We start from the raw sequence: 121896 nt of genomic DNA, 5'->3' as shown, positions 1-121896 counted from the left end.
TCTAATTTACCAAGATTAGTATTATATTTGCAAAAGGCCTTATAATTTTCAAAAGAATGAATGTATTCTTATATATTATTTCATGGAAGAGGTTTTGTCATAGCTTCATGAGAACAAGAAACAATTTTACTAGGCCTGACTCATTTTAAGTTCATGTACTTATATTTTTTCTAATTCTTTTATAAAGCTATGATTTAGAAACTGTGGTAGCTTGAATTATGTACCCCAATATAGGCATGTTCTTTTTTTTTTTCAAATTCAGTTTTATTAAAATTATTTGGCAATTTTGGTAGCAGTACAAAGTCTTTGATTATGACTACTGGACACATTAGACATAAGTTTATGTTTTGGTTTGTTTTAGGTTGGGATACATGTACTTTCTAAATCCCCTACCCCACATTTCATTACTTAATGGCAAAATGCCTTAAGTTTCTCTATCTATAATAACTTATTATTCATAGAAAAGGAATTTGTAAAATAAGATTGAAAAAAATAAAATCCACAGATTTTTTAAAAGTCTCCTTAATTAAGAACATACAACTATATTAGACATGCACATTTACTCCTCCAGGTACCAAGGCATGCATTTGATGTTTGTAGTTTCTTTTTTTTTATTTATTGCTCATTACAGTTCAGAGATCAAAGGGATTCCAAAAGCTATAAAAACTCTTACTGACACTCGCAGTATGGGTCCAATGACATTAAAGGACAGAACCAGGACAGCACTTGATTCAGCCTTTAAAATCACAAAGACTTTTTCCTTTGATGGGACTTTTCTTCTGCTCAGGTTACTATTTGCTCATTTAATGCCTTAAAATTAGCTTCTGCCCTAGAATAGACCTAAGTATTGGCTTATTTAAGAATATTACTGGACAGCAAATGGTGGGAGGCCTTCCTCTCCATAGCAAAATGCTCAAGAGACCTAAAGTAAAACTTTAGAGGGTTCAGTGCTCCTTAGTTGTTCTCCAGTGAACCTGAATTTGTGAATGGAGTCCTGATTCAAAATTTGCTGTGGAATGTCATGGTGACTTGGTTTTTATGTCCTGTTCTTTGATCAAAGGCGTGGCATGTATCCAAAGGTGGACTGTACAAGCGAAGGCTCACAGCAGGTTCCATGTGGCTGATAGTCTCTACCGGATGCAAACCAATGGAATCATTGAGGTAGGGACGCTGGTTTCCCCTCAAGATTCTTTCAGACTTCTTGATCATCTCATTGGGTTTTTTATCTGGCGAGGCAAATAGTGTCTCCTTTAGATTTCTCTGCAGCCTCTTCATAAAGCAGTGGGAGTCAGTGGGATTGTGGATACTGCTGCCATGGCCTTCACCCCAACACAGAATCATCAGATTAAATTTCCCATTTCCTTGATCCACAAGATTTCATGTATACCTGTCCTGGTCGAACTTGGCATACTCTCATAGGCTTCCACGACAGCCTGTACCTCCTCAATGCTGACCTCGTCGCAGGTGAACAGCTGGTACAGGATGCGGATCAGGTCGGCCAGGGTGCGTGGCTTTAGCACTTCGGTCTGCTCCAAGCAGTGCTGGTTGCGCGCATCTCACTGCTGGGTTGCGGTGGAGGAATTAAGTCAGCCACAGGACCCTTGCTGCTGGCTAGACAGCTACACACACACACACACACACACACACACACACAGCCGCCAAATGCTCAAGTGCCAAAATGTAAAGAAACCCCTGCAAAGATACCAAGAGCCCCCCAGTAGCATGATAGGTCTGGGCTCACAGAGGACAAGTGATACACACTAATCAGGACCAAATCTCTAGACGTGTTTTGTTTTGTTTTGTTTTGTTGCCCCGCCTCTAAATATATATATATTTTTGCCCCGCCTCTAAATATCTTTTTTTTTCTGTTTTTTTTCTTCTTTATTTTCTTTTAAATGTTACATTTAAAAAATATAAGGTGCCCATATACCCCCCACCCCACCCACGCCACCCCTCCCACATCAACATACTCTTCCATCATTGTGGCACATCCACTGCACCCAGCAAATACATTCTGGAGAACCGCTGCTGCACATGGACAGTGGTCCATATTGTCACCAACACTCTCCCCCAGTCCACCCAGTGGGCCATGACAGGACACACAACGTCCAGCATCCATCCCTGCAGCACCACCTAGGACAACTCCAAATCCTGAAAATGCCCCCACACCATATCTCTTCTTCCCTCTCCCAACCATCAGCAGACACCGTGGCCACCCTCTCCATATCACTACTACAATTTCTTCCCTTACTAATCACAATAGTTCCCCAGCAGAACACCAGTGAGCCCACTCTAGTCCATACTCTATTCCTCCATCTTGTGGACCTAGGATGGCTATGTCCAGTCCCCCTCTACATCAAGAGGGGGTTTAGATTCCACATGTATGATGGATGCAATTCTCCTGCTTGCAGCTATAGGCACTCTTGGCTCCCTGGTGTGGTGGTTGACCCTCTTCACCTCCTGTCAGCTGGCCAGGGTAAGTCCAAGAAATCGGAGGGTAGGAGCTGCAAGTCTGCTGAGGCCCAGGGCCTGGCTGTCACATGGACAGTTCAGAGATTCAGGTCTTCTGAGTATACACCAACCCAAATGCCAACCACAGGTCCAGTAAAAGTAACAGAAGAGACATGTATAGAAAGGTTATATCTGAGTTCAACTCCATCACACTCAGGGATACAAACTCCAAAGTAGGGCCAACTGACATGGCCCTGAACTTCAGAGCCATCTGCCTTGACCATAGAACCTATGGGTCTCTGCAGCCCTCAGGAGAACCAGCACCTGGGTTTCCATCTACCCTGGCTGTCTCTGGTACCCTGCTGAGACATGCATAAGCATCACCCTCTGATGACTTCCCAACTCTTTTGGAGACTCATAGCCATATAAACTCATTTGTCCTTTCCATTTCCCCCTTTTATCAAAGGTCAAAATGTAGTTTTTAACACCTGATATTACATGTAGGCTGAGATATTCTGCTGGTCTGAGTTGACCTCTTTGTTCATGGTCTTTTTGTAGTTACATCATCAGCTGTTGCTTGGTAGTAATCCCTTGATGCCAGGGAGGCTCATCCCCAGGAGTCATGTCCCATGCTGGGGGGAAGGCAATGCATCTACACGCTGAGTTTGGCTTAGAGAGTGGACACATTTGAGCAACATGGAGGCTCTCAGGAGGTAACTCTTATGCACCCCACAGCTATAGACCTAGTTCAAATTTTAGGTACACGGGCTCATAATTGGAGCCATCAGTATCAAATGCTCATCATTGGACCATCAATCTTTATCAGTCTTTGCCATTGCACTTAGGGAATTGTTGTTGTTCCATTGGGGTATGTGATAGACCTCCCTGGTCAAGAATTCAGCACTCTCTCATATGTCGTTTCCAACTGAGACCAATATGAAAATGTCCAAACCTTTCTATGTACCCTGTATATATGCCCTGGAGAACTCCCTCCCAACCATGTGCCCTCCACCAATGACACCCCACACAAGTGCTCCTTCCCCACCATAGTTGAACCTCTCTGTACTCCAAAATTTCTTCAAAAAGGAAACCCAATATATTGCCAGGTTCCATTAATAGAAAAATGGAATATAGTGATGGGTTTAAAGGTTAGATATAGAATACATAGAAATTTAGAAAAATTAAATAAAGGAAAAATAAACTGGGGTATCAAAGAAATGAAAAAGTGAAAAAGCTTTGTTTTTGACATTTTGCCTTTCATCACTGCTACAGGTGTTGTCCTGTATGTACAATGGTAAGGCAATTTCTTCAATTTCTTCCTCAGCGTCTACCTCCTTTCTTTTTTTTCTCCTGACTATTAAGTTTCTCTTGACAAAAGTTTTAGATCGCAGTAATTCACATATACAATATATGGTACTCCCATATATCCAACATCAAACCCTTTGTTCCTCCCCCAACAGTAATCTTTTTATGTGTTCATACTATATTTGCTGCAGCTAATGTACAGATATTGAAACAAGAGCTTTCAAACATGGTTCTATTTGGGTTTACATCATGGTTTATATTTTAGACTATACAATTTTCTAAATTTTTAGTTATCTTATGTTTTACATTATGGTTTACATTTTAGCCTATAGACTTTTATACATTTTTGGTGTAATTTAACATGATCTATATCCATCATGGCATGATCCTGTGGAACACTTCCATTGCCCCACAGTTACCCTGATTCCATGTATTCAATCCTCTTTCCCCCTCCCCTCAGGGCCCACCATGACAATCAATCTTCATTACTCGAGGGACCATATTCAGAGATACTTGCAAAAATGTTGAGGGCTTGACATACTTGACTGCCCTAACCCATTGGGAGCCACCACTTCTCTCAAGAGATACAATTCCCTCTGTTTGAGAACATCAGTCCTCCCCAGGATGTGGGTATACCTTCACTCTCATTCTATGGGTCTCCACCCAATGATATAACCCACTCTGACAAAATGAGCACTCACACACTTCCCAGAAGCTTGCCCTGTGTCAGATACCCCCCCTTAAGCATCCCAAACATGCAACCTTCCATATTACATTCTCTAAAGGGTTTTCTCTGCACCACAATTTCTTTTTTTTTAAAGATTTATTTTATTTTATTTATTTCTCTCCCCTTCCCCCCACCCCAGTTGTCTGTTCTCTGTGTCTATTTTGCTGCATGTTCTTCTTTTTGTCCCCTTCTGTTATTGTAAGCGGCATGGGAATCTGTGTTTCTTTTTGTTGTGTCATCTTGTTGAGTTAGCTCTCCGTGTGTGCAGCACTATTCCTGGGCAGGCTGCCCTTTCTTTTGCGCTGGGTGGCTCTCCTTATGGGGGGTACTCCTTGCGCGTGGGGCTCCCCTATGCGGGGAACACCCCTGCATGGCAGAGCACTCCTTGAGCACATCAGCACTGCACGTGGGCCAGCTCCACAAGGGTCAAGGAGACCCGGGGTTTGAACCGCGGACCTCCCATGTGGTAGATGGACGTCCTAACCACTGGGCCACATCCGCTTCCCTGCACCACAATTTCAACCACATACCTGACAATCTCCCATGATCAAATGTTCCCCTCACTCTCTCCCTAATTTCTTGGGCAATCTGACCCATCCGCCCATCCCTAGTGCCCCTAAAGCCCACACAGCCCCACCCAAAGTTATCCCTATGCCCCCATTTTATCCCTTCCCTGTACAAATACTTACCTCCAGCTTATCGTAGATTTCACCCAAGTAGCTGTCAGCTCACAACCTTCCTCCACCCTCCATCTACCTTAAAGTTTATCATCCAGTCTCTAACTCTTTGAGACATCTTGGTTTACTTATTTCACATAAGAGAGGTCATGTAGTATTTGTCCTTCAATGCCTGGGTTGCTTCACTCAACATAAGATTCTCAAGATTCATCCATGACGGCGGCGGACTTGGCCCAGTGGTTAGGGCCACTGGCGGGGCGGGGGGAGAGGAGAGAAATAAATAAATAAAATAAAATAAAAAAGATTCATCCATGTTATCACATGTGTTTGTACTGAATTTGTTCTTATAGCTGAGTAGTATTCCATCGTATGTATATACCACATTTTATTTATCCACTCATCTGTTGATGGGCATTTGGGTTGATTCCAACTTTTGGCAATAGTGAATAGTGCTGCTATGAACATTGGTGTGCATATATCAGTTTGTGAACTTGTTTTCAGATCTTCTGGGTATATACCCAGCAGTGGAATTGCTGGGTTGTATGGCAAATCTATAGCTAGTTTTTTGAGAAACTGCCAAACTGTCCTCCAGAATAGCTGGATCCTTCTGCATTCCCACCAGCAGTGGATAAGTGTTACTATTCCTCCACATCCTCTCCAACAATTGTAGTCTTCTGATTTTTTTATAGCTGCCAGTCTTATGGGAGTAAGACGGTATCTCATTGTTGTTTCGATTTGCATTTCCCTAATAGCTAGGGATTTTGAGCATTTTTTCATGTGTTTTTTAGCCATTTGTATGTCATCTTTGGAGAAGTGTCTGTTCAAATCTTTTCCCCATTTTTTAAATGGGCTGTTTGTCTTTTTATTTTCAAGATATAGGAGTTCTTTATATATGCAAGATATATATAAGTCTCCTATCAGATATATGGCTACCAAATATTTTCTCCCATTGTGTAGGCTCTCTTTCCACTTTCCTGACAAACTCCTTTGAGGTGCAGAAGGCTTTAATTTTGGGGAAGTCCCATTTATCTATTTGTTCTTTTGCTGCTCATGCTTTTGGCGTGAAGTTCATGAAGCCGTTTCCTATTACAAGGTCCTATAGATGCTTCCGTACTATGCTTTCCAAGGTCTTTATGGTCTTGGGTCTTATATTTAGGTCTTTGATCCATCTTGAGTTGATTTTTGTATAAGGTCTAAGTAGGTAATCCTCTTTCATTCTTTTACATATGGATATCCAATTCTTCAGGCACCATTTGTTGAAGAGGCCATTCTCTCCCAGTTGAGAGGGTTTGGTGGCCTTGTCAAATACCATATGGCTATATATATGAGGATCTATCTCAGAACTCTCAATTCGGTTCCATTGGTCAATGTGTCTATCTTTGTGCCAATACCATGCTGTTTTCACTACTGTAGCTTTGTAGCATGTTTTGAAGTCAGGTAGTGTGATTCCTCCAATTTCATTTTTCTTTTCCAATATGTCTTTGGCTATTTGGGGCCTCTTTCCTTTCCAAATAAATTTCATAGTTAATTTCTCTAGTACATTAAAGAATGATGTGTTGATTTTTATTGGGATTGCATTGAAACTGTAGATCAGTTTTGGTAGGATAGACATCTTAACAGTATTTAGTCTTCCTATCCATGAACAGGGAATAGTCTTCCATTTATTTATTTATTTATTTATTTATTTATTTATTTATTTTGGGGGTATTTATTTTTTTGTCTTTATTAATTTTTTTAATATTACATTCAAAAAATATGAGGTCCCCATATACCCCCCACCTCCCTTACCCCACTACTCCCCCCATAGCAACATTCTTTTCCATCATCATGAGATAGTCATTGCATTTGGTGAATACATCTCTGAGCATCACTGCACCTCCTGGTCAATGGTCCACATCATAGCCCACACTCTCCCAGGTTCCATCCAGTGGGCCATGGGAGGACCTACAATGTCCAGTAATTGTCCCTGCAGCACCAACCAGGACAACTCCAAGTCCCAAAAAAGCCTCCATATCTCATCTCTTCCTCTCATTCCCCTCACCCAGCAGCCACCGTGGCCACTTTCTCCACATAAATGCCACATTTTCTTCGATTACTAATCACAATAGTTCATGAATAGAATATCAATAAGTCCACTCTAATCCATATTCTATTCCTCCATCCTGTGGACCTTGGATTGGTTGTGTCCACTCCACATCTATGTCAAGAGGGGGCTTAGATTCCACATGGATGCTAGATGTAATCCTCCTGCTTTCAGTTGTAGTCACTTTTGGCTCCATGGTGTGGTGGTTGACCTTCTTCAACTCCATGTTAGCTGAGTGGGTTAAGTCCAATAAACCAGAGTGTAAGAGCTGAAGTCTGTTGAGGCTCAAGGCCTGGCTATCATATGGTCAGTCCAGAGTTTCAGATCCCCTGGGTATATATTAAACCCCAGCACCAACTACAATTCTGGTAAAGTAACAGGAAAGGCTTGTGAAAAGAGATCACATCTGAGTCCAGCTCCATCACACAGAAACACCAACTCCAAAGAAGGGCCAGCTGACATGGCACTGAACTCCATCTGCCATGACCATAAAACCTGTGGATCTTCTTCCATTTATTTAGGTCTTCTTTGATTTCCTTGAACAGTGTTGTGTAGTTTTCTGCATATGTCTTTTACCTCTTTAGTTAAATTTATTCCTACGTATTTGATTTTTTTTATGTACTATTGTGAATGGTATTTGATTCCTGATTTCCTCCTCAGATTGCTCATTATTGGTGTACAGTAATGCTACTGATTTTTGGGCATTTATCTTGTAACCTGCAACTTTACTGAACTCAATTATAAATTCTAAAAGCTTTGTTGTAGACTTCTCGGGGTTTTCTATGTATAGGATCATATCATCTGCAAATAGTGAAATTTTGAGTTCGTCCTTTCCAATTTGGATGCCTTTTATGTCTGGTTCTTGCCTCAGTGCTCGAGCAAGTACTTCTAAGACTATGTTAAATAGGAGGGGTAATAGTGGGCATCCTTGTCTTGTTCCTGATCTTAGAGGGAAAGATTTTAGGATTTCACCATTGTAAATAATGTTAGCTGTGGGTTTTTCATATATACTATTTATCATGTTCAGAAAGTTTCCTTCTATTCCGATCTTTTGCAGTGTTTTTATCAAGAAAGGGTGCTGTATTTTGTCAAATGCTTTTTCTGCATCTATAGATATGATCAAGTAATTTTTTTCCTTCAATCTGTTTATGTGGTGTATTACATTAATTGATTTTCTTATGTTGAATCATCCTTGCATACCAGGAATGAACCCCACTTGGTCATGGTGTATAATTTGTTTAATGTGTTGTTGAATACAATTAGCAAGTATTTTGTTTAAGATTTTTGCATCAAGGTTCATTAGAGAAATTGATCTGTAATTTTCCCTTCTTGTGGTATCTTTGTTTGGCTTTGGTACTAGACTAATGCTGGCATCATAGAATGAGTTAGGCAATGTTCCCTCTGTCTCAATTTTTTGGAAAAGTTTAAGCAAGATTGGTGTTAGTTCTTTCCAGAGTGTTTTGTAGAATTCACCTGTGAAGCCGTCTGGCCCTGGGCTCTTTTTAGTTGGGAGGTTTTTAATGACTGATTCTATCTCTTTACTTGTGATTGGTTTGTTAAGACCATCCACTTGTTCTTTTGTCAATGTAGGCTGCTTATGTGTTTCTAGGAATTTGTCCGCTTCCTCTAAATTGTTGTTTTTGTTAGAATATAGTTTTTCAAAGTATCCTTTTATGATAGTCTTTATTTCTGTGGGATCAGTGGTGATATCTCCTTTCTCGTTTCTTAATTTGTGTATTTGCATCTTCTCTCTTTTTTCCTTTGTTAACCTAGCTAAGGGTTTGTCAATTTTATTGATTTTCTCAAAGAACCAGCTCTTGGTTTTGTTTATTTTTTCAAGTGCTTTCTTATTTTCTATTTCATTTAGTTCTGCTCTGATCTTTGTTATTTCTTTCTTTCTTCTTCCTTTGGGGTTAGTTTGTTGTTTTTTAACTAATTCCTCCAAGTGTGCATTTAGTTCTTCAACTTTAGCTCTTTCTTCTTTTTTTATGTATGAATTTATGGCTATAAATTTCCCTCTCAGTACTGCTTTTGTTGCATCCCATAAGTTTGGATATGTTGTGTTATCATTTTCATTAGTTTCAAGGTAGTTATTAATTTCTTTTGAGATTTTCTCCTTGACCCAATGTTTTTCTAAAAGTGTGTTTAAATTCCAAATCTTGGTGCCAAATCTGGGTCTCTGGCCCTTGCAGATGTCCAGCTTTATTCCACTGTGGTGGTCAGAGAAATTATTTTGTATGGTTTCTCTCTTTCTGAATTCATTGAGACTTTTTCTGTGGCCTAGCATGTGGTCTCTCTTGGAGAATGATCCGTGTGCACTTGAGAAGAATATATATCCTGCTGTATTTGGGTGTAATGTTCTGTATATGTCTATTAGGTCCAGATCCTCTAATATATTGTTCAAAGTCTTTGTTTCTTTATTGATTCTCTTTTGAGATGATCTGTCCAAAGTTGATAGTGGTGTATTAAAGACCCCCACTATAATTGTAGAGGCATCTATTCCTTCACTTAGTTTTTCCAGTGTTTTCCTCACGTTATTTGGAGGCACCCTTGTTAGGAGCATGAATGTTTATGATTGTTCTTGAAAGATTATCCCTTTCACTAATATGTAGTGTCCATCTTTGTCTCTCACAATTGTTTTGCATTAAAAGTCTATTTTGTCTGATATTAATATAGCTACTCCTGCCCTTTTTTGGTTATTGTTTGCTTGTAAGATTGTTTTCCAGCTATTCACTTTCAGCCTCCTTGAATCTCTGGGTCTAAGATGTGTTTCTTGCAGACAGCATATAGAGGGGTCATATTTCCTTATCCAATCTTCCAGTCTGAGTCTCTTGACAGGTGAGTTTAATTCATTGACATTCAGTGTTATTACTTTCAAGGAAATACTTATATTAGCCATATTTTCTTTGGATTTGTGTTTGTCATATTTGTTTGATTTTTTTTTTCTGTTTTTGTCTTTTTAGTTGCTCTTACACTCTCCTTCAACTCTGTCTCTCTTGTTTTGTTTTGTTTTGTTTTTTCTTTCTTCCTGCAGAGCTCCCTTTAGTATTTCTTGAAGGGCAGGATTCTTGTTGGCATACTCTCTTAGTTTCTGTTTATCTGTGAATATTTTGAACTCTCCATCATTTTTGAATGCTAACTTTCCCGGATAGAGTATTCTTAGTTGGAAATTTTTTTCTTTTAGTACCTTGACTGTCATACCACTGTCTCTTGCCTCCATGGTTTCACATGAGAAATCAGCACTTAATCTTATGGAGCCTCTTTTGTATGTGATGGTTCTCTTTTTTCTTACTGTTCCTAATATTTTCTCTTTGCCTTGAGCTCTGGATAACTTGACAAACTTGGGGTAGGCCTGTTGGGATTTATGCTGTTTGGGGTACGTTGTGCTTCCTGGATGTGTACATCTATCTCCCTCAATAGGTTTGGGAAATTTTCAGCCATTATTTCCTCCAGCACCCCTTCTGTCCCCTTTCCCTTCTCTTCTCCTTCTGGAATACCTATAATATGTATGTTTGCACATTTTGCATTGTCATTCAGGTCCTTAAGCCCCTGCTGGATTTTTTCTATCTTTTTATTGACCGGTTCTACTATCTGTTTGATTTCAGATGTACTGTCTTCCACATCACTTAATCTCTCCTCCGCCTCTTCAAGTCTGCTGTTATTTGCAGATAGTATATTTTTGATTTCTTGAATTGTGCTGTTCATCACCATCATATTTGTTATATTTTTGTGTATGATTGCAATTTCTTCTGTATTCTCTCCAATTGTTTTCTTCATATTCTTAATCTATTCCTTTACCTCATAAAACTGGTCCCTAATATATGTTTTGAGATCTTTAATTACTTACTTGTTCAATGTTCCGCTCCTCTTCCTGGTTTTTAGTTTGTTCATTGGATTGGGGCATGTTTTCCTGATTATTGGTTTGTTTTGTAGTTTTTTGTTGCTGTCTGGTCATCATTTTATCTTGACAGGTTTAGTCAGTTGCTTGGCTTCTTTGTCTAGTTTGGGGTTTAATTAGTTGTTGTTTTTGCATGCGTGTTAAGTCTTCTCTTTGTCACTTTGTTCTTCTTATTCTATTTCTTTGTTGTTGGCTAAGTTCACTGGGTACCACACATCCAGAGACCACAGGGCCCAGGAACGCCACCGCACAACCGACAGTTCTCAGAAAACATTGAGGCCACTAGCCCCAGGGGGAAGGATCCCGCCAGCCCACAGCTTCCAACCTCTGTATTTGTAAGCCCCAATTCTATCTTTAGCAAGCACCACCTCTGCTGCTCTCTCTCCAAATCAATGTCCACACATCCTCCACCCTGCAAGCCCCCAAGACAGCCTGCCCCAGCAAGACTCCAACCCCACTCGGCCGCCTCTTTGCAGGAGAGGCCGTAAGGTGCACTCACTCAGACGCCATCTTGCCCCGCCTCCTCTCTCTAAAATCTAGACGTGTTCTTAATCCACATTCCTGTAGGTATGAACCCATTGCAGATAGAATCTCTTGAAGATATTATAAATCAAGGTGAGAACCAACTGAATGAGGATTACTGGAGTTCTTTATAAGCAGAAGAAATCCAGTCGTGGTGAGAGAATGCCACAGGGAAGTGCTGGCAGCCAGAAGCCAAGGGAGCCTGGAAGAGCGAGGAGAGAACCTCGCAGGTGAGAGCAGGCAGGGACACAGCCAAGGACTGCCGGCAGCCAGCACCAGAATGTGACAGGCGGGGGGAAAGCATTGCCTTGCCGACACCTCAGTTTTGGACTTCCCCTAGCCTCAAAACCCTAAGCAATTAACGCCACTGTTTAAGCCATCCCCTTGTGTGGTATTTGTCATAGCAGCCTGGAAAACTAAGACAGAAACCCCATGTAGACCCAGGGTAGAAATGAGCTGTTGATGAAAGAACACAGAGAGCAGACAGCACATGCAAACGATGGGGGGCGGGGGGGAGGATAGAATAAATAAATTAAATAAATCTTTAAAAAATTTTTGAGCTGTTGAAGTCAGGGCCAAGAACTGACCATCTGAGGTTAATAGCCCCCTACTTCTAGTTCACCTCTTTTTTTTACTGCTAGCTTTCAGTAGCCAATAAGAAGTAGCGACATGAGAAGTTTAATATACTATGGGGGTTTTTTTCACCCATACTGTGAACTCCAAAAGAATAGGAAGTTGAGTGTTTGTTTACTTTTGCGTACCTAGCCCTAGCACATCTGGGGATGCTGAAGGCATATAATACAGGTTGACTAAATAGATAAATAGAAAAATAATTCTAAAGTAATGCCTTTGATTCTGTAAATGTCTAGAGCTGTTCAGAGAAAAGGTGTCATGTGAAATCTAAAATATCGTTCTCCTTTCAGTAGGATCATGGGAGCGTCTCACAATTGTTCAATGTTGGCAAAGCATATTCTGCTGGATGAATAATTACATGCAAAGAACCTGTGGCTTTGCAAATGAGACCGTGTTTTGGGTTGAAATTGTTCCAAAGCATGGGTTACTGAAAAGGTTGAAGTTGTGGCTAGAGGTTAGAAAAGCATCCTGGATCCTGGTTTCTTAGAGCTTGGATATACTGGTCTTCTCAGGGGGATTCCAAACAACTTTCTTTTGTTAAAGACTTTGAAATCCTGCTCTTTTTCTCCTCCAAGGTCTTTAATGTGAAATAATCCACTTTGAAAGCAGTGAAGCTGTGTCCACCCAGTTGTGTGGGATTGAGTCCCTAACTCCTTGGCAGCGATACTGCCTAGTGGTTGAGTCCAAGATCTGGAGCCAGACTGCCTGGTTGTGGCCCCCACTTCCTGACTGTGGGACCTTACACAAGTTGCTTAACCTCCCTCAGTCTCAGACTGTCTGTAAAGGGGGATGATAATAAGAGCATCTGCCTCAATCAGCCTGTCATAAGGGTATATGAGTTCATCAAACATGTAGTGGGCTAATACACATAATGGACTTGGTGGCAAGATACAGGCTTTGCGTGGGCTCCAGCTCATGAGCTCCCCTAGCCAAGGCGGAGTACACTGCCGAGTACCTGACTGATCACGAGAGAGACTGACACTGAGCCCTGTATATGGCATGATTCCTCAGTGAGGGGAGAAACAGCCAGCCAGCTAGTGTCCGGTTGATCATATCAGACCCCTTCCTTCCCTTTCCAAGGGAGCAGTGATTTGTTCTTACCAGATTCAACACACACTTCAGCACCCGCCATGTGTTTACAGAATGCCTGAGCTAACAACGAGTCAGCCTGATGGACTGACGGCATGGCCTGTCTCCTATAACCACAATGCACGGATCTGGGTACTAAGGGCTGGAACTAATGGCCCCTCTCACTATTATATTTACTGACTTCTTTGTGAAATTGTGCTTCCCTTCACCATAATCCTGGAATCTGCCCAGTTAAAGGTCCTAGTTAACAGAGGGAGGAGACTTCCAGCGGGTGACATAGTAAGAATTCCACTGACCTGGAAGCTGCCCCTATCACCTGTCCACTTTGAGCTCCTCCTGCAGTGGGACAGGCTAAGGAAGGAAACTGCTGTTCTAACTGGGCTAATCAATTGTGATTACCTGAGGATCCAGGGTGGCTACTGCAAAATGGGGCAGGACAGAGAAAGTCTGGGGCATCTCTTAGTACTTTCTTGCCTAGAGGTCACTATTAATGGGTGGCTACAGCAGCCAATGAGGGCACGGCAACCAGGGGTCTAGACCTCTGGGGAATGAAGGTCTGGCTCACCCCAACAGGAAGACCAGATGAAGTACTAACTGAAGGCGGGGCTTCCCGTGAAAACACTCTTGACCTCTACCTTGAAGTGGGGCTCTGCGAGTGATTGTACCTCGCTTCCTAGCGAAGAACTAAGGGTGTCTTTGTACAGAATGAATGTAAACCCTGTATTGTAGTATGGGGGATGGAGATAATGAGAGGACACAAGGGTGGACTGTTTTAAACACAAAACTTGTACACCTCTTTACATTCTTTTAATTCACTCCTTATTTCCAAGAGGGCTGCCTGACTCCCAAACCACCCCCACCTTTATCTGAGCCCTCTTCTTGTGGCCTGAGCCGACTGAGTCCCAGTCGGAATCTTAGGAACTCATGGCCTTCACACCACACATGCTGAGCCTATCCGCTCTGAGTCATTCACCTCCCAGTCTTTCTTTATCGCTCTCTTTTCTCTTTCTTTCTTTCTTTCTTTCTTTCTTTCTTTCTTTCTTTCTTTCTTTCTTTCTTTCTTTCTTTCTTTCTTTCTTTCTTTCTTTCTTTCTTTCTTTCTTTTTCTTTTCTTTCTTTCCCTCCTTTTCTCCTTGTTTTTTTCTTCTTTCTCTTTTCCTTCCTCTCTCCCTCCCTCTTTCTCTTCCTCTCCCTTTCCTTCTCTCCTTTGTCTCTCTTCCTCTACCCCTCCCTCCCTACCTTCTACCATCCTTCCTTCCCCTCCCTCCCTCTTTCCTTCTCTCTCTCTCTCTCATGAAATACTGCAGTTTATTATCCCCAAAGCACCACTAGATACTTTGAAGGAAATGTCTTTTGTGAAGGAAACTTCATTTGGAAAATGGAATTTGCAAGAAGGTCCATTTAAGGGTATGAATAGCAAGATATGCAGATATATAGACTAAAGAGATACAAGGGGCCAAGTGTTATCTGATATAAATTATAGAAGGTTCTCAAAATAATCATCGAATGACTAAACATACTAAACATGGTATTATCAAAGATGAGCCATCAAGATCAGTTACTTTTCATAGATAACTCTAAAGTTTCCTTAAATGTAGTGTCCCTACCAATAGATAAAGTTTGCAAATTTCAAAAATAAATGCAACATACTTCTCCATGATGGATTATTGGTAAGGAGTACAGTTTAGGGAACAAGTCCTGTGTTCAGATGGAAATAACTAAAAAGGAAGTTGCAACTTACATCTGAGAAATAAAAGCAGAAGGAGAATAATATTTCTCTCTTAAAGAATAAGGAGATGAGGGACCTTTTATTCTCTACAAAAAGCCCGTCAGGGATCAAGAGGGTGGAATGAAAAGCTTCAAGTCTCCATCCACTCCACAGAAGCTTTGAACAACCAGCAAGAACTGGTTATTCAAAGCTCCGGAAAACAGTTAAAGGATTGCAATAACAGGGCGAGGGCTGAATCAAGATGAAGGCGCCCCAAAGAACTAAACTGGGAAGAGGATGTGGCTCAAACAATTGGGCTTCTGCCTACCACATGTGAGGTCCTGGGTTCAGTTCCCAGTGCCTCCTGGAGAAAGTGAGCTGGCACAGGGGACAGGCATGGCGAGCTGATGCAACAAAAGAGATACAGAGAGGAGAGACAATGAGAGACACAATAAACCAGGGAGCTGAAGCGGCTCAAGTGATTGAGCGCCTCTCTTCCATGTGGAAGCTCCAGATTCAGTTCCCCATGCCTCCTAAAGAGAAGATGAGCAGACACAGGGAGCACACAGCAAGTGAAGACAGAGAGCAGACAGCAACCACAAACAGCAAGGAATAAATAGAATAAATCTTTTTTTAAAAAAAAGGTGAAGACATCTTAAAAGTAGTAAGATCTGGGAGTGGGTGTAACTCAGTGGTTGAGGACTTGCTTCCCATGTACAAGGTCCCAGGTTCAATCTCTGGTACCTACTAAAAAAAAAATGGTAGGATCTTATGGCACCCTGGATGACCCCTTCCCCATCCCTTCACCATCTCAACATAAAGACAGCCCATGCTTCCGGTGTGGATCCCTGGTCCCATTTCCAGATGGAGCAGAGTAACAACCCATATGTTATTACTGGGAGCATGGGTATCTGGACTGATCGCTCTCGTGGTGACCTGAGAGACTGAACCTGGACACTCATTGCAGGCTTGTCATCCCAGAACTTGGCCAGTGTGTCCAAGGCATGCAGAACACTGTGGGAGAACAGTCAAGTCATGGTTTCCTGAGGCAAGAAGTTACTGGTTGTAGGAAAGGCAGTGCAGTGCCCTGGCCTCTAAGGAAACGGTTTCTTAAAGAGGGGACATTCCTATCCATGTAAACAGGGGAATGCATAGGGCCCACATGCATGTCCAAGACAAGACACAGTCACAGAAAGGATCAGGGCAGCCCCTACTCTCTGGCCTTGAGTTATTCTTTAAGCTCACTGTATGGATAAGCCCTGATGGAGAGCACTCAGATCAATATGCAAAGAGTGGGAAAGGTGTTTTCTTTTTTTCCTTCTCTTCTTCTTTGTTAGCTCCTGGCATTCAAGGAAAGTGCTGTCATAACAGTAACAAGATACAACTTTAAAGAACAGACACCTCAGAATCTAACTTTGAATGATAACACATTAAAATATCCAGATTTCAACAAAAAATTACAAAACATACAAAGAGACAGGAAGTGATGGTCCAAGCAAAGGAAAAGATTAAAACATTAGAAATGATCAATGGTTACTTTGGGGTTTTTGTCTATTTTTTATTTTTTAAAGATTTATTTATTTTCCCCCTTCCCTTCCCCCTCCCCCTCCCCCTGCCCTGCTGTTTTTGTTGTCTGTGTCCATTTGCTGTGTGATCTTCTGTATCTATTTCTTTTTGTCATCTCTTTTCCACTGTTTCTCCTCTAGGATTCACAGGGATTTGATCCTGGGGACCTCTGATGTGGAGAGAGTTCCCTGTCAGCTACACCACCTCAGTTCCTGGTTTCTGCTGTGCTTTACCTTGACTCTCCCCTTCATCTCTCTTTTGTTGCATCATCATCTTGCTGCATGACTCACTTGCTCAGGCACTGGTTCACCACGTGGGCACTGGCTCGCTACATAGGCACATTTTCTCTTCTTTTTCACCAGGAGGCCCCAGGGATTGAACCTGGGTCCTCCCATATGGTAGGTGGAAGCCCTATTACTTGAGCCACATCCGCTTCCCTTTTTTGTTTATTACTATTATTATTGAAATAATGAAAATACTCTAATTATGACTGAGGTGATAAATGCACACCAATGTGATTATACCAAATACCACTGATTGTACACTTTGGGTGAATTGTATGCTTTATTAATATGTATCAATAAAATTGATTTGCTTAAAAGAAAAAAAAAAGAAAGAAGATATAACCTTGTGAATTGCCATGTGACAGAAAAGCCAGGGACTCCAGGATCATCTGCAGCCAGCCTCAGTCTTCAGGAAGAAAACCTTGCCTTCCTGACACCTCAAATTTGGACTTCTCCCAGCTTCAAAACTATTAGCCAATAAATAACCATTGTTTAAGCAAAAAAAGAAAGGAAAGGAAAGGAGAGGAGAGGAGAGGAGAGGAGAGGAACCATCAATGAAAGTCAGACCTGGGACATACCAGACAAAAATTTTTTTTTAAATCATCCAAAATATGCTCAAAGAGCTATAGGAAAACATAGACAAAGAATGAAAAGAAATCAGAAAAATGCTGGATGAACACAAACAGAGTATCAGTGGAGAAATGGAAAGTACAGAAAGGAACCAAACAGAAACTGAAGACCATAGTAACAAAAATTAAAAATTTCCTACAAGGGTTCAGCAGCAGATGGGAAATGGCAGAAGAAAGAATCAGGAACTTGAAGATAAAACAATTTAAATCATCTGGACTGAGGAGCAGAAAGAATGAAGAAAAGTGAACAGAGTCTGAGGAACCTGTGGAACACCATCAAGCATACACATATACTCATTATAGAAATTCCAGAAGGAGAAAAAAGAGAGAAAAGCAGAGAGAATGTCAAAGAAATAATGACAGAAAACTTCCCAAATTTAACAAAAGATGCGTGAATATATATATATCCAGGATGCTCAAAAAACTCCAAGAGGATAAACCCAAACAGATCAACACTGCACATATAATAATCAGTCAAATGCCAACAATAAAGATGTAATTCTGAAAGTTGCAAGAGAAAAACAATGTGTCTTATAGAATGGAGTCTCAATAAGATTAAGTGCCATGATTTCATTGGAAACCATGGAGGCAAGAAGGCTGTGGGATGACATGTTTAAAGTGCTGAAAGCAAAAAATTACCCAACAAGAATTGTGTATGTGGCAAAACTGTCATTAAAAAATGAGGGAGAGGGAGCAGATGTGGCTCAAGCAGTTGGGCACCCATCTCCCACATGGGAGGTCCCAGGTTCAGTTCCCAGTGCCTCCTAAAGAAGACAAGCAAGTGCAATGAGCAGATGCAGTGAACTGATGCAACGAGCTGATGCAGCAAGCAGGAAGCAGGTGCAATTCAAGCAGCTGAGCACCCACCTCCCACATCGGAGGTCCAGAGTTTGGTTCCCGGTACCTCCTAAAGAAAATGAGGGGACACAATGAGCAGATAAACAAGCAAACAGAATGAGCAGATGAGTGGAAACAACAAGCAGACAGACAGGGGAACCATCTCAGGGGGTGGTAAGTGAGGGAGAGAAAATTAGGGGGAGATCTGTGAAGAAAGCATTGGAATAGGCAGGCAGGGCTCAACTTCTCACAGAAGCAATGGAGAAGGGCTAAAAGCTGTCAGAGAACCTGCTTTGAGGGTCAGCAGACCAGGACCATGCTTCATAAACCAAGGAGGGCAAGGAACAGAGAGACAAAGAACCCGAAACGACAGCTGTAAGTTACTAAACCCCCTCGGCAGCCAGGAAGAAGACCCATTACCCACCCTGAAAGCGTGCAGCCTGGAAAAAGTCCCTGGCCCACTGCAGCAGACTGAGAGGGGACCAGACTCCCAGACCTTGGGAGCAGGGAAAGAGTGGAGGAGGGCAGGGAGTGGTTTCTCATCAGTGAATTTGGCCAGCAGGGCTTGCTTTGAATCTTGGCTCTAGCCAGACTGAAAATACGGGAAAGCAGTTGAAAGAAATACTTCTGTGGAAAGTTTCAATGACAGGCACCATCTGCTGGCCAGCCAGGAAACTGCAAAGAGAAAAACTATTTTTAGGTCTCTCTTGTCCTAACTCCTGGGAAAAAAATTTGTGCCCCATTAGTGAATCCATATCCAAAAGAAAGAAAGCGGACCCCTAGCTCACATCTTATACAAAAATTAACTCAAAATGGATTAATGACCTAAATATAAAAGCTACAACCATAAAACTCCTAGAAGAAAATGCAAGAAAACATCTTCAAGATCTTGTAGTAGGCAATACTTAAACTTTACACCCCAAGTATGAGCAACAAAAGAAAAAATAGATAAATGAGACTTCCTCAAAATTAAACCCTTTTGTCCTTCAAAAGACTTTGTCAAGAAAGTAAAAAGGCAGCCTACTTAATGGGAGAAAATATTTGGAACCACATTTCACAAAAATGCAAGGTGTTGGTGATGGGGAAATGTATGAGAGCCTTACATGATGCTTGTTTTGTAAATTCACAAATTTTACTATACATTGATTATGTGTGTTCATGTATAAATGATATACTTCAATAAAATTTTATTTTAAGAAAAGAGGGAGAGGGAAGCGGGCTTGGCCCAATGGATAGGGCATCTGTCTACCACATGGGAGGTCCGCGGTTCAAACCCCGGGCCTCCTTGACCCGTGTGGAGCTGGCCCGTGCGCAGTGCTGATGCGCGCAAGGAGTGCCCTGCCATGCAGGGGTGTCCCCCGCGTAGGGGAGCCCCACGCGCAAGGAGTGCGCTCCGTAAGGAGAGCCACCCAGCGCGAAAGAAAGGGCAGCCTACCCAGGAATGGCGCCGCACACATGAAGAGCTGACACAACAAGATAATGCGACAAAAAGAAACACAGATTCTCGATGCCGCTGATAAGGATAGAAGTGGTCACAAAAGAACACACAGCAAATTGACACAGAGAGCAGACAACTGGGCGGGGGGAGGAAGAGAGAAATAAATAAAAAATAAATCTTTAAAAAAACAAACAAGAAAAGAGGGAGAGAATAAGATATTCCCAGATTCTTGCCAGTAGACCAGCCCTATAGGAAGTGCTAAAGAGAGTTCTTCAGGTTGAAAGGACAGGGCACTAAACAACAGACTGAAGCAGAATGAAGAAATAAGATCTCCAGTAAGGTCGGGACAGGGATTCATATAAATGGCAAAACTGTTGTATTTTTCATTTGTAATTCCACTTTTTACTCCTGTAAGATCTAAAAGGCAAATGCGTAAAATGTAATGCTAAATCAGTGGTTTGGGACTTACAAAGTATAAATATGCAAGTTGTATAAGAACTACGTAAAGGTGGGGAGACAGCAGGGAATAGCAACTTAGTTTGTGTACACTATTGAAGTTAAGCTGGTATTTAAACAATGAGATCGTTGTAGATTTCGGATGTTAAAGGTCAACTCCATGGTAACTACGAGGAAAATATTGGAGAATATGCAAGCTCATAGAGACAGAAATTAGAGTAGAGGTTGCCAGGGGCAGGGGCGGGGGCAGGGGGATGGGAAGCTAGTACATAATGCACGCAGGGTTTCCATTTGGGGAGAGGGGAAAGTTTGGTAATGGAAAGTGGTCAGAATACTGCACCACTATGAATGTGATTAAGCCCATGAAAGGTATGCTTGGCAGTGGCTGAGACGGGCAAGTTTATGTTGTATATATTTCCCACAATTTAAAAAATAATAAAGACTGGGGAACTGGAGGGGTATGGGAACATAATCTGAAGTTAGGTTGGTATCAAAACAAATGAGCTTGTTAAAGATTTAGAAGGTTAAATTCAAGTCCCATGGTAACTACAAAGAAAGTATCAGAGAATATGCAAGCTCATAGAGACAGAAATTAGAGTATAGGACGTCAGGGGTGGGGGACAGGGGGAATGGGGAGTTAATGCATAATGGGTTTAGGGTTTCCATTTGGGAGATGGGAAAGTTTTAGTAATGGAAGGTGGTGAAGGTACCACAATATTATGAATGTGTTCAATCCCCTTGAATAGTGTGCTTGGGAGTGGTTGAGATGGAAAAGTTTATAATTTAAAAAAAGAGAGTGAGAAGGACAATTAAATGCAATACATGATCCTGGGCTGGTATCTAGCAAAGGAAGAGAAAAGGCTCAAAGGGACATATGAAAAAATTGGAACATAGACTCTAAGCTTTAGATCAATGTTAAATTTCTTGAACTTGATAACTGCACTTAAGGTGGTTACATAAGTGAATACCCTTGTTCTTAGGAAATGTACATGGCGGTGTTAAGTGTTCAAGGGGCATGGTGTATACAACCTATACTGAAGTAGGAAGGGAGGGAGGGAGGAGGGAAGGAAGGAAAGGAGGAAGGGAGGAAGGAAGGAAGCAAGCAAGCAAAGATGGGGTTTGTATTATTTTTGTAACTGTTCTGTAAGTTTGAAAGTATTTCAAAGTAAAAAGTTAAAAAAAAAAAAAAAAAAAGAGTCACGGCTACCCGCGCTGTGGTTTTTGTGGTTGGGTGCGCTGCGTTCCACCTCGAGAGTCCTCCACCGCCACCAAGCGGATTCAAGGAGGACCATTCGCTGGAGCACAGATGCGTGGAATCCGCGAAGATCCGAGCGAAATCACCCAACCCGGCTCCGGTGATCGTGGGAAGAGTCTACAGGCTCTCCGATTGTTGACACTGACAGATTGTGGACGCTGACAGACGGAAGTACCTGGTTCCCTCTGCTATCACTGTGGCTCAATTCACGTGTACCATCAGAAAAAGACCCAGCTTCCTTCTGGAGAGGGATCCTCCCGTGTGTGGGTAAGACAGCCCCACGGTCCAGCCTACCCAGGGGACGGCTCTAAGAGAAGGAAAAAGACAAGACGGAGTCTTGAGCGTGGCCTGCAGCGCAGAGGCCCTGTGGGGCCGGCTGTCTTCAGTTATTACAGACCCTCTTCACGTACCCATTAGTGCATTGGTTACTGGATTTATTTCTTAATATATTGGAAGGTGTTGTTTCTTTAGACTAATAAGTTATCATACAGAGTATTATTTTGACTTCCTTTTGTGCATTGTCCTCATGGCTATACTTTCCAGGAAACTTCTTCCTCTGGGCATCGTATTTAATGAAGGTATTTGTGTACTGTGGTGAGGTGGGTGGGGTACGAAAGTGAAAGGGAGGGAGATGATGCATTTATTCTGGATTATGTTTGAAGTGTTAAATGGCTAAGTAATAAAAGAATCCAAATTAAATCCTTAGCAATCAGAACACTTGGCTTCATTAGATTTTGCCAACTATACCAATCATATTGGACTGAGCTAATCTGTTCCTCTCGCTGACACGATTAAGGTAAATAATTAACAATAAAACTTCCTCTCTTAAAGGCAAAAAAAGAGTCACTAAAGGACCAATGGCAATTAAAATCACAATTAAGGGGGTGGACTTGGCCCAATGGTTAGGGCGTCTGTCTACCACATGGGAGGTTTGCAGTTCAAACCCCGGGCCTCCTTGACCCGTGTGGAGCTGGCCCATGCGCAGTGCTGATGTGCGCAAGGAGTGCCGTGCCACACAGGGGTGTCCCCCGCGTAGGGGAGCCCCACGCGCAAGGAGTGCACCCCATAAGGAGAGCCACCCAGCACAAAAGAAAGTGCAGCCGGCCCAATAATGGCGCCGCACACACAGAGAGCTGACCCAACAAGATGACGCGACAAAAAGAAACACAGATTCCTGTGCTGCTGACAACAACAGAAGTGGACATAGACGACACAGCAAATAGACACAGAGAACAGACAACTGGGGTGGGGGGTGGGGGGGAGAGGAGAGAGAAATAAATAAATAAATCTTTTTTTTTTTTAAGACAATTAAATGCAATATGCAGGGAAGCGGACTTGGCCCAGTGGTTAGGGTGTCCGTCTACCACATGGGAGGTCCGCGGTTCAAACCCCGGGCCTCCTTGACCCGTGTGGAGCTGGCCCATGTGCAGTGCTGATGCGCTCAAGGAGTGCCCTGCCACGCAGGGGTGTCCCCCGCATAGGGGAGCCCCACGCGCAAGGAGCGTGCCCCGGAAGGAGAGCCGCCCAGCGCAAAAGAAAATGCAGCCTGCTCATGAATGGCGCCGCACATACAGAGAAGTGACAGAACAAGATGACGCAACAAAAAGAAACACAGATTCCAGGTGCCGCTGATACAGATAGAAGCGGTCACAGAAGAACACAGCGAATGGACAAAGAGAGCAGACAACTGGGGGGTGGGAGGGGAGAGAAACAAATAAATCTTTTTTAAAAAATAAAAAAATAAATGCAATATGCAGTCCTGGATGGGATCTTACTTGGGAGAAGAAAAGGCGCCAAAGGATGTTATTGACTGTGATTATACTAAAAGCCACTGATTGTACACTTTGGATAGATTGTATGGTATGTGAATATGTCTCAATAAAACTGCCTTTAAAAAGGATATTATTAAGACATGAAAAATTGGAATATAGACTGTAAGCTTTATATCATTGTTAAATTTCTTATGATAACAGCACTTAAGGTGGTTACGTAAGTGAATACCTTTTTTCTTAGGAAATGTGCCTGGCAGTATTAAGTGTTGAAGGAGCATGATACATACAACCTACACTCAAGTGTCCAGAAAATGGGTTGATAGATAGATGAAATAATATAGCAATGTGGCAAAATGTTAAATTTGGTGGATCTATGGGAAGCGGACATGGCTCAACTGATAGAGCGTCGATCTACCATATGGAGGGTCCAGGGTTTGATTCCCAGGGCCTCCTGACCTGTGTGGTGAGCTGGCCCACGTGCAGTGCTGCTGCCGCATGCAAGGAGTGCCGTGCAACACAGGGGCACCCCCGCGTAGGGGTCCCCCATGCACAAGGAGGAGTGTGCCCCACAAAGGAGAGCCACCCGCAGGAGGAAAGCACAGCCCACCCAGGAGTGGCGCCACACACATGGAGAGCTGATGCAGAAAGATGATGCAACAAAAAAGAGATGGAGTTTTCCAGTGCTGCAGGGTAATGCAAGCAGACGCAGAAGAACACACAGTGAATGGACACAGAGAGTAGACAATGGGGGGGAAGGGAAGAGGAATAAATAAAATAAATCTTTTAAAAAAAATTGGTGGATCTGGATATCTGGAGGAATAGAGGTATTTGGAGTTTTCTATATGGGATTTGTATTATTTTATAACTATCCTTTAAGTTTGAAAATGTTTAAAAATAAGTTTTTTAAAAAGTCAGAACAGAAATTGCTATATAAAAATCTGTCCCTGGATGTCTACCATTATATAAACTGGATGTTTATTCTTTAAAATATCTTTCTATTCTTATTCCAGTCCATTTTACTGACACAGATTCTTTTACAAATCTATTTCCCAAAAATGAATTTTGTGGGTGGAAGGGTCATGATGACCATGTGAAATACGAGCATTTGTGTCATGTGCATTTATATTTGTTCACTGTTTTCCCTTTTCTTTGCATCCACCATCTCTCCTTTTTTTAAAAACAAATTTTCCCCCTTCCTCCCTCCTCCCATCCCCTGATAGCCTTTAATGTGCTTTCTATCTCTGCTATTTCTAGGCAGCTCTTATGAGTGCTCTCGTACAATATTTGTGCTTATGTGCCTCCCTTATTCCACGAGCACGCTGTTGCAGGGTTCTTCCTTGTTGCAGCATGTCTCATAACTTCATTCTTTCTTGTGACTGAATAAGATTCCATTGCGTGTATGTACCACATTTTGTTTGTCTATTCATTTGTTGACGGACACTTGGGTTGTTTCCACCTTTTAGCTGTTGTGAATAATGTTGACTATAAAATTTTGGTATACAGGTGACACTTTCTTTGGGTAAATACCTAGAAGTGGAATTGCTGGGTCGTGTGGTAATTCTATATTTAACTTTTCAAAGAACCACCATATTTCTTTCCACCGTGGCTGGACCTTTTTTTTTTCTTTTCTAGTAACAAATATACAACCTAACTTTTAACCATATTCAAATATATAATTCAGTGCTGTTAATTACATTCACAATATTGTGCTAACTTCACCCCACCCATTATGAAAACGTTTCCATCACCCCAAAAAGAAACTGTACAATTTAAGCATTAACTCCCTATTCCCTACCCCTACCCCAGCCCTGGTAACCTGTATTCTAGTGTCTGACTTCATTCTTTTTTTTCCTAATTTATTTTTATTTATTTCTCTCCCCGCCCCCCTTTCCCCCATTCCCCCCACTGTCTGCTCTCTGTGTCCATTTGCTATGTGTTCTTCTGTGTCTGCTTGCATTCTCATTAGGCAGCTCCAGGCACTGATCCTGGGACCTTTTGGAGTGAGAGAGAGGCGATTACTCTCTTGCACCACCTCAACTCTCTGTTCTGTTACATCTTTTTATTTTCTTTCCTCTGTGTCTCTTGTTGCATCATCTTGCTGTGCCAGCTCTCCACATCAGCCGGCACTCCTGCACAGGGTGACTTTCCCACGCTGGGCAGCATTCCCATGCAGGGTGGCATTCCTGCATGGGCCGGCACTCTGCGTGGGCCAACTTGCCTTCACCAGGAGGCTCTGGGTTTTGAACCCTGGACCGCCTATGTGGTAGACAGGAGCCCAATTGGTTGAGCCACATCTGTTTCCCTTTTATTCTTTCATATCAGTAAGATCACACAGTGTTTGAACTTTTCTGTCTGATTTATTTCACCCAATACAAAGTCTTCAAGGTTAATCCATATTGTAGCATGTATCAGAACTTAATTCCTTTTTACAGCCAAATAATATTCCATTGTATGTATATGCCACATTTTGTTTATTTATTCATTGATTGATGGACACTTGGGTAGCTTCCATCTTTTGGCAATTGTGAATAATGCTACTATGAGCATTGGTGTGCAGATACCAGTTTAAGTCCCTGCTTTCAATTCTTTGGGGAATATACCTAGAAGTGGGGTTGATGGTAATTCTATGCTTAACTTTCTGAGGAACTGTCAAACTATCTTCCACCTTGGCTGCACCATTTTACATTCCCAACAGCAATACACTAAGGTTCCAATTTTGCTGCATCCTCTCCAAAACTTGTTAGTTTCCATTTTTAAATAATAACCAGTCTTATGGGTGTGAAGTGGTACCCCACTGTGTTTTTAATTTACATTTTCCTAATGGCTAGCAATGTTGAACATCTTTTCATATGCTTATTGGCCATTTGTATATCTTCTTTGGAAATGTCTATTCAAGTCCTTTGCCCATTTTTAAATTAGGTTGTTTGTCTTTCTGTTGTTGCATTATAAAAGTTCTTTCTATATGCTGGCTATTAAGCCATTATCTGACATATGATTTGCTACAAATTTCTCCCATTTTCTAGGTTGTCTTTTTACTTTCTTGATAATTTCCTCTAATACACAAAAGGTTTAAATTTTGATGAAATCAAATATATCTATTGCTTTTGTTGCTTGTGCTTTTGGTGTCATATCTAAGAATCCATTGTTGAATACAAGTCATAAAGATTTGGCCCTGTGTTATCTTCTAAGAGTTTCATAGTTTTAGTTCATAAATGCAGGTCATTGAGTTAAATTTTGTATGTGGTATGAGATAGGGTTTAACTTCTTTCTTTTGAATGTGGATATCCAGTTTTCTTAGCACCACTAAGAAAGAGACTATTCTTTTCCCACTGTATGTACTTGGCACCCTTGTTGGAAATCATTTGGCCATAGATGTGTGGGTCTATATCTGGTCTTTCAATTCTATTCCATTGGTCTGTTTGTCTATCTTTATGCCAGTACCACACTATTTTGACTATTGTAGCTTTGTAGTATGATTTGAAATTGGGAGGTGTGAGGTCTCCAACTTTATTCTTCTCTTTCAAAATTGCCTTAACTATCTGGGGCTCATAATTTTTTAAAAAATTTTCTTTATTTTTTTTCCCATATAAATTTGAGGATTGGTTTTTCCATTTCTTCAAAATGGGATGCAGGATTATTGTTAGGGATTTCATTGAATTTGTATATTGCTTTGGGAAATTTTGACATCTTAACAATAGTAAGACTTCCATCCATGAGCATGGGATGTCTTGCTGTTTATTTAGGTCTTCTTTAATTTCTTACAGCATTTTTTGGTAGTTTTCATTGTACAAGCCTTTTGTATCCTTGATAAAATTGATTCCTAGATATTTTATTTTTATATGCTATTGTAAATGGAATTGTTCTCTTAATTTCCTCTTTGAATTGTTCACTGCTAGTCTTTAGGAACCCAAGTGATTTTTGTGTGTTGAGCTTTTAACCTGTCATTTTACTGAATTTATTTGTTAATTCTAGTAGTTTTCTTGTGGATTCCTTTGGATTTACTATATATAAGATTATGTTATCTGAAAACAGCTAGTTTTACTTCTTCTTTTCCATCTTGAGTACTTTTTATATCTTTTTCTTGCCTAATTGCTCTGGCTAGGACTTCTAGTACAATATTGAATAGCAATGGTGAAAGTGAGCATCCTTTTCTTGTTCCTGATCTTAGGGAGAAAGTTTTGAATCTTTCACCATTGAGTATGATATTAGCTGTGGATTTTCATAAGTGGCCTATATCATGTTAAGTTCCCCTCTATTCCTACTTTTCTTAGTATCTTATCGAAGAAGGGTGCTGGATTTTGTTGACTTCCTTTTCTTCTTCTACTGAGAAATTATGTCGTTTTTTTCCCTTTTTTCTATTTATGTAGAGTATTACATTGACTGATTTTTGTATGTTGAACCACCCTTGCATTCCTAGGATATGTATATTTAATGTTTAGCTTTTTATTGAAAATGATGAATTCTGAATATCAGAATTGCCATTGTTATTCTTTCTTTTTGACTGAATACCCTCTTAATAGAAAACTTCAAGTAAAAAATATTTTCCAAAATAATAAAGCTAGAATGTCCAAATGAGTTTGTTCCCAGTTTCTCTTTTAGGAGCTTTAGCAGAGGCAGTTAGTGCTTCCAGAACATCCACATACTTCTACACATTCCCCAGGATCCCTTGCCATTGGATTGGGGAAAGGTGACTAATTCTAGCCACTGTAAAGTACAAGAGGTGGCGTGTGTTACTTACAGGCTACAGCAGTTAAGAGCCAGCGTGCCACCTCCAGCTCTCTCTTTCCCCGCCATGGTGATCCCTGCATTTCTGAATCATAGCAAACACCATGCCATAGGCTTCCTGAGTGGAGACAAGGTACAGGTGATGTAAAACCTTTAAGTCAGTTCATATGGCATAAAGCTTAACCAATGAGAAGTGAGATGCAAGAGAGCTGGACAGATAAATTCCTCCTTTCTCCCTTCTGTGGATTAATCCAAGGTATGGTTTCACTGTGCAGCCTGTCTAGAGAAAGTTTGCCAAGTGAAAATGCCTGTCAAGCAACTGGGTCTTTCTCTTTGCAACTAATTTTGAAGTGGTCGCCAATGCGGCAATATTGTTTTGCATTCTTCTTTTTCTTTTTTTGCCACACTTCCCGTTTTCTCACCCTCACCACACTGATCTTGCACCTCAGAAATAAAGTATTAGCACCTTGATTGTTGAGCTCTTCTAAGACATCTGCTAACCTTGTCTTCATGACTGGCTAATTGAGCTGGTAAGCTTCCCCTTCTAGAATAGACATGATTAGACTTACCAGTGTAGCTGGTTCCCTGGACACAGGGAAGAATACACTTTCCTGACTTTTTGAAATTAGGCATGCCATGTGACCTGCTTTGGCCAATGATGGGTTAGCAGAAGTGATATGTTTATTTCCAATAAGGAGGGTGGTATTTTGGACCAGTATATAATTCTCATGTCAATTCCTCAGTCACAGTGATTATAGAAGGGTATATAGACATGGAGGCATCACAAAATCTGGGAAACCTGGAAGGCTGAACCATCATGCAGGACAGAGTTGCCCTGAAGATATGCCCAGACCTAGAGTTTCATTTGCATAGGTGAGAAACAAACTTTGTTGTGTTAAGCCATTGAGAGTTGGTGTTCTTTGTTACTTCAGCATAACCTAGCCTATCCTAACTGATTCCACCTCCCAAACCAGATGAAGAAATGGTGCTCAAAGGAATCACTCACAGTGTGGGGAGCAGGGGTTTAAGAAGGGGATGTGGGGAAGTGGACTTGGCCTTGTGGTTAGGGCGTCCATCTACCACATGGGAGGTCCGCGGTTCAAACCCTGGGCCTCCTTGACCTGTGTGGAGCTGGCCCATGCGCAGTGCTGATGCGCACAAGGAGTGCCCTGCCATGCGGGGTGTCCCCTGCGTAGGGAGCCCCACACGCAAGGAGTGCGCCCCTTAAGGAGAGCTGCCCAGTGCGAAAGAAAGTGCAGCCTGCCTAAGAATGGCGCTGCCCACATGGAGAGCTGATACAACAAGATGATGCAACAAAAAAGAAACAGATTCCTGTGCCACTGACAACAACAGAAGCGGACAAAGAAGACGACACAGCAAATAGACACAGAGAACAGACAACCAGGGTGGGGTGGGGGGGGAGGGGAGAGGGAGGGAAGGAAAGAAAGAAGGAAGGGAGGGAGAGAGGGAGGGAGAGATGTGGCATCTTGTTACCCAGCTGGATACATGCTGAGCTCACCATGTACTGCTTTCAGTGCAGAGACAGTGAGGGAGAGCATTCGTCATGAGCATTCGTCATTCATTCACTCAAATGTTTATTGAATATCTACTACAAAAAAGGCACAATTCCAGGGGCTGGGGAAACAGCAATGAACAAGAGAGCTGTTACTGTAAATGTCCCTAGAGTTTGAGAGTCTTTTGTGAACCCAGACAACTTCTTACCTAAAATTTCTGAAGGTGGAGGCCTTGCTGGAGCAACCTATAAGAGCAAGAGAAGAGGGATATGGTACACTGTAGGCAGAACAAAGGGCAAGGGCAGCCCTGCCTCCCTAAGACTCTGGAAGGGGGAAAAGACCCAGCGGATACCATGGCTTCAAGGGAAATGGAGAGTAGGAGCCCCAGGACTGCTCTGGTGCCTGCTGGCCAGGGAAAGAGCTGCCTCACTCAAAGCGGGGAGGGGTGGGGCTGTTGACTGGGCTGGAGCGAAGGACCCAGACAGAGGAAGCGGTGGCCATCACCCACCGTGGGTCAGACAGCGCAAAGTCAGGCCTCTCCCACACCTCCAAGTAAGGAGCTGAGATGCCCCTAGGAGCTGAGGGCAGCCTCCAGCTAACAGTCAGCAAGAAACCAGGGGCCTCAGCCTGCAGCCACAAGGAAATGAATTCTGCCAACAACCTGAGCGAGCCTGGAGGTGGATTCTTCCCCAGTCAGTATTCCAGAGGAGAAGATGGCCTGACAGACACCTGGCCCGGGCCGGGGGAGAGCAGGTGCAGCCTTAGGAGACCTGGAGCAACCGACCAGCTAAGCTGTGCTGCAGGCTCCTAATTCACAGAAACTGAAATAACAAATGTGGCTGGTTTCCAACTGCTAAATTTGTGGCACTTTGTAATGCAGCAAGAGATAACAAACAGAATGACTCTGTGTCTCCACTCCTTCCAGTCCTGCCCTGAGCCCCAGAGGGTTGTGGGGAGGAGGAGAACAGACCAAAAGGCAGACCACAAACCCTCCCCCTGTCCAAATCCCTCAGCCACCAGCCAGGGCAACAGGGCGGGAGAGGAGAGGAAGGAAAAGAAAACTAAATCAGATCTATGATTGGAGATCAGAGTTTTAAAGTGAACTGATCTGAGCTCTTAATGCCTTAAAGTGAGTGAAAATTATAGCATCTGCTCAAGATGTTGTGATAGGGTAAGCAATAAGGTAGAAATTGGTTGAAAGTAGTGGAGTGGTTGGAAGAGAAAACTAAAACCGGATCAGATTTGAACCTCCCTGCATTGAGACTACCCAATAAATCGGCAATGCCATTGATAATCGGGAGGGCCACCTCCACCTCTAAGTTACCATGAAGGCTGGACTTTTCTCTCTGGCCTCAGTCTCCAATTCAATAAAATCAGAATTTGAGTTTGGGGAAGATGCTTAAGGTACTTCTCAGCCCTGAGTTGTGTTTCCAGCCCCTGGGGACTGACACCAAGCCTAAGGCAACGGTTTTTCAGAAAGGGAAGAGGGATCGGGCAGCTCAGGGGGTGCAGGCGTGGCTGAACAGCAGCAACCAATGGAAAAAGTGCTCCTCTGCACAGAGCTGGGCGGGGAGTGGCCGTCCCCAGGAGAGAGAGCCCCGGCCTAGAGAAATCCAAACTCCTGCAGGCGCCTGAAGCAACGTGCGACCGGGCCCTGCCCCCTCCAGCTGCACACCCTGCCCGCAGCCCAGCTTCTGTGCTGGTGCCACGCTCCCTGGCAGCCACCCCGTGCATTCGCTCATGCCGGCCTCTCTCCTAGGACCTCTTACGGGCAGGAAGGGGGTCCCTAGCCCCTCTCAGTTCTCAGCATCAAGAACCGTGGCCAGTACATCATGGTGAACTATTGGCCTAAATCATGGTAAAATTAATGAAAGGAGATCTAGTTCCTAGTCCCAGCTGAGCCGCCGACTCCCGAGCTACTGGAAGACCCTGCAGAGGCTCTTCTCTCAGCTTCGGTTTACCCTACTGGAAAATGCTTCCTGTCCCCTCCCTGGTTTGTGACGATCAAATGAAAGACGGGATTGGTCCTCCAGAATGGGGAGAGGGAAGGCGCACATAGCACATCAGCATTCGAGCTGTGAATACCGACTTAGCTGGAGGAACTTCTCCCTCCCTTCTTCCAAGACTGCCTGGTTTGCCCTAACCCAACTCCATTTTCTACTCGGGAATGGACGCCAGGATCTCTCTTCCCAATTCCCTTGCCTCACAGCTTTCCTAAGACCCCAAAAGTCCTTCCAGAAGTCTGACCCGCATCCTTCCTGTTGCAGCCCTGCCCCCTTCCCTCCTCCTGTGTCCTCGGGTCCTCCGGGGAGGAGCCCGAGCACCTGGTGGGGCTGATGCTTCTGAGGCTGACATCCCATTCCCTCTGCTCAGAACAGACCAAGGGCAGGCAGCGGCCAGAAGGCAGAAGCCTAGAGAGAGCGCGAGAGAGCAAGGAAGGAAAGCCCCAGCCCGGGGCGAGGAAGGGGAGAAAGAATCAGGAGGGATGGAGTTCAGATAGCAGTAAGGACTTCCCAACACACGAACACCCACCCTCAACTGCCCAGCTTCCGGGGGGAGGGACGACTGTCTCACAGCTTTCCATGACGCGGGTCCTCTGCCGGGCTCAGGCTGTGGGTGAGGCGACACTTCCTGCCCCCCGGGGGCCGGGGTGAGGGGAGAAATGAGTTGCTGAGTGTGCACACCTTTCCAGAGCGCACATCCACGCCCTGCTCCGGGGGGGCTCCCTCCTCAGGCTGCCCCCATGGAGTTCCCCCTGGCCCAGATATGCCCCCAAGGTAAGTGTGCAGTTGGAGGAGGCGGGTGGGAGGGGACAGCCAGACCTCTCCCATCCCTCCTGGTCCCGCTCTCCTGGGCCTGAGCACCTGCTGCAGGGAACCCCGCTCCAAGCCAGAGCTGAACAAGGCAGACTGGCAGGAAGCCCGCCACCCGGCCCCTTCTTCTGCCGCCCGATGCCTTCTTCTCTGGGTTCCGTGTCTACTCACCCCTAAATAAAGGCGGCAGGGTTTGCTGAGTGCTCCTTAGAGAGGAGGGAGCTGGGGAGATGAAAAGGGTGGGAGGCTGAGGACCCTGGGCCGGAAGCCGTGATCTGCTGCCCTGATCGTGGGGCTTCGGGGCCGTAAGAAGGCCAGCTTGATGCCCGGGCCCTTCTCCTGCGAGCCCGCGTCCCTGGCACACATGCCCCTCCAACCGCGCCAGCCCCTCCGCGGCTCCTTGGCGCCTAACTCCTCATCCCTGAGAAAGTCTCCCTGCTGGCCCTGCTGCATTTCTCCTGCCACCATGAACGTCTCTGTCCTCCAGGTCCCTCGTCAGAGGCGGGCAGGTCCCCTCTGAGCCCAGGGGAGGGGCGGGAGGGAGAGGGAGAGGTGAGTCCTCCCCGAGAACCCCCAGCAGTCCTCTTTGTGCCGACAGGGAGTCGCCAAGACCTCGCCCCAACCTTCACCACCTTCCGGCCCGTGGACCTGACCAAGCGCCGGAGCGGCCAGGACCTACGCCCTCCCGCAGGGCCCAGGCCCCGCGCCCTCGAGGCTGAGGAGCCCCGGCCCAGCCCCAGGGCCCCGGATGGCCACACCGCGGTGAGTGGGAGCCTGGGGCACGGCCCTCTCACGCGCTTCCCCCTCCCACGGGTGAGGCTCGTGGGTGGACACCGGGAGGGGAGAAAGCAGGAGGCAGCCATCAGGCGCTGCTGACAGGGCCGTGGGAGAGCAGACGGAGCGCGCCCCTCCACCTGCCGGGCTGCCTGTGGCCTCCCGTCCCTGCTCCGCGGCCCCTGGGGAGCGCGGGCTGAGGCCACCCATTAGAAGCTGCAGTGCCTTCAGTCCAATAAGTAGTCATCCGCATCTCTGTGTCGGTGGCCTTCGTCTGCCCCAGGCATTCGGGAACCCCTTCTCCATTACTAGAAAGTCCTCCCTGCAATCTAGCTTCAATCCCTCCTGCTGTAGGGTGAGCCCTCCCTCATCCTGGCCTCTGGAGTGGCTCCCTTCCTCATCCCTCCTCATTCCCCAGGCCAGGGACTGACCTTCTGTCCCTCTGGAAGGCCACGATGCTGCTCTCGCCCCCTCCGAAGCAGTTTAATGGCTCGTGCCACTGAAAGGCCCTACGACCTAGAGGGACGTGGAGGAGATGCCCTGGAAACCAAAATGGCTGAAGCTGTGGAAGGGGTTTAAGTCAGGCCCTGCGAAGGGCTTTCTGGGCAATTACACCCAGAAATAGATGGGCAGGCCTTCCCCGCCATGCGGGGGGGGCAGCTGCGAGGAGGAGGAGGCGGCAGCCGACCGCTGATCCCGGCTGCTTCCCCTCCGTGGCCTCGCCCAGGCATCTCTCCAGGAGGCCCCCAGTCCAGGAGACGCCGGGAAGGCTGAGGAGCTGCCCCAGGAAGGGGGCCTGGCCCTGCAGGCCAAGATTCGGGCCTGGTTCCAGAAGACCCAGGCCCACTGGCTCCTGCAGCGCGAGGCAGCCCCTGCCTGGTTCCACGGCTTCATCACCCGGAGGTGAGTCACCCGAGAGGAAACAGGCCCTGGGTCCCTCCGCTGGTTAGGGGTAGACGGATCTGACACTCCAGGCTCCTGACTCCCAGGCCGTTCACGGGGACGTCTCGTCCGGGAGAGGTAGGCAGACTGGAGCAGTTGGACTCTGGGCCTCAGTTTCCCCTCTCTAGGCCCCATTATCTTTCTGGTTTCCACCTCTCTGTCTCTCGCCCCATCTCTTGCTCCATCTTCACATCTGGTGACTCCAGCCAGCCCCTCTTTCTTCTGCCTGTCTCCCTCGGTTCCTCCCTTACCTTGTATCTCTCAGGTCACTTCCTCGGTTCCGTTTGTGACTTCTGACATCTAGAAGTCTGCCTACCATCCTGGCTGCCCCCGACCCCCAGGCTGCCCCTCCAGGATAAGGAAGCAGGGCTGGGAGACAGGCCACCTGGTCTGCTGAGCGGGACTCCTGGTCCCTGCTCACCCCCAGGCCCCTGCAGCGGGCACCCAGCACCCACATCTTCTCTCTCCCCATCTCCACAGTAGGCCTCTTCTAGGCACTTCAGGACGCTTGGCTGGGAGCAGGGGGCTCCCATGAGAGCCTGGGAGACCAGGCGCGAGGCCCAGAGGGTCAGAGCGGGGCTTCACGTCTTCTCTCCGCCACCACAGGGAGGCCGAGAGACTCCTGGAGACCAAGCCTGCAGGATGCTATTTGGTGCGTTTCAGCGAGAGCGCCGTGGCCTTCGTGCTGACTTACAGGTCAGGGGCGGGGCTCCGGCCCGGAGGCCTGGGGGCGGGGCTTCGTGCTGACGGACGTGTGAGGGGCGGGGCTCTTCGCTCAGCCCCGGGGCGGCCGAAGGGTCGAGACCCTAGCCGGGCGGGGCGGGAGAAAAGTCGCGCCTCGCGCTCTTGGACCAGGCCTGGGAGTAGGGGCTGGGCTAACTTCGAGTGGCGCCTTGCAGGAGCCAGACTTGCTGCCGCCACTTCCTGCTGGCCCAGCTCGGGGACGGGCGCCACGTGGTGCTGGGCGAGGGCAGCGCGCACGAGCGGCTGCAGGACCTGCTGCGGCACTACACCGCCTGCCCGCTCAGCCCCTACGGGGAGACGCTCACCGAGCCCTGCGCCCGCCAGGTACGCCCCCCGGACCCTGACCCCAGGGACTCAGGCCAGTGCCCAGGCCCCTGGATTGTGCTCCAGGCCCTTTCCCGTCCCAACAGGAGACCTGCTCTGGCCTCACTTGTCCGTCACTTTCCCTTCGAGAAAGATGAGTGCTAGGGCTGATGTCCTTGATGGCCAGCCCGGCCACCCAAAGACTGGGGCGCAGGGAGAGGCTAGGTAGGCACGCAGTCGTCTATTTATTAAATTTCGAGACATTTACTGCCACATACTGGCCCAGGCCCTAGAGCTGTGGACAAGACGGACCATTGGGTCTCTCTCCCCCAGCAAAGACAGTCATAGGAATCGAGTGTGGAGAGTGTGGTACAAAGGGAAAACAGGGTGGGGTGCCACTGACCTCACTTGGAGGGCCCTGCCTGGGCAGGAGCCGTGCCAGGGAGTGACTCCCTGAGGAAGCACGTCCAGTTCTGAGGGTCAGCTATGAGCCAGGCATTCTTCTGGGCACTGGGAAAATGGCAGTGAACAAAATTGACAAAATAGCCCTGCTTTCGTGGAACTTCTAATGGGAGAAGACAGTTCATGAATAAATAACAATAGATAACAAGCAAATAATACATATGTCAGGTTGTGATAAATAAGTACTAAGAAGAAAGACCAAGCAGTGACAGAGACAGGATTGGAGCTCTTTTACGTCAGGATATCAGGGAAGGCCAGTCTGATAAAGGGACATTAGAACTGAGACCTGAATGAAGTAAGGGATAAACCATGATGACGATTGGAGAGAAAGCCCTCCAGACAGGAAACAGCAGGTGCAAAGGCCCTCAGGTAGGAGGATGCTTGATGTGTTTGAAGAATAGTGAGAACAGTGAGGAAGCAAGCATGGGTAGATCAGGGTGACTGAGGGATAGAACCATAGATTTGATCCAAGAGGTGGAGGAAAGGGACCCTTGGAGACTCTTGTACAGATTTGGGATTTTTATTCTGAATGAGATGAATGGGTCTGGACAATTAGAAGCTGAGGAGTGACATGAGCTGGCAAGTTTGAGAGGGGCAAGGATGACCAGATGGAGGCTATTACAATATTTCAGATGAGATGATGGAGGCCTGGTCCAGGTGGTAGAGGTGGAGAGGTGAGGAGAGGTAGAATGTGGGATCCGTTTTGAATATGGAACTGACAGGATTTTTCAGGATTGGATGAGTGTGAAATGATGGAGTTGTCTTGACTAAGGTGAGAAGGCTATAGAAGAAGCACATCTGGGGAAGAGGCTAGATCAAGAGTTCCGTGTTCGACATGCATAATCTGAGATGTCCATTCAGCATCCAAATGGAGATGTCATGGAGACAGTTGGAATACACGAGTCTGCAGCTTGGGAAAGAGGTCTGGCCTGGAGGTAAACATTTGGGAGTCATCAGTGTGTAGTTGGACTCTACAGCGTTCAGGAGTGGTGAGATCTCACTCATGGGAGTGAGTGTTGATGGGGAAAAAAAATGAACACCAAATCCTCAGCATTTAGAGTTTGCAGAAATGAGGGGAAAACCCACAAAAAAATACTGAGAAGGAGCAAAGAGAAGGAAAAAGAAAACCCAAGAGAATGATGTCCTGGGAGCCAAACAAAGTGAGTCAAGGAAGAGGGAATGCCAGTAAGTCAAGAACTGACCATTGGATTTGACCAAGAAGAGTTGGTGACTTTGAGAACAGTTTCATGGAGCTTGATTGGGGTCTGTTCAAAGAAGTGGGAACAGTGTCTTGAGCAACTCTTGTGGAATCTTATGAGGAATGGGCAGAGACCTGAAGATTCCCGAGCAGTGGGAACCGGTGAAGGAAAGCTTAGTGGTGAGGAGGCGCTGAGAGAGCTGGAGAATGTAGGAGGTGGGGCGGAGACCAATCTCTGTGGACCCAAGCTCGACAGAGGGAGGGTCTTTTAACTTGTGCTCTCAGGAGTTTGGACTTTATCCTGGGGGTGACGGACAGCCACTGAAGGATTGCTAGGGGAGTTTCTGTGAGATCACTGCCCCCTAAGTGGAGAAGGGGTTGGAGGGAGCAAGAGAGGTGGCAGGGAGAGCAGTTAGGAGGTCTGAATTGGGGTGATGGCTGTGGGCCCGGAGAGAGATGTGAAAGATATCTAGGCAGTGAAAGGAGCAGGGTTGTGTTTGACTAGATCTGGGAAGGAGTGAGAGGTGGAAGAGTCAAGGTTGATTGTTAAGAAGCTGTTTTGGCAATAGGCTGGAGGTGCTCCTTTTTATTCATAAAGAGAATGCCAGGGAGGAGAGGGCTTGGCAGGGACCCACGAAGGCCGTGGTGCCTGTCCACCTCCAGATGGAGACGTGGCTTCGCGCATGCACATGAGGAGCCCAAGGGTTTCAGCTCTCCAGGAACAGCAGGCTTGTGGACGGCTTCATGAACCTAGGGCTAAATACTGAGCTGAAAGCACCCACAGAACCTTCCCACTGTGAGGTTCATCTCCCCAGAGGCTGTCTCTGCCCTTAAAAATTCTAGGTTACATCTCCATAAATTACCATTCTCCAGAGCAAACTGCGGGATCTCTGCGCAGGGTACACATAGGCCTGGAGCTGTGGGGCAAATGCACACCCACATGTGCACATACCACACCAGCCAGTGCCACCAAGACAGGGAAGGGGACAGCTCCACTCAGACTGTTATCTGCAGACGTAAACACAGGCACAGCATATGCCAAAATGTTTTAGTCTAAAGACTTCTAAAGCCTTGTTGCATTTTTACAACCACAGGCACAGATGGAGATTAGCCTGGCCCTGTGTTCCACGTTCAATGCTAGATGCGAACGGTGGTATCCAGAGCTCCCCCCACCCTACCCCGGGCCTCCTTGCCGTCTCCATCCCCCTTCCTAACCCAGGGAACCCAGACCCCCCCAGGCCAGGCCCAAGTTCTGTGCCACTACCGTCCTCATCCTTGCCTCGGACAGGTTATTTTGTCCTCTGAGATCACGTGCACCCATCCCCCCCGCACTAAGTCCCTCAGGCCTCCTTCTTTCCTGGCAGACTTCTGAGCCCGCAGGACTCTCCTTGGGGACTGAAGAATCCCACCCTGGAAGTGAAAGCCAGGATCCAAATCCCCAGTATAGCCCTGTCCTCAAACAGGGGCCCGCGTCATCAGTCCCGCTGCAGAAAGAGGCTGCAAAGCAGCCAAAGGAGGTATGGGGCTGCAGTGGCTGAGGGAGGAGTTGGCAGGGCCTGGGGGAGGGGGACACAAAAAGGAGGGAGAGGCCAGCCTGGCCTGGGGCGCTGGGACTGAACTCTCCTCCTGGCCTCACCTTCTCTCCTAGCCCTCCCAGCTGCCCAGGCCCAAGCCTCCCATTCCGGCCAAACCTCAGCTGCCCTCCCAAGTCTACACCAGCCCTGCTCCGCGACCCCGCCCCACTCCACCTCCCAAGCCCCCTAACCCCATCTACCACGAGCCTGATGAGCCCATAGCCTTCTATGCCATGGGCCGCGGCAGCCCCGCGGATTCCTCCAGCAACATTTACGCCGAGGTGGAAGTGCCGTCAGGGAGTGAGGACCCGCTGCCCATCCTCAGCCACCCCTTCCTACGGAAGTGCCGGTCCAGGCCTGTCCCAAGAGGCCAGGTAAATGGGGATGCAGGGAAAGGTTAGACGACAAGAAGGACTTCCTGAAAGCTAGACTGGGGAGTGCAGAGACGGTGTTCAGCTTGGCTGCCTGGGTCAGAGGCCTGGGGCAAGATGGGAAGGAGAGAAGAGTCCAGGCCCCTGGCACTGCCCCCAGCTCTTTTCCAAGTTGAAACTGCTCCCTCTGGTCTCCCGGGAGTCACTTAGAACCAACTGTCCCACCTTTGTCAAGCCCCCATACCCTCCTACCTCGGAGAGTAGGGAGAGGCCCCCAGGCAGGGTCTCCCCTCAGCCTTGCTCCCCCCGAGCCTGCATTCTGCTCTGTGTCTGTCTTGTCCCCCATGTCCTCTTCACACCTGCCTGAGGCTAACCCTGCCCTGAGCCATGAGTCTTGGCTCCATCTCCACTGTCCCCTCCTCCCCAGTCTGCACTCTCCCACACTGGTGCCCACTTGAGCCTTCATGGCCTGCCACCCCAAGGAAGAGTACTTGGGGTCCCTCATGCTGTCTCGAGCCCTCCTACCCTCTTCCCACAAACTCCTCCCTCCCTCTCCCTCATCTGTCCACGCCAGCCCCCAGGCCCTGTCTTCCCACTGATCGTCTCAGGGTGACCTGTGGCACTCACTGGCTACTCCCACACTCTCCCTCTGCCTCTGCCACCCACTCCAGCTTCGCTGCGCCGTCCTCTGGCCCTTCCCCGCTGTCCCGCTCTGATGGCACCCCAGGCTTCCCCCGTAGCCCCATGCCTGCTTACACTCTCCTACACCCTTGTGGACCGACTACTGCCACCCTGGAGCTGACGTCACCATCCATCCGGTGTCTCACAGACCCTCAACCTCAACTCTGCCAGCACTGCTCCCACCATTTGCCCACAAAGCTGCATGCCCCTCTCCTCTTGTGTTCCCTGTCCAAACTGATAACTCTCCAGGCCAGAATCCAGACTTCCAGGGGCTGCCTCTACCTCTCCTCCCTCTTCAGCCCTGCCCTGCCACAAGCCACCAATTCCTCTTGTCTAATAGAGGTTCATTTCTCCCGTTCCAGCCACCATCGTCCTTCACCAGGACTTTTCCAAGAGTTACTTAACTGGTCTCCCAACCCTTCCAATCCACTCTGCCCCCAGGAAGCCGGAGTGATGGATCTAAAACGGTTGCCTGATGCATGAGGCTGTTCATAATTGGGGCGGGGGAGGTCCCCTGCCTCCTCAGCCTGGCCACCAACTGCTCCCATCTTCTTGAACAATTTACATTTCTCCAAACTCACCAAGCAGTTTTAAGCCTCGCAGCGTTTGCTCATGCCAGTCCCTCTGCCTGTGGTGGCTTCCAGCACGCTCCCCCTCCTGCTGCCTGGCAACCTCTAATCGTCCTTTCAGACCAGCTCTCACTGCCCTGACCTGTGCTTTAAGCACACCTGCACGTGCCACTGATCACCTGGGACACCCATCTCCCCCCACCCCCCTTCTCCCCTTATCTCCCTCCCTCATCCTCTATCTCCCCGCACTCCAATAAAGTATAAGCTCCCTAAGGGAGGGGCTGGGACTTACTCATCTCTGTTTCCAAAACATCTGTGCCTGGCACAGAGCAGGTGCTCAAGGAATGTTTGTTGAAATGAGTGAATGAGGGGGGATTAGACGCCTCTTTGCAGAGAGGCCAAAGTGTCTTAAAACCATAAGGCTTGGCTCTCGAGACTACAGGTAGGCCTAGAGGCAGGGGGTGGAAGATGTGACCTAGAGCTTGTCCTTCTCTCTGCAGAAGCCGGGTGACCCACAGCTGCATTCTGAAAACTCTGAGGCTGGACAAGGCCATTCTCTGCCCCACCAGTCCCCACCCCCCTGGGGACACACCCTCCCCCACAACTTTTCTAGACTGACGCTCCAGGATCGAGGGCAGGCATGGCTGCCCCTGGGGCCTCCTCAGTAGACACTGACTTTGAAGTTGGGGAGGATAACTTGGAACATCAGGTCCAGAGACCTTCACTTGCACCTGGGCAACTTCAAAGGAAAAATGGATGGAAAAGACTGTAGGTGACCGAAGCCAGAAAGGACTTCAGCCATCATCTGTTATAAGGGTGGCAAAGAGGTATCATCTTGCATGCCAACTCCAATCCATTGGTTGTGACTGTCTAGAACACTGCCTTGGAAAGGATGTTAAGGCCATGTCTGACCTCAGCAGAAAAGAGCACTGTGATTGATTAGTGATGTCTGTATGGATGAGGGCGGGAGAAGAAGCAACATCACATTTGTTCTTAACGATCAAGTCCAACTCCCTTGCTGTGCAGATAAGAAAACAAAGCTGGGAAAGGAACAGTGACTTGGCCAAGGTCAAGGACTAGAACCTAGCTTCCTGATTCCCCTGTTTAGTGCTCTTTTCTTACCACACATCCACTAATTCTTCACAGGCAACATCAGAAATTTCCTCACATAGGAAATCTGGCTGCTTTCCAGAGTCCTGCCACCTGGAGTCTTGGGAGCTAGGTCCCCACCTCGGGATCCCGGGCTTAGTCCTGGGCCCCCCTCAAAGAAGCCTGGAGGTCAGAGGAGCAAGTGTGAAGTCTGCTTCCTCTTGGGGACACACCCACTGGTTTCCTCCTGAGAGGTCCCAAGAATCCGATGGCTCAGTGCTTGGCACTCCTAAGATAGTGAGGAAGTAAGCCAGGAGAGCCTACTGGTTCCTGCGGCCCTGGCTTCTCCTGGAGTCTAATATCCTTGGCCCTCTGAGCCTTTGAGGCTGGGCCCTGGTCCAATGCGGCTGTTGTCTGAGGAATGGTTTGGTGAGAACAGATGTTAGAACTTGTTTGTTGATTCTTGTCTGGCTAATAAATCATCACCAACCACCTCCTGCCAACAGGGATCCAAGTCCTCCAGGCTCCTGTCTCTGACTCTGTCTCTCTCATTGAGAGTCATCTCGTGGAAGGCAAGGGGTTGACCTGCCATTGCAGTGGGGCAAGAGGGGTCTGGGGGTTGAGAAACACCCAGGCAAGAGTTGTAGATCTGGGGACTGGGAGAACCAAGGGGAGGCCACAGACGTCTCTGCAAAGCGTACCTCCTCTAGGTTGGGTGGGGTGAGCAGGCAGCAAGGGCAGAGAGGTGGCCATACCACCTGGCGGGAGGTCAGTCAGAAAGAAGCGCAGGGACGGCGGTCCAGTGATTAGGGCGTCCGTCTACCACATGGGAGGTCCACGGTTCAAGCCCCGGGCCTCCTTGACCCGTGTGGAGCTGGCCATGCGCAGTGCTGATGCGCACAAGGAGTGCTGCGCCACGCAGGGGTGTCCCCAGCATAGGGGAGCCCCATGCGCAAGGAGTGCGCCCCGTAAGGAAAGCTGCCCAGTGCGAAAGAAAAGTGCAGCCTGCCCAGGAATGGCGCCGCACACACAGAGAGCTGACACAACAAGATGACGCAACAAAAAGAAACACAGATTCCCATGCCACTGACAACAACAGAAGCAGACAAAGAAGACGACGCAGCAAATAGACACAGAGAACAGACAACCGGGGTGGGGGGGAGGGGAGAGAAATAAATATTTTTAAAAAAGAAAGAGGCGCAGGGAAGGTAGCAATTAAGGAGTAGTCCCTTCCCCTCCTCCCCAACCCCTCTGCCACCACGAGGGGAGGGCTGCACGTGGCACAAGCCTGTGTGTGAGCGCCCCTCCCCCAGCAGTGGCTCCAGGACTCTGTCTTCCCAGCCTCTTGGTCTCAGACCCTTTGCCTCAGTCATTTGCCCTGTCCCTCTGGGTGAGGCATCCCCCCATTTGCCCAGACCCGCTTCAGGACCAGCCTCTTGCCTCAGGGCAAGGCTCCCCACTCGGGGTCTCTGACCACCTGGAAGAACATGCTCCACATCTTATTTCTGCCTCAGGCCAGAGGCTGTGTGTGCCCCTGGATTGGCAGGGCTCGGGGCAAAGACTGCCCCCGGAAGCAGCTGAGGCCTCGGCACTCCTGCGGGCCGCCGTGCGAGCCTGTTCTTGCATTTCATCCCTGTGAGAGTTTAATGGAGGTAATCAACGCCCGGTCATGGGCCGTCTTCCTTCCAAGGGTACCAGGTCCCTTCTTGAGGCACAGAAATCCTCCAGTCCCTTCCCTCAAGCCACCATCCCTAGGCCTGGGCGCCCCCACCCCCAGCCTGGCTCAGGCACCTGCTCCAGTGACTAGCAAATTCCCCTCCTTTCCACTCTGGTGCTAATCAGCTTAAGAAGAAATATGTTTGCTGAGTCAACAGGGCTGGGGTTCCACTTCCTTCTGTCTGTGGGTCTAAACTCCCTCCTGAGCAAGGGGAGAGGTGAGGAGGAAAGCAGGGGGGAGGGGAGGAGGAGAGCAGATGGTTGTGCTGAAATCGGGGGAGGCTGATAGTGCAGGAAAGGTCTCAGATTAGACTCAGAGTCACCCCGGGCCTGATTCCTTGCCAGGAGAAGGGAGAGGGGGGAGGCTTGCACTAGGAGGCAGAAAAGGAAGGGAGATTTATTGTGCAGGAAGAGATGCAAGTCCGAAAACAGGATCGCCTCAAACTTTGGGATGTAACAGAATGGGGGAGGGGGCTGGAAGGCGGCCAGTGACGAGGCCCTCAGTTTTCTGAAGGACAAAGCCTGCTAGTGGGGTAGAGCGGGTTCTAGTGACCCTCTCCCTCCCTTGTAGGTTCTGCACAGCTAGGGGTGGGCTCACCAGGGGTGGGGGTGGGCGGGATCTCCCTGTTGGGGGACTGTGCTAACTAGCTGTGCAGCCTTTGGGCAGGAAGACTTTTCCTGTGCCACTGTTGCCCTGAGTTCCTCATGAAGTGGAGATAATCCATCTTTATTCACACATAGGGTTGCTCTACAGGTCAGATGAGACCACGCAAGCGAAGGGCTTTGAAAGTGTGGCTGTTAGGGCTAGAAGGGACTTCAGAGATTGTGACAGACCTTTTGGTTCAACCAAAAAGGACACAGGTCTGGAGGGGTGACAGAGTTGGAGGCAGAGTCAGGCCCACGGCCCAGCTCTCAGCACTCAAGCCAGTGTTCCTCCCAGGCAAAAGAATAAGGTCTCAATCCTCCCGCAGGCACCTCCCAGGGGCCCAGCCCTGAAGACCACCCCCCCACCCCCACCCCCCACAACTGCGGGTACCCCTGCACCATCTTGCCAATTTCACTGCCAAGCTGAGGCCTGGGGCTGCAGGGAGGTGGGAGACCAACCCAAGGGTGGACGAGAGGTTGAGCAGCTTGCCCGGCAAGAGAGATCTGGGATGATTATGCTGAACAGGTTGCTCCTTCCCCCCAGCCAGGAACTGGAGGGCATTTCTGAGCTGACTTAGCCTTCCCAGGGCTGGTCCATCCCTCCTGCCTCTTCCAGGCTTGGCTTTCTCTGGCTCAGCCCATCCTAAGATCTGTGAAAGGACAGCCTTCTCCCCGCAGCCCCAGCTCCCTCAGAACACGCAGAAGGCCTGGCTGTGAGTGGGGAGCTTTGTTCCTACAGCAGGGTCCAGCTTCTTCTTCCAGTCCTGGTCCCTTCAGCTCCCTGGTGGGCTCTGATGGCGGGTTTTGCCTGCTCCAGTCTCCCCTCAGCTGCCTCTTTCATCCCATCTGCTCCCTCAGCTAATGCTTGTAACCCTGGCTCAGAGGTAGGGGTTTGAAAAGCTATTTGTAACATCAAAACCTCAGCTGTCCTCATTCTACAGCAGCTCACTCCTGATTCCCAACTCCTGTTAGCTTAACCCACTCAGAGTTGGGGGCCAGTCATCACTGCGGCCCCACCTTAACTACCTCTACTATCTCAGTACCTCTATCCCCACCTGAAAGCTGGGCATAGAAAGCGGGAGAGGGAGGACAGATAGCACAGGCAGCACAGAGCGCTCCAGCCGCCTTACAAGGCCCCCAGGCCCCAAAAGGGCCTGTGGCTTTTCAAAGAGCAAGTCCAACGCCCCAGCTAATGTGGCAGGACCAGAGGCTTTGGGGGAGGAACTTAAAACAGCCCAATTATGGGAAGCAGATTTGGCTCAATGGATAGAGCACCCACCTACCACATGGGAGGTCCAGGATTCAAACCCAGGGCCTCCCGACCCTGTGATGAGCAGGCCCACACACAGTGCTGATGCATGCGAGGAGTGCTGTGCCATGCAGGGGTGTGCCCTGCATAGGGGGGCCCACATGTAAAGAGTGCGCCCCGTAAGGACAGCCGCCCAGTGCAAAAGAAAGTGCAATCTGCCCAGGAATGATGCTGCACACACACAGAGCTGACACAAGATGACGCAACAAAAAGAGACACAGATTCCCAGTGCTACTGACAAGAATGCAAGCGGACACAGAAGAACACACAGCAAATGGACAGAGAGAGCAGACAACTGGGGAAGGGGAGAGAAACAAACAAATCTTCGAAAAAAAAATTATAACAACTGTACCATCTCTGTGCCTTTCTAAGCCTGATCCTGGTGGACCTGTTTCTAAGCCTGATCCTGGTCAGGGGAACATTTCGCACTCAAGCTTTACCCCAGGCTTCCCAGCATCTTCCAGGGCTACTAGGATCCTTTTTTCTTATTCTTCACACCAGACAGGTAATGTGCTAAGATCCTAACAAGGTTTGAGGGAGGTACATCTCACACAAATGTGTGAACACCCATTCATCATGCTTATGAACTATAAAAGGATCTTGAATCCATTTTTTTTTTTAAGATTTCTCTCCCTTCCCCTCCTCCCACCCTGCTGTTCTTGCTGCATCCATTCGCTTGTGATCTTATGTATCTATTTCTTTTTGTCTTTTTACTTCTCATTTTTTTCTCCTCTAGGATTTATCAGGATTCAATCCTGGGGACCCCTGATGTGGAGAGAGGTTCCCTGTCAATTGCACCAACTCAGTTCCAGGTCTCTGCTGTGCTTCACCTTGACTCTCACCTTGTCTCTTTTGTTGCGTCATCATCTTGCTGTGTGATTCACTTGAGTGGGCACTGGCTCACCATGCAGGCACTGGCTTGCCATGCCGGTACGCTTTCTCTTCTTTTTCACCAGGAGGCCCCAGGGATGGAACCAGAATCCTCCCATATGGTAGGCAGAGGCCCTATTGCTTGGGCCACATTTGCTTCCCTTGTACCCATTTTTTATCAAAGCCTTTGATTTCTCTCCCTCTTGCCCCTTGGCTGTTGCTGCCATGCCAAATTTTGGTCACATGTCATTCCTTTATCCTCACCACCCCCTTACCCCTATCTCTGTCTTCTTTCCTATTTATCAGAACTTGAGGTTACTACCTCCAGGAAGCCCTCCTAAGTACAGTCTGTCCACTTCCTGACCTGTCAGTATTTCTCACGGTGACCAGGAAATTCCAACCAACAAATGAAATGTCATCTTAGATTCATCCCTCTCTCTGTCTTCTTTCCTATTTATCAGAACTTGAGGTTACTACCTCCAGGAAGCCTAAGTAGTCTGACCTGTCAGCATTTCTCCCGGTTCCAACCACCAAATGAAATGTCATCTCTGATAGGACTAAAAGCTGATTTTAAAAAAATAATGGCTTAAGACTACTTGCACAGAACCAAAGGAGGTGGGAGGCAGGAGAAGCCTGAAAGATATCTTATCCAATTCTGTCCCTCCCCAGAAAACACTGGGACTTTGCCTAGCCATTGCCTCCTGCCTTCCAGCCCAGAGCACTTTGAGCTACATCATGATGCAGCCCTTAAACTGAGAAAGGTGAGGAACTGCTGAATCCGACAGGTGTGGCAATTCAGGATATGGCTGCATCTGTGGCATAAAGGACACAGGAAAAAAAGCACTTGATTCACTGGGATCTCAGAATTTGGCCCTGGTGAGGCCACCTCACCATCCAAGACACCGCGGGAGGAAGCTCTTGGCCCAGGACCCCAGTGCCTCTGTGTACAGGAGTGGTGGCGGCAGGCAGTGACGCTCCTTGCTAAAGGCTGGCTGGAGGCACCATTTGGACAACTGCAGTCCAAGGGTCCCTGTGGGATTCAGGAGCCCTGTCTGGCTCCAATCCGAAGTAGGTCAGATTTCAGATAAGCGGGTAGTTTTCCTGTAAGTGATGAAACCTTCCTCTGTACTTAATGAGAAACAGACTCCAACTTATCCCAGCACATAAAACCAGAAGTATGGTGAGATACTCGCTTCTGCCTCTTCCCTCTCATCCTAAGTCTCCACCACACTGCTTCAAACTGCTCCTCTGGCCTTAGCCTTGCCTCTCCATCACCAGAATTGTCACACACTAATTCTTCCCATTGTTTCCCTGTTGAGAAATCTATAAAAACTGCCTACAAGCATCTATGTCCAGTCAACACTCCTCTGCCTGCATCAACAGCTTTCTCCTTGCAGGAACATATTCATTTCTTCAGTGTTCTTTTCCTCCAGGTTACTGCAGTTAAGCCCCACTGGAGTTCTCATTCCCACAGCAACCTACTTCAGCACAGAGTTGTAGTATGATTAGTCATTTTGTACCCAATGCACAGATCTTCCAACCCTACTTGAACCTTGCCCCAAAAGGAAGGACTCATGTCATCTACCTTGTGACTTCTGGCATTTTAGTGCCCTACAGCTAACTGAAGCCATAGACTCTGCCAACTCCTTTCCCCAACCGCCACCCAACCCATCCCTCCCACCCTGGCAAAACTAGGAATCCAAAAGTCTCCAATGAGCTCTGTCTAGTGTCCAAGCTCTACGGAAAGCTTCCAAACCAACAGAGGCCAATGACTACCAGTATAAATCTTTAGGAATGTTTTACCGTTTTACCTCTCCCTCAGCTTAATCTTATTAAGTTTAACAACTCTTTCATGCACAGAAAGAACCTCCTTGAATTCCCCCAGTCTTCAAAGATACCTGAGACCAGGAATACTTCCCTTTTAAAATCACTTTACCCCATAGAAAATTCTGCAGAATTTCCAGGGTACTAGCTGCTAACAACTGATTTAGATGGTGGGTGGGTAGGATGAAAAAGGAAAGCTATTATCAAAATAGCTCAAGATGGTTTGGAGGGTGCTTCACACAAGGTAAAAACAGACCCAGGGACAAGATAACAAATGAAAAAAGGCCAGAATGGAGAAAGGAGACCACACTGAAAGGCAGGAAAGGGGTCAGGGCAGGCAGTGTCTGTCAGACTGAAGGTTTTATTTCAACAGACTTCCCTGGTTTAAAAAAAAAAAAAAAAAAAAGGTGGTGGTAGGGGGGATTGAACATGTCATCACACCCAACAGGGAGCAAAACTCCCATCCAAGAACTCAGAGCCCCTTTTGAGGCATCATTCGTGAGTCTTTGCTAGCTCCAGCACAGAAAGGAGCTGAGTTTTCTAACTTTTGTTAAGAAAATCTATCAAATATGTTCATTCTCGCAGAGGTGCGAGGGCTGGGTCCTCAGGGAAAGAGATCCTGGGCTTAGAGTAGCTGGAGTCCCAGAAATGAAGCTGGGAGCCAAGTCAGCTGGGCTGGCAGGAGATCCTGGGAGCACTCAGTTCCAGAGCCCTAGAATCCATATTTGGCTTGGGTCTGACGGCGGCTCAGCTTGTTTTCTGACCAGGTGTTCTTCAGTTCCAGCTCCCGTTCTTTAGCCTGTGGCAAGAAAGGGGCAAACAGGACTTTGAGAGACATCTCCTCTTGCCACTGTGAGCTTCCCGATTTTCCCTTGAAAGACCTAATCTTATTTTACCCAAGTAGAAAGCGAAGAGCCCAAGAGAGCAAAAAACCTTCTCTTCAAGGAGCTAACAAGGCTTAAACACAGGGAAGCAGACTTGGCCCAGTGGTTAGGGCGACCGTCTACCACATGGGAGGTCCGCGGTTCAAACCCTGGGCCTCCTTGACCCGTGTGGAGCTGGCCCATGCGCAGTGCTGATGCGCGCAAGGAGTGCCGCGCCACGCAGGGGTGTCCCCACGTAGGGTAGCACCACGCACAAGGAGTGCACCCGTAAGGAGAGCCGCCCAGCGCAAAAGAAAGTTCAGCCTGCCCAGGAATGGCACCACACACACGGAGAGCTGACACAACAAGATGACACAACAAAAAGAAACACAGATTCCCATGCCGCTGAACAACAACAGAAGCAGACAAAGAAGATGCAGCAAATAGACAGACAGCACACAACGGGGGGAGGAAGGGGAGAGAAATAAATAAAATAAAATCTTTAAAAAAAAAAGCTTAAGCACAAAAAAGACCCAAGGGTCCTGGTCCTTTGCTAGAAATAAACCAAAATGCTCAAGAGGGAAAATAACAAATGAGAATTAGAATTTGGAATCTGACAAAAAGACAGAGATCAGCTGCCTCAGATAATCTACCAGCGGAGTGGATGAGAACAGCCTCAAAAGGCATGGACAGGTTAAAACAGGACACAAACCAACAATAACTTAGTCTGGTTACTGCTTAGTCTACTATGCTATGGTTTACTGCTATGTTGAATACAATATCCATGGTACCCTAGAAATTCACATCTCTTTATAATAACACTTGAAGCTATGAAAATCTGACTGTGAGGTACTAGGAGAATAATGACTACCCTTTTCTGAATGTGATAACTCCTGGCTCTGGGAATATGCATATACCACTCTAGATAAGGGCTCCCCTTCCCCACAAAAATTTATCTGATGCCTAGAAAAATGGGGATATTAATTAAGAATTTGAGCTTAAAAAAAGAATCTACTCAAATTTGTTCCTTACAAATCACAAGATAGGTTAAGGGTACAAAGGAGTTCCTGAAAGGGAAGATGAAAATATGACAAAGATGATAGAAGTCAATTTGCCTTTGAAATCACTGACCAGAATGTAAAATCCCCAGGGAAAGGGCTGCATCTTATTCATATCTAGAACTTTCACAGCATTTAGTATAACAGGCCTCAAAGAGGTATGTTCAATGATTAAATGAGTATTTGAAAGCTGCCAAGTCATACCAAATAAATACCAAGGCATATGTTCTAATTCCAAAAGACATTCTGGATTGTCTGTAATTTTGAGTTATTTGTGTTGATGTTTCCTGCCACAAATGGTGAATACAATCAACCTCCTTATCAGATGGATGTTTCGCTTAAAGTTGGTGAATGAACTTTTTCTTTAAATAGTGTTTAAAAATTACTAGATAAACGTGCATTTAAAAGAGTCCTATGATAACACCATTTTGCTGGTCTCTTAAATTATGTTTTGGAAACACATATTTTCATGAACTGAGTTTATTGTAAGCACCTGTGCCTGAGTCTCATCTGATATGCGTGAAGAGCAGAAAAATCCTGAAGGACACACCGCCCCCTAGCGGCCAGGAGGAGAACAGGGGGAGGATGCATGCTCCAAGCTGGGGCCTGGCACCAGAGCCCTCAGCCCTCTCACCTGGTGAATCAGATACGTGATCTGGTGTTTCCGCCGCTGCTGGCCTGTTGGCTGTTCACCTTTCTTCTACAAGGGAAGAAAACATAATAATCAACCTGCAGGAAGAAAAGCACAAGTCTCCCATGTGCCCAGGCTCTGGCAGTGATATGCAAGGTTGGGAATTGAGAAACCAACTACAGTCCGAATCCTGGGGAAGAAAAATCAACTTGGAGCTGTTTTTGTCTATATTCTTACAAAAGTTATTTTTAATAAAGCCATTATACCAAAAACCCAAGGTCAGAATATCTGCCTTAAAAAAGCCTGCTAATATCCCCATTAGACTAGAAATACTTTGAAGTCAGGACTGTCTCCTATTTCTTTGGTTACCTCCTTATCCCCACCAAGCCTGGGGCTCTGCCCGCAGTGGACACTTGATACAGTTTTACTGCCTGCTTAAAAGAGCTTTAAAAGAGCTTAAGTGCCAGGGTCCAGGCGAGCCTCCTCCCTCCCTCCAGACCCGCTCACATTCTCTCTGCCCATCTCTTCTTTAACCCTCCCCATCCTGCTGTCCCCTGCTCTCTCCCCAGTCGGGCCAGATGTCTAGCCTGTCTCCTACCTATTGTTTACCAAGCTCTCTTCCATCAATCACCTTTGGCGGAAACCCCTCCTCCCCTGATTCTAATAAGTGCCAGCAGCTATCCTGGAATTTGAATTATCATAGTTACTCTACCATTCTCCAATCTTCCAGCCTCCACCCAAACTGCAAGAACCCCTAACTCAACTTTGATGCAAATCATTTACTGTTAAAGTCTATCTTGGTCTGGGCTTTTATTCTGTGGTTTTTCTGTCCTCTGCCAGTGTTGTCTCAGTCTAGAAGCCTCCTAAGCAGCCCCACCCAACTCCCAACACTCTTCTCCGGAGTCTCCTCCGCACTTATGTAATCAATTTGCACTGTCATCATTTACAATCAAGTGTCCTTAAATCTCTTTTTCTCAACCACGCTGTAAACTCAAGGACAGGAGCTATATTGTTTTCTTCTTTTTCAAAAAATCTAGCACAATACGAGATGGTAGAAAGAAAATTTGGAGCTGGGAAAACAGCAAATTCCACCTCCTCCCTGTTATTTAATGCCATTTAATGTGACAGTTAAAAGATGACATACATAAAACTCCAGCCCCATTCCTGGCCCATGGTGCGCACTAACAATAGCTATTACTATGTGAAGCTGCTTCTCAGCCCACAGTTAGTAGAGTATGCTCTCCTTCCTAAGTGTTTTTCCAGTAAACACTGATGGATCTATGCTGACCTAACCACAATCCTTTGCTCTGTCCTGTATGACCGCCAACATTCAGTTAAAACAAATGGCCAGGGCTAGGATGGCCATCTGTGGCCACAGAACAAAGCAAAGCAAACGAGGGAAGGAGAAGGGAATCAAATCCTCGACCTTGATCTTGCTGATGCTGGGCTCAAATCCAGAGTTTCCCCATATCCCCCCACCCCATGGCAGGCTCAGAAATGTCCACATTTGCCATACTCAGCTACTAGGTGAAGAGATGTTTATCATAGTGACTGAAGAAAACTAGCAGAGAAGGTAAGAGTGTGTTGTGGGAAATACGAGAAATAAAAGCATTTGAAAGACCATAGCTGGCTACAATAAATAATGGAAGGAAAGAGAGTGGGGGTTGCACACACAGGACCTCTGGATCCCAGGACTTCTGAGGCTTTGTTGTACCCACACCTCAAAGATGTGCTGAGCCGGGTCCCAGCTTAATATGACTGTGCAAAGGAATATGGTTGTATGAAGAGGGCAGAGCATAGCACAAACAAACCTGAGCCAGGGAAAGAGCCACAACATATCAGAAATCTTCCCAACTGCATGTTGGGAAACTGCTCCAACCATTGAATCTCAGCAAACACTGCAGCAGTCAGATGAAGAGCAAAGTTCTAATGAAGCTCTGGAATGCAGGAGCTGTCTGTGAGAGCTGGTGCATACTCCAGTACCACAAGCAACAGGTGTTTGCTACAGGTATTGTGACAATAGTAATGTGGTATGAGGTGAGGATGGGGAGTAGGACAAAAATTTGCTTTGGGCCCTCCCAAGATGGCCACCCATTAGATCTTTCCCACTTACTTTGCTGAATGGCTTCATGGTTTTCTCTTCTGTCAAAGACTTGGTCATCCACTGCTGGGCCCCGCTGAGCTGGTCATCACCTTTGATCTCTACAAAGTTGATTTCCTCCCTCCCTCGGTTCCTCTTGCCCTGCAGTCGCTTAAACTGGAAAAGGGGGGGGGGGGGGGGGAGTGCAGGAGTGGGGAATTTGGGTGGGGGAATCAGATGTTCCTAAGGATCCAGAGTTTATGGAACGATTTTGTGACTCACCAATCCCACTGCACCCTCACTTCCCCTCTGTGCAATAGATCCTTTTACCCTGCGATCTACCAAGCTCCCTAGCTCCCTTGATGCCAAATGAAATGTCACCTCTTCTCAGGCCTCCTGGACTCAGGGCAAAGAAAGATGAGAAGTATTCCCAAATATGAGTGAACCACTGGTATGAATTCATAATCAAATTATGTATAAATTGTATCAGCCTAAAAGGACTGTATACAATTTTCAAATTAAATATTCAGGGTTAAAAGAAAAACAATCCAAGATTTCTCCTCTAAAAGTTGGTTCTTTTTATACCTTCGCTCCAGATTATGGCATAAGTAGAAGTGTTCTTTGGATTTTAGGGGAAGTTTCCTAAAAGGGGAAGGGAAGTGTCACTCCTCCTTTCTCCACCCAGCTGTCTGGAATGCAGATAAGATGGCTATGTCTTTAGCAGCCATCATGGACCATGAAAACAAAGGCCACATACATAGGGATGGCCAAGCAATGATCAAAAGGGGGCTGACTCCCTGACAACTTTGTGGCATTGCCACGCTCTCCCTGGACTGCCTATATCTAGCCTTTTTATTGGTAAAAAATAAAACTTTCCTTAAATAAACCACTAATATTTGGAGTTTCTCAGTTACATGTTGCCAAACCTAGTCCTAACTGATGCTGTTTTAAAATTTTAAAATTTCATTTAGCTTCAGATTTGAATCCAAGTGTCAAAGATGGCCAATAGAGCTTTGTTAACTTACTGCTTCGTCATCAATGAAGGAGGCGTCTGGGGCAATTTCCGGGGGGGGGACCAGAGCCGGGTCCTGTGCTGGATAATAGCCACCACTGTAATAATCCTGCAGCCAAGGAGAAAGAACACACACCACACTGAGGGCACAGTGGAGAGGAGACAACAAGGTCTGCTAGAGCCAGAAAAATCCTCCTCAAGGAAGCAGTGGGGATGCCCACAAGGTAACCCCCAAAATGGGCCACTTAAGGACACAGATGGTAAGGACCCACTCTATAACTCAAGAACAGTCCTTGTACCTTTCCTGATATGCACCATCCAGACAAATGGATATTTTTTCAGGAAATGTGACAAGGAATAGGCACCTTCTTTCCTGCTTCACTCTAGACCCTGCTCCCTTGGCTGCTTCCCAAGAGCAATTCCCACTCCCCATCTCTACCAAGCCCTCAGCCCTGCTCCTCATAAGAGTCCAATAGGGCGGCAGACTTGGCCCAGTGGTTAGGGCGTCCGTCTACCACATGGGAGGTCCATGGTTCAAACCCCGGGCCTCCTTGACCCATGTGGAGCTGGCCAATGCGCAGTGCTGATGTGTGCAAGGAGTCCCCTGCCACGCAGGGGTGTCCCCCACGTAGGGGAGCCCCACGCGCAGCTGTAAGGAGAGCCACCCAGCACGAAAGAAAGTGCAGCCTGCCCAGGAATGGCGCCGCCCACATGGAGAGCTGACACAAGATGACGCAACGAAAAGAAACACAGATTCCCGTGCCGCTGAGGACAACAGAAGCGGACGAAGAAGACACAGCAAAAAGACACAGAGAAGAGACAACCGGGGTGGGGGGGGGAGGGGAGAGAAATAAATAAATAAAATCTTAAAAAAAAAAAAAAAGAGTCCAATAAACCATAATGTGAGCAGACTGAGATGTGAGGGCGTGCCACTTTTGCTCCTCATCCTATTAGGACCTTTGGACAAAGAAAGACTGTCATAAGGGTAAAGGGGAGTGGACTCTGATATAAAATAAACCATTCTAGGGTAGTATGGAATTTACAATGCTGGGAAAGAAACCAGGTTTGTGTTACCTGATTTTCTGTTCTGGAATCTAATGATTCCCCTTAGAGGTGAGCAGCCAGATGCTGCTGACCCTACAGAAAGAACAGGTAATGGCAAGGGCAAGGCCCCTACTGTGGCCAATCCCCGCAGCCCTAGGGTGAAGAAACTGTCTCCTCTTTACATATGTTTCTTCCTGACTACTTTTTCCACCTTTGCCCTAAACCCAAAAAAATGCCCCTCTAAGAACATTCATTTTATGGTGAGCTAGATTAAAAATAGGGCTTAATATTCACTAAATAAAATTAATTCATAAATATCCAGAGAGATTAGAGCACAAATTTTCTATAAAAGTATTTACTATATAAGATATACTTGAATTGCAGGGCCCCTAATACAGGTAAAGTGATTTAATTTGTTTAGACTGTCTCAATGGTGTTTATAACTCCACAAACAATTTCAATTTGTAATTTATTTGCTGAACGCAAATCAGTGTTTTCTTAGCTCTAAATAGCATCTTATTTTGCTAAAGAGGTCAAAACACTCTTACCTATTTTCTACCTCATTCTTTCTAATAACAACCTTGAGGGAAGATACTATGCCTGAGCAGCCTACAAGATGCAAGACTTAACAGGAAAGATTTAGGAAACACAATTGTTTTCAAAGTCTTTGGTCAGAACAGGGTCCTCTCAGAGCCTCTGCCTTTCTCCCCGACACAATGCTCAGAAGGAAGACAAGATCAACATCGACCAGTCAGAGAATCATAGGGGTTGAAGGAGCCCTAAGTTTTCCAGCTATTCCAGGCTGTCAGTAACACTTTCTGTATCCGCCCAGCCATGGGGCCAGCCAGCTGCTTCTGCAACCACCAGTGGTGCCGAGTGCCCTGACTTGGGAACCCTTTCCATCTGGGGAAGCTCCCACTGCCAGGAAATTCTTTTAAACCAATTAACAACCTGGCATCCTATACTCTCACTCTCTAAGGTCACACAGAACAAACCAGTCTCTCTTCACGTGACATCAGAATAAAAAATTACAATAACCATTTATTGAGCATTTGCTATGTTCTAGGCACTACACAAGTACTCAATGAGAACTTGCCTCATCCTTTCAACCTCTCAGGACTTAGATGGGGTCTCTCAGCATTCTCTTTATTCCCCTTTTTCAGTCAAGTCTCCAGATCCCTCTTTTCCTCCTCAGCCCCTTTTCCTTTTTAATCTGTTGATACTTCTCACCTCCAGAAACTCTTTAGACTGCTATCTAGAAGTCTATCACTTATCCTCATCATCCACACTCAAAGAGGATCTTTTTTTTTTTAAAGATTTATTTATTTATCCCCTGCCCCCCGTCGTTGTCTGCTGTGTCCACCCGCTGCACACTCCTCCACAACCACCTTCATTCCCACCAGCGGCACCAGGAATCTGCATTTCCCCTTGCTGTGTCATCCTGCTTCATTAGCCCTCTGCGTGTGGGCACCACTCCTGGGCAGGCTGCACCCTCTCTCATGCTGGGCGGCTCTCCCCATGGGGCACACTCCCTGTGCGTGGGGCTCCCCCACATGGGGGACACCCCTGCAAGGCAGGGCACTCCCTGCACACATCAGCACTGCGCATGGGCCAGCTCCACAGGGGTCAAAGAGGCCTGCGGCTCGAACCACGGACCTCCCATGTGGTAGGCAGACGCCCCATCCACTAGGCCAAGTCCACTTCCCCAAAGAGGATATCTTATCTCTCTAAAAACCACAATGAATAAATTAGTATGATTTGAGGCCTGATCAGTACAGGAAAATCAAGATGCTAGGAAGTTCATTAATTCAACCAAAGAAACACCAGAAGCTGAGTCACTGGCTCAAAGCTCTTCCTGACTGCCATGCACCAACGATTCCCTGGCCTGCCCTCCATGACTCCTACCCACCTGATAATAAGCACCAGCGGCATTGGCATCGCCATATGTGGAAAACTGATTGTAGCTGTAGTCATCCCCAGGCTTAGACATCCAAGGGGCCCCACTTGAGCCTGCTGCCATCTTGAATTCAAGGGGGGCATTGGCTGCATCATCCTGGAAGGCCGGCTCTGGCTCTGTGCCTGGAGGCAGCTCTTCAGGGATGGTGGGAATGGGATATGGGTATGGCTCAACTCCAGGTGGCTCAGCCTTGTCAGGGAGGGAGAAGAAGTTCTCAGGGGCTACTTCCTCATCACTGTCGTCGTCCTCCTGTGTGATCTGCTTCGTCACCTGCAGGGCAGCACTCTTGGCGGCAGCCTTGATGGCAGAGGGTGACGGCGTGGTGGTTGTAGTGCCCACAACAGGGGCAAGAGAGGAGGGCTTGGTCTTAGGGGCCAGTCTGGAGGACTTAGTTTCAGAGGAGCCATCCGAGGATTTCCGGGAGAAAGTATGGGGCAGGAGCAACCTGTTAGTCTCTTTCACAGTCAGGTTTTTAGGTTGGGGAAGCAAGGCAGACAAACCAGTCCCCTCACCGGATCCCTGGTGAGCATGCATGTGGGGGTAGGAGGGAAGAAATGTGACAAATAAGATTTTACGTTATATACTATCGACATCAAGAACAAGAAATACTGATATGCACTCAAACCTCAAATCTGACCAGCCGTTTCCTTGTAATCTCCCTCCACTCAGATCATCTAATCTTGCCTTGTCCCCCACTCAGTACCTTCTGCTGGATGCTTCTCCAAACACGAGATGTCACCTGTTCTCCTGGCCATCACCCTAACGCAGCCCCACTGCTGTCTGCCACAAAGTCTTCCCTGTGTTTTTGGTCATCCTTCCTCCCCAAAAGCCCAGGACTCTTTCCAGCTGTCCACCAAGCCCCTTTCCATGTCTTGAAGGGTGTACTGTCTCCCCTCTTAACATGGAAACTTTCTCCTTCCTCTGGATTGCTAACCAGAGCCAAGAACAAGGTTCTGTCTGAAAAGGATATTTATACATGTTGCCAAAAGCCCCTGTAGCAGTTTGGCATTGTTTATGAATTCCAAAAATAAGATATTGGATTATGTTTGTAAAATGGTCTGTTCCTCTGGGCATATTAGGTTGTATTAAATTCAGAGGTTTCACTTTTACTTGATTAAATTATGATTAGGGCTTTGATTCAGCCATGTCGGTAGGACAATGCCGAGAAAAGGCAGAGGATAGAGTTTTTAGTTTTGATGCTGGAGCCCAGGGAGAGAGCTCAGCTATTCACCTCATAGTTTACAGCTGGCCTTGTGGAGAGAGCAGAGCAGCTAAGCTAGAAAGCCCTGGAAAGAAATGAGCCTTATGCCAGCCGACAGTTGAGATCAGAAGAAGCTGGGTCCATGGAGCTTTAGCAGGGAAGAAGGAAGGCTGAGCCCTCACAAATATCGCCTGCCATCTTGCATCAACACGTGGCAACAGACTTTAGGTAAGGAAGTAACTTTGAGTTGGACTCATTAGGGCCTTTTGACTGTAAGCTTCTACCCCAAATAAATACTCTTTATAAAAGCCAACAGATTTCTGTTATTTTGCATCAGCACCCCTTTGGCTGACTAATACAGCCCCTACACTTCTCCCAAGAAAAGCCCTACAGATGTGTATATATATATATTTTATGCTAGAGTCATGCATTTAACTTATCAATTTGTAAACTAATTGGTTCAGCCCATCCAGAGGTCCCATTACCCAAAGAATCTCTCAGACTGTCAGACTCTGCTTTCTGGCCCTAACTGCAGAGCTGAGAGAGGTGTCAATTTGAAAAAGGAGGGTGTAATAAGGTCACTGTCCTGGACCCAGCATACCCCAGTCAGCCAAGAAATGCCCCAAAAGAGTGAAATAAGTCTTTTGAGTCAAGAGGGCCAGACAGAAAAACTGTAATTCAGAAAGTGAGCTCCTCTCCCCGTCATCTATGTTCACAGATTGGATCATTCCAGCCTGAGAGACCCCAGAGGTTAAGGGTCAAAGGAATCAGACTAAGATGTTGGATGGAGCACATTTTCAGGCTCCTGTTGAAGTGTTGCACTTTTCAGATGACAGCTGGGATGATGGCTAGATCTCTTTGCAATGCTTGGTCGCACTCTATCTTAATAGCTCAGAGTTCCTCTTACCCACTCAGTTCTCCCTACTATCTGGAAGACTCTCTTTACTCTTAAGCCAACTTCTGAGCGAGTGTCCTCCCATCACTTCAGCTGCCAGTCCACCTATTCCAGAAAGCCATCCTGGTAACAGGAGAAAGACTAGCCTCTGTCAGGCTCAGCATGCCAACTCTTCCATGAATCCTCCTTCATGACCCACTATAAAGGTGGACACAACTTCATTCTCAGTTAGCTATCTGTCTAACTTCCACAGGACAGTATACTTGTGAAACTTCCTGGGGGCACAGACACCAATTAAGTGAACACCATGCCCCAAGGGCATACTGCCTAATGCAGAAAAGCTCTTAAAGAGATACTAAAGAAAGGATTTCAGGTGGTGAAAGCGACACCTTAACAGAATTAGGGGAAGGGGTATCATTTACCTGAACCATGAGACAAACACCTTATAGATGCAGGACCACTTTCGCTTTTGCTTTTCCCTGAGACACATGATCAACATGAGGTCAGAGAGTGGGTAAATCACTGAGTGTGGGACAGAACAGGAAGGAACTCCTGGGAGCCAGAATAAAGGTACCAAAATGAGGAGAAACAGAAGCAGACAGCTGAGAGATCACCTATTAGCATCACCTTGTTGAGAACTTCTGGTCTTGACTGGAGAAGCAGCCAAGTGCAGCAGTTAAGAATGTGAACTCTATAGTCAGACTGCCTAGGTCTAAATCCCAGCTCTGCCCCCATTAGTTGTCTGACCATGAGAAAGTTCCTCAGTTACTCTGTTCCTCAGTTTCCTCACTTATAAAATGGATATAATTACACCATGACTTAGGCCTTCTTATGAGGATTAAATGAGTTAAATGCTGGTAAAGCACTTAGAACACTGCCTGATACACAGGAAATGCTATTTAAGTCTTTATTTCCCATGTTAAATGAGACAAGAAAAAGATGGATAATTTTAAAATATAGATGATCCCTAACATTATTTTGACCAGTCTATTTATTCTGCATTTCCTAAATAATCCTTTTACCTGGGATATAATGAATTGAATTGAGTTATAGTTCATCTCCCTACCACTGCCTGTTCTCTAGGAGAGATAACAACACCATGCTAAAGCCAAAGAACAGTAAGAGAGCGCAGAAAAGCACAAGGTCAGAAGTTATAAAGGAAAACAAAACAAAGCCTAAATTGGCAGTCCTGAAATGTCTGAGCTTGCCATAAGCCCAATTTGGACACTGCTGAGCATTTTAAATCCCATCTTTTAGTTAGGAAGCAATATGGGAAGAAAAGAAATGCTTAAAATTTTTGTGTGATCTATTAACTTTAAAAAAAGATAATTAAAAAATAAAATAAAACTAAATAAAAAAAGAAAAAGAAATGTTTAGATTATGTCACAAAGTTTACCTGAAGAACAGTTTTCTTCTTTGTGGGTTCATCTTCCTCGGAATCTGACTAAGAGAAAAAGAAATGGAATAAGACTTCATTGTTTAGGATAGTCGAGGAAACACATTATATGATGCACATCTAAAGGGTTGGACAATAGCAACCACCTTGCTGTGCCTCACCTCTGTACAGAGGTGCACCCACTAGCTTCTGAGCTGCTCTCAAACAGCTTCAGAGATGGGGTATACCTCTACCTCCCCAGATCACTCATTCCCCTATCCTATTCCCCAAGTTGCATTGGATTCTTGGCATCAATTTCTATTCTGTAAAATTAAGACTATTTCCTCCCATTTATTCCTTAGTGAAAAGAACAAGCTATATCCAATCTTCTTCCTATAAATCTAACCACTATAAGATGAATGGGATTTAGCCCACAATCTCACCCAATCTCAGCTTCACTTCTAAACCACTTATATAGACTACATAACCACAGGGTTGGGGAACTCCAGTGGGATTAAGTGGTGTGTTAACTACTCTTCTGTAAGGCATTAAAGGTTAAAGACATTGGAGAAATCTATTCCCTCTCCAAGTATGATCTATTGTCTGCCAGAAAGAGTTGCTCATGTCCAGGAAGAAGGCAGGCAAATGACAACTGTGAAGATTTGGGTAAAGACAGGAGGTCACCTGTGCTATCCATCTGACTCATCTGGGCTTTTTCTAATACTGGCTGTCTCACTGAAAAATATCTGTATGTTTAGTTCTACACTAATTCTCAGTGTCTTCAGCTATAGGAAAGATGCAAGTCATGTAAACAGCAAGATTTTAATTTTTTTTTTTTTAATTATCCCCCCAGTCAAGAACCTTAAAGCTTTCTATTTCATCCCATATAAATAAAGATAAGGCAAGAATCTAAGATCTTGTTCAGCCCCAAGATTCTACAAGAACTCAAATTCTCTGCCTATCTTTCTCAACTGACCCTCACATCTCACAAGTTCCTTTGTGGATGCAATTGCTACAAAGATATTTCAGTCATAATTATTGAAAACTTACTATGTGCAAGACACTGTGCTAAGTACTATAGACAGTTTCCCAACTGGTTACAGGTATAATGAGAGGATCCACTCAGCCTGCAGGGCACTAGGCAGGGCTTGGGGCAGCTAGAGTCTTTGCTTACTTGTCTCCAGAGGCGCAGCCTAGACTATTTATTCACCACAGTGTGCTTCAAATATTTTCTATGTGTGTCATGACATGAAAGAGGTCCTTGTCCTCAAAGAAACTTACTGTCCAGTATGGAAAAATGACAAGGGCCAAAATGATAAGTCTAGTGGCAGGCAATATAAGAAAGGAGCATCAAGAATGATTCAAACATCTCCCCTGTTCATGCATTTGTGTGATTTCTTTTATGTAAATCCCTCCCCTTGGCAAAGCCTGCCTGTACCTTCCCCCTACCCCTCCCCTCCATGGCTCCCTCATCTGTTTTGCTCGTTGATTTTGCTTGTTGTCTGTCCGTTTCTTCCTTAGGAGGCACTGGGAACTGAACCCAGGACCTCCCATATGCGAGGCAGGCACCCAACGACCTAAGCCTCACCTGCTCCCTGACTGTATATTTTTTACTACCACTGTTAATCACTCTCCTGTCAATCTGCATTCTGTACTTCCTGACTCAAAACTTTTTTTTTTTAAACTCTTGAAAAATCCAATGAATTTCATCTTGCTCTTTTTCAGTCTGTGTCCCCATATCACTCATCTGTTTTGGTGACATCACCTGTGCTGGCTCAGTGTTACATTTTTCATGTGCTCATTCTTGCCCTTAGTCTGACAGGAAAAGTCCTTTTTTTAATTAGAGAAGTTATAAAAGCCATATCTTATAGTTCAGTGTTCCCTTATAGTAATCAGTACACAATGATGTTTAATAACTACTGCTAAATGTATTTTAAAAATCAGGGAAATCTGTCCTGGTAACTAAGTGTGTGGGATAAGGGAAAAGGCAGCAAAGGAAGGGACAACAATTTACTGAATCCCTACTGTGTGTTGGGTAATTTACTTACAAGTTATAATAACATTTCAAGATAGGCATTATCATCTCAATTTTACAGGTAAGGAAAGTAAAGGCCAGAGAGGTTAAAGACTATTTACATAGCCAGCAGAACCAGTTCAGGCTCCCAAGCTTTTGCAGAGATACCCTGTGGAACTGTCTGTGTTTGCCTTGGATAAGGCCCACCCGAGAATATCACCCTATATCCCACACGGTACAGCTGAGAGAACATGAGGCACCAAATCAGAAATACAGTATTGAGTTTCAGCTCTGCCACGTATTGGCTGAGGGATCCCCAACAAGCCATTTAACCTCCCCAAGCCTCTGCTGGAAATCATACGTATATGCAAATGTCACAACAATGTAATGATGACTGCATGGGCTACTATACATGAAAATATATAGAAACTAGAATTCTAAACACAGTTCTCTGACTTGCTAAGATCAAACTCAACCAAAGAAAAAGCCTCAAGCCCCAAATACCTAAGCATTTTCTATCTCTTCTCTCTGTTCCAAGCTCCCACTGCCTCTCTGGGGCTCCTAATCCTCTCCCTTGTCTTGTGACTATGAAGACTTATCTTCTTCCCAGCAGCCATATAGAACCACATTACTCTGGCGTAATGAAGTCACCAGGCACGTTTAAACTTTAACAAGTTAGGCAATAAACAAAAAAAAAGAAAAGAAAAGAAAAGAAATCTTAGCCAATAGGCCCAATGGAAACAATCTAAAAACATATTTTATCCAAATTTAAGATGATTAAATTTACAAAATTATACAAACATTATTTCTCAAATCCTGTAACAAACAAAAACTGGGGGGAAAAAAAGTGACTACTGTGAAAGTGTAGGCAAACTGTCCTACGGCTAATAGAACTGAAGGCCAGATCAGCTGTGGGAAGAAAATTTAATTCCTCTTTAAATGTCACAGATTGTTTCCATTATATTGACAGCCTAAGTTTAAAGTTGGAAAGCACAGAAAAACCTATATGAAGACTTTAGGGATATCCTGTTATTTCTGCATTAGAGGATTCCTATGGTATCTCTCATTGAATATCTGATACTCATCTTCTACTGAACCCCATTATAAATCATCTCATGACAGTGCACTAGATATGGCAGATCTCCCTGAAATAGAACTCTAAATAACAACCTCAATAACTCTTGATTAAGTCATGCTACTCATCTTTTAGGGAGAAGTAGAAATAACTCTTTACCTCCTAAAAGATGACAAAACAGAGCTCAGAGACATTCAATGACCTATCCAAGGCCACAGAGGGTTGGGAAGATGGGGAGCTACACTTAGGACCTATCTCTTGCCTCTTACACTAACTTAAGCCAAATCTGTCCTGGAAAAGATCAGATACATGGAACTTATTGGTTCATTATGACGAGTTTAGTTGCCACTCAAAGCACTTCTGGGCATGTGAGGGACTGACTGAAAACTAACATAAAATGGAAGGAACACTCAGCAAGGAATTATCCAAACACTTCACAAAAGAAAATAAATTTTAGTCTAGAGTACCAGAAAGCAGAGGGATGAGTAATTGAAATGCTAAAAGATGTGTGACATATTCTCCAGTCATCCTCTACTGGGGGGGAGTATATCTGTCTTTGAAAGGAAAATCAATTCAGCTTCTATCAAGAACTGGGCCAGAGGCAATGGGCTTAGCCTAAGCACACAGGACTTAATTTAGACACCATGGAGAACTTCCCTAATGGTGAGAGGTGCGCATATTAAATGGAGGTTGTGGAGTCAATTCATTAGACCCAGAGAGAGGAGTGATGCTGGAAGCACTGGAGCACACAGGGCTGAGAGAGAATGAGTTGGCCAGATCAGGCACTCATGGATTTCAGAGGCACAAACTTGTTGTGTCTCTTAAGAAAGTATTGTATTTCTTCTTGGCCTCACAACAGCCTGAGCCTCAATGGCCACCACTGTCCTCTCTGCTCCAGCTGCCAAGAGTGACAAGACACACACCCCGAGACTGCTGAGCAAGAACGGAAACAGACATTTTCCATTAAGCCAGGTCCGGTGGGATCTGCTGATCTATCAGAGCCTCATTCCCCATGGCAGCCTCCCTCTTATCTTTCCAGGCTCTGGTTCTGAGAGAGACTCCCTCTCCAAAAAGCAATCACTAGTTGCCAGGGCCAGCAGCCAAGGAGGAAATAAGGGCCAAAGAACAGAGGCCCCCAGGGCTCTGAGCTCTAATCACTACTATAGCCCTCTCTGCTATTATCCTGATTAACGAGATTCATCAACATTTTTTATCCTTTGGTCTCACGCATCTTCTGCTTACATTTATCCTTCAGTTAGGATATCGTTTTTCTCTCCCATTTTTGCACTCCTCATTGTATCGCTTCCTTATTTCTGGTTGCCCATAGCTTTTCCTTCTATTTTTTCAGTAGGCACTATGATAGAACAAAACACATCTTGGTTCAAATACAACCTCTGCTACTCCCAAGCTGTGTGACTTTAGGTAAATCGCCTCAGTCCTGTAAATTCATGTTTCCTCATCTGTAAACTGGAGGTAAAACTTAGCTTACAGGGCTATCAAAGAGTCTAACATGGGGACAGACATTCAGCAGATGTCCCACATATGTTGGTGCACTCCCCTTCCCAACTTCCTTAACAGCACTAAAACCTACCCTAATCCACTACAGTCAATTTTTTTTTTTTTAAGATTTATTTATTATTTATTTAATTCCCCCCCGCTCCCCTGGTTGTCTGTTCTCTTGTGTCTATTTGCTGCGTCCGCTTCTGTTGTCGTCAGCGGCACGGGAAGTGTGGGCGGTGCCATTCCTGGGCAGGCTGTACTTCCTTTCACGCTGGGCGGCTCTCCTTACCGGGCGCACTCCTTGCGCATGGGGCTCCCCTACGCAGGGACACCCCTGCGTGGCAGGGCACCCGTTGCGCGCGTCAGCACTGCACATGGGCCAGCTCCACACCGGTCAAGGAGGCCCGGGGTTTGAACCGCGGACCTCCCATGTGGTAGACGGACGCCCTAACCACTGAGCCAAGTCCGTTTCCCTGCAGTCAATTCTTAATTACTAGGTTAAGAGAAATGAAATGACCAAAATTAGTGAAATCTCACTCTCATAGCTTCCACTATCTGGGTAAATCATCTAAAAGTAGCAGTAAGCCTAATCCAGATAGCCCAAAAATTTCTATTTGCTTTGGAATACATATCATATGACAGAAACCCTTACAGCAAACTTACTCTTGTTTTCGGTTTTGTTTCTTAAGATTTGTTTTGTTTTTATATCTTAATTTCAGAAATGTGCATCCCCTGAGCCTGTGAAATCAACCAATGTTTGAAGGTAGCATGGGTCACAGCAAACAGAGGAAAAGGAGGGAAAGAAGGGGATGATTATCCATTTTAAGGATCATTTCTAATGCCTCACGTAAATCAAAAACTGATTTTGGTTTTGGAAGGCACCTGCAAAGAGAATCTGGTATTACCTTGACCCCCTGGCTGTAGTTGATTGGATGACCTGACCCAAATCAAACCAATCTGATTCTCTCCTGGACAACTGCAATTAGGACTAAGATTGTACTTCAACACCGGCTGGAAAGAAAACAACTAAGACGACATAGATGGACATGCTCCACCTACAAAAAAGGTTGCAAAAGAAACTGGACTGCAGAGAAGGAAGAATGAATAAATGCTCAAACAGAAGCTGTGTGGATCCCCAAAAGATCTCCAGTTCCTACTTCCAGGCCATTTTTGAGGTAACCCAGTATATTTATGATACATAACCATTTAAGCTAGCTTGAGTTGGCTTCTTATACCTGCAGTCAATTAAATCTAACTAATCCTCACTCTGCCCTGCCTCCTTTATTCCCTAAGTAAATAAACACCACTACTCTCCCGCCTGCCTGAGACAAAAGGCAGAGCGTCATCATCATCCTTGAATCCTCTCCTTAACTCAGAATCCTCTCCTTAACTCCAATATTCTAGTCTCATTGCTTCTACTTCCTAGATACACCCTGAATCTCCAGTTTTCTCCATCACCTGCTACTCCCTCTTGTAAACTGCCATCATCTCTCACCTTGGATCTCTGTCAGTCTTACTTCCTCCAACTCTCACCACTCTATGGTCAGAGTTCTTGCTCAGCTTTTAGAGGCCCTTCACTACCCCAGAATAAAATACAAAGGTCTTCACATGGCATCTGGCCTCAGCCTCTCTCTTTAGCTCCATCTCTCATCACTCCCACCGCTTACTCCAACACAGCCATTCTGCTTTACTCACTCATTTTCACTCTCTCTCACCTCTAGGCTTTCATACATTGTTCCCGCTGCCAGATATGCTTCTGCCCATCCCCTTTTCTCTGGCTACCTCCTACTCTTCTTCTTATCTCTGCTTAGACATCTCCCCCTCCTGGAAGGCCCCATCACCACCTCCCACCAGAACTGGATAAGTGCCTCCTCAGAATGGTCCCATGGCATCAGCTCTGTCATGGATCTTTTCTAATTTGACTGAAAATCTTTTTCCGTGTCTGTTTCCACGAATAGACCATAAGCCAGGACCTCACTCCTAGCTCCTGGATGAATGAATGTGTGAATGAATGAATGAGGAGTTCAGAGTTAAATAACTTCTAATTCAGCACCAAACTCTAAAAGGAAATTATTTAAGGAAACCTAAATTCATTCTTTCAAACTTGTACTGAGAGCCTATTAAGTGTGAAACAGGAACTTAGAACCAGAGGGACCAAGAACTAGAAGGGGGCACAATGATTTAAAACGCCAAGGTAACCCTCACCTGACCATCTTGGACACTCTTATGCTACCTTACCTCAAGAAATTATGTGTTCAGAGAACAAAAATACCAAATTGAACAGAACAAAAATGGTAAACTGAAGGCTAGGATTTTGCTTTATTTCAATTATCCATTTCACTGTTTACCTTGGAAATTTAGTGAACTGCACTTGAGAAGGAGGGATAGAGTTAGGAGTCTTCAGGGTTTCCTGCCACTTCTAAATGGAAGATTCTGCAGCCTCGATTAGCAACTTTTTCTAATGCAAACTTCACAGAGGTAGAATTGAGCCTTGGAACTGTCCCTCTGAAGGGTGGCAGCCTAGCTCAAAGTGCCATCTTCCCCACTTACACTGAGATAACATTTGGGGAGAATAGGGAGGACAGTGCCAGGGATTAAACCCGGGACCTCGTACATGGGAAGCAGGCACACAACCACTTGAGCTGTATCGACTCCCCAGGTGCAATTTAAATAGGTAGGCTAGGGAAGCCCTCAGTGGGAACACGTTTTAAAGGCAGACTTGAATAAGGTGAGGGAGAGGATATTAGGATTTTTGGAGGAAGAAGTTGAGGGAGCACCAGGTGCAAAAATGGAAATAGTCCCCAGGCAGAACTGCAGGTCTGAAGAAAAGCAAGGTCAAGAATAAACTTCTGAGGGTTATAAAAGGTGAGCCAGGAATTGACCAATTACTTTCACGGAGGAGAAGGGAACCAGCTCCTGGGTAACTCTGAAGCACTATCTGCCCCTAAACTTAATGTCTCCTAAGTACTCACTCCAAAATAGGCCTTGTGGCATTTTTCTGCCTTCAGCACATAGAATACAACATAAACTTGGCTACCTCTTTTAGAAATAGTACCCAACTGTTCTAATTCACCTAGGCTCGATGATACCTAATTGTGAAACTGAGGAATAGGCCTGGGATTCAGGCAGAAGCGGCTCTTACTCTTCACTTCGCACTTGACCAGGTAAGAACTTACATACTGTACCTATTTCTCACCTGTAAAAATTAAAATTAGTGTATTGTCTCAGGATTCTGTAATATTAAACCAAAAGACCAATGCCTAGCAAATGATCCACACTCAACAAATATTCAATTTCTTCCCTAAAATCCTTCAAGGATAGAATTCGGGATCCCTATTCTTTTTCTCCAGCTCCAGATACTTCTACCAAATAAATGCCATTATTTACATTATTTATCTCTATTTTGCTTAGAAAAAAGAAAAAGGATTGACATTCAGAAGCAAATGAAAAAGCTGGTTCAGAATGTCCAAGGCTCAGGAGTCCTATCTCCTGTTGCTTTTTCAGGTGCCAGATTTCACCCTGTTGTCATTATGGGAAGAAGAAAGAATGCTGGCCAGAGGTGAAAATGCAGAAAGGGGGAGCAGAACGAAGTGTCCCTGAGCCTGTCAGCTGTGCTGAGGATATGTGGCCCTTCTTAAGTCCAGTCCAGCTTCCTTCGGGAACTCGCATGGACAAAAAACTTAACTCCTCAAAGTTGACAAACCTCAGCACAATTAATCGCACTATGAGGATTCCAGCGGTCTTGAGACGATTTACAGGAAGGAGTCCCGTAATCTCCACAAGTTCCTCCTACAGCTAAGCCCATGCCCAAACCCGATGGACGGTTTGGGGGTGGCCTCCCCGGATACTCACATCCCGCTTGTGCAGCTCCGGTGCCGCGATCTTCACGGGCTCTGTCCTCTTCTTTGGCTTGGGAAGCCCCAGGGGGGGACCGGCACCGCCGATAGGCGGGGGCAGGCTGAGGCCAGGACCTCGGGACGAAGGCAGCCCCAAACTCAGCCCCTCCCCAACTCCCGCCGCTTCAGCCGGGCTCACGCCCGGAGGTGGAGGGAAGCCTCCTAGGCCGAAGGGCAAGGGGGGAGGAGGCTGGAGCCGGGGGTCTCCGGTGGGTGGGGGCAGCAAGAGCGGCGGGGGAAAGGCTGGGGCCATCATCTGGGGAGACGGGGCCATCAAGGCCGAACCTTTGGGTGCGGGGAGAGAAGCGAACAAGCCCCCTAAAGTGGGCCCAGATGTAGGGGCCGCCACCGCCTCCTCCTCCTCCTCCGGCTCCGGCTCAGCCTCATCCGGCTCACTTTCATCGCTGCTGGCGTAAGCAACCAGCGACATGGCGCCTCCCGCCTTTGGGGCGCCCTTGCCGGCGGACTAGGCCTACTTGAGACCGGGGATACCCGGGGGCCTAGTGGGCCCCGCCACAAGGCGGGGCGGGGAACCGAAAAGCCTGCCTGCTCCGTATTCTGGGGCTAGCCCCGGCAGGAGCCCATGGCCATGGTTGATTTCCACCGAATAAGGCTTCTCTCTTCACTTAGGCTCCTAGTCCCGGACAACTACACACAGCTAATGGCCGCCGAGTCACTCCGCCTCCTTCTCGCCTCACCAATATAGGAACTACAACTCCCTGAGACCACTTTGGCCACAGCCCCATTCTCCGCCACTGGAAGCTCAGCGCAAGGCACGGCGGGAGGTGGAGTCCGAAGAAGGATTACGGGGCGCGCAGAAAGACAGGCGGGAAGCCCGCCTCTGACGCGGGGACTCCTGGGATGAGTAGTTTTTTTTTCGACGCCTGACAATTCCTAAGTGACTACAAACCCCATCAGCCGCCGCGATAGTCACGGTCCCAGGGTGGAGAGCATCTCGGTACTTGAAGTTCCCTAAAGGAGCAGCAAGGGCGCTAAGACTTATGGGAGATGTGGTGCTCTGAGAAACTGCAAGTGATGTCGGGAACTCGAGAGGGAGTCTGGGAAGGTAGCGGGTTGAGGAAAATACCTTAAAGGGGAAGCGATCTGTAAGTGAACTGGTGAAGCTCCGCAGTAGGCTGTTGCTGGGGCTTACAATAAAAGACCCCCAAAAGAGCCAGGGCCTGAGGACCTGGGCCAAATTAGGCTGCAGGACTAATAAACATCGGAGAGCTGAAATTCATGTAGCTTATGATGGGGGAAGGGATATCCTTGCCATGTCCAGGAACACCCTAGCCTTGCCAGCCTGGGGCCTGGCCTCCCTCAGCAGCAATCAGCAAGACTGAAAAGTGGGCAGGGGCCTGGAAGCCAGGGTCGGATACTTGAGGTTAATCCCTTCCTCTCAGCCCCACCTGGTAAAGGGGCCAGTTCGAGCTCAGGCCCCATCACAATCCTGAGGAATCACCTGAATCTATACCTAGCTACCTGTGTCCCCCACCCATACAGCCCCGTACATCCTTTGCATCCCTTTGTCTGTGTGTGGCCTTGCTGTCTTCATGGATGTTTATGTGTCCTTTTCCAGTTCATTTATGTCTCCCTGTGATAATGTGCGCCTGTCCTTCCCTGTCTGCCTCTGACTTTGAGTCCTATTCCTGTTTATCACTCTTTGCCCCTCCCTAGCTGCCTGTGACTAGGTGTCCTTTCTTGTCACCCTGACTCTGCGTGTCTTTAACATGCTAATACACATCTGTGTGGGAACCACCTTCCTGCTCCAGAGAGCATTCTGCTGAGCTTGGTCCATGAAAAGACTGTTGAGGTTTTGGGAGGGGGCTAAAGAGGAAGATGGAAATGATGATGAGGACAACAATGGTGATGACAACAAGAAAGAGGGACAGGAAAAAGCCCAGGCTAGAATCCTCCACCAGACAAACCTGAGGTAGCCCCCTCTTCCCCAGTCTCCCTATGTCTAAATCCTACCCTGCCTTCATAGCCAAGCTCTTATGCCACCCTCTCCATGAAGCCTCCTCAGACTATTTGTTCCCTGCCATGGATGCCCAGAGCATTTTTTCTGTGCACTAGTTCTCATATCTTAATGTGCATAAGCATCACTAGAAAAACTTGTTAAAAAATGCAAATTCTTGAATTGCTACCCTAGAGATTCCTATTCAAAGGGTGTGGGGTGGGGCCCAGGAGTCTAGGTTTTTAACAAACACCTCAGTTGATTGCAAAGCAGATGCACTGGGGACCATGTTGAGAAACCAGACCTTCAAGTCCTACCTTGCAGCTGGTGTATTTGACACAATGCCCTGACCTCTAAAACCTGTTTTGGAGTCCAAGTTCCCCAGGTACTCTGGTGACTTTGGACAGTCACTTTTCTTCTCTTGAGTCTCATTTTTCTCCTTTGAAAAATGGAGAGAGGATTAAGGAGTCCTGTCCCACTTTTGTAAGAAATACCCAAAATGAACACACAGTGAAATGCTTTAGAACTCTAATGGGAAATGTTTACAGAGGAATTACTATCTTTGTTACCTGCCAACGCATCTTGCTGCCCTGCAAAGAAATGAAGCCTATTAAGGGTAGGAACCTAACTTTAACAAATGTTTTCTAAGCTGGGTCCTCTTAAAGATTAAGTGATTCAGGAAGCAGATGTTGGGGGTGGGGGGTATATGGGATCTCATATTTTTTTAATGTAATATTAAAAAAATGAATAAAGGCAAAAAAATAAATAAATAAAAAAGTTACACTAGCTTTATGAAACAGAAAAAAAAAAAAAAAAAGGAAGTAGATGTGGCTCAAACAGCTGGGGGCCGAACTACCACATGGGAGGTCCTGGGTTTGGTTCCCGTTGCCTTCTAAAGGAGACAAGAAGACAGAGAACCGACACAACATGGCAGACTGGCGTGACAAGCTGACACAAAAAGATGATGCAATGAAGAGATACAAAAGAAAAACACACAGTGAGAGACACAACAAGCAGGAGGGGAGGTGGCTCAAGCCATTGGGCACTGGGAGGTCCCAGGTTTGGTTCCCAGTGCCTCCTAAAAAAAAAGAAGACAAGCACACAATGAAAAGACACAGAGAGCAGACAGCAAATGCAAACAGTGGGGGAGGGAAGATGGGAGGGGAGACATAAATAAATCTTTTTTTAAAAAAAGATTAATGATGGGAAGCAGATCTGGCTCAACTGATAGAGCATCTGCCTACCATACGGGAGCTCCAGGGTTCAAACCCAGGGCCTCCTGACACGTGTGGTGAGCTGACCCACATGCAGTGCTGATGCACACAAGGAGAGCCGTGCCACTCAGGGGTGTCCCCCACATAGGGGTGCCCCATGCAAGGAGCATGCCCAGCAAGGAGAGCCGCCCTGCATGGAAAAAGTACAGCCACCAAGGTCCACAGGAAGGAGGAATACAGTAAGGATCAGAGTGGACTTAATGATATTCTATTCATGAACTATTGTGGTTAATAATCGAGAAAATGTGGCATTGATGTGGAAAAAGTGGCCATGGTGGCTGCTGGGTGTGGGGAAGGGGAGGAAGAGAAGAGATGTGGACGCATTCTCGGGACTTGGAGTTGTCCTGGGTGGTGCCCCCGGGACAATTGCCAGATGTTGTATGTCCTCCCATGGCCCACTGGATGGAACGTGGGAAAGTGTGGGCTATGGTGTGGAATACAGGACATGGGGTGCAGCAATGCCCGGAGATGTACTCACCAGACGCAATGGATGTGACATGATGATGAGGGAGAGTGTTATTGGGGGGGGAGTGGTGGGGTGGGGGTGGTGGGGGCGAATGGGGACCTCACATTTTTTTAAATGTAATATCTTTTAAAAAAATGAGTAAATTGAGTAGAATTTGAAAAAAAAAAGTGCAGCCTGCCCAGGAATGGTGCCACACACACAGAGGGATGACGTAGCAAGATGATGCAACAAAAGGAGAGACAGATTCCCAGTGCCACTGACAAGAATCCAATTGGACACAGAAGAGCACACAGTGAATGGACAGAGAGAGCAGCAGACAACGGAGGGGAGGGACGGAAGCAAAGGGGAGAGAAATAAATTTTTAAAAATACATTTTTAAAAAGAGATTAATGATTCATCTTATTAATCAAAAATGATTATTTTCATGCAAGAAATTAGTAATAGAAACTTCAGGACAAGGGTGGAAAGGGAACTTATTTTTCACTGTGTATCATTTATACCTTTAGAAATGTGTAACCAGTACATAACTTACCTATTCGAATAACAACAATAACAGAGTCTTTTGGTAAAATATGGCAAATGGAATAGACATATCTAATTTGACTCTCTCTTGAAACCTTACTGAAACTTCAGTAAAGGAATTTTTTCAAAAAGCATTGAAGAGAATTTATGAGAAGACTTCAGCCCACAAGGATGGCAAGACCAGGAAAAGAGACAACATCCTGGAAGCTGGGAAGTGACTTGGCAGATCCAAGAAAGCTGAGAACCAAGCTGGCCTTGGGGAACTGTGAGAATCAGTCTGATCTATACTGTGGAAGCCTCAGAGGACTCAAGAGCGGTGAGTACCTTAGGAAGTGAATGACAGGGAAGGGAACAAAAAAGTTGAAAGCTGTTTAGGAAGCAGTTTTAGATCCCTAGAAACCCTCTTCTACTTCATGCTAGTGGGCGATTGCCTCTCCCCAACCCCAGAAAAAAATAAAGGGTTTTTTGTTGTTGTTGGTTTTTCTCAAAAGGGAATAAAACAGAGGGTTTCTTCTTTGGGGAAAACCAAAGTCAAGAGCAGGGGTACAGTTCATGCACATGGCATACCTAGGCTCCCAGCCCTTTCTTCCAGAACAGGGACCACCAGTCCTTTACCCTTCAGGTAGGATACTGGAAAATCTGTTCTGTTCAAGATCTACGGAGACTGACACCAAGGACTGCACCAACAAACTTCCTGAACCAGATAACCTGAAGTAAAATTCTCAGCTGATGAGCCCCAACCACGTGCCCAGAAATACCAGATAGTCTCTTCACTCCTCACTCTAAAACGTGAGCAGGCACCAAGGATTATGTATCTGAGAAGGAGTGCTCACACAAGTGGTAGAGACAAACAAACGTGCAAAAATAGAGAAAGTGCAGGGAGAAGAAAACCTTAAAAACCTGTCAAAATTTTTCTCAGATAAACAAGAGAAAATATTGTATACATGAAATAAGAACAGAATGCCATAAAAAAAATAACATGCAGAATATAATAGAGCTAAATAGAGCTCTTGGAAAATAAAAATATAAGAGGAGTTGAAAGAGAAAAACTAAGAAAATCAGAAAACCAACTCAGAAAGTCCACTATCTGAGTAATAAGAAGAGTTCCAGGAAAAGAGAACAGGGATAAAAAAAACTACCCCCCCCATACACACACACAACAAAAACAGAAGACAAGAAATCACCAAATAAATAATTACAGAAAACTTCCCAGAACTAAAGAATAAGAGTTTTTAGATTGAAAGGGCCCAGCATGTGCCCAGAAAAACAGATCAAAATGGGCCCATACCACCATGTAATTTCAGAACATTAGAGATAAGGAGAAGATTCTATACACTTCAAAGAGAAGAAACAGATCACTCAAAATGGGTCAGGACTGAGGGGCTTCCAACTTCTTGAGAGACTCCCACACTGGAAGCTAGATGATAATGGAGCAAGAGCTTAAAAAATACAAAGAAAAGTTATCTCCCACCTAGAATTTGATACTAAGCCAAACTATCAATCAAGTGGGAGGGTAGGAAAAAGGTATTTTCAGACATGTAAGTTCTCAAAAATGTTACGTTCTTTAACATCTTTTCCCAGGAAACTACCAGAGGTTGTGCCCCAGCAGCAACAACAGCAACAACAAAAAGCACAGGGAGATTAAACTCTGACAGAGGAACACCTAGGATATAGAAAACACAGTTCCTAACACAGGACAGTAATGAAAGGAACCCCAAGATGATGTGCCCCAGATGTAGAGGGCCACCAATTAGATTGAAAGCTTTGGGATGGCTGTCACCAATAACTTGAAACTGAGTGATTATCCAAAGTGTCTAAATATTTTGAGAAGGGATTGGAATAGTTGGTGGAGAATTTTGTGACAAATTAGTGAATAGGAACTTAGATAACAAAACAAAAAAGAATTAACAACTTTGGGAAAACAAAATGTTGTGCAAAAAGAAGCAAAAGTAATCATGGTTTCAACTTTGGGGGAAAATAAAAGGGAAAGGGCAGGGAAAGGTGGATTTTGGAGTGAGAAAAATAGAAGCTTCCAAACTGGCATCCTGGAGTTGGAACAGGAGCAGGGTATGATCTGTCAGGACCCGGGGATGGAGACCAGACCACTAATGAGTGAAATTCTTCAAAGTCCTGGCCAGCCACCTGGCTTACTCATCTTTGGACCCACCCCCGTCCTCTAACACTTACTCAGGGACTGGCAGAGCACCTAGGAGTGTCGAAGGAATATATGTGGAGTGAATGTATGACTAAATGACCAGAGGAGGAATGAAGCCTCAAACTGATAGGCAATGTGGTGGCAGGAATGGCCTTTTGGAACCCCCACTGCCATCTGCTTTCCACAGAAGCCACAATCAGCCTCCTCCAGCAGGGCCGGATGTGCAGCTGAACCTAGGGGGAGGCTCTCTCTGCCAAGAGGGAGGGGCAGAGAGCACACTAGGGCGCAATCTTATCACTCCAGAAAGGGCCCTGGGCCTCTCCTCACCCATGTGCCTCCCAGGGTCCTCTCCTCCCTAGACCTCTGTCCCTGGTGTCTCAGAGGCAACACTGTCTGTGGGAGGGGGCTGAAGCATGTGGCCACAGCAATTCTGCCCACCTGACTCTGGCTCCAGATGTCCTTGCTTTTAAGTCCCAGAGACCAACAGGGAAGCAGATAGAGCCTTGGGTTTGTGGCAGTACAGAAAGGTGGGCTCCAGCACCTGCCTGTAAGCAGCCGGGTTATTTCCAGCACTGCTTTTTTTTTTTTTTTAAAGATTTTATTTATTTATTTAATTCCCCACCCCTCCCCTCCCCCGGTTGTCTGTTCTCTGTGTCCATTTGCTGCATCTTGTTTCTTTGTCCGCTTCTGTTGAAGTCAGCGGCCTGGGAAGTGTGGGCGGCGCCATTCCTGGGCAGGCTGCACTTTCCTTCGCGTTGGGCGGCTTTCCTTACAGGGTTCACTCCTTGCGCCTGGGGCTCCCCTATGGGGGGACACCCCTGCGTGGCAGGGCACTCCTTGCGCGCATTAGTACTGCGCATGGGCCAGCTCCACACGGTCAAGGAGGCCCGGGGCTTGAACCGCGGACCTCCCACGTGGTAGACGGTTGCCCTAACCACTGGGCCAAGTCCGTTTGCCTCCAGCACTGCTTTTTGCCAAACTCCTGCTAACAATGTTGTTCTGAATGACCATGTCCCTTTGTCATTTTGCAAATTAGAGAGGAAAATGTGATAGATCCTCAACCCCGGGTGAGATGACAAGTGTACAGTGTTATTCACTGCAGCATTGTTCATATTAACACAAGAAAGGGAACAACCTACATGTCCATCTTAAAGGGGACTGCTTAAATTATTTATGACACAACAATGTAGTAGATGATTACACAACCATTAAAATGAATGGGGGAAGCAGACTCGGCCCAATGGATAGAGCATCCGCCTTCCGTGGTTCAAACCCCGGGCCTCCTTGACCCCTGTGGAGCTGGCCCACACGCAGTGCTGATGCGGCAAGGAGTGCCATGCCACGCAGGGGTGTCCCCTGCGTAGGGGAGCCCCGCGAAAGGAGTGTGCCCGGTAAGGAGAGCCGCCCAGTGGGAAAGAAAGTGCAGCCTGCCCAGGAATGGTGCCACACACACAGAGCTGACACAACAAGACGACGCAACAAAAAGAAACACAGATTCCCGAGCGGCTGACAACAACAGAAGCGGACAAAGAACACGCAGCAAATGGACACAGAGAACAGACAACTGGGGCGGGGGTAAGGGGAGAGGAATAAATAAAATAAATCTTAAAAAAAAAAAATGAATGGGGTGGATCTTCATGTACTGATCTGGGAGTTCCAAGAGATATTATTAAGTGAAAAAGACAAAGTACAGAACAGTGTGTATAGTAAGCTATAATTTGTGTAAAAGAAATAGATATTTCTTCATTTGCTTGACACTTATATAGAGAGAATATCACTGGAAGAATACGTAAGAAATTGATAATATTTTTGCACCTAGGAAGAAAACCTAAGGGGTGAGTGACAGGGCGGCAACTTTTCACTAAATGATCCTTTTTATCACCTATATTTTGCACCATGTGCAAAAAGTTTTAAACTAAATTTTTAAAAAATGGCAATCCAGAACTCCTGGGGATCTCCAGGTGTTTTGACTCCTTCCTTTACTTAGGCTGAAGGTCTCTCCCCTGAGGGCCTGAGGAGGAGCTGGTGCCACTACGATTCTTGGAAAGAACTAAGAAAATAACCTCGGAATCTTGCTCCCGGGAACCGTCGTTGCCCCTCCTCCACGCAGGCGCGCGCACCCTCCGCTCGGATCCCTGCTGTTACCCTCTAGATCAGCCTGCAGTGCTGCTGCCGGTTGAAGCTTCTAAAAGCTCTGCTCAGGTTTCTCTCCTGCCCAAACCCTTTCATGGTTCTCACTGTTAACCAATTAAATCTAAACTCTGGGGAGCAGGGCCCAGACATGTGTATTTCTCAAATTCTTCAAGTGACTCTAATGACCAGTTCGAATTGAAAGTCTTGCCTTGGAGCAGCCTGTGCAATAGAACTTTATGGGAAGGTGGAAATATTCTGTATGTGCCTTGTCCAGTACAGTAGTTGGTAGCCACATGAGGCTACTGAGTGCTTGAAATGTGGCTTGTGCGGCTGAGGAACTGAATATTTTAATCAATTTAAACTTAAATAGCCACAAGCATTGGACAGTGCAGCTTTAGAGACTGAATCCAGTGTTTTTCACCCTTTTCTAAGCAGAGATCTCTGTTTTTAATTTAAATTTTTTTTAAATTTTGAAATCTTTCCAACTTACAGGACAAGTTACAAAATAATAAAAACCCTAAAGAACTCCAGCATACCCCTTCTCCCCCAGATATCTAGATCCACCATTTTAACATTTTGCCACGTTTGCCATATTCTATTCACCTCTCCATCCATCTATCAATCCATTTTTTGTACACCTGAGTGTAGTTTGCACACATCATGCTCCTTGAACACTTAATACCACCATGTACATTTCTTAAGAGCAAGGATGTTCACTTATGTAACTACCTTAAGTTCAGTTATCAAGTTCAAGAAATTTAACATTGATATAAAGTTTACAGTCTATATTCCAATTTTTCCATATGTCCCAATGTCCTTTTGAGCCTTTTCTCTTCTCTTGCTAGTTCCTGCCCAGGATCATATATTGTATTTAATTGTCATTGTCTCTTTAGTTGCTTTCTTTTTTTTTTAATTGTGGGAACATATATACCACATAAATTTTCCCATCCCAACCGCTCCCAAGCATACCATTCAGTGGGATTAATCACATTGTGCGGTCCCTTCACCACCTTCTATTATGAAAATTTTCCCATTAATTGTGTATTGTAAAGGATTTTATACATACAGAAGTTATAAAACATAAGCATATTTAAGAAAAAATAGTAAATACTACTATAATAACAGGTAATAGCTAACACGTAGCAGCTAATAGCATCTACTATGTGCCAGACACTGTACTGAGGTTTTACATATATTATGTATAATAACGGATTGAACAACATCGCCCCTATTTTTTTTGAGGTACCAGGGGCCAGGAATTGAGCCTGGGACTTTGTATTTGGGAAAAGCGCTCAACCATTGAGCCACATCGGCTTCCCTGAGTTGGTTTTCTCATTTGTTTTGCTTGTTTTTTTTTTTCAGGAGGTACCACGATCTGAATACAGGACCTTCCATTTGAGAGGTGGGCATTCACCTGCTTGAGCCACATCCACTCCCAACATCCCCCTTTTAAAGATAAGAAAACCAGGGCACAGAAAGGTTGAATAACTTGCTACAGGTCACACAGGCGGTAAGTGGTGGAACCGTCACAGATATTGTATTGCCAGCATTGTCAGAGCATAACACTGGTACCTTAGACTCTTGGTATGAAGAAACCCACCCGTTTGTTTTTTTTTTCAAATAAAATATTCCTCAAAATCTGATATATCACAGTTAATATAGTGGTAACCAATTGAATCAAGTCCCAGGCTCTGTTCAAAGCACTTTTTAAAATTTTTGATTCCTGATGCTTTCTTATGATTAATTTTTAAAAATTAGAGCAGTTGTAGGTTTACAGAAAAATCATGCAGAAAGCAGAGCGTTCCCAAATACCCCACACACATTTTCCCTGTTAAACATTTTGCATTAGTGTGGTGCAGAGCACTTTAAGTACATTAATTCATTAATTCACATCACAACCCCATTTTACAGACATGGAAACTGAGAGTTGGAACAGTTAAGTAGCTTTCCTAAAGTTATGTCAGCTGGTCAGTGGCACAACCCATGCTCTAAACCACTCTAACTCCACATAAAATGTATAAAAGCCGGGCTGCTCTTTTATTTTGGCTGGCACAGGTGGGAAGGGGCAATGGAGGCACAGTTTTGAAAATCACTGGTCTAATCTAAGAGTCTTCCTCTCCTTTATTTTACAGAGGGGGTAACTGGGAACCAAGAAGTAGTGATGAGGTAGGTCACTCAGTGGTAAGGGTTAGAGCCCAAGCCCAAACCCCAGGGCCCCGCCCACCTCACCGCTCACACACACACAACAGGAAAAAACCTGATACTTACTTTTTTTTAAAAAAGAAGGTACCAGGGATTGAACCTGGGACCTGATACGTGGGAAGCAGGCACTTAACCACTTGAACTATATCTGCTCCCCGATATTTACTTTTAATCTAATTAGCAGGTGAAGTTTGCACATAGATGACCTCCTTTACTCTTCACAAGTATCCCATAAGGTGGATATTTGTATTCTCATTACAAAGGCAAAAAATCGAACTTCAAAATTCTAATTGAGTAATTTGCCCAAAACCCTAAGGCCAATAAGTAGCCATCAACATTCAAATCCAGGTCCCTTGCTATGTAAACCCAGTTTGTTTCCATTAGACCACATTGCTCCTTTCTCAGTAGTATAAACTCCATCCTCCTTGCTCTATGTCAATGCATCCTTCTTGGTATGTACAGAAATAAGTTCAACATTATCTTCCCAGAACTCTTCACTACAGAGGCTTGCTGAAGAACCCTTGAGCCAGATCTGCACACACAAGCCTCCTCTTCTCTGGAGCCCCAAGTTTCCCAACTTCTGTCCTGCCCTCCTTTCCCACCCTAATGCAGAAGCATGCACCAGTATCAATTGAATCATATCACAGAGCCATTTGTGAATTGGTTCCAAGCTGGGCTGGCAGGCTGGGAGTCTATGACTCCAGTGAGTTAGCCCTTTGCTATTCAAATTGTAGTCCTAACCAGTAGTAGCATCTTGGACTTTGTTAGAAATGCAGACACCCCAAACCAACTGAATTAGAATCTACTTTTAAAGAAGATTCCCAGGTGATTCATTTGCACATTAAAGTCTGCAAAGCACTAAGTTAGACCCGAATCCCAGGGGAAGCTGGCTTATGCCTTCCTGTGTAACTGACCCTCTGTGGCTCTGGGCTTGGTTGTTAGGGGCAGCTGTGAGTTGGTTGATGATGTTATTGTAAGGAGAACTTGGATATTAAATTGCAACCAAGGCCTGGGAGATTATTGCAACAAAGGGAACCCTGGCATTTTACTGCAACCAGCATCTGCCTGGTGGACTGAATGAGAGGCCCAAGAGATTTGTCGCAACAAGAATTTAGAAGCCGTATTTCCACTTCGAAACTGGCAATCATGATGCAAACAAAGTGGAGAAATGGGTAGACTGTTGGGTTTGGCTAAATTGTGGTACGTTAAATTGGAAAATAGTTTCTAAACACATGCTTGTTGCACTGACAGTATACGTGTTTATAATACTGGCCTGAATACTTAAAGGAAGGCTGTTGTGACCCTGGACTTACCATCTTTAAAGACTTGTGGCAAGATTCTCTCCTAACAACAACAACGAAGCATTACCCTAACAGGATCTGGACTATTACACTGACTGCATTTCACACTGGAATCTAGTTGCTCTGTTGCAACAAGTTTGGATTTGCTATTGAAACAAATCGACAAGCCCCTGGCTGAGGCCAGTCCATGGCTCCTTTATTGCAACAGGACCTTGCGGAGGGCCTCACTGTGCCAATACCTGTGGATGGGTCCGGAGGGACTCATATCACATCCAGAGGGACTCATATCACAAGGGGGACTTATGCTGAACCCACACTGTTATAAAGGCAAGACTTGAGAAATGCAGTGCCACGGGCACAAGGGCAACAAACTGGTGTAGGACTGTAGGTAACACCTGCAGGCCCTAACGCTAAGCAGCCATTCCATGCCTCAGCAACCCTCTGATATTGGCAGGGCAGTAACATAACCCCATTTTACAGTTGAGAAAATTGAGACCCAGAAAAGTTCAGGGGGTCGTCCAAGTTCTCATGACTGGTGAACAGCAGGGTGGGATGTGGACTGGGCCTCTGGCTACCTACTGCATTTTCTTGTAGGGAGACTTTGCAAATGCTTTGAAATAAGATCAGGAAATTCGCAGGCAGAAAAAATCCATATTAATCATTCAAATGTAGAATATTTTGTTGCAAAACTTTAAGGATCTGGATATTATCCAAATGTCTTCTTTCTAAGGGATCTGGAATTTGAGCAAAGCTAAGACCAATACAGATGCAGCAAAATAAAGATTTGAGTGCAACAGACTGGCTTAATGGGAAGAGACAGAGTTCAAGTTTTGGTTCCATAACTTCTTAGCATAAAACCTAAGCCAAAATGTAATTTCTCAGAGTTTGGCAAAATCATACTCATTCTTTAAAGTCCTGCTCAAAGTCACCGCGTTTGTGACGCTTTCCCAGATTCCTCCCACCCATCCCCCAAAGAGAGCTAGTATCCGGCTCCACTTCAGGATTAACTGAAGGTTTGGGATTTCTGGGTATGGTACGGAGCTCATCTATACGGACTTAAGTAGGTAGCAGAGCCCAAGTCTCTTTTGCCAGGCAAGCAACATAGAAAACCGGGAAAAGTGGCCACAACCCTTCGGACAGCTTCTGGCCACCAAACTAAAGCCTTTCCTTTCGCACAAAGGCCGACGCAGGGCACTGAGCCCCGACGTTTCCGGGGCGATCCCACAGACTGCAAGCATGCTGAGGCCCAAGGCGCACCTCAGCGCGCGCAGCGGCGGCCGTGCCCACCCCTCGCCCCAGGCGCCCAGCAAATATTCGTGGACTGGGATGGAATAGAGGACGGGGAGACACTGCGCTAAGGCGTCGACCCCTGACTGCGCTCGGACTGCGGCTGTGAGCGCCCGGCCGGGCCGTGGGAGGGGCGGGGGCCGCTCCGTCCAGCCGGGCGCCAGCTCCTCCCGGGCGGGCGGGCGCGCACCCACCGACAGCGGGCACACAAAGCCTGCTCGGCGTGCTCGGCGATCTGCTCCTCGGGTCTGTTTCGCCGCCTGCCGCCAGGCGACTCCAGGTTGGGCAGCGGGCTGGGACAGGCACAGGGCGTCAGCAAGCTGCGCGCATCGAACCGCGGCGGGAGGGAGCGCGAGGGGGGGCGGGAGGAGGAGGTGTGGGAAAGGGAGGAGGGAGGAGAACCGAGGAGTGGGGACAGGGCGGGGGGTGGAGGAAGAGGCCTCGCGCAGAGGAGGGAGCAATTGAATTTCAAACACAAACAACTGCACGAGCTCGCATCCACCGCGCCGGAGCGTCGCCCCTGATCTGCGCCCGCCCCGTCCGTGCGGCGCGCGGGCGGAGACGCCGTGGCAGCGGCGGAGCTCCAGCCGGGGGCCACCATCGAGGCGGGGGCCGCGCGAGGGCCGGAGCGGAGCGGCGGCGCCACCGCCGCACGCGCAAACTTGGGCTCGCGCTTCCCGGCCCGGCGCGGAGCCCGGGGCGCCCGGAGCCCCGCCATGTCGCGATCCAACCGGCAGAAGGAGTACAAATGCGGAGACCTGGTGTTCGCCAAGATGAAGGGCTACCCACACTGGCCAGCCCGGGTGAGCAGTACGGCCCGCCGCCCCCCGTCCCCCACCGGGCTTAGGTTGCATAACACCCCGGCGGGCACTAGCGCTCCTTTGCGCCGAGGGGTGGCAGTGGGGGTGGGGGCAGGGGACGTCTGGGTCCCGGACTCTTTCCTATCTCCTTGGAGCCCACCCACTGGTTATATAATGGGGAGGGGGCACCACCTGGCGCGTACGGCGTCCGCGCCTAGAAGCGTGTACGCAGCGTGGGGATCCGAGGGCGCCGGTCACTTCCCGGCCCCGGGCCCCGTGCCCCGCGTGCTCAGTTCCGCCCCCAGCCCCCATTCTCCAGGCGGTTTCGGGCGCGCAGCTTGGGTTTGAGCCAGTTGAGTAACTCCTCCCCCTAACCCCCCCAAGCTCCGCCGCCCACCCTCTATGAAACCCCCCCTAGAGACCCCCAGTTTCCCCATTAATTGTCCCCAATTCGTTCTCTCCTCTGCCTGGGTGAAATGATTCGGAAGGATCTTAGCCCAAAGTGGGATAGGTAGAGGTGGAGTTCGCGTATAGAAAACTTTGGTTTGGGGAGTCTGGAAGAGGTCGGAAGTTGGGAGGGTCGAAAAATGGTTGGGGGCGGTGTAAGAGGTGGTCTGTCTGGCTCGGAAATGATCCGTCACAACCCTTCATTCCTCAACCCCACAAATATATTACTCCATATGCTGCCAGCTCATATTTGGAACTGAGGGTGGCAGGATCTCTGTGGGGTTGGGAAGTCGGGTCTAGACTGCCTCTTGGCGGGGGTGGGGGGAGGTGGATTGCCTCCCCATAGGAGCATCTCCCGCCAGAACTGCCCAGCCTTTGCCATGTGGTTGATCCGGCTCGCCAGTATGGGGGCTTTGCCCCTCCCCCCAGCCTCCCCAGCACCTCGCCAGGTGGGAGGGTGGGGCCCAAAAGCCAAGCTCGTGTGTTCCTCGTGTTTCCCCCAAGGACTAAGACAGATTAAGTGAGGAGTTTGGGAGGTTGCCAGTGGGGGTTGGGGGAAGATGGGGGTGTCACAAAGGGCAGTGCCTTTGGCTACCTATTTCAAAGTTGGTGTAAAGGGCCCTTTGGTTTTGGGTGCCGGAATGACTCAGGCCCCTAGAGTGTAGGACTCCGGTAGAGTGAAATCCAAGGACAGAGTGGAGGGGGGAGGGGTGAAGTGCAGAAGGGCTGCCTGTGGCTTTGGGTTGCTCTTCTCATACTGAGTCTGTATCTGTTCATTTGGCAGGACCCTTGCTCTGAGCTCAGGAAGTGCTCCAGGCTCCCCTCGGTCCAGTTCAGGGTGTCCAGCCAGCAGTGGGACCACTCTGAAAAAACCCAGAGGAGTGTGTATAAGCCCACATGCCTTGCCCCTTGTTCCCTGAAGCTTTCAGGTGAATTAAGTAAGGGTGGCCTAAGGAATGGGAGTCAAGTCCGCAGAAAAGCTGAACTCTCCCAGCTTCCCGGGTCTCTCCGTGGCTGGGGTTGGGGGGCCGTGTGAGGAAGGAGTCAGAGACTGCTGTGTGTGTGCATGTATTTATGTGGCGTGTGAACACCCGCGTAGTTTACCATCACCTTTGAGCCAACCGGTTTCTTGGCCCAGATGCCAAGGCCCTGGTGAGCAGGGCAAGAAGTGAACCCTGGTCTCTACTGTTCCTTCCACCTCAGGGTAGGGCAAAGTCCAGAGGGTGCCTAGACCCTGGGGAAGGGGCCATTAGCTGGAATATGGGTTGCAGGGAACCTCTTCTGGATCGGGGAAGCGGAAAAAGGGGGTTAAGGGAACAGAAGGGTCCATATTAGCCCTTGTCAAGTGGGCTTTGGAGTGAGGGTAGGGCCATCCATTTCTTTTCTTTCTTCCCCCCCTGGGCCTCCAGGACAGAAGAGTGGGACAGGCAAGGCAGAGTCTCTTCTGTTGAGGCCTGAACCTTTCAGATAAAGTTAGGGTTGGAGAAGGGAGATCAGACTGGATTCCAAAGAGATAGCACCCCACCCTTTGCTTGCTCTTGTGTGTGACAATTGGGAACGGGCGAGGAGAGGTATACCCCAGGCCTTGGACCTTGCAGATCCATTCCCCCTTGAACCTCAGAAGGATAGGTGTCTTCACCATTCCTTGGTGCTCTCTTAGCCCCTAGAACAGCAGAACCTGAGGGGCTGGACCCTTCTTGGGATGGATGTTTCACTGCTCCATGTAATATGGACCTTTCCTTCCTCAGCCCCTGCTGCTAGGGAGGATGGGTGACTGGGAGAGATTAGAATGGCCCGGTGCTTGGAGAGCCCAGCCACAGGGGCCATGTGGTAGGCAGGACCTGCTTGGAAGGATGGTGTGACTCCATATTATCCTTCTGCTTTCCCTCTTCCCCACCCTAACTTCCTGGGGGATCTCCAAGCACTTAACAGTTAACCTCCAAGACTCAGGGATTTTTTTCCCCCAGGTTCCTTCCTCCTTTTTTCTGCTTCCTGTTTCACAATCCCAGAAAACCTGAGCAGCCACAGGGCCTCCCTCCCTCCCTCCCCCACATCCAGGCACCACCTCCCTCCTTCTCTTTTCTGCCTCTTGGGCTTGCCACACTTTCCCGGCCCCAACTGTCTAATGCCCCAGATTTTCCGGTTCCTGGGTCAGGTTGGGCCTCGGCCCTGGGTGTGGTGGTCAGGTCCCTGGCCAGGAGCCAGGGTGAGTTTAGCTTTTCCCCTCTGCCTTCCCAAGCCTTGGGCAGGTGATCCCAGGCCTGGATTTTGGTTTGAGGCTGGGGAAGCAGTATCCAGTTCTCCCCCCTCACTCCTCACCAGGAAACTTCCTACTCATCTTCAGACCTCAAAGGGTTGCCCGTGGACTCCTGAGGATGAGGGTTTCATGTGCTCAGGCCTGTCTGATGGAGCCAGGTAAATGCGAAGAGCCAGGAGTGAAGGTGGGCTCAGGCCTGAGAGGAGAAGCAGTGTTCTTGGACCCCTGGAATGGCTGAGAGGTAGCAGAGCCCACTCCCTTTTAACCAGCTGAGGGGATGCCATGGGGTCCCCAGCGCTCATCTGGCCCCGCCCTGACCCACTTAGCCTTGACTCACTCGTTCTGAGTCACAGCCTGGATATAAAGGCACCGCCTGGGAGATATATGCCTGTATTGGGGGTACAGACGTCCCCTGAGACTACATATCCTCTACGTCTAGGAAGAACCACCCTTCACTTCCAGGTGCAAGAAAAGACTTCCTTTATAGCTGGAGGGTTGGAGGTCCCACTACAGAAGAGACCCCCTCGCCTTTTTTGGGGAGCGGAGTGGGAATTCCATTAAGTGAAAGAGTCCATCTCCCTTGGCCCTTCCTCCACAAGTGCCTACAGTATGGTGAGGCAGGGGGGATGTAGTGACCCTTTTGGGTCAGATGCCCCTCTGCCCAGGCCCCTGTCCTCCCTCTTCCCTGTAGACCCACCCTTTATTTGGCTAGAAGTCAGCAGGGCGGGTATATCTGGTGTGTCTTGTTCCTTCTATTTTTAATTCGCATCCGTTCCTTTGTTTCTCTCCCACCCCTGGGGTTGAACAGCTGGTAGCCTCCTGGGTCCCCTGTGTGGCTACCCCTCTCTGAACCTGTTTTCCATGTGAAGTTGCAAAGAAGCTGCTTTCAGTGTCCCCGTTCTTGAGAGAAGCTCTATCCTCATTTCTGACCCTTTGCTCTTCCAATCCCCTTTTCCTGAGCCTCAATTTCTCCCCTTTCTTTGCACATTTACTGTGAACATATTAAGCCCCTGGCTCAGCCCTGGGCACTGAATGTCTAGGGATCAAAGGTCCTTGCTGAGCCTCAAACCCTTAGATTCCCTAGCACCCTACCCCAAGTTCCTGGTGCACCAAAATCCACCCAGAAGGCGAGGCCTTAGGGAAGGGCTTTGGCTATTATTGTTGTTTGCCTGTCTCCTGGGATCGCTAAGCCCTAGAGGCGCTCATTTTGTTTTTTGCTCCCCCCTGAGAGGGAGGTGGGAGGCTAGCTGGTAACAGGACCCAGGTGTCCTGGCCCAGGACTGGTCGCTCCGCCCCCGCCCCAGGTCTGGCTTCCTGAGTAGGGCCTGGGCCCTCCAGCCCTGGCTGTGGTTTCTAGCGCAGCAGCCGGGGACCCAGGTGCCAGACTCCAGGCTTGGGGGTGGGGTGTGTGTGCTAGTATCCCCTCCTCCTCAATCTGGAGGGAGGGGGGAGGGGCGGTCGCATTCCTGGTTGCTGAGTGGCCCTGGGGGCGGGGTTGGGTTGTCATGGTGATGGGGATCATGTTTGTGGGGGGAACAGCATGCCTTTCCACCCCCTGCTCACACCCCAGTGTCTCCTGGTGGTGAGGAGGGTTAGTTTGTGCCAGGCCTTCCTGGGGGGAGGGGCTGGACCTCTGCCCCCAGAGGCCACAGGGCCAGGGGGGGAGGGTGAGCCCAGGAGCCCAAAGACTCCATGTCTGGGACAAGATGCCCCTCAGATTCGTGCCCAGGACCCCTACCTTCTCTCCTGGGTGTGTCTCATCTCGTTCCCATCCACCCAGCCTCCCTATCTCCCCAGGCTCCTAGTCAGGCGCTCTGTCCCCGTGGTCTGTGTGTGTTACGTGTTAATCACTGCTTTAGCCTGCCCGTCTCTCTCCTGTCTGCGCCTGGGGCCCCAGTCAACATGGCCACCTGGCTTCTGTCCGGCGGGAAGCCTGGCCACTAGGGCTGCTGCAAGGGTTGCTGGGAGTTGTAGTCTCCCTCACCCCCACCCCCAGTTCAGCTTGGCTCTGGGCTCCCAGGGCCTGATCTGGGAGAAGCTCTCTGGGCCACTGCCTCTGCTTCCTCCATTTCCCTGGCCTCAAATCTCTGCGCCTCTCACCCTCTCTTACCACAGCACTCCTTGCACCCCCAGGAGAGTCTGGGGCAGGGGATCAAGTCAGGAGATCTAGGCCTGAGACCTGACCTCATTAACTTGCCCAGTTACCTTGGGCAAATCATTTTCCTTTCAGGGCCTCAGTTTCCTCATTGGTAAAATGAGAGAGTTTGACTGCAGAAGTGGATTTCAGGGTGTTCCCCAGAAGCCTTTAAAAGGGTACTACTGAAGGGGGTTGTGGAACAGGCAGTGCCTTGCCCTCACCGTTCCACTTGTTAGAGCATTCTGCTCTCATCTGTTTCAAAGATTCATGAGCAGCTGGGGCCAGTGAGTGTGAGAAACTGGAAGGTCAGTGCAGCCAGAGCAGAGAGCACTGAGGGCCGGGCACTGGTTAAGGGTGATGACAGCTACCACACATACAGGACTCATTCCATGCCAGCCCACGGTCTTTTCATCTTCACAGCCCTATGAATGTAAGCACTGTGATTTTCTCCACGAGGAAAGTGAGGCAGAGAGGTTAAGTTGCCAGCAGTCATACAAATATCCATGGCAGGGTTGGGATTCAGACCCTGACATTGTGGAGAAAAGGCAAACAGGACCTGGGAGGCATGGAAAGCCATTGGAAGCTTTCAAGCAAGAGGGTGAAAGACTCAGAGTAACGTTTTGAAAGGACCACTCTGCCCACAACTTGGAGAGCAGTTGTAGTGGGACAAGGATGGAGACTAAGAGGTATAGAGGCTGTGATCTTAGTCCAGGCCAGAGGTGGCATGGAATTTTGTGGACAGGTTCTGGACACATTGGGAAGCAGAATGGATACCACTTGGTTTGTGAAGGAGAGGTGGTGCTTTCTAAGTTTTGATTTGGATTTTCATGTCTGACTTCATTTGAACAAAGGTTCCACTGCTAAAAACAGTTCAGAACCCACTTTTGGTGGCCTCTTGGGTCCCTCCCAGTCTGATTTTATACAGGAGTCACAACCCCACTCCAAATTCCTGACCTTAGATACCTGTTCATGCTCACTTCTCTCATCCTATCCTCAGATTGATGAGATGCCTGAAGCTGCAGTGAAATCAACAGCCAACAAATACCAAGTCTTTTTTTTTGGGACCCATGAGACGTGAGTGAGGGGCAGGTGGGGTCTTGGTGGGGAGGACAATGGGAGGACCCCTTTGGGGGGAGAGGTGGTGCTGGTGCCCCTTCCCTGCCGGGCTGTTCTGGGAGGACGCTCCTGCTCAGAGGCAGTGAGGCGCTAGAGAGCACAGTCAGTCTCCCATCTCTCATCAGGGCATTCCTGGGCCCCAAAGACCTCTTCCCTTATGAGGAGTCCAAGGAGAAGTTTGGCAAACCCAACAAGAGGAAAGGGTTCAGCGAGGGGCTATGGGAGATTGAGAACAACCCTACCGTCAAGGCTTCCGGCTACCAGGTGAGCTTCCATCTGCCCCCCGCCCCCCGGAAAGCAGGCCTGGCCATGGACTGTGAGAGTCCAAGGCCTACAGAGGATGCTTATTCTTCAAAAACTGAGGCTCAGAAACAGCAGGGCTTTCAGGATAGGAGCTAATCTTGCGGCGGTGGGGAGGGGATCTTCCTGAAAGCGGGTTGAGGGTTGTACGGTGTGGTTGAGGTTTGGGGAAACTATTAGACAGCGACCTGGGGGGAAGAGGTAAGTGGGGACAGGCCTTTGTTGGGCCCAGTCTGAGTATGCAGCGTAGCCCTAACCCTTTCCACAAAGGCCTCCAGGAGAAGGCGCTCGTGAGCCGGGCAGGACCAGGCGGGAGGGTGGGGGGCGGGGGTTGGCGGGGAAAGGGTCCCAGCTCCCTTTGGGAGAAGTTGACCCGAGGTTTTGCCTCCTGCTCCAGCCCTCCCCCCTCCTGCACAGAGCCCTGCCTGCCCGGCCAGTGGGTTTGCCCCGGGGCTAATCCGACAGAGGTGGGTCTCAAATCACTTGTGAGACTGGGCGCCTGGGTGGGGGCGGGGGCGAGGTGGGAAAAGGAAGGAGTGAGTGGCCGAGGGAGGGGTCTGGGGAGGGGACCCAGCACAGCAGCCACTGGTGCCACTCAGCCCCTGCCTTCTCCGCTGCAGTCTTCCCAGAAAAAAAGCTGCATGGAAGAGCCTGAGGCCGAGGCCACAGAAGGTGATGGTGATAAGAAGGGGAATGCAGAGGGCAGCAGTGATGAGGAGGGCAAGCTGGTCATCGATGAGCCAACCAAGGAGAAAAATGAGAAGGGGGCGCTGAAGAGGAGAGCAGGGGACCTGCTGGAGGTAGGTGCCCCTACATGGGGTCTGGAGCATCCCTACAACAGCAGAGCTCTGCCTCAGAGACCACCTAAGCAGAGAAGAGAGGCGGTTGTTACCTCAGGGAGTCCCCAGCTGTGAGGCAGACACAGCCCCTAATCTTGGGGAATCCCTACCTGAGGAGAAAATGGGACACGGAGGAAGACATTGGAGGGCTGGGGAGGGATTGTGGGTATCAGCCCAGGAAGAAGAAGCCTTGGAGGAGAGGAGTAGACGTGGGAGGTGCAGGTAGGTGGCTGGCATCCCTCCCTCTCCAGCTTCAGTCCACCTCATCTCTTGCCATTCCTACCCAGGATTCCCCCAAACGTCCCAAGGAGGCTGAGGACCCTGAAAGGGAGGAGAAGGAGGCAGCCACCTTGGAGGGTGAGAGACCCATCCCTGTGGAGGTGGAGAAGAACAGTACCCCCTCCGAGCCTGGCTCTGGCCGGGGACCTCCTCAGGAAGAGGAGGATGATGACGAGGAGGAAGAGGCTACCAAGGAAGATGCTGAGGCCTCAGGTGTCAGAGATCATGAAAGGTACGTGAGCCCCCTGCCTGCTTGGCAGCTGGGCTGGGTGGGCCCGGCCACCTATGGAGAGGAGGAGGCCAGCCTGCAGTGGGTCAGCCTCTTGGGAGGCAGGGTGGGCTCTCCCAGGAAACCGGCACTGGCTGGGGCGTGGCCAGGTCAAGGCCACACCATTAACCTTCTCCCCTCCAACCCTCCCCTGCAGCCTGTAGCCACCAATGTTTCAAGAGGAGCCCCCGCCCCGTTCCTGCTGCTGTCTGGGTGCTACTGGGGAAACTGGCCATGGCCTGCAAACTGGGAACCCCTTCCCCACCCCAACCTGCTCTCCTTTTCCACCCACTCTCCCCTCTCCAAGCCTGGCCCCTGGAAATTGACCTGGTTGGGGCAGGCCACCTGGCCTTCAGCTCCATGTTCTCACACCCCTATGATTTGAGTCAGGGCCATGTCCTCTACTCCCTGGGATTAGAGGGAGCCTGGAGCTGTTTTCCAGGGCTTCTCTTGGGGCTTGGACCAGCTTTTCCATCTGCTGGCACCCCTCTCTCCCTCCTCTAGGCATTCTGGACCTCTGGGTTGGAGTCGGGTAGGCGTGGAAGGGATAGGATAAACAGCAGGATGTACTTCCCAGGGCCTGGGAAGGACAATTCTCCAGTTGCTGTGGGGGCGGGGCTGGTGGAAGGAGGGTGGCATCTTCGAGAGCTCTTCTCTCTCCCATACCTTCCAACCAACCATCCCAGCTGCCTAGATTCAGGGAAATTGGGACAGCTTGTGGGGGAGGGGCTCCCTTCCATAAACCCTTAATGATTGAGGATGCCCATTCTTCCTTTTGCTGACCCTGGGAGTTCTGGGAGTTGTAGTTTATCAAAATATTTGGGGGCTTCCAAGGTGTCTGGGCCAAGAATCTGAGATCTGAAGGACTGACTTCATCCAGCTTGGGTGGGAGTGGTAAGAAGCATCTGAACCCCTTTAGCTCTCTGGGGCCAGGCATGGGGATGTCCTGGGGAGACCCCTAGCTATCCTTTTCCCTCTGCCCACAGCACTCAAGGCCAGCCTACAGTCATGTAATAACACCCAGACATAAAGGAAAAACGCATTTTTTAGGAAATGTTTTTAATAAAATAAAATTACAAAAAAAAAAAAATTAAAGACCCCTTCCCCTTTTGTGTGCCCTACTCTGCTCCTGTCTGCCCCACTGTTGCCCCCATTTCTGAGGTGCACTGGGAGGCTCCCCTTCTGTTTGGGACTTGGTGACTTTCTTTTTGTACCTGGGGCTGTGGTGTACCTTCTGGTGTCATTTCCCATCCATATACCCCTACCTGATCCCCTCAGTATTGTCACCAGATCTGATTTGTATCCTACTGAGAGGACAGAGGGAAATAAGTGCCCTCTCCCAGCCTCTTCCTAGTGGTCTCTCTATGCCTCTCTTCAGTCTCTTGTCTCTTTCACCCTTGCCCCTCTCCCATGGGCTCTGATGAAAAATTGCTGACTGTAGCTTTGGAAGTTTAGTTCTGAGAACCGTAGATGATTTCAGTTCTAGGAAAATAAAACCCGTTGATTACTATCTTGGATTCTGACTGATTCTTTGGGGGTATATTGGTTAACTGAAGAGGGGGAGTGGGGAAAGAAAATGAAAATGATTTGTAGATCACCTCAGATTGAGGTAGGGGGTACTTAGAAATCCAAAGTTCTAGATGAAGAGAGTTCCAGAATAAACCACACCATTCATTACATCTCTCCTGCCCAGCCATTGTTTAACGCAAGTTCCTCCAGGAGCAACTTTAAAAACATTTTTTAAAAGGTCACAAGAGTCTGAACTATGGGGGATGCCAGCCGGTGATGGCATGGAAGTGGGGATGTTTGAGCTAGTTGTAGAAGCAACAATGACCCCAAGGGCAGACCAAAGAAAAGAGATAACCCTTTCTCCTCGCTCCTGTGGGGGACATCTGCCAGATTGGGGGGGGAGAAGGAGGGAATGGCGCTCTGAACTCTGGTTCTGAGTCTGCCACTAATTGCTTGTGTGACTCGGGGCGAGTCTGTTTCCTTTTCTTGGCCTCCTCCTTTTCATCAGTTAAATGGGACAGCTGGATCAGATAATGTTTCTTTCCATATCTGACATTTTGGGACTAGATCGACTAGTTTGGTCCGCATTTCATTCCCTCCTCTAGAAGACCTACTTCAGTTTTGGAATCTGTCCTGGTCCACTCCAGCAGAAAAGGACGGGAAATTAGCAGCGGTCTTGCCTGTAAACGGGCCCGCTCCCCCGAATAGGAGGCCACAACCACCTAGAAAATGGAGCCATCCCTCCTGAACTACGCTCCTCAGCCGCCTCCACGCAGAGCATGCGCAGAAACGCACGAGGCGCGGCAGCCCAGCCTGGTTGGCCTTCAACCCCCGACGTGCTTCACCAGTGTTCTTACGTTTCCTTCATTTCCTACCCACCCCCTCAGCCAAATTTCCGGTTTCCAGCTCGCTTCCTAGCGGCGGACTACAGCTCCCAGCATGCAGAGAGACCAAGTTCGCTGTTGGGTGCCCGCTCTGCAGTTAGACTACACTTCCCAGAAAGCCAAGGGCTGGGGGCGGGCGGGGCTGGCGGCCCACGTGTAGAGGTGACAGAACCGGGACGAGCGGCGCGGCGACAAGCGGAGGTGAGACCCGCGCTGCCCTGCGGTAGTGCAGTCCTGGGGCCCGTCCGGGAGGCGGGTGCAGGGAGGACCTTCCTTGGCCCTGGCCCTGGCCCAATCGCTCTCCCAGGTGGCCCTTAACCAGAAGCTGGCAGTGGGTGTGTGTTGAAGACTAAGAGGGTCTGTCGATGTGCGGGATGTGGGTCCGCACCCGGCATGGGGCGGGCGGGGAAGGCCTTGGAGCCGGGGCGGGAAGGGTCAGGCGTACGACCCGAGTACCTCGCACAGCACCTCCAGAGCACGCGGTGAAAGCCTCACTGCGGAAGGGGCTCCAGCCTCTCCAGGATGTGGGGGGAAAGGAAGGGAAGACCGAGGGGCGTGCTGGCTTCTGGGATCTTCCAGAGCCTCAGACTTAGAATGACCGAGCTTAAGAGACTTCTTGCAGCAGTCACGAAGGAGGTTTGGACCTTAAGGTTGACCCTGCCATATTGAACTAGGGCAAGTCACTCCAGCTCTCGGCCTCGGTCTTCCTTGTCTATAAAACGGGTCTTAGGATATTTGCACCTGGGAAGAAAAATGTCAGTAATAGTGAACTTGCCAGCACTAGATCTGTCATAGTGGTGCTTGGCAACATTTGTCGAATCTGAATGAGAAAACTGAGGTACATTCAACCGGCATTAATTGAAAATAATATTGGGCCTTTTTTTTTTCCCCCTGTGAGAAATATAAAGAAGAAAACGACCAAATAGCTCACTGTTCAGATAAACTCAGTTGATATTATTAAGAAAAATGTGCATGGTTAGAAAATGCAAATGTTATGGGAAGAAACTAGCTGGAAGCAACAACCCTCCCAAACAGTTCCTCTCCCTGAAAGCAAATACAGCTAGTTATTTCTTGTTGAAATCCTCAAAATTTTTATACCTGTGTCAAAAGATCTATGCTTCTCTTTAGTTTAACTTAGTTTTTCAAAACTTTTGTTGTAGTAACATATATACAACGCAAAATTTCCATTTTAACCACTTTAATTGTACAATCCTTTCTTTTTTTTCTTTCTTTAATTGTACAATCCTCTTTCTTTCTTTTTTCTTTTTTTCCCATACCAGGGACTGGGCATTGAGCCCTGGACCTCATATGTGGGAAGCTGGCACTCAACCACTAAGCCACATCTGCTCCCCTGAGTTGGTTTTTTCCTTTGTTTTGCTTGTTGTTTTTTTTTTTTCAGGAGGCATGGGAAACCCAACCCAGGACCTCCCATGTGGGGGGGGGGTGCTGAATTGCTTGGCCCACATCCACTCCCAATTCAGTGATATTAATTTCATCACCCCAAACAGGAGTTCTGTATCCATTAAGTAATAACCTACCATCCCTCTTCCCCTAGCCCCTGGTAACCTGTAATCTACTTTCTGTATCTATATATTTCCTTAGTCTAGGTATTTTATCATGTAAGTGAGATCATACAATATTTCTCCTTTTGTGTCTGGCTTATTTCATTCAACGTGAGATTTTCAAGGTTCATCCATGTTGTGGCATATATCAGAACTTCTTTCCTTTTTATGGCTGCATAATATTCCATAGTATGGGTATACCAAATTTTTTCTATCCACTCATCTGTCGATGGACACTTGGGTTGCATCCACCTTTTGGCTGTTGTGACTAATACTGGTATGAACATTGGTATATAAATATCTGAGCCCCTGCTTTAAATTCTTTGAGGTATAACTTAGGAGTATAATTGTCAGGTCATATGGTAATATATCTTTTTTTAATTATCCACAAAGGATAATACTATTCACATTATATTGTACCTTGCTTTGTTAATGAGTATTTAAAAATCATTTAAATGACTCCAACAACCTATAAAGGTTTATGGATGATGAAACTAAGCTCAGAAGTTATGTAAGTTGCCTAGGGTCACACAGTAAGATGATGGCAGAGCAGGGCCTAGAACCTAGGTTATCTGTCAGTCAAGAGCTTTTTATACCGTTACAGTACACTTTATTTCTACTTTGAAGTTAGACTTCATTTTTACCTAAAAAACAAGATTAGTAGTACCAATTTTTTTTTAATCTTACACTTTTTTTTATCCCTGCCCCCTGCCCTAGTGTGTGCTTGCTGTCCGTTCGCTGTGCCTTCTTTCCATGTCTGCTTGCCCTTCTTGTCTTTCTTGTTAAGAGGCACCAGGAACTGATCCTGGGACCTCCAGGGTGGGAGAGAGGCACTCAGTTGCTGAAACCACCTCATCTCCTTGGTCAGCTGCATCTCTCACTGTCTCTCCTCTGCATCTCCCTTTGTTACGTCATCTTGCTGCACCAGCTCTTTCCAGTGCAGGCCAGCTTGTCTTCACCAGGAGGCCCCAGGAATTGAACCCAGAGCCTCCCATATGGTAGACAGGAGCCCAATTGCTTGAGCCATATCTTCTTCCTAGTTACTTTTTTTTAAAAAAGATTTATTTATTTCTCTCTCCTTCCCCCCATTGTCTACTCTGTGTCCATTTGCTGTGTGTTCTTCTGTGTCCGCTTGCATTCTTGTCACGTGGCACTGGGAAACTGTCGCTTTTTTTGTTGTTGTTGCATCATCTTGCTATGTCAGCTCTCCATGTGTGTGGCACCACTCCTAGGCGGGCTGTGCTTTTTTCACATGGGGTGGCTCTCCTTGTGGGGTGTACTCCTTGTGCATGGGGCACCCCTGCATGGCACAGTAGCACTGAGCATGGGCCAGCTCACCACACTGGTCAGGAGGCCCTGGGTATCGAACCCTGGATCCTCCATATGGTAGGCAGATGCTCAAGCAGTTGAGCCACACCGCTTCCCCCTAGTTACCTTTTTCATGGGTTTTTCTTAAGGTTTAAGTAGGATGATACACAAAAGCACTTAGCATGGCACTGAAAGGTAGCAAGTGCTCAGTAAATTGAAGCACTTTTTTTTTAAACTTTATTTTGTACATTTAATAACTGAAAATATAAACTAAAAACTAAAAACAGTTAAATAAAAACATCCATTTCTCAATTAAATATACTGGATATGCATACTTTTTTTTTTTTTTTAGTCAAACAACATGTTACACAATATATTTTATTCATAGTAGCACAATCATACAATATTTTTCCTTTTCTGTCTGGCTTGCTTCGCTCAACATGATGTCCTCCAGGTTCATCCATGTTGTCATATGCTTTACAACTTCATTTCTTCTTACAGCTACGTAATATTCCTTTGTGTGAATATACCACAGTTTGTTTATCCGTTCTTCAGGTAACGGACACCTGGGTTGTTTCCAGCTTTTTGGCAATTGTGAATGATGCCGCTATGAACATCGGTATGCAGATGTCTGTTCATGTCACTGCTCTCAGTTCTTCTGGGTATATACCCAATAGTGGTATTGCAGGGTCATGTGGCAAGTGGCAATTTCTTTAGGAACTGACAAACAGTTCTCCTTAGTGGCTGTACCATTCTGCATTCCCACCAACAGTGAATAAGTGTTCCTATCTCTCCACATCCTCTCCAACACTTGTAGTTCTCTGTCTTTTTAATAGTGGCCATTCTGATAGATATGAAATGATATCTCATTGTAGTTTTGATTTGCATTTCCCTAATCATTAGTGATGTTGAGCATTTCTTCATGTGTTTTTTGCCATTTGTATTTCTTCTTTGGACAAATGTCTATTCAAGTCTTATGACCATTTTTTAATTGGGTCGCTTTTCTTTTTATTGTTGAGTTGTAATAACTCTTTATATATCCTGATATGTGATATCAGATATGTGATTTCCAAATATTTTCTCCCTTTGAGTTGGCTGGCTTTCCATCGTTTTGACAAAGCCCTGTGAGGTGCACAAGTGTTTAATTTTGAGGAGGTCCCATTTATCTATTTGCACATACTTTGGATGTAAAGTCCAAGAAAGCACCACCTATTACAAGGTCTTGAAGATCTTTCCCTACCTTTTCTTCTAGTAGTTTTATGATCCTGGCATTTATATTTAGGTCTTTGATCCATTTTGAGTTGATTCTTGTATAGGGAGTGAGATAGGGGTCCTTTTTCATTCTTTTGGTTGTAGATACCCAATTCTCCTAGCACCATTTGTTGAGGAGACTGTTTAGTCCCCTTAACATTAATTTGGTAGGTTTGTCAAAAACCAGTTGACTGTATAGGTGAGGGTTTATTTCTGTATTATCAGTTCTGTTCCACTAATCAATGTGTCAATATGCCAGTACCATCCTGTTTGTTTGTTTTTTTTAAGATTTATTTAGTTATTTATTTCTCTCCCCTTCCCCCCACCCCCGCCCCTGTTGTCTGTTCTCTGTGTCTATTTGCTGTGTGTTTTTCTTTGTCCACTTCTGTTGTTGTCACTGGTACAGGAATCTGTGTTTCTTTTTTTGTTGTGTCATTTTGCTGCTTCAGCTCTCCGTGTGGGTGGTGCCATTCCTGGGCAGGCTGCACTTTCTTTTGCACTGGGCAGCTCTCCTTACGGGGCACACTCCTTATGCATGGGGTTCCCCTACGCGGGGGATACCCCTGCGTGGCACGGCACTCCTTGAGCACATCAGCACTGCACATGGGCCAGCTCCACACGGGTCAAGGAGGCCCGGGGTTTGAACCGTGGACCTCCCATGTGGTAGATGGACGCCCTAACTACTGGACCAAGTCCTCTTCCCCACTATCCTGTTTTGACCTCTGTAGCTTTTTAATATGTTTCAGTGTCAGGCAGTGAAATTCCTCCCATGTGGCTCTTCTTTTTTAGAATGCTTTTAGCTATTTGGGTGCACTGTCTCTTCCAAATGAATTTGATAATTGCTTTTTCTAATTCTGTAAAATATGCTCTTGGAATTTTGATTGGTATTGCATTGAATCTATAAATCAGTTTGGGTAAGATTGACATCGTCAACGATATTTATTCTTCCAAACATGAGCACGGAATGTCTTTCCACTTGTTTAAGTCTTTTAAAATTTCTTTTAGCGTTGTTTTATAGTTTTCTGCATATAAGTCCTGTACTTCCTTGGTTAAATTAATTCCTAGGTATTTGAATCTTTTTGTTGCTATTGTAAATGGAATTTCCCACCGATTTCCTCCTCAGATTGTTCAGCACTAGTGTACAAAAACATTACTGATTTTTGCATGTTGATCTTGTATCCTACACTTTGCTGAACTCATTTATTAGCTCAAGTAGCATTTTCATGGATACTTCAGAATTTTCCAAGTACAAGATCATGTCATCCGCAAACAGTGAGAGTTCTACTTCCTCTTTTCCTATTTGGATGCCTTTAATTTTTTTTCCTTATGTAATTGCCCTAGCTAGAACTTCTAGTACAATATTGACATTGGGCATCCTAGTGTTGTTTTCGATCTTAGAGGGAAAACTTTCAACCTTTCCCCATTGAGTACAATGTTGGCTGTAGGTTTTTCATATATGCCTTTTATCATATTGAGGAATTTTCCTTCTATTCTTATCTTTTGAAGTGTTTTTATCAAAAAAGAATGCTAGATTTTGTCAAATGCCTTTTCTGCTTCCATTGAGATTATCATGTAGTTTTTTCCCTTCAATTTGTTAATGTGGTATATTACATTGATTGATTTTCTTATGTTGAACCAGGCTTGCATACCAGGAATAAATCCCACTTGGTCGTGATGTATAAGTCTTTTGATATGCTGTTGGGTTCAATTCGCAAGTATTTTGATGAGAATTTTTACATCTATGTTCATTAGGGAGATTGATCTGTAATTTTATTTTCTTGTAATGTCTTTATCTGGCTTTGGTATTCAGGTGATATCCACTTCATAAAATGTGTTGGGTAATTTTCCCTCCTTTTCAATTTTTTGGAAGAGTTTATACAGAATTGGTGTTAATTCTTTTTGAAATGCTTATTAGAATTTACCTGTGTAGTCATCTGGACTTTTCATTACTGGGAGATTGTTGATGAGGTTCAGTCTCTTTAAATGTGATTGGTTTGTTAAATTCCTGTATTTCTTTTAGTGTCAGTATAGGTTGTTTGTGCATTTCTTTCTTTTCTTTTCTTTTTTTTTTTTTAAAGATTTATTTATTTATTTCTCTCCCCTCCCCCCCGTTGTCTGTTCTCTGTGTCTATTTGCTGTGTCTTCTTTGTCCGCTTCTGTTGTTGTCAGTGGCACGGGAGTCTGTGTTTTTTTGTTGCATCATCTTGTGTGCCAGCTCTCTGTGTGTGCGGCACCATTCCTGGGCAGGCTGCACTGTATTTTGTGCTGTGCGGCTCTCCTTACGGGGCACACTCCTTGAGGATGGGGCTCCCCTAGGGAGGGGCAACCCTGCGTGGCAGGGCACTCCTTGTGAGCATCAGCACTGCGCATGGGCCAGCTGCACATGGGTCAAGGAAGCCCAGGGTTTGAACCGCGGACCTCCCATATGGTAGATGGACGCCCTAACCACTGGGCCAAGTCCGCCGCCCTGTTTGTGCATTTCTAGGAATTGTCCATTTCCTTTAGTTGTCTAGTTTGTTGGCATACAGTTTCTCATTATATCCTCTTATGATTCTTTTAATTTCTTTGGGGTCAGATGTAACTTCATCCCTTTCATTTCTGATTGTATTTATTTGCATCTTCTCTCTGTTAGTCTAGCTAAGGGTTTGTCAATTTTATTGATCTTCTCAAAGAACCAGCTTTTGGTGTTGTTAATTTTCTCTATTGTTTTTTTGCTCTCAATTTCATTTATTTCTGCTTAATCTTTAGCTAGATTTCTTTCCTTCTGCTTGCTTTGGTTTGCTGTTCTTCTAGTTTCTCTAGTTGTTCAGTTAAATCTTTGAGTTTAGCTCTTTCTTCTTTTTAATATAGCATTTAGGGCTATAAATTTCCCTCCAAGACTTCCTTTGCTGTATTTCATAAGTTTTGACTCATTTTGTTCATGTTTTCATTTGTCGTAATACATTTACTGATTTTACTTGCAGTTTCTTTTTTTCTCTCCCCATCCCCGCCCCCACCCCATATACCCTCTGTCCATTCTCTGTGTGTTCTTCCGTGTCCGCTTGTATTCCTGTCAGCAGCACCCGGAATCATGTCTCTTTTTGTTGAGTCATATTGCTGGGTCAGCTCTTTGAGTGTGCGGCCCCATTCCTGGGCAGGTTGCACTTTTTTCACGCTGGGCGGCTCTCCTTACGGGGCGCACTCCTTGCACGTGGGGCTCCTCTACGCGGGGGACCCTTGCGTGGCGGACACCCCTGCGTGGCAGGGCCCTCCTTGCATGCATCAGCACTGCGCGTAGGCCAGCTTATCGCACAGGTCAGGAGGCCCTGGGTTTGAGCCTTGGACCTCCCATGTGGTAGGTGGATGCCCTATCCATTGGGCCAAATTCGTTTCCCTGCAATTTCTTCTTTGACCCACTGATTATTTAGGAGTATGTTGTTCAGCCTTCACATATTTGTGAATTTATGTTTTTCCTGCCTGTTATTGATTTCGAGTTTCTTTTTTTTTTGTCGTTAAAGAGTTCTTTAATTTTTTATTTCTCTTCCCTTCCCCCCTCTTCCCTGCGGTCTACTCTCTGTGTTCATTCACTGTGTGTTCTTCTGTGTCCGCTTGGATTCTTGTCAGCGGCACCAGGAATCTTTTTGTCTCTTTTTGTTGCATCATCTTTGCTGCATCAGCTCTCCATGTGTATGGCGCCACACCTGGGCAGGCTACGCTTTTCTTGCACGGGGCAGCTCTCCTTGCAGGGCACGCTCCTTGTGTGTGGGAATCCCCTACACAGAGGACACCCCTGTGTGGAATGGCACTCCTTACGTGCATCAAAACTGCATATGGGGGAAACGGACTTTGGCCCAGTGGTTAGGGCATCCGTCTACCACATGCGAGGTCCGCGGTTCAAGCCCCGGGCCTCCTTGACCCGTGTGGAGCTGGCCCATGCGCAGTGCTGATGCGAGCAAGGAGTGCCCTGCCACACAGGGGTGTCCCCCGCGTAGGGGAGCCCCACGCGCAAGGAGTGTGCCCATGAGGAGAGCCGCCCAGCGCGAAGGAGGGAGCAGCCTGCCGAGGAATGGCGCCACCCACACTTCCCGTGCCGCTGACGACGCTGAGGACAACAGAAGCGGACAAAGAAGCAAGACGCAGCAAAAAGACACAGAAAACAGACAACCGGGAAAGGGGAGGGGAATTAAATAAATAAAAATAAATCTTTAAAAAAAAAAAACAACTGCATATGGGCCAGCTCACCACATGGGTCAGGAGGCCCTGGGTTTGAACCCTGGACCTCCAATATGTTAGGCAGATGCTCTATCAGTTGAGCCGCATCCACTTCCCTCCAGTTTCATTCCATTATGATCTGAGAAGGTGCTCTGTATAATTTCAATCTTTTTATATTTATTGAGAGCTGCACTGTGCCTTAACATGTGGTCTATTCTGGAGAAAGATGCATGGGCACTTGAAGAGACTGTATAACCTGCTGAGTTTGGATGCAGTATTCTGTACATATCTGTTAGGTCTAGTTCGTTTATCACATTATTCAAATTCTCTATTCCCTTGTGGATCTTTTGCCTAGTTGTTGTAACAACTGTCTGTGGAGTTGAAGTCTCCAATGATTATTGTAGAGATGTCTTTTACTCTCTTCAGTTTTCCCAGAGTTTGTCTCATGTATTTCCTTCTATATCTTCCTGGTAGATTGTCCCTTTTATTAATATACAATTGGCCTTCTGTATCTCTTATAACTTTTTTGCATTTAAAGTCTGTTTTGTCTGACAGTACTATAGCTACCCCTGCTCTTTTTTGGTTACTATTTGCATGGAGTATTTTTTTCCAACCTTTCACTTTCAGCCGTTTTGTATCCCTGGGTCTAAGGTTGGTTTCAGGTAAAAAGCGTATGAATGGCTCATGTTTTTTAATCTCTTCTGTCAGCCTGTATCTTTTGATTGGGGAGTTTAATCCATTCACATTCAATGATGTTACTGTAAATGCACTATTTACTTCCACCAATTTATTCTTTGGTTTTCATATGCCATATCGTATTTTCGTCTGTCTTATTACTCTTTTGATTATCTTTTCTGCTATTCTTTATTCTATACTCTCCTCTAAGCCTCTCTCTCCTGTTTTTTAAATTTCAGATTCTAAGGTTTCCTTTAACATTTACTGCAAAGGTAGATTTTTTTTTTTTGCAGACTCTCTTAGTTTCTGTTTGTTTGTGAATATTTTATACTCACCTTCGTATTTGCTAAAGAATTCTCAGCTTGAGGTTTTTCTCTTTCAGTATCCTAATTGTATCATCACTTCTTTTCACCTTCATGATTTCTGAAGAGAAATCTTCATTAGGTTTTGGTTTTTTTTTTTTTTTGAGAAATCTGCATTAGGTTTTACTGTGTATAGCAGTTTGATATTGATGAATTCCAAAAAGAAATATTTGATTATGTTTGTGAACTGGTCTTTTCCTCTGGGCATATGCGATTATATTGGATATACTGATCTTGTGTCAGTAGGGCATTGAGTACCCACCCCTTGGTGGATAGGGACTTGCAGATAAAAGGCATGGCAAAGGTCAGAATTGAGGGTTTTTGATGTTGGAGTTTTGATATTGGGGTTTGATGCTGAAGCCTTAAGCTGGAGTCCCAAGAAGTAAGCACACAGAGGAAAGAGAAGCAAGCCCCAGAAAGGGAGGAACCCAGGAAGCCTGAACCCTCTCAGATGTCGGCAGCCATCTTGCTCTAACACATGAAAATAGACTTTGGTGCAGGAAATAACTTATGCTTTATGGCCTTGTATCTGTAAGCTCCTACTCCAAATAAATAGCCTTTAGTTACCAATTTCTGGTATTTTTGCATCAGCACCCCTTTGGCTGACTAATATACTGGGTGTACCTTGTAAGTGATGGTTTGCTTCTCCCTTGCTGCTCTGAGAATTTTCAGTTTATCTTTGACATTTGACATTCTGAGTAGTCTGTGTCTTGGGATAGGTCTATTTGAATTTATTCTGATTGAGGTGTGGTGTGCTTCTTGGACATATATGTTCATTTCTTTTGTTAGAGTTGGGAAATATTCAGCTATTATTTCCTCAAATTTTCTGCCCCTTTTCCTTCTCTTCTCCTGGAATTCCCATGACATGTATGTTGTTGTGTTTCATGCTGTCATTCAACTTTCTAAGCCCCTGCTCAATTTTTCCCATTCTTTTCTCTCTTCAATTTCAGCTGTTCTGTCTTTTGTATCACTTATTTTTTCTTCTGTCATTTCAAGTCTGAGGTTGTGTGCCTCTAATGTGTTGTGTTTTTTTTAAAGATTTATTTATCTCCCCATCCCCACTGTCTGCTCTCTGTGTCCATTCACTGTGCATTCTTTTGTGTCTGCTTGTTTCTCTTTAGGTGGCACCGGGAACCGATCCTGAGACTTTGAGGAGTGGGAGAGAGGTGCTCAATCAATCTCTTGCACCACCTCAGCTCCCTGGTCTGCTGTGTCACTTATTGTCTCTCCTCTGTATCTCTTTTTGTTGCATCATCTTGCTGTGCCAGCTCTCAGCTTGGGCTACTTGCTGCATGGGCCAGCAATGTGCATGGGCCAGCTTACCTTCACCAGGAGGCCCCAGGAATCGAATCCTGGACCTCGCATATGGTAGAATTGAGCCCATTCACTTGAGCCACATCTGCTTCTCTCTAATGTGTGGTGTTTTTTTTAAAGATTTATTTATTAAAAAATTTTTTTTCTCTCCCCTTTTGCCCCCCCCACGCCGTAGTCTGCTCTTTGTGTCCATTCGCTGTGTGTTCTTCTATGTCCGCTTGCATTCTTGTCATCAGCACTGGGAATCTATGTCCCTTTTTGCTGCATCTGCTCTCCATGTGTTCAGCACCACTCTTGGGCTGGCTGTGCTTTTTCATGTGGGGCGGCTCTCCTTGCAGGGGCACACTCCTTACACATGGGGCTCCCCTATGCGGGGGACACTCCCGCATAGCACAGCACTCTTTGTGCACATCAGCACCGCGCATGGGCCAGCTCACCACACGGGTCGGCAGATGCTCTATCATTTAAGCCAAATCCACTTCCCTCTAATGTGTTTTTGATCTCACCTATTGTGTCTTTCATTTCCATGAGCTCAGATACTTTTCTGTCCAGGATTACAAATGATTCTTTGCACTCACTTAGTGTCTTCTTCATGTCATTTATCTTTTTAACCATATTATCTTTCATTAATTTGATTTTAGAATTTTGTGCACTTCTTGCTGATTAGTTCTCTCAAATCCTGTGTCTTTTCTAGGGTTTTGATATATTCCTTTCCTTGGGCCATGTCTTCTATTTTCTTAGTATGGCTTGTAATTTTTTGCTGATGTCTAACCATCTGATTAGGACGTAGTTTACTCAGATGCTCAATTTCTTTCTCTTTTGTAGGAATTTAGTGACAGAAGGCTGTGTGTTATCACTGATTCTTGGCTTGACCTGGATTCTTAGGTTTGCCCCCGCTAGTTGCTCAAAACCGAGCTCTGGACGCAGTAATTGGTTGCAGAACCACTTCCTAGGGCCTTGGGGAGGGAAGCTATAAAAGCTGGGATAAGCCTCTCTTATTTTTAATTTTCCCATGTGCACTTCCTTAGTCTGCCAGCAGATGGAGCTCTTTGGCAGCTCTGCGTTCAGTATGCTGAGTGTATTTGCAACTCAGAGGGGGGTCAATGTGATAGAACCTCCTGTCTGTAATTCAAACTTTCTCTGAGATAGTTCTTCAGCCTTCTCTGTCAGCCCCCTCCTTTTCCCAGCTAGGAAATATTTCCACTCCCCTCTGAGTCCTAGCCATCAGTCCTTGTTAGCAGAGAAGGAGATTGGGAGAGTCACATATCTTTAGTACCATGCTGGCTCCCAAGGTAAATAAAGGCAAAGCCCCACCTGTCTTGGAAGGGCTCCTGGGACACAGCAGAACAAATTTGTGGGTTAGAAGCTAAGTCAGCCTTAGGCTGTGTCCCTCCCTCTCTGTTCCTGGGGTGGTAGATCCCTGGATCCCCTTCTGTAGCTGCAGGTCCAGAAGCCTGAGTATTCTAGTGTCTTTAGTGTGGAGTTGGGTGCCGGCAGCAGCAGCCACTGGTTTCAACTCACAGTTCAGCCTTCGTGATTACCCTCTTTTGTCCCTCTTTCCTCTGCACAGTGTCCAGCCTTCCCCTGGTATCCTAAACTTAGATCTTTTCTCTAGGCTGTTTCACACTGTCCTCTAGCTATTTTTCTGGAGGGGAAGAGAGTCCCGTGTTTTTCTAGTCCTCCATCTTCCCTGAAGTCTGAAGCACTTATTAATTTTTGCCCTCAGTTCACTTACCAGCCCATTAATTTCATCCCTTGCCCAAATTTGGGCACATACCTAGTTGGGAAATTTAGGACCTAGTAATCCTAGTCAGGCCCTGGGTCTTCTTCATTTAGAAAAGAAGCTCTTTTTAGGGAGGAGTGATCATTTCCTGTCCGAGGGTAGGAATTAGAAGTTGGGTAGGGACGTTTTAACTCTGGGTTTTTATCTCTGCTACCTGTTTCTTTGTTTTACCATAAAACTGCCTACCTTACAGTCCTAGGCCAGTGTTTTATTCCCTTACCTGTTTTCATCCTATCCTACTGATCCTCATTTATTTAATGGCTGTTTGTCCAGTACCTATCATGTCCCAAGCCCTCCTGAGGTCTGCTGTACTCAGAGGTGAGCTAGATAACATGGTCCGTGGCATCAATGAACTTTTTGGACTTTTGGACTTTGAAGTCAGATATATGTGTAGAAGTTTTAATTAACTTGACTGTAAAAGTGTGGAGATGGATAGAGTTGATAGTAACACATTATAGTGAGTAGTAACAGGTTTATAAATGGAATTGTGACTGAAAAAGGTAGTCTGGGGAAGTAAATGTCAGTAGAAAGAAAGCTAAAGAATAATCTAGGGACTGAATAACACAGTGAACCCAGAGGCAGTTGAGAATTGTGGCTAAGGGTACAAATACAAGAGAGTCCTTCTGTGAGCTAGAGCAGATGTAGATCACTGTTGCAGGGTGATGAGAATATGGAGAAACATGGGGAAACTACAATTGGTGTTACCTATAGACTGTGGTTAACAGCAATACTATAATATTCTTATATCAATGCCAAGCTGTACTGTGTTGATAATGGAGATGTATGGAAAAGTGTGCCAACTGTATGCTATGGACCATGATTGGTGGTAATAGCCTGATGATATTATCTCATAATCTATAGCAAATGTTCCACCAGGGTGTGGAGTTGTATGGGAAATCTACACATCTGTATGATTGTTTTTTAAGTTCACAATATCTGTAACAAAAATATACTTTAAAAAAAATAGTATGGGTTGGGGGAAAAATACACCAAATGTAAGATAAGGAACATAACTAGTAGTAATATTTTGACAATGCTCTTGCATAGTTTGTAACAAATGTTTCACACCAATACAAAGAGTTGGTGGAGGGGTGATTTATGAGACCCCTGTGTGATGTTATGTATGTTTATTTTGTAAGTTCACAGTCTTTACTATATACTTGCTGTTTATGTGTGTTCATGTATGAATGGTAAACTTCAATAAAAATTTTTTTTAAAAAAGATAAGCTGATTCACCCTCAAATATCAGCTGGTAAATGATTATAAATGATGCCAAATAAACAAAAAATGTTCCTTCTGCCACACAAGTTATCCATTCACTAGCTGTACATTTGGATTGCTTCCAGTTTTTTATAATAATAAAGTTGCTATGAACTTTTTTTTTTTTTAAGTTCCTTCTCTTGCTTCTTTTGCTCCTTTTTTCTGTCCATCTACCCTAGAGCTAACTAGTGAGGTTTCCGAGTCTTTCACTGGTGAAGGGATTTCCAACGGCCTCCAGCCATGCGTCTCTCTGCGCTGCTGGCCTTGGTGTCCAAGGTCAGTCTGCCCCCCCACTACCGGTATGGGATGAGCCGCCCAGGCTCCCTGGCAGACAAGAGGAGGAACCCTCCAGGGACCAGACGGCGCCCGGTGGTTGTAGAACCCATTTCTGATGAAGACTGGCATCTGTTCTGTGGGGACACGGTGAGCACCTCAGATGGGGGTGGGATAGGGGTGGGAGTGCATAGCACGGTGGAAGTGCTCCTGGGCAAGAGTCCCCCTTCCTGAGTCTTGTGTCTTCTCATAGGTCGAGATCCTAGAAGGGAAGGATGCTGGGAAGCAGGGTAAAGTGGTTCAGGTTATACGACAGCGAAACTGGGTCGTCCTGGAGGGGCTGAACACAGTAAGTGATGCGGAGGAAGGATGCTCAGGAAGCCTGGCCCATCTGTCCCTCTCCATTAAGAGCAGCCCGGGGCAGGGGGTTGGGGGGCGGCTGCGGATAGGGCAGGAGACTGGCTGGGGGATGCTGGTATGACTGAGCATCCTGCTTTTCAATTTGGGCTTAAGCTCTGAGTGGCAGTGGGCAAGCCCCCTTCCCCTCCCAAGGTTTCTGACATTCCATCTCTTGGACAGCATTACCGCTACATTGGCAAGACCAGCGATTACCGGGGAACCATGATCCCTAGTGAAGCCCCCCTGCTCTACCGCCAGGTCAAACTCGTGGATCCTGTGGACAGGCAAGTACACAGGACTCTGGTCAGAGGGCTTCCTTCCCTCTGAGTCCACCTATGTGTTGATCACAGCAGCCCATTTTCCCAGTGGGAATGGAGGGGGTGTGGAGATCAGATCGTATCAGAGCAGGTAAGATGGTGGGTTAGATGCTTTGGGAATTGGGAGGGACTAACTCATGGGCATGATTCCTCCTCCCCATGGGTAACCCCAACAGAAAGGTAGCAGAGAAATAAGGTGGTGGCCTTGGTGTTCTCAACTGTTGAGTCCACTTTTGGACAGGAGGGTGACAGGGGACCCTAGCTCCCAGGCCAGGCTCAACCCGCCTCTCCCCTAGGAAACCCACTGAGGTGGAGTGGAGGTTCACTGAGGCAGGAGAACGGGTACGAGTCTCCATGCGATCAGGAAGAATTATCCCCAAACCGGAATTCCCCAGAGCTGATGGCATCGTCCCTGAAACATGGATTGGTGAGGCTGATTGAGGGGCAGGAAGGTGGGAACAGGGAGTGATTGGGTAGGTAGGAGTGGGAGGAAGGGATATTAAAGAGAATAAAATTGGCCAGTCCTCCCACCCACCCACCTTCTTTCCTCTGGCCCAACAGATGGCCCCAAAGACACATCAGTAGAAGATGCTCTAGAAAAAACCTATATGCCCCGTCTAAAGACACTGGAGGAGGAAGTAATGGAGGCAATGGGCATCCAGGAGACCCGGAGACACAAAAAAGTCTATTGGTATTGAGCCTGGGGAGAGCAGCTTCTCCCCCTCTTCTGTGCCTTTACCTTGAAGGCTGGGCCCACCTCTTTGGACTCCAATAAAGAGCTGTGAATCGTCATCCTCTGCATGCAGCTGCTGTCTCCCAGTAGACTGGCACCCCAAACCCCAGTGTACCCCAGTGTCAGGGACTGAAGGGAAGGAGCATCCGTCCTGATGTTACAACAGTGGGAACTGGGGTGTGAAAACTAATAGTAGGATCTCAGTAGGGAGGGTATGTGCCTCTCCTTTTCTGTACTATAGAAATAGAAGGGAAATAAAGATTTCAGTTTTTAAATAAATTAAAAATAGAATTTTACATAATATTGCATAACACACAGAGGGAGAGAAAGAATATGAAACAGGTTTGCTGGGAAGCAAGGTGCCAGGGAGGATGCAGAACGCTGGTTCCTTGGGTGAAGAGGTGCAGACTCTGCCCCCCCGCTGTGGCACCTAGGCGGTTTCAGATAGGGTCCGGATGTGTCCTTCCTCAGGCTGTGTCAGCGTCTTCAGTCTCTAGGACGGAGAAGGCCTGACCCAGGGGCATCTTGGTGGCCACCAGAACCAGGTTTCTGGGAGAGAGTTCAGGGCTGAAGATGGGCAGGAGCTCCGCATGGAAGCCTGGGAGAAAGGCAGGACTGCTAAGAAGGTGAGAAATGAACCAAGCCCTGCCTCAGCTATTTCCTACTCAGCCTGGAGGCACAGCCCCTTTTTCCCAGGAGGGTGGTTCCAGGGGGACTAAGGAGACCCAGTTCCCTACAAGGAACATGGTGCCTGAAGCCCTGACTTGGAGGAGGCAGTCCCCAGTGCACCCTAGGTACCTGGGATCTTGCTTAACATGCACCTTGGAGATGGAAGGCCAGAGGCTGAGTCAGCAGGAATCTGTATTTCTAACCAGTTTCCCACCCCACCCCAACCCACTGGTGATTCTGAAGAATTGGCTCAAAAATCAAGACAGTGCTGAGCCCATGCCCAGCAGATGTGGGGGCTGGAAATGGGAGGAGCCCCAGCCCTCCAGCCCTGGGGCCCTGGGGCCCTGTGGTCAGCCATTCTCACCCTGCTCCTGAAGGTAGAGCAGCCGGTCCAGCAGAATCAGCGTCTCCACCAGCGGGGCCAGCAGGAGGGCCAGGCTAAAGAAGGCCACCACGCGGTGCTCCTGGGCCTCGTAGGCCCGAAGGGCAGCAAGGTTCAGCGGCAGCCGGGGGTCCAGCCCCACCCGCTGCAGCCCCCGCTGCACGTATCTGTGGGAGCAGCCATGGACGGCACTCAGTTTGGTTTAATGAACCCCCACCACCCACTTAGACTTTACCTATTCCTACTTTTATTCCAATTTTGCTTGATTTACTACACTAATATGCATATTTAGGTGTTTCTCTGGCTGTGTATGGTCTGTCCAAGGGCAAATGGATCCAAAACTTTACTTTCAGCCTATTCTTAGCATTTTAAAAACTATTTCTTTGATAAAGCTTCTTGATAGAAGAACAACTCCCTCTTAAAGGAAATTTGTTTGGAGAGGCTGCCCAGGGAACTTTGTGTGCTTTCAGATTTTCTGTGGGATATACTAACAAGTGAGGGTGGGAGGGGGAACCAGACCTCCAGATGGTGATTCCCCACCCCCCACTGCCCCCAACCTCACTCTTCAATCTTGAGCTCGTGGACCCTGGGGATCCCCTGCACGCCTGGCCGTCGGAGCTCGGGCCGGGCACACCGGATCACTGTCTCCAATGCTGCGCGATAGCAGTGGGTTCGGAGGCCGGGGCCTGCTCTCTGTAGCCGCTCAGCATACTCCTCCAGGGCATGGCAGGCCCCCTCCCGCAGCCTGTAGGGCAGTTCGCAGCCAGGCAGCCCGGCCACCCAGTGGCTCAGTGGATAGCCACCAGGGTGACTCAGCTTCATGTAGCAGCAGCCCACCGAGGCCAGGGCCACCACCTCACGGCAGCAGCAGAAGTGCCTGAGCAAGGCAACGCTCAGATCCCCACAGGCATGGAGGCCTGTTAGCAGCAAGCGGGCCCCACCCTGAGGTGGGGGCTCCAGTGGAAGCAGGAGCTCTTCACACAGGGCTGTGGGATCTACCCACCTAACCACATGGTGTGGGGGGTGCTGAGAGCCAGCTTGGACCACCTGTGGAGGCAGAAAAGGACAAGGGCAGATGGGAAGTCTGGCTGCTATCCCCATGCCACCTCAGGCCACAGGAGGGGATCTGTCCTCTGTGTTTCTTCCCAAGGAATGTGGCAGAGAAGCTGGAGCACAGGAGGGAGCTAGACCATGAATGAAGAGCTGGGATAAATTCTGGGTTCTATTGTTAACTTTGCAACACTTTCCTGATCTCAGTTCACAGCCTATCAGTGTGGAAAGCAGTTTAACCTAGAAAGTGCCTTTCAGATGTGGGGTGGCTTTGGGGATCAGGACACCTTGGGAAGGGGTAGCAGAGAAAAGGGCCAACTCATCTCAAACTGAGAAACCTGAAAGAGGGAATTTAGCCTTGGAACCCAATTCCAGCCAAGCAGACCCTGCTCCTGTAAGTCCTAACTGCAGGAAGGAGTGGCCTACCTTCGGGTTCCTCTTTTCTTCCTTCTCCAGAGCCTGCAGGAGCTCCTGATCCAGATGCTGGGCTCTCTCCACCAGTCTCTGATCCCCTTCGATGCTCTTCACCAAAAGCCCCAGTCCCAGAGACATGAATCGGGAGAGATGGCCCTGAAGTCATGAGAGGGCAGAGACAACCCTGTTCAGTGCCCATTCCACTATCACCCTCCCTTTCAATGGCCTGGGTGCCTGGGTATGAGGCCCCATGGAAGGCTTAAATTGTGTCCTGCCCAGTTCCACTACTCTCAGCACCTGCCTCCCTGAGCCTGTGGCCTGATATCCTCCCTTTCAGCTGTTCTGTCACCCACAACTCAAAAGAACAGTCTGTTAGAGGTCTGGCTTACCTGGCCTGAGCCTACATCCACAACCTGGGTGCAGCTTGTGAGGTCACTCAGCTTCTTCACCAACTGAAAGAGAAGGCAACAAAGGTCTCCTGGTCATTGGTTCTGGATTCCCAGGGAAAACACCCACAATGAGGGTGGAGGAACTGAAGATGGCAGGGGAAGATGGGTAGGGAGAGCCACAGAAGAGGCAAGAGATGAACCAAAATGGGTGAGGGGAGGATGGGTGCTGACCCCAGGGCCAGGCTACTCTCCTTACTCCTCTCAGGTTAATAACACACACACAGAACAAGGAAGAGCCTTGCTGTGAATCGATGAGCAGGTTGTGGAGAGGTGAAAAGAGGAATAAGACTTATTCAGACATAGCCACTGACCAACCCAGGAAGAAGATGGAGTGGTGGGGGGAAGCAGCATCAAGTTAAAATTATAGTCTGTCTGCCAAGGAAGGGAACTTCTAGGTCCTCTGGTCCTGCTTGTGAGGTAAAGGGCATGTGTCTTTGTATCTCAAAGGCCTAAAAGCCCCAGGGCTCCCTGTCATCTCCTCACCTCTCCCAGCCTCCGGATCTCATGTTGCTTCTTGGGCCTAACATGTTTCCGGAATGGAGCGGTCAGTCGGGAGCTCTGGCTGGGGTTCTCCAGGAATTCTGAGGGGGTCTGGAACCCAGGCGTCCGGGTAAAGGCCAAGGCATAGGCTGTGGACTTCAGGGCCAGCAGGGTGAGGGGCCATACCGACCTGTACCTGAGATAGCCCGGCCCAGGCCCACAATGAATAGTCTCATCACATCCTGAGTGTACCAGTTTACAACCCGGCGGGCCAAGAAAGCCTTCTTGCGATTCTCTGACCAACTGCTAGCTACAAGGCTCAAGTCCCTGAGTCCCCCAGCAGAGGGCCCCTCTTGCCCATACCTGACCACCTCCCCTTCCCCAGGCATCCCCAGCAGCAGTGTGGCCAGCTGTGGTGGGTTCAGTCCATCCAGTGCTTCCTGCCATGAACAAGGGAGTGTACGCCACAAGTTGTCTGTGAAAAATTCCTGCAGAAGGGGAAAAGCACACAGCAGACTACTACCATTCCAATTCGTCACAACATTCTCAACTCCCACCTTGTCTCCTGGCTCTTCCCAGCACAGATGCCACACAGGGCAACTGGCTGCAACCAGCAAGTACCTCATATTCATCTATCACCTTTTCTCTGAAGTCTGCTCCAGCCTCCCTCAGCTCCCAAGTGGTTGACCTCTCCTTTTTCTGTGCCCAGACTGCATTCTGGACATACCTCTCCATTTAAATGTTTCCCCATTTATTTATGAGTTGTTTTCTCCACTCAACTGCACTTCTTAAGGGCAGGAATGGTGTCTTTGCATCTGCACCCCCAACACTTACCACAGTGACTGGCACACAATAATAGTACACTACCATTTAGTAACCTATCATTATATGTGCCAGCCACCAAGTCTGTTTATTCATTCATTTGGTTAACACAAATCCTAGGGCTTTGGTATGCACAAAACACTGTTCTAGACTCGGGATACAGCTGTGAACCAGAGACAATATTCCTGCTCTTGTGGAGATTACATTTAAAAAAAAATAAAAACACAATTTCAGGTAATATTAAATGCCACAGACAATAAAGCACTAATGAGGAAAGCAGATGTGACTCAAGCAATTGGGCCCCCTCTACCATATAGGGAGTCCCAGGTTCGGTTCCTGGGGCCTCCAGGTGAAGGTGAGCTGGCCTGTGCTGCAGAGAGCTGGGCCACACTGTGAGCTGACACTTCAAGATGACACAACAAAAAAGAGGCACAGAGGAAAAGACAATGAGAGACACAACAAACCAGGAAGCTGAGGTGGCTCAAGTGATTGAATGCCTCTCTCCCACATCGGAGGTCCAAGGATCAGTTCCCAGTGCCTCCTAAAGAGAAGACGAGAAGAGAAGGCAAGCAGACACAAAAGAACACACAGTGAAAGGACACAGAGCAGACAGAGCAGGTGGCAAGGTAAGGGGGGGATAAGTAAAATATTTAAAAAAAATTTTTTTTAACACATTAATGAAACAGTAATGTAATACAGAATTTGGGCAAGGACTACTTTAGATATGGTGTACAAAGGAAGACTTGTCAGAGGAGGTGGCGTATGAACTCAAGTTTGAATGACAGGAATCAGGCATATAAAAACAAAACAAATACAGGTAATAGCAAACACTTATGTAATACTTTAATATGCCAAGAACTGTGCTAAACATTTTACATGTATTCATACATTCAATCTTCAAAACAACTATGAGATAGGTATTGTTATCTTCCACTTTACAGATAAGGAAACTGAGGCACAGCTATTAATTTGCCCAAGTCAAAAAGCTGAGCTGGGGTTTGAAACCGGTTCAACTCTAAAGAACTTGCTCTAACCCATTCTGCTCTACTGCCTCTCTGTGGAAGGAAAGCATTCCAGGCAGAGGAGTAAATGCAAAGACCTGGAAGCTTGCAGTCTTTATGGAACAGTAATCAGGCCAGTATAGGTGCGGCACAGTGAATGTGGGAGAGAATGAAGTGTGAAAGGGTTGAAGGGGCAGCAGGGGCCAGATCAGATAGGGCATTATAGATAAAGAATTATGATTTTATTCAAAGCACCTAAGAAGCAATGGGAACAATCATGTTCAGGTTTACATTTTAAAGAGATCAATCTGATTGTTCTGGAAATTTGATTATGGAGGGTCAGAGGTAAACAGAGAGAGATCTAGTAAAGCTATTATAGTAGATCAGGGGAGAGAGGAAAGTGGTTTGGCCGAGGGTGGTAGCAATGTAGATGGAGAGAATGGATGAATTTGGTATCTTTTCTGGAGGTAGAGGCAACAGGACTTGAAGGATTAGACTGTGCATCAGTGAAGGAAAGAGCTGAATCAGAGATGACTTGTGGGTTTGAATAATTTAGGTTATTAGTGCCATTTACACAATTATCTCATTTATTCTTCACAATGATCCTTCAGATAGGATTCATATTACGGTTGAGGAAACCAGGGCTAGGAAGAGTAAAAACAATATTGTTTAAGGGAAATACAGCAGGATAGACAAGATTCTAGTTCAAGTCCGTCTGATTCCAAGTCCAAAACGGTCCTCAACACAAAAACAGTAGTGTATCTAAAACTCGATAAACATGTGTGCTCTAGAAACACCGCACATGTTCCGAGAACGGGAGTTCAACGTAGTTGCAATATGGCTCACATGTCTATGCGTTTTATTTACCTTGGATTTGGGAAGGTTAGAAAACAAACTAGGTATTACAATTAACAGTTAGGTCAGATGGTAAAAAAAAAAAAAAAAAGAGGGGGTACCAATCCAGTTTTAATGCTCCTTGTACACACAAAAGAAGGAAATTCACAGAAGAAAAGAGATCAGCGACCAACACTCCGGCTTCTCTCCCTGCCGTAGGCACCTAACCGGCCACACGATCAACACTTGCCCCGGAAGCACCCTGCCCACACCCAGTGGCCTCACGATGATGTAGGCGTCCAGGATGGAACGGTAGAGCGCCAGGACACGGGTGAGGTTCACAGCTAGCTGTCTCCTCGCCTCGAGAGAAAGGCCCCGGGCAGAGACGCCCGGCATCCCAGGGTCCTGTGGATGGAGCGAGAGGAGAAAACGCGGTATCACTACCACGCAGGTCCAGTACCCGGGCTGCATGCAGCTTTACGGGCGGGACAGGAATAAAAAGTTTTCGGTCTCTCCCCCGACTCTGCCTTTCGGACATCCCATGCTGGAGTTGAAGACGTGAGACGCCTCCTCGACGTCACAAGTCACTACGTTTCTTGGGTTAAGCTGTTCTGACGCCACAAAGGCGTGACGTGGCGCCACGCCCACAAAGGGGCGGGCCAGGTTCCAGATCCTGCCCCTTCCCGTACACGCCCCTCCTTTCGCGGAAGTGGAGCCCGGGACCTGGCGCGCTTCTGTTCCCGTTTGTCGCGGCTTCCCCACATCTTCGAGTTGTACCTCCACGGGGCTAGAGGGGCCGGGGAGCGCATCCCGCCCCCGCCCCCACCCACGCCCCCACCCCCGCCGCCGCCGCTGCCGCTCCTCACACACTCGGAATCCCTGTCCTCGCTCCCTGAGGTAGGAGCGCTGCGGGCGCGCATGCGCCGGCCTCCGGCACGTTCCAACCCGCGCGCTTGCCGTCCCGGGCCTCGTCGACGCGCGCCGATTTCCGCTTCCGGTTCGGGACGCTTCCGGTTCGGGACGCTTCCGCTCTTAGCAGAGCACATCTAGGAGGTAGGTGCTTTGAGCCCTGGGCCTGGCCGAGGTGTGACGGGGAAACGGTCTCCGCGGCAGAAGTGAAAGCGTTTTCACCGAGGTGGCTCATCGAGCCTCAGTTTCCCCCTTGCTGATAGGTGATATCAAAAGACCTTTCTTGGGAGAAGGACTGGGTGCAATGTCCATGGAGATTCCGCCCCCCACCCCCCACCCCGGAGCCGAGAGAAAGGGATGCCTGGACTTGTATCTCTACTGGTGGAGCCCGGGGATGCCCGGGTAATCCAGAGGTCATCAATGCCATACTCCTGTCTGCTTTCGAGCGTACTTAGACATTCTCTCCCTGGACGGATTTTTATAGATTCACCTGCTGGTTTTCCAGACTCATAAGAGAGTTTGAGCTCCATGCCCTCCCTCCCCACCCCACCCCCAACCCTCTCAGTGTACAGATGATGCTGAGACCTAGAGTGGGAGACCATGTGATTTTGTGGGGCTAATTGTGGGGCGTCGCTAGAATCCAGGCTTCCTGACTCAGACCAGTGCTCTTTCCATAATTCACTTTGCAGTCTCCTTCCTCTTCTATCTAGGAGGTTGCTCTGATGTCCTAACATTTTTCCCTTAAGTCCTACAGAGATCTGTCTTTTTTCATTCTTCTCCCAGGCTTATGGGCTCGGTTATCAGGGTCACTTTCTTCTCCAGGGTATACTACAAACATCCAGATGTTGGTTTTGGGGATTCAGCAGAGAATGATACCCACGTCCTCCTTTCATCCATAAACCACTCTCCTCAACTGCTCTCCCATCATATCCTGTCCTCATGTCTACCTTACTTCTCAATCTGGATTTTGGGGAACCTCCCCCCAAAAAGGCATTAGAGGGAAATGCCAAGCACCGAAATTTTGTCAAGAAGAGGCGGCTTTTGGAACGGAGAGGCTTTCTGAATAAGAAGAACCAGGCTCCTAGCAAGGTGTCTCGGTTGCACTCAGAACATCCAAAGAAAGGGGAGACTCCTACGGTAGACGGCACTTGGAAGGGCCCCCCCGTCCTAAAAAAGAAGAAAGCTGTCTCCAGCAGTGAGTCTGAGCAGTCCCTGGACAAGAAAGCTTCAGTGTCTTGGCTGACCCCAGCCCCTTCACAGAAGGCCGATTCTTTTGCAGCCAAAGTAAATTTACTGGGGGAGTTTCAGAGTGCCCTTCCAAAGGTTAAGAGCCATCCAACCCACTCCCAGAAGAAGGGCCCCCAGAAGAACCCCCCTCAGAAGACTGCTGCACAGAAGAACTCCACCCAAGCTCACTCAGAGAATAAATGCAATGGAGCATCCCAGAAGATGCCAAGGAAGATGGTGGCAGTTGACTGTGAGATGGTGGGCACAGGACCCAAGGGGCATGTCAGTTCGTTGGCTCGATGTAGTATTGTCAATTACAATGGAGATGTACTTTATGACGAGTACATCCTTCCTCCCTGCCGCATTGTGGACTACAGGACCAGATGGAGTGGTATCCGGAAGCAGCATATGGTGAATGCTACACCCTTCAAGATTGCTCGTAGCCAGGTGAGGGACCTGGGGCATGCTGGTGGCAATAAGGTGGGTAGGGGGAGGTCCAAGTCATTTTTCAACAAAGGATATTGTCACAGGTAGGTATGAAAAGGATTGGAGGGGGAGTGCTTTGCATGTATGAGGTCCTGGGTTCAATCCCCAGTACCTCCTAAAAATGAAAGAGTCAATCACATGGGATTAATTGTGGGAAGGCTGTCTAAAGAAGTATATTTGAAAAGGATTGGGGAGGGTTAGGAGGAGGATATTAGATGATAAAGAAGGCTTCCTGTTAGGGTAAGGAGTGGTGAAAATCAGGAAGCTTACTGTTAGCAGACTTCCATAGCCTGGACCTATTTTAGGTCCCAAGTGAGATCCTGATGTGGGGAATTGGGAATCTGCATAGAGAAATAACAGCCAGTGATGAAACTGGGCAGAGCAGCAGGCATGAGTGCCACGGAAAAGGGCTCAACTTGGGAATGCCTTGGAGAGTTGGAGCTTATGTTTGCCAGCAGAGAGGTGGAAAAGGCTTCCAATTAAGAAGTAGCCTGAGGAAAGCAGTGGTAGAAGAGGGCAGAAAGTCGACAGAAGCTGAGGCATATTTGTTTAACTGGGACAGGAGGCTAAAAGAGATAGAGGGCAAATTATGTCTGGGTTCTCATCTCATTCATTGAGGAAACCTACTCATTCTAGCCTGGTGCTGGATGCTAGGAGCACAACAAATGAACGGGAAAGGAGGAAGTGATGGGGAGAGAGCTGGGAGAAAGAAGAGCCTGCTGGCCTTGGGAGACCTCCAGAGGGCGCCCTTGGCCCACTTCTTTGCAATTTCAAGTCTACTTTCTTCTTTGCCATCTGTTTTTTTTTTTAAGATTTATTTATTTATTTCTCCTCTCTCCGCCCCCCCCCCCCCATTGTTCTCTGTGTCTATTTGCCGTGTCTTCTTTGTCCGCTTCTGTTGTTGTCAGCGGCACGGGAATCTGTGTTTCTTTTTGTTGAGTCTTCTTTGCCATCTCTAGACAGCTCTCTGTTCCATGAATTCCTTTTATTGCCACAATGGTCAGTTTTTGGGAGGTTCATTAGAGGTGAATCATCTGGTGTTTAGAAAGGAGTTGGAAGGAAGAGTTGAAGAACACTGTGTGCACAAGGAGCTCACCTTCAGTAAAAGCTCAAGAGGGGTAGAATATGGGTGGGTCTGAGGCAGCAAATCCTTTCTGCTTTAATGCTGGCTGTGTGTTGAGGTTAATAAGAAGTAAAGGTGGTGGTGAAGAGTGAACCATATATATATATACATATTTGCATATAAGTTAGACCTTGTTTCACCTCCCTGGAGCACAACTTTGACTCCATGGGCCCAGCCATATGTCTATGGCCAGCATAATGATAACGGTTAAAGGACCTCTACATGACCACATAGCAAACCAGAACTGAACTAGGTAGTTAGAAGGACATCTCAAGTGTGTGATTTAAAACTGAAAGCAAATTAATCTGATGTTGGAGCAGAAATTAATAGGAAGGTAGAGAGCCAGTGGTGATAGAAGCTCTAATAAGGTTACCTCCTTGCTGGGAGGAGAGGAAGTGGGTTTCAGGAGAAAGAAAACTTACGGGCAAGAGGGTATTTCAAGGGTGAGGCAGGTGGGCAGTTAGTGAAAAGAACCCAGAAGGACCATGTTGGGCCTCTATCTGAGTCCTCACCACCTCCTCTTCACACCTATTTCAGATCTTGAAGATTCTCACAGGGAAGATAGTGGTGGGGCATGCCATCCACAATGACTTCAAAGCTCTTCAGTACTTTCATCCCAAGTCCCTCACCCGCGACACCTCCCATATCCCCCTTCTCAACCGTAAAGCTGACTGCCCAGAGAACGCCACCATGTCTCTGAAGCGTCTCACCAAGAAGCTGCTGAACCAGGACATCCAGGTAGCCTCTCCTCAAATTCTGCCAGGTCCCCGGCTTGGGCACAATAGAAGCTCTTGTTGCTGTCTCTTCCCAGACTTTCACCCCAGCATTCTTCTGGTTGTAGAGGTCCAGCTGGACTCCTCTGATAGGAAGAGCTTTGAGCTACAGGGCAAGGATTCTCTGTCCCTGTGGGCTAATGATCCATGTTCCCTAATGCAGTGTCCTGGGAACTAAACAAGATGATAGCTAAAAGGATACTTTGGAACAGGAAAAACACCCCAAGTGGGCGTAAGATCCTAACCTTCTAAGGAGGACATCAGATAGTGGTTGTGGTAGTCTAGAAGACCACGTCATGGAGGCAGGGACCTCATATAATTCACATTTGGACATAGAAAGATGAGGGCATAATCATAAATAGAGCAGTTAAGGGTTCGGGGAAGGTAGAAGATTCAGAAGGCCTGTTTTTCAAGGTGGAAGGCGACTCTTAATTCTCCAGAGCAAGCAGAATAACCAGTAAGTCTTTCTAGTGTGAAGAAGACCTTTCTAACAACTAGAGCTAACAATGGGGCAGGCTACTTGTGCATTAACACTGGTGGGTACTTTTTAAGAAGGCAGATTGACCTCCTGCTGTTAGATGCTTGGGGGGCAGGGGGTATTGTATACCTTCATTGTGATGAACTCAGTGATTCCCCAAAGTCCTTTCCATCTCTGAGATTTTCTGCTCCCCTGTCAGCTGTAGAGAAACACCAGCCTTTACAAAATCCCACCTGCTTCCCAGGCCCCCAGAGCTAAGTGCCAGAATCCCCAAGGAGGAGGCAGCTAAAAGGAGACATGAGAAAGTTTGCTCTGCTATGTTCTTTCACTACAGAACAGAATAATCTGGCATACTTATGTTTCCACAGAAAGAATGGAGGTAGACAGTAGCAAAGACTTCTAGGAGTTGAGCTCCTGAAGTTAGATGAATAAGGAATTTGGCCCCAGAAGTTATATCTTTGCAGCCAACTAACTCTCCAAAAGATTCAGCATGTGTGTGTTAGGGGCCAGGGGACACAGAGTCAAGAGGGAAGTGAAGAAACAGTCTTTTTTTTTTTTTTTTAATTTTATTTTATTTATTCGTTTTTTAAAAAATATTACATTCAAAAAATATGAGGTCCCCATTCACCCCCACTGCCCCTACCCCACCACTCCTCCCACAGTAACACTCTCCCACATCATCATGACACATCCATTGCATCTGGTGAGTACATCTCTGGGCATCGCTGCACCCCATGCCAATGGTCCACACCATAGCCCACACTCTCCCACATTCCATCCAGTGGGCTATGGGAGGACATACAATGTCCGGCAGTTGTCTCTGCAGCACCACCCAGGACAACTCCAAGTCCCGAAAACGCCTCCACATCTCATCTCTTCCTCCCATTCCCCACACCCAGCAGCCACCATGGCCGCTTTTTCCACACCAATACCACATTTTCTCGATTATTAACTACAGTAGTTCATGAATAGAATATCATTAAGTCCACTCTAATCCTTACTGTATTCCTCCTTCCTGTGGACCTTGGCTTGGTTGTGTCCATTCCACATCTATGTCAAGAGGGGGCTTAGATTCCACATGGATACTGGATGCAATCCTGCTTTCAGTTGTAGGCACTCTTGGCTCTATGGTGTGGTGGCTGACCTTCTTCAACTTCATGTTAGCTCCAACTTATCATAGATTTCACCCATGTAGAAACAGTCTCTTGTAGCTTCATTCTCTTCCTTATTCAGGTTGGGAAAAGCGGACATTCCTCTGTGGAAGATGCCCAGGCTACCATGGAGCTGTATAAGTTGGTTGAAGTCGAATGGGAACAGCACCTGGCCCAGAATCCCCCGAAAGACTAGCAGCAGTGGGGGTGCTGGTAACGGGAGACAGAGGCAGCACCCAGGAGAAACAGGGCGGGGGACCAATGGACAGCTCTACCAGCTCCATACCCTTGGGAGATAGGTTTGCTGGGAAGAGACGGGCTCTACTCCAGACTTAATATCCATTGAAATTTCACCTCTGATGTTATGTTCTGTGTCTGCTTCGGTGTCCCATGGAAGTGGGAACCCTCCATGTCAGAACCCAGTCCCATACTGTTTACCTTTTAAATGGTGCTAACCACAGGTCCCAGGGTGTTTGCTCCAGTCAAGCTTTTTGACTTTCAAGGGGCAGGGCATACTGGGAAACTTAGTTTCTCAAATTGCCTTACCATTAATATGGCCATGTGTCCCAGTTCATGCTTTTGTCCGCAAGTAATTTATAACGGCCTCTTTCATTCTCAAAAGTATCCTGGTTTGGATGATATCGTGTATGGTTACATCACATGTTACAGACTCCGTGCTTTGGACTCTCCATCTAGCTTGTGTCTAGATGTTACCTGTTCTTCCCACTTTGACTTCCAGAGGACCCATTCTTGGTGAGGTTTAGTTCTCCTTAGGGTTACAAGGCAATAGAGGTAAAGAAAGTATTGTTTGGAAATGAACTTTTCTAATTTAGGAAAGTAGTTTCTCTCCTAAAGTAATAGAGGATTTGCTTAATTCAGGTCCTGCTTGGTTAAAAAAGAATTTAAAGTGTTTCAATGGTTTTTAGTCTTCTTTTACCTTGCTGCACCAAACCTCTAAAAACTCAAATAAGTCCCTTGATAAATTTTTTTTAATGGAAAAACAATTGTGTGGAGTTTTATTTTAAACCTCAAGTTAAATGGCTTTTTTACAGGGTCTTTTGTGAGCTCTAAGTCTGTAAGAGGGTTCCAGGGTCTTTGTTTAAGGTACTACTGGAGCCTTTGTTTGCTGGAAGCATTGCCCAAGTCTGTATTTCACCCATGCGCTCTTGTGCCTTGTCCTTGTCCCTACTACAAATCACGGAGCACACTTAAAATGACACCCCAAGCCATGCGAACGCTCTCAGACAATGGGAGTGAATCAGAGAGTGGGCATGCGGGAGGGACGAACCGGCGAGGAGGAAGGGTGTTGGTGACGCTCTCCTGGGTGCTGCTGCCAGCTCTTCCTCAGTGGAACACACCCACACGTTGGGAAGGTGAGTCACCGTTCTCATCCACTGTCCAGGATTACTGTCTGCACTGTGTTGAGAATGCATACTCCATATGCCCCTGGACTCTGCCCTTTTGCATGGTGGGTCTGGCTCCAGGAGCCAGAATCAAATGGTCACGGCTGCCTGTAGAAGGGAGTTTCCTGCAGCCAAACCAGATCCCAGACATAGTGTTGCTCTTGTGTCGTGCACTGCAGGATCGCTTGCACAGCAGCTGTTGAGCACGGAGCAAGTTGGTTCCTGTTGAGCCCAGCATATGTAATGTCCATGACTGTTCACAGAGACGTGCCGGGTGTCCTGATACGGCTCTCAATGGGCATAATCCAGGAAAGCCACACCAAAAACTGGGAATGCACATAAAAGCAAGTCTTAATTATAGGGTGACTTATAAGCTGGGAAGATGATGGAAATGCTTATTTGGGTTCAATATTTCGGGTACCTGTTGACTGAAACAAACCTGGCTTTGTGTGTGTCATGGTAAAGAAGCAAATGGCTTTTATGCTCTACCCACACCCTACCCTTATGTCCTGAAAGGTACTTGATCTCTGTCCAATGTTGGAAAGAGCTCCTTACTATTTCCCCTCATTGCTCTTTCTGACAAGAGCTCAGCCCACCTCACAAGGGTGCCTGGAAGTTCCCTGAACATCA

At 47.1% G+C, this 121896-nt stretch overlaps 6 protein-coding genes, 1 non-coding gene and 1 pseudogene across 13 annotated transcripts; 4 read left to right on the top strand and 4 right to left on the bottom strand.

The window, feature by feature from the left end:
- Nucleotides 1-954: 954 nt before the first annotated feature.
- LOC101447281 (cysteine dioxygenase type 1 pseudogene) lies at nt 955-13841 on the bottom strand (annotated as a pseudogene).
- Nucleotides 13842-32214: 18373 nt separating this feature from the next.
- Nucleotides 32215-41606, top strand: SH2D2A (SH2 domain containing 2A). The gene is made up of 8 exons (XM_004480580.4): nt 32215-32346; nt 32981-33144; nt 33884-34059; nt 34705-34794; nt 34998-35166; nt 38170-38322; nt 38454-38753; nt 40501-41606. Exons 1-8 carry the CDS (start codon nt 32313-32315, stop codon nt 40666-40668), a joined length of 1254 nt encoding a protein of 417 aa, XP_004480637.1. The 5' UTR covers nt 32215-32312; the 3' UTR covers nt 40669-41606.
- A 3648-nt stretch (nt 41607-45254) lies between these two features.
- Nucleotides 45255-45358, bottom strand: LOC111761176 (small nucleolar RNA U13). Its single transcript, XR_002794612.1, has one exon. It is a non-coding gene; the product is annotated as a small nucleolar RNA U13 (small nucleolar RNA).
- A 2436-nt stretch (nt 45359-47794) lies between these two features.
- On the bottom strand, nt 47795-68731 carry PRCC (proline rich mitotic checkpoint control factor). The gene is made up of 7 exons (XM_004480583.5): nt 68011-68731; nt 59591-59638; nt 56051-56617; nt 53111-53206; nt 52119-52262; nt 50009-50074; nt 47795-48252 (listed from the first exon to the last, which is right to left on the bottom strand). Exons 1-7 carry the CDS (start codon nt 68482-68484, stop codon nt 48166-48168), a joined length of 1482 nt encoding a protein of 493 aa, XP_004480640.1. The 5' UTR covers nt 68485-68731; the 3' UTR covers nt 47795-48165.
- A 13028-nt stretch (nt 68732-81759) lies between these two features.
- Nucleotides 81760-91309, top strand: HDGF (heparin binding growth factor). 3 transcript variants are annotated; one of them, XM_058309896.2, is made up of 7 exons: nt 82083-82154; nt 87990-88066; nt 88234-88372; nt 88806-88875; nt 89029-89208; nt 89535-89758; nt 89952-91309. In XM_058309896.2, exons 2-7 carry the CDS (start codon nt 88060-88062, stop codon nt 89956-89958), a joined length of 627 nt encoding a protein of 208 aa, XP_058165879.1. In that variant the 5' UTR covers nt 82083-82154; nt 87990-88059; the 3' UTR covers nt 89959-91309. The 3 variants fall into 3 exon arrangements, with proteins under 3 accessions (XP_012375953.1, XP_058165879.1, XP_071063588.1); XM_012520499.4 differs by lacking the exon at nt 88806-88875 and having other exon boundaries at nt 81760-82154; XM_071207487.1 differs by lacking the exons at nt 82083-82154; nt 88806-88875 and adding an exon at nt 84704-85013.
- Nucleotides 91310-92288: 979 nt separating this feature from the next.
- Nucleotides 92289-107674, top strand: MRPL24 (mitochondrial ribosomal protein L24). Of its 3 annotated transcripts, none has more exons than XM_004480585.5 (6): nt 92289-92388; nt 106073-106316; nt 106420-106515; nt 106746-106849; nt 107179-107309; nt 107444-107674. In XM_004480585.5, exons 2-6 carry the CDS (start codon nt 106134-106136, stop codon nt 107578-107580), a joined length of 651 nt encoding a protein of 216 aa, XP_004480642.1. In that variant the 5' UTR covers nt 92289-92388; nt 106073-106133; the 3' UTR covers nt 107581-107674. The 3 variants fall into 3 exon arrangements, with proteins under 3 accessions (XP_004480642.1, XP_071063589.1, XP_004480643.1); XM_071207488.1 differs by lacking the exon at nt 92289-92388 and adding an exon at nt 92395-92494; XM_004480586.2 differs by lacking the exon at nt 92289-92388 and adding an exon at nt 92395-92522.
- Nucleotides 107675-107870: 196 nt separating this feature from the next.
- On the bottom strand, nt 107871-114682 carry METTL25B (methyltransferase like 25B). 2 transcript variants are annotated; one of them, XM_004480592.5, is made up of 9 exons: nt 114583-114682; nt 114002-114121; nt 111423-111547; nt 111063-111255; nt 110520-110582; nt 110143-110286; nt 109229-109713; nt 108649-108833; nt 107871-108213 (listed from the first exon to the last, which is right to left on the bottom strand). In XM_004480592.5, exons 1-9 carry the CDS (start codon nt 114634-114636, stop codon nt 108083-108085), a joined length of 1500 nt encoding a protein of 499 aa, XP_004480649.2. In that variant the 5' UTR covers nt 114637-114682; the 3' UTR covers nt 107871-108082. The 2 variants fall into 2 exon arrangements, with proteins under 2 accessions (XP_004480649.2, XP_012375942.1); XM_012520488.4 differs by lacking the exon at nt 114583-114682 and having other exon boundaries at nt 111063-111215; nt 114002-114254.
- Nucleotides 114671-120864, top strand: ISG20L2 (interferon stimulated exonuclease gene 20 like 2). Of its 2 annotated transcripts, none has more exons than XM_004480589.4 (4): nt 114671-114769; nt 115448-116299; nt 117999-118199; nt 119946-120864. In XM_004480589.4, exons 2-4 carry the CDS (start codon nt 115565-115567, stop codon nt 120057-120059), a joined length of 1050 nt encoding a protein of 349 aa, XP_004480646.1. In that variant the 5' UTR covers nt 114671-114769; nt 115448-115564; the 3' UTR covers nt 120060-120864. The 2 variants fall into 2 exon arrangements, with proteins under 2 accessions (XP_004480646.1, XP_004480645.1); XM_004480588.4 differs by having other exon boundaries at nt 115409-116299.
- Nucleotides 120865-121896: the final 1032 nt, after the last annotated feature.

This window comes from Dasypus novemcinctus, chromosome 13, assembly GCF_030445035.2.
Source record: "Dasypus novemcinctus isolate mDasNov1 chromosome 13, mDasNov1.1.hap2, whole genome shotgun sequence".
NCBI lineage: Eukaryota > Metazoa > Chordata > Mammalia > Cingulata > Dasypodidae > Dasypus > Dasypus novemcinctus.
This window is presented reverse-complemented; position numbering and strand designations above follow the sequence as displayed.

Coding starts and splice junctions, on each gene's coding strand:
- SH2D2A (XM_004480580.4), top strand. CDS start 32,313: ATGGAGTTCCCCCTGGCCCAGATATGCCCCCAAG. Junction 38,323..38,453: donor CTGCAAAGCAGCCAAAGGAG/GTATGGGGCTGC, acceptor CTTCTCTCCTAG/CCCTCCCAGCTGCCCAGGCC. Junction 38,754..40,500: donor GGCCTGTCCCAAGAGGCCAG/GTAAATGGGGAT, acceptor TTCTCTCTGCAG/AAGCCGGGTGACCCACAGCT.
- PRCC (XM_004480583.5), bottom strand. CDS start 68,484: ATGTCGCTGGTTGCTTACGCCAGCAGCGATGAAAGTGAGCCGGATGAG. Junction 56,618..59,590: donor AGAAGAAAACTGTTCTTCAG/GTAAACTTTGTG, acceptor CATGCTCACCAG/GGATCCGGTGAGGGGACTGG. Junction 50,075..52,118: donor CCATGAAGCCATTCAGCAAA/GTAAGTGGGAAA, acceptor CTTCCCTTGTAG/AAGAAAGGTGAACAGCCAAC.
- HDGF (XM_012520499.4), top strand. CDS start 82,068: ATGTCGCGATCCAACCGGCAGAAGGAGTACAAATGCGGAGACCTGGTG. Junction 88,373..89,028: donor TCAAGGCTTCCGGCTACCAG/GTGAGCTTCCAT, acceptor TCTCCGCTGCAG/TCTTCCCAGAAAAAAAGCTG. Junction 89,209..89,534: donor GAGCAGGGGACCTGCTGGAG/GTAGGTGCCCCT, acceptor ATTCCTACCCAG/GATTCCCCCAAACGTCCCAA.
- MRPL24 (XM_004480585.5), top strand. CDS start 106,134: ATGCGTCTCTCTGCGCTGCTGGCCTTGGTGTCCAAGGTCAGTCTGCCC. Junction 106,850..107,178: donor CTCGTGGATCCTGTGGACAG/GCAAGTACACAG, acceptor CCTCTCCCCTAG/GAAACCCACTGAGGTGGAGT. Junction 107,310..107,443: donor CGTCCCTGAAACATGGATTG/GTGAGGCTGATT, acceptor CTGGCCCAACAG/ATGGCCCCAAAGACACATCA.
- METTL25B (XM_012520488.4), bottom strand. CDS start 114,254: ATGTCCGAAAGGCAGAGTCGGGGGAGAGACCGAAAACTTTTTATTCCT. Junction 111,216..111,422: donor GGGGAAGGGGAGGTGGTCAG/GTATGGGCAAGA, acceptor CTGGCCCTGAAG/TCCACAGCCTATGCCTTGGC. Junction 110,583..111,062: donor AGATCCGGAGGCTGGGAGAG/GTGAGGAGATGA, acceptor CTTCTCTTTCAG/TTGGTGAAGAAGCTGAGTGA.
- ISG20L2 (XM_004480589.4), top strand. CDS start 115,565: ATGTCTACCTTACTTCTCAATCTGGATTTTGGGGAACCTCCCCCCAAA. Junction 116,300..117,998: donor TCAAGATTGCTCGTAGCCAG/GTGAGGGACCTG, acceptor CACCTATTTCAG/ATCTTGAAGATTCTCACAGG. Junction 118,200..119,945: donor TGCTGAACCAGGACATCCAG/GTAGCCTCTCCT, acceptor TTCCTTATTCAG/GTTGGGAAAAGCGGACATTC.